We start from the raw sequence: 144,179 nt of genomic DNA, 5'->3' as shown, positions 1-144,179 counted from the left end.
GTGTGATTCGATTCGACCTCCAAACTTGGTCCGACACCTCCACCACTGCTTGGGCTTTGTTCCTAGGTTCTAAGGAAGTGTTTTGGTAGTCGTAATTGGAGGAAAACTTTCACAATTGGTGGATTTCAAGCAAGGTTCCCCCCGGCACCCACGAGTGTTTCTTCACCAAACTACAATCAAATTCCTTTTGTTTTTGGGTGGAATTGGAAGAGGGGAGGTTGTGGAAGTAGTTTGCAAGTGATGGATGGGTGAAAATCTCCTGAAAAATGGTGGAAGTTAGCTGGAATTTCACCGGTTCGAAACCGGGTTGGGTGTGTGGTGCACGGGTCCGATTTGGGTGCTCCTCACCCCTCTCCTTGTTCTTCCCCCCAATTAGCCGTCCTTCTTCCTCTCTCCTCTCCCGATTCGCCACCATCTCCCCTCCTTTTTCCTCCTGAAACTCTCCCTCCTTTCTCTTCCTGCCATTCGGCAGTTTATATATATATATATATATATATATATATATATATATATATTTTTTTTTTCTTTCTTTCACAAAATAACCTCAAATTCATATAATAATACTTAAGAAAGTATATATAATAAATGGAAATCCTTAGAAACGTAGTTTTCAGATTTGTAGCTCTGTAAAATTTCAACCGTAGCTCCAAATTCACTTCCTCTTGCGTCTATGCGTTCGTATCACCGGATACTACACCAATACGCTAAAAGAATAAGTCATATGTCTGACTAAACGTTGGTCAGCGAAAGTCAATACCCTCACCTCTAGGGCATTTTCGTAAAATAACGCTTTTAAAATTTGTAAAAACATAAAATTAGGGATAGGTCGTCACATTTTTACTCAAATAAAACTCATTAACTAGATTCCACATCAGCAAATTCATTAATTATGTTTGACTTTACACATTTAAAAATTTTCGATGCCCACAACACCCCTATTTGAATGTTTGATTTACACAATTAATTCCATACAAATTGTAAGGGAAAATTAATGAATTTACAAAAATAAAAAAAAATAATAATAAATTCATTGCCTAATATATAATAACAATAAAACATGCCTAATAAATGTAGTAATACATGCTTAGTTTAGTCAATAAAATTATATTTTACATATAAATGTAGGTAAATTATTTCACACACACATATATATAACAACAACAACAACAACAACAACAACAACAAAAAACTTGATATGCAAAATTCATGCAAACGAATTTACCTACATAATAAATCAAACCTAATATATGCAAAATAATATACCTACATAAAAAATGTTTATTTTATTCAATACTAGTTTACCTATTATTTGTACATATAATAATAAAATGTGCCCAATATATATGATGATACATACAAAATAAAACACCTACATAATGAAGAAATGTTATTTGATTCAAAATTAATTTACTTACAAAATAAAGCAATTGTATTTTATTCAGAATTAATTTACCTATTATTTGTACATATATCTTACAATAATAAAATGTGCCAAATATATGTAATAATACATGAAAAATAAATTACCTACGAAATAAAAGAATGTTATTTGATTCAATATTAATTTACCTACAAAATATATGTTATTTCCTCATCATAAATTTAAATATAGGTAGATTAATTAGTTTAATATGTTTGATCATATATTTAGTTTAATATGTTTGATCATATGTCACATTCCAGTCCCGGCTCCGCCGTAGCACGATATTGTCCGCTTTAGGCATCGGCCACGCCCTCATGGTTTTGTTTCTGGGAACTCATACGAGAACTTCTCAATGGGTCACCCATCCTGGGAATGCTCTCGCCCGAACTCGCTTAACTTCGAAGTTTCGATGGAACTCAAAGCCAGTGAGTTCCCAAAAAACCTCGTACTATATGGTGGTGGGCATGTACATATTAATTATAAAAAAATAAAAAATAAAAATAAATAAAATAAATAAAAAAATAAAACTGTACAAAGAAAAGTTGGTTATTAAAAAAAACACTGTTAAAATGAAAAACACTATTCATTGGGCTTGTTGACTTTATATATAAGAAGATACACACACACACATACATACATATATATATATATATATATTTTTTTTTTTTTCAGGTCTTGTATTTGTTTTTTGAGTCTTGTGACTCCTGAATCCCGATACGTTCTGCTCATGTATATGATGCATGACCTATTTTCAGATGCCTTTCACAGCTCTAGCTTGAGTTGCTTCCACTTTTGTGGGAAAGAAAATTAGGCAACTCCTTTTCAAATGCTACGAAAATTCTCTTATGAACTCTTTTAAAGAAAAAATATTTATGAGCTCTTTATCACTTTATATTTTTTACATAATTTTCATAATGTTGGTATGAAAATTAACATTAAATAGTGATAAAGAGTTCATAAAAAGTCTTGCTTTGAAAGTGTCCCTTTATCATTTCTGGTTCAGATTAATCATCAAACAAAAGTACACTTTTGCCCAACCAGTTGTGGTTAGCAAAATTTCCATCACAATTAAGAGTATCAATAAATTAATCAGTGTTTTGTAACAGTCAAGAGTCTTGCAATGAACAATCATTTAATCAATATATACGGGTGACTAGATGATGAAAAAACAATCTTATCTTTAAATTATTATTGAAACATGAATAGTTCCTCTTATATGACCTGTGAACAGTGAAACTTCGCCACTCACCACTAGTCAATTTGAATATTGAATCATTAGTCAAATGAATTTTGTTATTTGAATATGCAATCCGGTTTCATATTTAGCCAATTAAGTTATACAATAGATCAATCATAATTAGATTTTTTTTTTTTCTTCTTTTGAAAGGTTGCTATTATTTACACTAAAGGGCATGATGTAGCTTTAGCCTTACAATAGGAGCAATAATATGGTTCAAATTTCACCTTTGGCGAGAATCGGATCTAAAACTTCTCACTTACAAGTGAAGAGAAATATCACAGTCTTACCGTAGTACTAAGTGGCCAATCATAATTAGGTATTAAACTCAACATAAATACTATACATCATCGTCATTTATGTGAATCGAATTTAATACCTCTCACATACAAAGTGAAGATAAATATTACATGGCCATGGCAGCAGTTGGTTTACTTAATGTAACATCCCACATCGCCTAGAGGAGTAGATCATGTAAGTCTTATATGTATATTCTCATCTCTACCTATCACGAGGCCTTTTGGGAGCTCATTGGCTTCGGGTTCCATCAGAACTCTACAGTTAAGCAAGTAGCGCGCGAGAGCACTCCCATGATGGGTGACCCACTGAGAAGTTCTCGTATGAGTTCCCAGTAACAAAACCTTGAGGGCGTGGTCGGTGCTCAAAGCGGACAATATCGTGCTACGGTGGTGGAGTGGGCCCGGGATGTGGTGGACTCCGGGCCGGGATGTGAGAATTTGGTATCAAAGCCAATCCCTGGCCAGATGTGTGCCGACGAGGACGTTGGACCCCTAAGGGGGGTGGATTGTAACATCCCACATCGCCCAGGGGAGTGGATCATGTAAGCCTTGTATGTATATTCCCATCTCTACCTAGCACGAGGCCTTTTGGAAGCTCACTGGCTTCGGGTTCCATCGGAACTCTGAAGTTAGCGAGTTGGGGGCGAAAGCAATCTCAAGATGGGTGACCCACTGGGAAGTTCTCGTGTGAGTTCCCAGAAACAAAACCGTGAGGGCGTGGCCGGGGCCTAAAACAGATAATATCGTGTTATGGTGGAGTCGAGCCTGGGATGTGGTAAGGACCTGGACGGGGATGTGACAATTAACAAATATTATTCTTCTAAAAACAATTACAAAATAATGCATAAAATTTGTATTCTGCTTAAAAACGGGAAACTACTACACACGTACAAAAGAGTTAAGCACTTTTTTCGACCAAAAAAAAAAGAGTAGAGCACTTTTAGCAAATTAAGAAGGGACAACAAAAAAGAAGATATATCAAACATAAGAACAATTAATTAATTAATTTAAGAGTCGACCATCCATTGGTCCCGTGTTGGGTTGTTCCCTATCCATTCAGAATCCATGCATGCAGTAGTGAGTGAGTAGTTTGGTTTGGTTGGAGTTATTTTTAAAATTTGTACAAAAATAAGATTAAAAAAATATTCTGAGTAGATGTAGACCCATCACTAAGTTTCACATGCATCATCATTTGTTCTTTGAAAAAAAAAAAAAGATATTAGCTGATTGCTTTTTATTACTACAAAACTATTGTTAGTGTCTTTCTTAAAAATCATGGCAGTTCGTTTTCCAAAAAAACTCACAGAGATATTTTAATTTATCTATAACCACCATCCTGCACTTCACAAGCGACATGAATCGAATCAAAGACATTATCATGATTTGTTCTTTGAAGGTAAGTCTTGTGTCATTTGGTTTGGACCCATATAATTAATAAATTATTCATCATCTCCTTTTATACTCAATTATGAAAATTTAAACAGATTCACGTGTGCATACATGCATACATGCGCTAAATTGAGTTCCCTTCTAAGGGTGCATTTGCTAATCCGTAATTAGATTGAGATGAATTAGATTGAGGATGAATTAAATTGAGGAGGAATTGGATTGAGGAAGAATTGAAATGAGGTGGAATCAGAATCAAATTCCTGATGGAGTTGTGTACTAAAACTGTTTGGAATCGGAGTATGAATGATGTTGAGTCCATATAAGTTGTTTACTAATTCATTCAATCGGAATTAAAACTAGTTTAATTACTAAATTGCCCTTACATAAATAAATTATTTTTATACTAATTAATTAAATTAAATTTATATAATAAAATTCATCTATATCTTAATTAAATTAAATTTCTTAATCAGATTCCCTTCTCCACCTACCCCTGCCTTTCCAAACATGCCAATTACCAAATCCACCCCCTTACGCCTCCATAGCCCACCCTGCCTTTCCTTGCCTTTCCTTGCACTGCCCTTCACCCCCTGCCTTTCCTTGTCGAGTTGCACTGCGGTCTTGTTGCCGTCTCATACCCGAACTATCTTCTTTCATGGTCCGCACCGCACATAATCCCAACTATCTTCAGCTTCCCCCTCTTATTTTTCCATCTACTTCTCATCTCCCTGCATCTCTCTCCAACCACACAGCCACTGGAATATACCCCACAACCACCATAGCAGTGGATCCACCACCACTGCAACTTCAATTCCAGGTGTTAAGAGTGTATTTACCACCACTGCAGCTCCAATTTCAAGTGTTAAGAGTGTATTTACCACCACTGCAGCTCCAATTTCAAGTGTTAGAGTGTCGTTCAATTGGCAGATGCGGCACCAAACGAGTTTCAAATCCGTTCTTCGCTAACAACAACCCATTCCACCAAATCAGTCTTCGAAGCCCATCCATCTAGAGGGTAGTTTGGGTATAAAAGTTGGATTCCTGGAAGAGCCTTCTCCCCGGAATCCAAATACCACCTCCATCTAGGGGATCCAATTCCGGGAGATTTAGGGATCCAATTCCGAAAATGTTAGTAAACAACTTGAATGCCTGAAAAAGAATGCAATTCCGTTTCTTGCCATTCCGTTCCGGTTTGGCAAACAAGCCTAAGTTCTAATTGACAGGCTTCTTGTTTGGGACCATAATGCAACTTTTGTTTTTTGAATTTAAAATCATTCGCGTCTCTTTATTCAATTCTGCTAACTAGGTTGAAGAAAGCGTTATAGTTTCAATTACGTGACAAGATTTTTGGTCTTTTATAGCATTCAATACAAGGATAGGTTAAATAAATTGTGAGTTTTAATTACAATCTTGAAAATTTAAACCAAAAAACATTGTCAAGGAGTGAAATTGGGTAATTTTCGCAGGGAATTTGGTTTTTTATTTTTCATGCTAGAATGATTTTTACAGTTTTACACGTTTCAAATGTCAAATGAGTTGAAAAAGACCAAAAGAGTCTTATTATGTCAATGAACTTAACGCTTCATTCAAGTTTGTTGATGAAATGAGGTAAAGTACGATGAAAATAGGAGATAAAGTGAGACAAAATAAATTTTGAAGGGTATAATAAAATTTTGTGTAGAACATAAGGTTACAACAAAAATTAAATATCCTTAAATGTATCAAATTTACGCATACGTGAGATCCGTGTGCAATGTGATGAAAGCTACTGAAGGAAATTGATTGTAAAGGACGAGAAAAACTTACATATCCCAAAGAAAGAAGTTATACCTAAGTCCAACTTTGGGCAATTTCTTTTTTCCACAATATATACTTGTGGGTTTTTATAATCATGGATTTTTTATATTTAGCCTATGGCAATTAGTTTTAGATATGCAAGTTTTTGTAATTTTCACCCCATCCATTTTGAAATTCTTGGCTCCACTATAATACATCTCTTTTTTTTATTTCTCTCCTCACGGATGTTGCACGTGAAGAAAGAAACATTTTTCATTCAAAAGTACAAAAAAGCCAAAAAAAAAAAAAAAAATCCATTTTCGCTCAATCAAACACAAACTCTTAATCGATTTTTTTTACTAGCACATAGCACCTCACGTAATGTTGATACAACCCACCTAAAATTTTAGTATTAAATAACTTATATACCTTAATATGCAATTACTATTTAGGCCGTATATGAATTTAAAAAAAAAAAAATTTATTTTCTGAATGCACCCCAACTATTTGTCAACATATGTATTCTAAGATTGTTTTTTTTATCTCTTGAAAATACTCCCACCCCCATGGTTAAGCACAAAACAGTTAATAAAAAAAAAAAGAGGTTAATTTTGACGAATGAAACATGAATCAATGTTTGGAGGCTTCGACGTCATTCGTAACCCTGTTACTTCGGTATTGAATATCATCTGTAACTTCGGCGTTGACTCCAACATCTATATTACCTGTAAGTTTGTAACTAAGATGTCATCTCCAACTACTATATAGTCGGAATTTAAAGAAAAATGCATGTGCTTATATATTTCTTCATAAATACATTTCATGGCATATAGTTTTCATTGCATGAAAATCGTTAAAAGCCTCTATTTGATATGCAAAGGGGACATTTTGGGTTGAGCTTTAGACACCAGGGCATGAATCGTGAGATTCAAATTTCTTTTTTGATCCTACAGTTGCCCAGAAATATTCTAACATAAAATAAGCAAGAAAGAGAATATGAGCATACTGTTTCTCATAACATGTTTCACATATCTGAGAAATCTATGACACTCTTCTCCCCTAAACTCTAGCAAGTTCTCTGAAGAAAAACAAAACACCAAAAATTTATTTGAATAATGTAGTCAACGAAGAGTTTGATGTAGGGTTTAAGTAAGGTGAGTGTGGGGCGTGAGGGTAGTATAACAAAACAACCCACTCTTGATCCTTGTTAGAGCATTTCCACCCATTTTGGTGGATTGATCTAGGACTAGAATTATTGCAATTACTATTTACTTAAATAGTAAATTGCCATGATTGTTACTATTCACTCTCCACCCATTGTGAACGGATGAGATTAATTTAGAATAGGTGACTATGATATATGCCACATGTCCATGACTATCAAAAATCTTGTTTACATTTTCAAGCAAATTTCGGTTGCTCTCATGCGTCATGTGTCGTCATCTTATATTCAACCATATCTATCAGAAATTTTGTTGAGCTTTTCGAGTAGATTCCTTTCTCTTGTTGCTCCACGTATGCTAACCTCATCTTCAGCCTTGTTTGGGCGAAGATTTCTCTGGGGAAGGATCCTTGGACCTCAGCACAGCTCCCCAAGGGATTGGCACTTTGGATATGTAGTCGGGCTCTTGCTTATTGATTTGCTACAAAAAGATGGCAAAGTTAGTTCTGAAAGGTGCATTTGTGGGGCCTTAAGTGTAGGCCTTGAGAGGCTCGCAATCAAAACTAACTTAGTGCTAGGCGTGCCACTGCTATCTCAGTTTAGTAGATGTAGAAGAAGTGTGTTTAGTTGATTACTTGCGTCCCAAGTTACTCGGACTTCTTGTTATCAAAGGATTGTCATGGATGGGTTAAGTCCACATTAAGTTCTTTTTCTTGTCTTGTAAACAAGGACTTTTGGTTCATAGTCTTGTATGTTCGAATAAAAGGAGTCCAGATTCCCTTAAGTCATTTGTTTGGTCCTAGATTGCTTTTAATGAAGACATATTCATTTAACTGACTAGATCCATATGCAAATAAGACTCTTAAAGTAGGAAAACGGGTGGATATGACTTGAATACATACTGGAGAATGCATTAAGTAATAGATCTACAAATTCAGAAAGCAAACAAAGAGCTTGGAGCAAGATTTCACCTTGTCTGGCAAGGATGAACCTCTTGCCATAGCTTTTCTTCGAACTAACAAGGGTTTATACGCTAAAAATGGATGGATGGTAAATAAGTTTACACAAGGGAATCGATACTACGCTATTGAGGGAGATAGAATAGCTTTTAAACTGGGCAAAAGATAGTTTGTGGCTAAAAAGGACTAAATATGGGTTGATTTCAGCTTTTGGATGCAAATTTGGCTTGAGAGCAGAGTTTGTATGTTTGTTTGTTTGATTGGTTGAGTGTCCTTATTTCTGGGGCCTCTTCCTCCTTTTATAGGTAAATTAGCCCAACTGCTGTAACTTTGTTCTTGCCCAAAAGAACTTGGAGGGTAGTGAGTCATCAGCTTTTTACTTGTAATGCCACTGAAAAGTGTTCTTTGGTTGGTAGTAGGTTAGTCTCCATCACTTGTCACTTCAGTGGCAAGCACATGGCTTGCATTTTGGCTGAGAAGGCTTCAATTTGCTTTTGGGCTTCGGGTAAGTCTCCTTTAATTAGGCACTCTTAGGCTTTCCTTTATTTAAGACCAACGTTCAAATACTAACCCAAACAAGCCTCATCTCCCAGTTGCCCATAAATATCAGAATACATTCTTTATATCTTCACAACAATCACTGTTATCCTTTATATTCATGTTAATTCTCAAATTTCATAAAAGTAGTGTTATCTTCAATGTCTTACTTTAGCTGGTTGTTGGAAAGAGTCGGGCAACAAAATGAAGACATTCAGTGAGAGGCACAACTCCAAGTTGTTTTAGCGGTGGGTATGCTTGATGATGAAAGCCAAAAACGATATGGCGGTTCACATGTTGAACATGCACCAAATATCAATAGATGTAGGCACACCTAGGGGATGATCTCTTAGAAGATTATTTTATCACTGGTGTCGTATACACTACTCACATATTTACAAGTAACTGTTGGAATTTTTTAATTAATTTTTTCCTATTTTCTGTGTTTTTATAAATATTTTTTTATATTTTTTGGATTTCAAAAAATTATTATCACGAAAAATAGTAAGAATCGTTGGATTGAAGTTAGAATTTGAAATGGACGTTCGAGATGTGCACTACTACAAAAGTGGCTTATTGTGTCGGTGGCTGGTGTCGGTTTTATATAAAATACTGGTGAATAAGACATTTCCGACACCCTTCTTACATGGTGTCAGAATTACTATCGGGTATAAGCGACATAAACTGTTTATGTCGCTTATAATCGACATAAACTGTTAATGTCGCTTATAACCGACATAGCTTTTAATCTTTTTAAATGGTGGTGTCGTATAAAAAGAAAACTGTGTCGCTTTCAACCGACATAAAGTTACTATCGCATGAAATACTTTATTTGGCGTTTTCATTCGACACCATGTGTTTTTAAATATTTTCAAACTTCCTGGTAGTGGGCAGGTTAAGGTCAATCTCATCTGACTGATAGTGTATCCAATATTTGGGCTGGAATTTTCCCACTAGTTTTGTACATGAAACTGGGTAAGGTGATGTCAATGGAGGGTGGTGTCGGTTTTAACCGACATCGTCGAATTTTGAAACTTTGAACCCCTACTTGAAACCCATCTCTCTCTTCCCTTCATGCCATTCTTCTTCACACCGCTGGTCCCTTCCCCTTCTCCTTGTCCTTCCCTCAGCACTCTCTCTCAAGGGGATATCTTCAGCACTCCCCATTCCGTATGCTTTTAGCCCAATTTTAGCCTTTTTCCATATGATTTTTGCAATGTGGTTGATGAAGACACATGGTTGAAAATGAACAACGGTTTCATAGCTGATAAATTACTCCCCACCAAGTGACGAAGCTCCTATCAGTCTAATTTTCATCTATTTTTCTTCTGTTTCCCTGACCCTTGTTTTTCTATTTATTGCTTAAGTTCTATGTGTTGTTTTCACTTATCAAAATTTTTCAGGTCTTAACTGAGAACTACAAGTAGGATGTCCAGAATTTGAAGAGACAACTGAATGATCAATTAGTTCGATCAAGAGAGAACTAAATTACAAAAAGAAGCAAAGTTAATTAAAGAAATCCCTCATAGGCTTTCTGAATATGCAACAACTTGCAAAGGCTTTTATGTGGATGTGTTATCAAAGACTCAGTTATAGCTATTTTTCAAATCAGGCTCTCTGAAGTTTATTTGGTGTTATCGATTTAGTTACAATATAGTTATCCAGACATAGCTTTATATCTGATGAAAAATCTTCGACGGGAATCAAGCATAAGTGAAATTGGCACAAGCTTGCAGCCAGTTTGCCTTGCGTCTGCAACCCCACCGTCGAGCACATCATATCCAATTGATGAAAAAGGGGCAATTCAATTGATATAGTTGAAGAAAAAGTTAACAAAAGGAAAAAATAATAGAGAGAGAAAAAATGATTGAAACGTGATGAGAATCAAGGAGAGAGAATGAGAGAAAGGCTGATGTAGGAACTAGGAACCTTTTAGATATCGATTTTTAATCACTGAAGGTTAGGAACGATAGTAGGTTTGATATTTTAATTGTTTAATTGTTACTTGATGTCGGTTAGGACCGTCATCATGTCAGTATTTAATGTCTCTTCTAACCAACGTAAGGTTCGATGTCACGTTTAACCGACGATGTTGTTCTCTTTTATTTTATATTACTTTGCTTCTTGGTGGCAGATTAAAGGGACTAACCGATGTCAATACCCGTTTCATGATGCTAGCAGTGGTGTTGGTTCCTCTATTCCACATTACACGATTTGATGTCGGATTGTTACCAAAAATCCGACAGTAATTGGGGTTTCTTGTCGATTTTTACACCGCCAATGATAGCCTCTTTTTTAGTAATGGTGGCTACATGGCATGTATCCATTGTAGCCATTGGAAGCCTAGCCAACTATTGTCTTGGGCTTGTCGCACCATTCTCCCATGTGGAAAGGTATGGTGCACGCACCTAACGAAAAAAAAATGAACCCTTCTTTACCACTTTAGGGCGGGGGGTGAAGGCGGAGCTTAAACGGATTTCACTAGAATGGAGCCTTTTAGAAATCCTCCTCTTTTGGCTTTACTTGAGCGGTTAACGCAATCCAAGAAGAAGAGGCGTCAGCGCCAAAGATTTTCTCTTAGACTCAGAATTAACAAGGCTGGTGCCATGACTGGTGAGCCTTGTCAAGCAAAAATAGGTGGAAGAAATGTGTTTTGGGTGAGATTAAGGATCTAGCCATGTCAAAAAAACATGGATGGAAATGCTCTTACATTATGTTTGGATGAAGAAATTTAAAATTACTAAGAAATTTTAAAATGATGGAAATTAAAATGACGGAATTTTATTTTCTCGAATTTGTGAATTTTCTTGTTTGGTTAACCTAAAAAATAATGGAATTGAATATGGAATTTGTTATTTTTAAACTCTCAATCATAGAAATTGGGAAATGACACCTATTTGCATGAAATTTAAACTTGGGAATTGGAGGTCCAAAATTCCAAGATTTTTGTTCACGTGGAAATTCTAAATTTCTATGTTTATGAATCCAAACAAAAGAATTGGTGCATGTCAATTTATAAATTCTGACTTTAATTCAAAATCCAAGTTTATTTTTCTCATCCAAACATAGTGTTACATCATTAGGATTCCATTATTTGTTTACAATTTCCTTTGTATTCTTGTGAAACATGTGTTTTGAGTCATACTTTCATACTGAACAGAGTTTTAAATTTTAATTTAATATTCGTCAATTCTTGTATAAATTAAAAAGATCATGATATGATCAACTATACAAGTACTATTTATGGGCTTACAGTGGAATGTTCCATCGTTCATGCTTTCCAACTTGGATTTATTTAAATTATCAAAACCCCAACTGGGGATTATAAAATCACAAAAATAACATAATTATAATGTAGTGGTTAGAAAAATATTCAACTAAAACATCAACAAATGAAAATAATTGAGAATAACGCGTTATTAGGATAATGGAACATATATTTTGATATGATGACATCCCCTCGTGTGTGTAATATGCCCTCTGCATTACAATGGGAAAAGATAGAAACCGTGTTACATGGACCAATGTGGGGCACAGATAATCCAAGACCTTTCCATTTGTCAAAACATATTACTAAAACTATACGACAAAGTTTAGTATTGAATTGTCGTGTTCTTATACAACAAATTCGGTCTTGTCAAATTTGACATAGTACCAAGAAATGAATTCTATTGTTGATGATTTGGCTCGTTTGAATTTTTCATATAGTTTGGTCTAGTCTTTTTTTAATAAGCTCTTCCTTGTTATCGTCGATTACTTATTACAGATAAAGATGGGGTGTCGTAACCTCGTAATATTTGAATGTATTATTTCTTTTCTCTTTGGGCTTGATGCCCAGTTGCCAACTAAAAAAATAAAAAAATAAAAAATAACACATCTTACTCATAGCGATTTTTGAGAAAGTTATTAGCATTAAAAAAAATAAAAAAATAAAAACAAAATTCGTGTGCATACTTTTACGGAAAGGATTTTCACAATATTTATATTTATTTATGCCTAATTTTTAGATTATCAAATCTAATGATCGGAAATATTTAATAATCCAAAAATCAATTCTTCTACTTCTATTGCACTTAATTTCTAGAATTATTTTTGTGTTTTTATAAGAATTTGTTGTCGTTTTATTGTAAAAAACTTTCAGCTTTTTTGTTCTTTAAAAAAAAAAAAAAAAAAAAAGAGTCAAGTACAATATTCATTGAATATGGAAGAAAACGTGAGTATTTATCAAATATACCCGAAAATTAACCTTTAATTTAAAAAATGTCACTTTTTATAAAAACTTTCAAATATATCCAAAATTTCACTTAAATAGACACAAATACCCTCAAAATTAACAATTAAATGAATTAAGACTTTTTAGCTACTGTCGTCTCAAGCTCCGATCCAACTTCACCTTTGATTCTACACTCCATCACCACAACCCTATCCCCTTTGACCCTCTCATCACCGACATTGAGCGCCGCCGTGGTTACCACAAATGGGAGTAGCAGAATTTCAATCATGCCTTCAATGTATTTTTTCTTACTAATATCATATTTAGTTTTAAATATAAAAATAGTTTTTAAAGTTAATCCACATGTCGTTATATGATTGTATTTGTGAGACCCACGTGGTGCCACATCATCACACTAACAGAGCAATTGACAATTTTTTCACGAAAAAACTAAAATGGTCACGATGGACAAATTCAAAGAAAGACTAAAATGATTCACGATAGACAAATTCAAGAACACTACTATTGATTATCATTAATTGTTAAGAACCATATTAAGGAGTTATGTCAATGTCACAAATCATTTTGGCTAAAAAAACCTTTAATTTATTTGATTGTTAAATTTGAGGGTATTTGTGTCTATTTAGGTGAAATTTTGGGTATATTTGAAATATTTTATAAAAAGTGACATTTTTGAAATTAGGGATTAATTTTTGGCTTTTGATAAATACTCAGAAAACATACAAACAGAGGATACGATGCATAAACGGGCCTCGATAAAAACCTTGGCAGAGATTTCAACTCGATCAAAAGGAAAAAGAGTATCCCGCACCAAACAACTTAACGGTTAATATTATCCTCAAATAAAAGATTAAAAATTACATCAGGAGGTTCCTCGAACCAATAGACTGGGTGAGCTAGAGTTAGGCCTAATCTAGCTAGGCGATGAGCCACTTTGAGGAAAGTAGTCTTCCATTGTCCAACATTTTGTAGAATCCTCCGTGATGCCACTTGAAGCTTTTCATTTTCTTTTCTTTGTTGGGTCAAATATGCCACTTAAGGCTTAGTGTACTATTGTGAATTAAAATCTTGGTTTCGTCCATACCTACCTTGGTGTTATCACATGTGCGTAAATAGATTATGATTGGATTAGCTATTATATTTATGTCCTTCCATGTTAACCCAAGAGTTTATCAAAATGCAAGGCACTAAAGAAAGAAAAAAGTCAAGACAGTGAGCTAGCAGCTGCAAACCTGCCTAAGGAATTTTGATGATAAAGCGTCATTACGAGAATCAAAGACGCTCAAACTACCACTCATAATCCTGTCGTCAAATTACCACTCATAATCCTGGATTGTCTACCGACAAGAAGAGCCAAGTGAAAAACTCAAAAGTACAAACGGACCGTTCAAACTAGTTGGCAGACCTGACAACTTTTTAGCACGGATCTTCAAAGACAATTTTGTCCAGGCATCAACTCAATGGTATGTGGTGGCCACCAATAGGAATATAATTCTATGAGTGTATGTTTGTTTGCCTTCACTAGCATTCCTTCGACTGGACTAGACTAAATGATAGTCTAGTCTGGTGTTTGTTATTTATACGGACAAGAGTTAATGAGACTGAAGGGTACTCGCCCCGACTGAACTCCTCGTTAGCCATTCTTAGCAAAAGCCCTCGATTTTGAGCAGACTCCTAGTCCCGTCCTCTCGCAGCTGATCCATCCGCCTTCTTCTCCTTCGCACCTTCGCCATCTCCCATCTCCTTCACGACTTCACCATCTCGTCCGAGTTCGAACAAGACGAGGAGGTTCTCAGCAACGACAAAGAGGCCTCCCCTGACCTCAAACTCTTCGTGGGTAACCTTCCCTTCAGTGTCGATAGCGCTTAGCTCGCTGGTATCTTCGAGAGCGCTGGAAATGTCCAGATGGTCAAGGTAATTCCTTGTTTTCACTCGAAATTTTGTAAATTTTACTTGAAATTTGGGTGAAAAATGAAATCAGTTGTTGCTGGTTTAGTGTTTTGTGGGTTAAATTTGGAGGGTTTTTAGCAGGTGATATATGATAAGACGACCGGAAGAAGCAGAGAATTTGGGTTTGTGACTATGTCAAGTGTTCAAGAAGCTAAATATGTTGCTCACCAGCTAAACAGCTATGTAAGTCTTCATATTTAAGTCAGACCATTTGTTGATATTTTCTTATATATGCGAAAGTTTGTGATTTTCGAATTGGTATTTTATTTGTAATCGTATTTATTAACATTCATTTGTTGAAACATGCTTGAGATTTGTCTTACTAAAGAAAGGTTTGATGGACCTTAGTCTCTGGCCTTTCATAGTGTGTATTTTTTTTACGATTGTGATTACTTAGTACCGTGTTGATTGTTTCGAGTTGAAGTCATTGGTTACAGGTCAAGTTGAGAACCCTGTTTGTTGTATATAACTATGTTAGCAAGGGTTTCATGGCATTATTGTGAAAACAATTTTAATGATTGACGTTTGAAACTTGGTCGATGTTTATTTCATTTTAAAAAGGTTGTTTTGTTTTGTAGCTTTGTGTTGCATTTCTTGATGTTGGTTTTTTACTGTAGTGATTGGTTGAGTTCCGTATTTATTTTGCTGAGTCTTGCCATCATTTGGTTGTATTGCATTCATGAGAACCCTGTATATTGTATCTAAGAAAGGCTTATATTGTATATAAGAAAGACTTCATTGCATTTGGTAGGAACTTGATGGCAAGGCATTGAGGGTAAACTATAGACCTCCTCATCCTTGGACTGAAGATTCCTCTTTCTCTGGCTTTTCATATTTGGTTGTGTTCATGCATTGCTTGATTCCATTTATTTGAATGTGCTAAGTTTTCAGGTTTTGCATATAATCATGCTCTAGATGCTATGGTACAGAAACATTATTGAGATTTCTGAAATAAACAAATGTGCATCCGTATTAATTTGTTATGGATATAAAAGTTTCACTTGATTTCTAAGAGCACCGTATTTGAGATGTTGCCAAATTTGTTCTCTGATTAATATACTTAGCTATGGTGTGTGAAACATATCCACCAACTACAGTCTACAATAGTGTTGAGACTTTAAGGTTAAGGTAGTTGCAGATTATTTGCATTTTATCCATTTTTAACCAATTTCTGTTCTGTTTACTACACGATGCTTATAACATGCAGTCTTTTGATCTGAGTATCTGACATCATGGTTAATCTTTCTCAGTCTGAGCTTCCACCTAGGGTGGAGTCTACTCTACTACAACAAGTTTTGAGCCTAGCACCGGAAAAACTGAGTTCATTGTCTCCGAAACAGCAACAAGAAGTAATAAAGCTCCAACAGATGCTTCGGTGAGATCAAATTCAACCATCGTAGCAGAGTCATAAATGGCAGTTTTGATGCAGCAAGTTGTTACATGTGCAGGCACTAACTTGCTTACTAGAGCAACAAAAGGCATGGTATTGATTTAATGATTTTGATTGTTTGTAACAGTATGTTCATGTAAGAAGTCGATTCAGAGGATCTGCAGTGCAGAAGTACTATAGTATTTGTGTAGCCTACACAAGCTTGTGTTTTAATCTAGTCAGGAAATTAGTTAGGATAGCAAAATTTTGTCTGTATCACAACATTTAAATTTTCGTTCGCTCAACTAAAACGTGTTGCTTCACTTTTGACAATCCTTTGCTCTAAACGTTGTGTAATTTGCTCGAGGTATAGTCGTGATCTCTTCCTTTTGCATATTGTTATTGGTTTTCTTCAAACTAGTTGAAGCAAGCAATTTACGTGCTCGAATCCAAATGTAGCAATGATCAAGGCTCGGCTATCCATTTGCCATTGCGCCTCACACATCATTGTGGTCTTGGGATTGAATGCAATCAAAAGAAAGGTGAATAATTAAGAAAAGCATTCTAAACCCGTCAATTGTTAGGAAAACACCTTTGTTATATTGATGTTTGGAGCAATACTACTCTTGAATCATGTATGTTTCTTTCGTTGGCAAGAAATTTGGTTTTTGTATTTTTTATTGAGTCATACTCTCATCTAATATTATTAATTTTGATAATATCTTTAAATAAAAAGAAATTAAATTAGAATAATAATTTAGTCTCAGTCCAAGCAAACATCAAACTGATGACAGTACTATTTTCATTATCCTGCTTCTTAGTCCGACAATGCACTAACGCTTCATTAAGTTAGTCCAGCTTAGTCTAGTCTAAGCCAGTCCAGCTTAGTCCCTGAACCTAGTCCAACCCGAGATAGTCCGATGTAACAAACGCATCCTGAAGGAACATAAATAATGTCTCAGTGCTCGGGTAAAGTGCTTTTTAACCACTCTCTAACGAACGGTTTGCTCGTCACGCTCGACCCGAGAAATCATGCAAGTAGCTCTATGTAAATGTTACTTCATCTCCGCATGTTGAGTAGATAATGGAGGAATAACTTATATGTCACATTTACATGTTCGACCCATTAAATGATAGGAAGGTGTAATAATTAAGGGCTTATGACCTCTGGGACTCACTGAAGGCCTCCCCTTATAAGCAGCCTTATCCACGAGAGGAAACTTGCATTATATTGTTGTAAACTGCTTGTAATCCACATCAAATATATATCAGATCACTACTGTGGACGTAACCTACTTTTAGAGTTGAATCACTTAAATCTTTTTGTTCATAATCTAGCTTTACATCCTGAGCCCATCAAGGGTTGACAATACTAGTTTTCGTTGACTTCCTAATTTTGAGCGTTAACAATTACGAAGACACGTGAAAACACGTACGTGATAGAGATTTGCAAAGCTCCACTTGAAATGTGTCATTTGCAAATCCCTTTGCTTCATTTAACATGAGAAAAATACATGATTGTTTCATATTAAGACAAATTGTCTCAATCTAACGCGAGAGTTATTTATTCTTTTTGCTTTCTCAGAATGAAAGGAGATGAGACGATGAGTTAGAGTTTAAGAGAGATAAATCATCTAAAAAATGTTTGAGAGTTATCACGTCCAAATTTTTCTTCCAAAAAAAAAAAAAAAAAAATTAACGAAAGAGGGTAAATAAGGTCTTTATTAGTCATTTTACAAATGAACAAAGTTATAATAAAAAAATTCATTAAAAAGTGGATGAGAATATAAGACATTGGGATAAGAATAATAACACTCATTTTTTTAACATTGACCTAAATTCCTTGAAACTTGGATTTCCCTCACCTAAACCTAACCCTAACCCTAACCCTAACCCTAACCTAAGAGCAAGCCCAGCGTGGGCAGTTGCTCGGGGGACGGGGGAGAGAAAAGGGGCCCGAGGCCCCGTGGACCGGCTCCAGCGTGGGCAAGCCCGAGTGAAGGTGGAGGCCCGAGTTCCGGGCTCGTGGAGAATTGCCAGCCCGAGAGCCTGAGGCCCTGTGATGCCAGCGCTGACGTCAGCCTGGCGTCAGGCATTATTATTATTTTTTTGTGTCAGGAGCGTGCATCCCACTCACGCATGGGGGCGCGTCGCCAACACAAAATTAAAAAAAAAAAATTTACTTTTTCAGTTACCATTGGGAAGCCACGTGGCTTGCCACGGTCCGTTCGATCTCAACGGATATTTAATTTGGACCGTTCGATCTCAACGATCAAAAAAAAAAAAAGTCTTATTTAATATCCACCGTTCGATCTGAGATCAACGGTGGATATTAATATGCTTTATAAATAAAAAAATAAAAGAAAAAATAGTTTTAAAATTAAGAAAAGTTACCGTTGTCACACGTGGCACAATCTGGAGTGTTGGAATTCAAATTTTTTTATATCCAACGGCAGAGATTAATTATTTGAATAAAAATTAAAAAAAATTGTAAAAAATTGTAAAAAATTCAAAAAAAAAAATCTGAATTTTTTTTAAAAAAAATTGTTTTTACTTTTCTATAAATACATTCTCATTGTCATCTACCTTACACAACAATTTTATATTTTCTCAACTACTTTCAATCACATTCCTTTCTTTGTCTCAAAGTTTGAATCCATTTTTTTTTTCAACAAAATGACCACTGGTGCAGGTACGAATTGGTCGCTTCTTGAAGATGTTACGTTATGTACTAGCTGGGTTGAAGTTACTCATAGTTCGCTTACGGGTAATGAGATGCAGTTGAGAGAAATGTGGAGTCTTATTCATTCCAATTATCTTGAGAAAATTGGTGGGAAAAGAACCAAAGAATCGATGTCCAGTCGTTGGAAATTACTTAGCCAATCGTTTAGTACGTGGAGAGAAAGGCTTGGCACAAGCTAGTAGTAATATTCGAAGTGGGGAAAATTACTCGGATCAGGTAACAATATATTATTTATTTGATACCCAAATTTACAATATAATTATTTTTTTGTATTATTTATTTGTTACCTACATAATTTATTATTTATTGTTTGTATTATTTATTTGTTACCTACATAATTTATTATTTATTGTTTGTATTATTTATTTGTTACCTACTTACATTATAATTATGTTGTTTGTATTATTTATTTGTTACTTATTTTCATTATAATTATTTCTTCTCCCGCATTGTGTAGGAACTTCAAGCACAAGCTTGGTACGCTGCCAAAACCAAAAGCAAAAATAAATCATTCAACCAGTGGGAATGTTGGAATATTGTCAAAGATTGTCCTAAATTTAGAGTTGTGTCAGTCAGTCCAGAAGTGTACATGAACAGCACCCCTCTACACTCCACCCAATCATGTCTCGCATGTTCATGAAGATGATGCAGAAAAAGTGCCCGAAACGGCCCTCCCTGAACAAGCGTCGGGTTCGACCCATTATCCAATTAGGCCTCAAGGTAAGAAGGCTTCAAAGAGAAAAGGGAGTGCTTCCAAGAATGATTATGCAAAGTTCATGGAAGAACTTACTCGCCAAGGTGAATTGACTTTGGCGAGGGAACTGGCGAAATATGAGGCTGATAAGGCTAGAGAGGACGCAAAAGCTGCAGCTATTAAGAGAGAATTTCAAGCTAATGAGAGAGAAAGAGAGCTACTTAGGCAAGAAAGAGAACATGTTAGAGAAGAAAGAAGGGTTCAACGAGATCGTGAGATTATGAACACGCCTTTAGAAGGGAAGTCTCCAAATTCTAAATTTTTTTGGAAGTCAGAGAAAGCAGACATGGTGCGAAGGAGGCGTGCAAGAGAAGCGATAACAAGCCAAGATGGTCCTAGCACCACAAGAGAAGATCATCCTAGCACCACAAATTGGTTAAGTGATGATGAATAGAGTACTTTTTGTAATCGGAGCCCATAGTTTTCCAATCACTTTGAGTTGTAATTTATTATTTATTGTTTGTATTATTTATGTTGTTTCCAATTTATTGAATATTTATTCAAATTAATTTGGTATGTTATTTATACTAAGAGAATATTTATTGAAATGACAAAAACACACCAAATAAAATTACATAAGCATACGGAATAATTAAAAACTCACTAAAAAAATTACATAAACATACCAAATAATAAAACACACCAAATAAAATAACATAAACATACCAAATTAAAAAAAACACACTAAATGAACTTAATTATCTTCAGCTTGTTTCAATGCCCACTGGTGCTCTATCAAGTCAATTTGTCGGGCATTGTGCATGTCTGGCATTTGAAATGTAGTATATCGTTGAATGAGCCTTTCATTGTAACGTTCATCCCTTTGTAATGGCTTATGTTGCACAGGATCATCGGTGGCGTCATGAGCACAATATATACGTGTTCTTGAATTGTTCATCGTGTCTGGCTCATATTCATCAATGGCTTCATAATCGTACTCATCTTCCACAATCATGTTGTGAAGAATGATGCACGTCATCATGATGGATCGAAGCGACTTTACATCAAACAATCTGGTAGCACCCCTGACGATCGCCCAGCGAACTTGGAGGATACCGAAACAACGCTCCACATCCTTCCTACACCCCTCATGACAGCTTGCAAAGTGTTTTTCCTTTGCACTTCGCGGACGTGGCACTGTTTTGACAAATGTTGACCATCGCAGGTAAATGCCGTCAGCTAGGTAGTATGGCCCGTCGTACATACGTCTGTTGACCTCATACGTGACTTTTGGTGCCTTTCCTTGCAGGACATCGTTGAACACTGGGGATTGGGCAAGGACATTGATGTCATTTTGAGCTCCCGGGACCCCGAAAAAGGCGTGCCAAATCCATGTATCAAAAGATGCCACCGCCTCCAGAATGATACTTTTTGCTCCTTTTCTGTCCCCATAAGCGCCTTGCCATGCACTTTGACAGTTTTTCCACGTCCAGTGCATACAATCAATGCTTCCAATCATCCCAGGAAAACCACGCATCTCGGCCTTCTTCAACAGCCATTCCAAGTCCATGTTTGTAGGTTTGCGAAGGTACTCAGCGGTGTAGATAGATTCGATTGCTCCGCAAAATCTCATCAGGGACTCAAGAATGGTTGATTTCCCCATCCTCATTATCTCATCCACTTGATCTGCAAATGCTCCATATGCAAGTATCCGCAAGGCAGCAGTAATTTTTTGCTCAGGCAGTAGACCCATAGCACCAAAAGCATCTTTCTTTTGCACAAAGTAAGAATCATGGTTGTAAACAGCAGTCATGATTTTGTTGAACAAATGTCGTTCCATTCTAAAACGACGTCTAAAGTATGTATCAGGGAATGCACTATGAGGAACAAAATAATCATCCAAGAGTTCCATACCTCGTCGTTGCCTGCTTCTATTAAGGTTTCCGGAACGGCTGGGCCTGCAGATCTGAGCCATAGCTTGGATGACTCGATGGGAATGTGAGGCTCTGCCCATTCTTACTTCGTCATCTCTCCTTTTACGCTCCTCATCCTCTTCCCTCTCATTTTTTTTTGCCCCCTGGTGCTTGAACATTGCTTCTGATTGGTTAAACAATTCTTCCTCTTCCTGATCGAGTTCCCACATCATCCTTGAGGAAGAAGAAGACATTGTAAGAAAGAAGCAGAAACTATGAATAATGATACAGATTTTTGTGAAGAAGGAAGTAGAAACTATGAATAATGATAGAGATCTTGAGAAAATTGGTGTGAGATTTGTGAGGATGGATGGTGGATTATATGGAGGATTCAGAAAGGATTAGGTTGTACATAATGCCACGTGGCATGCCGTCATTCGTTAAAAATCTGATGGAAATCTATCCTCAAAGATTGTGAACAGATTATGACACGTGGCATGCCGTCATTCGTTAAAAATCTGATGGAAATCTATCCTCAAAGATTGTGAACAGATTATGACACATGGCGCGACGTGATTGGTTAATAATCTTATCAGAAATCCATCACCAATAATTGTATTTTCGGATAATGACACGTGGCATAACGAGTACGATTAAAAAATTTATCGGAAATCCATCCCCAATAATTGTCTTTTCGGATTTTATGACAAGTGGCGCAACGACAACGATTAAAAATCTTATCCGAAATTACAAATAAAATTATTTTGTATTATTTAATAATACTTCGGATAATGACACGTGGCGCAACGAGAACGATTAAAAATCTTATCCGATATTATAATTAAAATTATATTGTATTATTTTATAAATAAAAAAAATACTAATATTTTATTGCCTATTGCCAGGGCTATTGAAGTGTAACGGTGGAGATGCAAATGCTATTGTCAGGGCTATTACTGTTCATTAAGGACAATTATTGTTCATTAGGTGGATTGAATAGTGCATAGTTTGGGGGGAGGGTTCTAACGCTGGAGTTGCTCTAATTGAAATTGAAAATCCGGTGACGTAGCGTACTTAAGAACTAGAACGTCTAATTAAAAAAAAAAAGTGAAAAACCAACCTAGTTCTTCAAAATAATTGATCCCAAACTAATCACACCAGCAAACGTCATTTTCCTCTTAATTAATCTTCATAAAGCGGGCAACAAATATTTTCTAATCCAAAATTAATGACCTTGACTTTTTGCAGCCTAGGCCCTGGGGTTTGAACCCGGAGACTTCCAGCTCATAACAATTCAAAAGAGACATCAATTATTCACCGTTTGATCTTTAGGGTTTAGAATCCAACTGCCAAGAATATGAATTGGTCCACATCATCACTGTCGCAATAGAAGAGGAGGGAGGAGGATAGGAGTTGGATTCTTCAGATTTTAATGTCTGGAGTTCAAAGATTGACACATCTGAACCGTTAATTGGTATGTAAAAGAATTAGAATTGATGATTTGTGAATGATGAATCATTGAAATGAATTAATGATAACCGTCAAAGTTAATTTGTACGATCTAGCTATGTTGATTTTTAAATTCTAAACACTAAAATCGGGAACAAATCTAATTAGCAAAGGGTAAATGCTAAATTTTGAAGTTGAAAATTCAGACCTACAAAAGTGGCAAATTACATAAATAAAAACACACTGCATTATGTCAGTCTGACGCGTCATTTTTGTAACCCACTCCACACGCTCACTCTCTCTCACTCTCTCTCACTCACTCACTGACCACATTAAAGCCAAGACAGCTCTCTACTTCACGCGCCCTCTTTCGACCGTGCGGGTCAGGTCTACCCGCGAAACACGTTTTCCACGCTTAAGACTTTTTTTATTCTTTTTTTTTTTTTTTAAACGTAAATCAAGGCCTTTTTTATTTTTCAAAAACGTAAATCACAAGGATAACAAAAGTAAATATATTTTACCAAAAGAAACCTGCAAAGTGGCATTGGCCAAACACGCCACATGTCAAGTATTTATAGATCAATTGTGCAATTTTTAAACACTTGATAAGTATTTATAAGATGACAAATAGCAACTGTACACTTTTTAAACACTTGATAATTTATAAGACGACTAAAGTCAATTATAGAAGAATCCATCGCTACAGAGTTAAAGAAATTTTATGCTCTCTTGTTCTATTTATGAAAGTCTAATGCAAAGACTATTGTGAGGATGTGAAGGGGCGCTTCCCACATTGAAAAGTTAAGAGATCAGTTGAGTTGTATAAGAGCAGGCTGACTTACATTTTGAAGCACAATCACCGCATGTGCTCTATGTCATCAAATATACAGTGTCCATGTAATTTGACTTGAGTGTTGCTACACGTGAGTGAGTGTACGAGGATGAGTTTAAACTGTCAAGAAAAGGGCTACGAGCAATGCAATCAAGCTGAGATGTCTCCAAACATAGACCTCACAATGATTAGAGACAGTGTTAATCTCCTCAAAGGTGTTTGCAAGGGAAATTATTGTCCTAATAACATGTGTTAAGAGAGCTTATGAAATAGTATTTGTTGGTTGTTGCTGCTATATGTTGGTTAGTAGGGTAGGAAGTCCTATTACTAATGATTGTTAATTTTATAAGCCAAATCGAGCCGAGAATTTAGATTTGAACCCAATCACAAGAAAGTTGGTTTACTCCTGGAACATAACATTGAAACAAGCAGCTGTCTCCGATTTGGCCATTCAACTATACTCTGGTTTCTTCGAGGAAACTGAATCTTGGGACCAAGTTCTGACAGTTTTAGGGTTTGAGTATTATAAAATTGGGTTTTGTACATAATTCAGCCAACAATGCTTGGCTCTACAAATTAGAAAGGAATTTATTTTTTAAATCTGTCGATCCATATAATTTTGTATGATCAAAGTTGTTTATAATATAAATCACTCTGTGAATATCATATCGGTAAAAAATAAAAAATAAAAAAAATTCAAAACTAAGGTTGTTTAATCAATCAATTGTAGTAAATAAATATACGTATTGTAATGCTTTTACCGGTTTCGATCATCTGTATTTATATCATAAACAATTTCATAGTTTGATGGATTCGCCCTCTGAAACAAGAAGTTCCAGTCCTGGAGGGATAATATCAACCATTAATCAACCCTTAACGGGTAATCCTATTTTTATTTATTTTTAAGGAGATGAATTTTACATTTATAAAATGAACAGTTTCGAACATAAGTACGAAGTTCCTTAAATCGAACCATGAAATATTTTGAAGAGAAATTCCTTCACAAATATTTTGAAGGCAATTGTTGTTCTAATTCAACTTTTAAGCGTGAATTGTATCTCAATTAGTTAATAGTATTTATCTTTGTATTCAAAGTCTTGAATTTCTCCACATCCATTGTTGTTTGCAGCGCTAGTTTGATATGGGATCCCGAATCCCGAATCAACCATTTTCGGGATAGGAATCTGAAGACCAATTCTAAACCAAAATTTCGGTATTCTCGAATTTCGAAATTGCCAAAATGTTTTTAGTATATCGGGATGGGTTGGGACATACATTCATTGAACAAATATTAGCTTCACACATTCATAGAACAAACATGAATATGTGTTCGCGTACTCTCATCAAACCAATAAGGGCAGTCATTCCATTGCAAGTCTAAAACAAGGATCCACGGCAAACAACTAGCATTGAAAGAAACAAAAAACCTTGATGCATCGATTTTCGAACTAATACTATATATTGCATACTCAAATCAGTTACCCATATCAGTAAATTTCACAGCCTCTAAATATGAATGAATTTCTCAACCTCTAAATATCAATGAATTTCACAACCTCTAACCCTAGAAATTAATTCGAAATCTGAATTAATTCCAAAATTGTACATAATTTAGCTGCAGAATCTTTGCGCTGGATGGAGGATTCGAGAGACAATCTCAGACTCTTAGACTGTCTAAGAGAGAGAATGGCCAGAGAGAGGGGGTGGTTGTGTGTGGTGGAGGGAGGCTGGAGAGTCAAGACGATATGGCGTGGTGGTGGGGTAGTGGTGGGCCGGAGTTGAGCTGAGGTTCAGTTCGAATTTGAGATAGAGAGATGGGTGGGTGGCTGAGCTTCAAAATGAAATGAGAGAGTGACGTAGGGCTGGAGACCCCTGTCAAAGAGTGGACGGCCCAGATCGTTTTGAAACAATCCAACGGTTGCAATTAATTTTAAATATAATTAAAAAAATAATATATAATAATATATAGTTTCAATTCGGTTCAGGATTCTCGGACCATTGAATAAGCAAATCCAAATCTTGGACCAAATGGTTCGGGATTGATTCGATATGGCATCCAGAAACTTTTGAAAATTTCAATTTGAAACCTTTTTGGTTTGGGATCTAGATTTTTTTGGTTTGTTGTGTGTGGAATGTGAGCTCTTTTTTAAGGAGACAGATAATTTCTTACAAATTAAATTTAGGAATTGGCATCCAGTCGAAAATAAAAAATGTAGAGGTTGGAAAGAAATTTAAAAGGAAAAGAAAAGAAAAAGGGGAGGGTTTGAATATATATGTATGGGTGGGCCATATTTCCCTTGATTTATTGAAGGAGGCGATGCAACGTTTGTATCTTATCGGCCAGCATACGTTGTAGCCTTTTCCCTAAAGTGTATCTTATCGGCCAGCATACGTTGTAGCCTTCTCCCTAAGGTGTCATTAAGCTACACACACATATATAGGAGGATATATCCCTTGAGTTTTGATGCAAGGATTATCTTTTAATGGAAAATGCCATAATTTTGTTAAATATTTAACCTGTCTTACCACTTAGTACTACGGTCTGGTGGTATTCATTTTTACTTCAGAGTGAGAGGTCTTAGATTCAAATCTCGTGGATGGTGAATTCGATACCAAATTTGTGTAAAAATATTGATGTACTAAAAAAAAAAAAAAAAAAAAAAACATGCCTTGTGTCATTTTCTTTAGTCTTGTTTGAAAATATCACATCCACTAGGTCCCAGTTAATTTTTTCGTAACATGTACATGTAGTAACAATGGGTCACACTTATTTGCTTACTTAGATACTACGATGATAATAAAAATAGCTTTAGAAAAACATGAAGATGAAAAAAAAAAAAAAACAAAAAAAAAACAAATTTACAAATAAAATCAAAACCAAAAAATGAAGATCGGCAAATCTCCTAACAAGAAGAGGTTAAAAATTCGGATATGGTTTCAAGGAGTTTATATCTGCTCATGTGATTTCCTCATTTGCAGATTTTTGGCTAGTAAAGCTTCCAATTCTTCTTTGTGGACCGTGAAGATGGTGGTGGCCGCATCATGGCAGTCAATACCATTTCAACAACCTCCATGAACTTGTTCTAGGTGTTGGCGACTTCAATTGTAGGGTGGAGTTTGTGGTTGTGCATTGTGTTTGGAGGTGATGGCCTAAAGGGGTAGTGGTTACCTTTACTTGGTGGAAGTCATGCTTCTATGACCTTTTATTCATAATAGAGACAAAGTAAGCCCTAGTTAATTCAACAAAATTTAATTTAAGCTTAACGGATGTGACATTTCAATAGGTTGGGTACTTGTTTGGAACGTTTAAAAATGTTGAGACTAATTTGGAATGACACTAAAGGTTGAGAGGTTTTAAGTACTTACTCCTAGTTACTATTTCAACGGTCATATTTGGTCTTCTAATTATATATATTTACATAAATTATATCTGATTGTAAGATGGTGATCATGTTAAATACATGATTGTATTGTAGTCAATCCAATAATTTACACAAATTTTTATTTTTGTCTATGTTTTTTTATACCAAACTCATGATGTTCAAGTCTAGCTTTGACTCATAAAAACCATGTATCAACTCACAAATTAATAAGTGTTTCAAACATCATCATTTACATAATCTAACATAAAATTATTCACTAGGCCTTTCACAGTAGATCGAAAAATTGAGTTTGATTCCAATTTTACAGGAATCAAACTCTTACAAAAAAATTTGATTTTTATGAGAATGATTCTAATTCTCAACCAAGTTTTTAAAGGAGAAAATAATTAAAACAAGCAATAGTAGAGTAGATGTCACATCCCGGCCTGGGGGGACCACTTCCCGGGCCCGCTTTGGGCTTACCATTCCCTCACGTTTCCCTCACTATTTTGTTTTTGGGAACTCACGATCAACTTCCCAGTGGGTCACCCATCATGGGATTGCTCTAGCCCCCTTCTCACTTAACTTCGAAGTTTCTATGGAACCCGAAGCTAGGGAGCTCCCAAAAGGCCTCGTGCTAGGTAGGAATGGGAATATACATTTAAGGATCACTCCCATGGGTGATCTGGGATGTCACAGTCCACCCCCCTTAGGGCCCCGACATCCTCGTCGGCACACTCGCTACCAGGGTTAGGCTCTGATACCAAATTGTCACATCCCCGCCTGGGGGGACCACTTCCTGGGCCCGCTCCACCACCATAGCACGATATTGTCCGCTTTGGGCTTACCATTCCAAACTGACACACCCCAACCGAGATCAGGGCATGCTGGCCGTCACATACCTCTCGCACCACACGCTTATCTTGGATCCAAGTTAGGTGCATAGTTCTGTCGTGCAGATCAGTTTAGGTGGTTCTGACTCGTGTGCAGGTATAGTTAATGAGTTAGAGATTTGAGCTCTAGATTCAGCCATACAGGTCACGTTAGGTGACTCCGACTGACAGATTTCATGGCATTGATTTGACATTTGGAATGGTAAGCCCAAAGCAGACAATATCGTGCTACGGTGGTAGAGCGGGCCCGGGAAGTGATCCGCCCCCAGGGCGGGATGTGACAATTTGGTATCAGAGCTTAACCCTGGTCGCGTGTGTGCCGACGAGGATGTTGAGCCCCTAAGGGGGGTGGATTGACATCCCACATCGCCCAGGGAAGTGATCCTTAAATGTATATTTCCATCCCTACCTAGCACGAGGCTTTTTGGGAGCTCACTGGCTTCGAGTTCCATAGGAACTCCGAAGTTAAGCGAGTAGCGCAAGAGAGCAATCCCAGGATGGGTGACCCATCGGGAAGTTCTCGTGTAAATTCCCAGAAACAAAACCGTGAGGGCATGGTCGGGGCCCAAAGCGGACAATATCGTGCTACGGTGGTGGAGCGGGCCCGGGAAGTGGCCCCCCCCCCCCCCGGGCTGGGATGTGACAGTATAAAGTAGATGGGTTCCACAATGAATAGATTAAACTCATTTCTATCAAACTCACACAATTGTAGCAAGCGTGTTATATAACACTGACTCAATGTGCATGATTCCTATAGATATTTGATATACACATACCTTTTTACCCTTTCACACACCCCATGTTTAATCTTGACTGTTTTTACGTTTGACTTATTTGATCCGATGACCAAAAATAAAAAGAGTAAGGTATGAAAATGATCTCCCTTCCTATATATCATAATGAAAAATATCACAAAATCAGAGTACTAAGAGCATCTCCAATGGAGATGTCTAATATGAATTCTCAAAAATTTTATTTGAAGGCTTGTATGGTCATTTGAAATTCATGTCAAAATATTTTTCCCTCAAGGGAATGTTGAATTATTATTTTATTATATTATATATTGGGCCCTATAGCCAAAGTTTCTAAGAAAAAAAAAATCGTTTAAGGTTGTATCTTATTGGTGAATTATGGAACCACACACAATAAATAACAAAATTGACTCTTGTTTGCTATACAAAAGATTGCTAGAAAGTAAGAAATCAAATAACTCAGTTACCACATCCATTGTGGGATTTCTTTTGGAGTAAACGTTGATGTCTTTTAATCTTAGTTGGCGTATTTGACATCTTTTTTAGAGATGTTGCATAAGCAAGTTCACCCATACTTGGATGGCAAGGGCAAGGGCAAGATAATTACTAAAAACCCACCAAATGTGGCTCAAGCGACCCAAAATGAAAAAGGCAATCAATGGGCTACACAAAGCCTGTTGGACTGCCCAGCCAACAAATGTCAGGCCTAACATGAGAATCAAACCTGACATTTCACTTACAAGTGAATAGGGATATCACTAAATAGTAATACTAAATACCACATGAAACTACATGTTTGATAATGAAACACTTCCATTCTTTTTTTTTTTTTTTTTTTTTTTGAACTGACAATATTATCTACCCTAAGAAAAATACTATTAATAATATAGTTCAAACTTGTCTTTGACAATAATCAAACATAAAACATCTTACTTATAAATAAAGAGAAATATTATTAAATCGTAATCTTAAATGGTTTTTTTCATTTTTCATTATGAAAAGGTTACGAGACAAGTACAAGAGTCATTTTTCAAGGGCTTTCTCGGCATTGCATATAACTTGAAAATGTCGTTTATACTTGCCACATGACCATTGTTTGAAGGAAAGTTTGAGCAAGGTGGACAAGGGCGCGAAAACTCGCACACAACATGAAGGTGGTACAAATTTCATGGGCAATGAATGCCCACAGTTCCATTTGTAGAAAATGAAAGTGGAAAATGAATTGTGCTGTCAGAAGACGCGTTACAAATTTCAACATGCAGTTAATGCATCAATATGGAGTTGCTCTATAAATAGAGCACTCCATATGTTTTCATGTAACAGAAAAGATAAAAAGAGAAAAAAGAAAAAGAGCAGAGAAAGAAAGAGAGGAAGAGGAGAGGAGAGAATAAATAGAGTTATCTTTGTACTCTTATTATTCCAAATTATAATGAAAGCACTACTGCTGCCCGAGGACGTACTCCAGTCACACTGACTGTAGAGGAACCTCGTAAATTTTGTGTCTTATTCCACTGCACACACACTGTCGATTTTACAACACGTTATCAGCACGAAAAGCTCTCATGTCAGTGGAAAGCATAACGCCATAAATCCGGTAAAGCACTATCCACCTCTCACCTCAGTCATCTAAAATCTCACAGAATAAAAGGTATGTCCATTTTTCGTCTCTCCCACTGCGCCAGAAGCGCCCCACCGAATTCCGGTGAAAAATTGAAATTTACGACCTGAAGTCGTCACGAGATGAGAAAACTCGTACTTGACAACTGGTTTCCAGAGATCCAGAAGAATCTCATCAGACTTGGAAACCCAGATCACGTTGTTTTCGACGGATCTTGAGAACTCCCATGAATACTTGGTTGTTTGAGATGGTGATGGCAAGAATGAATCCACACAGACCTCCCTCTCTTGTGCCTTCGTCAACCCCACTGTCATATATGTCTCTGTAAGGAGGTTCTTGCTTAACGATGACATGTTCCCTGGGTCATGCAAGAACCACGCCAGCCTCTGGTAGCGTTTTTTGGATTGAATTGAATTTTGAGCAACCTCCATAACTACCCAGCAGGTTCTGCGTTTCGAGATTGGCAGAGACAGAGAAGAAAAAAAAAGGGAGATGTTGACTGCAACCTAACAAAATATATATATATATATATATATATATATATATTTTGGATTTGAATGGTGCAGAATGGTGCATGACACCATTTAGTCAAAATGACATAAATGGTTTCTGTTGGTGCATGGCACCATGCTACAGAAATAAGAAAAGTAAGGTTTGAATAAGTGCTGACAAAAAGAAAGAAAAATAATAAATAAAAGGAGGTATGATACTTCTTGTTATTTATGTGAATTGGTGTTGGTTTAAAACCCTTTCACAAGTTCTATTTCCTTTAAAGCAATTTATTTATCATGGACGGTTTTACCGCCTACTGCTTTAAGTTTTGATTTATGTGAATGGTGCTAAATTAAAGCCATTGTCACAAGCTTTATTTACTTAAATGCAATTTATTCATTATGGCTGGAATTACCGCCTATTGCTTTAATTTATTTATTGTACTTCTTTTTGTTACGATGAGTACATACTGGACCCGAAGTTCCTTTATCAGATCAGAACCTGCAATTTCTTGATCCTCATCAAATAAAAATGATTGGACCTGAAGTTCCATCAAACAAAAAGATCAGGACATGAAGTTCCTTGATAAGTACCTTAAGTTTGAAGTGCCGCAGTGCCTCAACTTAATTGCAATAAAAGTCATAAGAGTCTCAGTCTGCAGACTATTAAATAAGGACCAGAAGTTCCTTATGTCCATCCTCAAAAATGGTTTAGCAGAAGCATTTATTAAGCGGATGAAATTGATTACCCGCGTTCTGCTGATGAAAATAAAATTGCCAGTTTTTACATGGGTACATGTCATTTTACATGATACATTATTGATTTGGTTGAGACCTGTTGATAACCATCAATACTTCTTAGTACAACTCGTGTTTGGGAACCAGCCAAACATTATACATTTACGAGTTTTTGGTTGTGTTATCTATGTGCCTATTGCACTGCCACAACATACTGAAATGAAGCATCATTGCGGATTAGGCATTGATGTTGGACATCATCTATCATTCAATATTTAAAACCCTTGACTGGGGATATATTTACCGCGTGGTTTGCGGACTGTCATTTTGATAAGACAATTTTCCCGCCGTTAGGGGGAGAAAATAACTTCGTTTTAGAAGAACGATGAACAAATATCATTCCAGAAGAATGATAAGAAAAAACCGTTCCAGAAGAACGAAGAGAATTTGTCTTATTCTGATTCATGAAGCAATCAATATACAAACGAAGTGAGAATAATTGAATGATGCATTTAATGATGCAACGAAAGTGATGAAATCACATATACTTGCTGCAAATGTGCCTACAAGAATTAATGTCCCTGTTGGACAAAATAATATGGCAGCAAATGATTTATCTGTTGCACGCCTGAAGCGTGGCAGACCCTCAGACTCAAAAGGTTCAGTCCTTCGAAAGAAGAAAAATATGGCACTACTGAACTATTGCATAACTGTCGCATGCCAGAAGCATGACAGTTGTTGCAAGGATACTTGTCCCGGAAAGGTCAATCCGCAGACATGAGAGTATTGATGTCTCATGCATGAAGCATGATAGACGTATAGGTTCTAATGACTCAACTCCCGAAGTGAAGATTAAAATCCAAGCTCTATAACGCTCAAAAGGAGGTTATGATCCGCATTCTCTAAATTATAACTATCCTGGAAGAGATAGTGTAATGCCCTTGAAGAGGCAATGGATATCCCAAAAGAAATGAAAAACTTTTATGCATGCGCATGCACATGAGAATGTGGGATCACAGATTGATGATAACCAATGGTAATTTTGGTTTTTACCAGTAGCTATTAAATTCATCAATGAGCTGTGGTGATATTGAGTCCCGTTTTTTTTCCATCAACAAAATTATGGGCTAAAGATGGAGAAAGGCAAATTCCATTATAATTTTGTAAGAACGTAGAAAAATAGACCTATATACTTGGATACAATACAAATAGCCAAAAGATGTTGAACCTAGAAGGTTACATATGGGCATTTGTAATACCGTGAAATACACTCATATGATAAGACACAGGGTTGGAAACGAGTTCATATGAATGGAGAATTATATATGAAGGGTTATGAGTCGCCCACATAATATCTCCATAAATAAATCCTTCAAATATACATGGAAGCAAATTGCTCTGTATAAATTCTAGAGGAAAATGTGTCATGAAATGTAGAAAATCCCTGAAGGATTCAAATTGCTTGAAGAAAGCCCCGGAAGGGTAAAGCATGAAATATGTACTCAATACCAATGAATGGTATAAATTGCCTTAGTGAGTACTTCCATTATGGTATTGTTGCAACATACTAAAATCTCTTGCAAGAGTTGATGATATTGAATTGGGACTCCTGAAGAGTCAAGAAAGATTATAAAGTGTTGAGAGAAATATTGTCTCGAACTGCAGAATCGAACAATATGCCAACACGAATCTTATCCATGATGTTTACGACATTAAAGAATCATATGGATTGAAGATTATGAGTTGAATACTCAAATAATTAATACACTAAGAATGATCATTTATCTTCGCGAGGGGTAAAGATAAATTGATATTTGGTCCAGAAGTACCACATCTTAGTGAAATATATGCTTTATTGTATTTAACACAATACACTGAATGAAATAAAGCTTATATATTAATATCTCCGAGAAATTACATACACATGAGTTAAAACAAACAAATAGGAGGGATCCTTTACAAAGGTTGCTCATGTGAAGCCTCAGTACTCGGAAGTACCCCAGAAGGGGAAGACACCAGAAGTTGATTATTTGGAGTCTCAATACTTGGTAGAACTCCAGACAGCTAAGACAATGGATGTCTTTGGAATAAAGACTCGAACCCCCGATTGTCATTTTGAGTCCGACCTTCGGATTCCAGTAGCTGGTCGAGTTTTCTTTTCATGCTCGTAGAGTAATTATTTGCAAGCATGTGTAACACTTTATTCTCATGCTTAAGCCCTCTAATCTCTTGTTTAAGACTTGCCACCTCAGCCATTAATGATTCAACTTGGTGAGTTCGAGCAAGTAAGCGCTGGCCCATATTGGATACAGAGCCCGCACATTGAACACTGAGAGCCAATGAGTCTTGAACGGCTGCCTCATCAGACCGGTTTGAAAGGATTCTGTTGTCCTTTGGAGTGAGAAGATTCCTGGCTACCACTGTAGCAGTTATGTTATCCTTCATCACAGAGTCCCCAACCGTAAGATGACCATTAGAAGATGAGAAGGACGGGCGCCATATGTTATCCTGACGCTGCTCGTCTGTATCAATCCTGAGACTCAAATCTAAGCAAATGTTAGATGGGCAAGCCATTTTCAAAAATGATGAAGGAAGTCAGATAAAATCTCAGAAGTGCAAGAAAGGGAAATTTCAGCAGGCAACAATTTTCTAAGTGTTTCTGAACAAAAATTGATATCTCTATAAAAGGAGGGGTAACAGGACCACTTATTCAAAAATCGAAGAGACACCGATTTTCAAATTTCAAAAGCCGGATTTCTCTGCATGATGTCTGTCAACATTTTCTCAGACGCAATCTCAGCTCTTGGATATCACGTGCAACTTTGTCAAAGATCTCTGATAAAGTTGAAAACGCGTGAATCTTACTGTTCTAATTACACCACAGTTGCTGATAAGAGTAAAGGCACAGCACTACTACCTGCTATTGGGAAATCCATATATATGTCAACCTCTGTCCTCCATGGCAAGGCAGAACTGAAAAATATTTAACTCTTCCTCATCTCCGAGAATGCATCTTTCACAAAGTATCTCGAAATACTCAGTTTTCTTTCTCTCTGAAAATACATCTACAAACAAGTCACACCAGAGTAAGAGTATCGCATATCATCAGGGATGAGAGCAAGAGTATCTCATATCATGCAATCTCCCTGTCCTTTCCTTTGTCCTTGTTCTTACCTGCCAAGACAAGGATAAAGAAAGCAATATGTCGGAACCTCCACTCAAACTTGCGTTGCCACCAAGAAGTGATGGTCCATTCAAATACCAGGTTTGCATCCCACTCCTGTATCAGAGGACAAATACTACACGAGAAGATGCCAAACCTGCATAAGGAAAATACCACTTCTGCAAGTTGAGCAAGTACGGTAAGTGAAAATGATACATTGAAGCATGTGGAGACAACCACAACAAACACATGTCAGTTCATCCCCGACAAAGTCTAAGATCACTTGTCACATGCAGCTCCTCATGGTTCAATTTCATTCAAGATCAAGCCTAGACGGCCTTTGAAGAAATCACAAGTCCGATTCAAGATTAAGTGTCCACCACCCTTGAATCAAATTCAGCTCCAGATAAAATAGGTAAATTCAGACCTTTGGAGGAAGTCTAGCAGAAGGCCCTCCAACCCAGTTCAAGAACAAGTATGTGGAAAGTTAACAACAAGTGAAACACCTTATTCGGCAACTATCACCGCTAAAAGACTAAAGCAGCAGGATGAATGATCAGCCTAAATAATTTGAAATCAGGGGGAGATACTCATCAAGGGGGAGCATCCAAAAATAGATCGAGATCTTAACGAGGCAACTCATGTTGATATGTGGGCATCCAAGGGGGAGTGTTGAAAAGTCTCATGGGCAATGAATGCCCACAGTTCCATTTGTAGAAAATGAAAGTGGAAAATGAATTGTGCTGTCAGAAGACGCGTTACAAATTTCAACATGCAGTTAATGCATCAATATGGAGTTGCTCTATAAATAGAGCACTCCATATGTTTTCATGTAACAGAAAAGATAAAAAGAGAAAAAAGAAAAAGAGCAGAGAAAGAAAGAGAGGAAGAGGAGAGGAGAGAATAAATAGAGTTATCTTTGTACTCTTATTATTCCAAATTATAATGAAAGCACTACTGCTGCCCGAGGACGTACTCCAGTCACACTGACTGTAGAGGAACCTCGTAAATTTTGTGTCTTATTCCACTGCACACACACTGTCGATTTTACAACAGTTATTTGAAATTTTAATTTATTAATTTTGGGATTGGGGGTTGCGCGTGTTTCCCACAGTGAGGGAAGAGCTGTGAAGGGGAAGAGTATTTGTATATAAGTGGGGGCCACCACCCCATGTGGCTTCCTCTGTCTCCACCAGCCCCTGTCTGGAAGCTCAATCATTAGAGTGAGCTGTGTTTCCCTCAGCCCAGCCCACCTCCCTCGTCTCCCCCAAACCACCACCACTCAACCCTCTCTCTCTTTCTCTACAAGTTTAACAGCTCCTACAATTCCTTCCCATGTCAAATTCCGAGGACCCTAATAACGAGCTCACTAACGGCGGCGGCGGCGGCGGAGGAGCTATGGTCGAGCAGACCTCGCAAAGGCCGTCAAGTAACGGCGTCTTAGCCGTCAAGAAGCCCCCTTCTAAGGACCGACACAGCAAGGTCGATGGACGAGGCCGCCGCATCCGCATGCCTATCATCTGCGCCGCACGTGTCTTCCAGCTCACACGGGAGCTCGGCCACAAGTCCGACGGCCAGACCATCGAGTGGCTCCTCCGCCAGGCCGAGCCCTCCATCATCGCCGCCACCGGCACCGGAACCACTCCCGCCTCCTTCTCTACTGTCTCCGTCTCCCTCCGCGGCGGCAACACCTCCTCCTCCGCCCCCTCCTCCGACCACAAGCCCCAACACCTGGGCCCCACCCCCTTCATCCTCGGCAAGCGCGTCCGGGGTCCCCTCGACGACCACGACACCAACCACAACCACGACGCCTCCGCCACCAAGAACCCCTCCGACCACCACGCCAACAACGACGGAGCTGTGTCGGTGGTCGGGCACTCCATGGCCTCCATGCTGGGCCCCACCGCAGGGGGACCCGGCGGGTTCTGGGCCCCGCACTTCGGGCAGGTATGGAGCTTCGCCGCGACGCCGCCCCCGGAGCTGATGGACCAGTCAGCGGTGTCCCAGCAGCAGCAGCAGCAGCATTCGCTGTTCTTGCAGCAGCAGCCGATGGGCGAGGCGTCGGCGGCCAGAGTAGGAAATTACCTTCCAGGACATCTCAACTTGTTGGCTTCATTGTCTGGTGGGCACGGCAATTCGGGTCAGAGAGAAGACGACCGGCGCTGAAAAAAATGGAATTCGGTTGGAGTTGGGTCGGTTGGCGGTGGGTGGTGGTGGTGTGTTTTGTTGGTATATATAAATATGTGTATGTCTCTGTTTTGCTATTTTTGGGTTGTTGTTGGAGTTGTTTAATTTTAAGAAATTTCTTTGTAGTGGGATTTTTAAGGTTAGAATTTAACCGGCTTTGGATGGCTGGAGCCTGGAACAAGAAGAAGAATAAGGGTTTGTGCAAATCTGTGAATTTTAAGCAATGTATCAGTGCAATTCAAATTAGGGTTTTTCTTAGGGGTTCAAATTGTTTGTAGGATTTGGGATTTGGGATTTGGGGGGGTTTGTTGGAGGAGGAGGAGACTGAGGAGTGAGGAGAGAGCATGAAGAAGAAGAGCAGAAGAATTAGGGTTTTAGCGGGGGGTTTTGCTGTTGTAAGTTGTAACTGGAAGGGGCTTTCCAGAATTTGAATTTTTATGGTGAAAATATTTAATCCACTCTGGCCTCCTTCTCCGACTGATGGAATCCTACAACTGCTTTGCTATTCATTAGACTTGTCTGCTTTCACAGCCACTTACATTTCTGCTGCATTCCCACCATTAAACTCGAAACTGAATCAGTTTTCTGAAGCTGGGTTGCCCTTCAAAACGATAAGTAAAAGCATCTCAGATGAAGCTGGGTCGACCACGCGAGCATGATTGAAGCATTCGTCTCCTACAGCATGGGGTTGATGGTTTTTGTTCTATCTTTGGATTATCTGGGGAGGGGTTAAAATATCTGGTGGTGTATCGGATACTTTGGAGTACCATCGACTTTTCCTATCTCATAGACCACACTCAGAAACCGAGGACATATAAGAAAATGGTTTTAAGCTTCTTACTGCGTAAGAAATCATCCGCAGAACATCTAAATGAGCGCAAGTACGCTAGTATATACATACACACTTGAATAATATAAAATACACGTACTGAGCAATCATCCGCAGAACATCCAGATGAGCGTAAGTACGATAACACACACACACACACACACACACACACACACACACACACGCATTCGAATAGCATAACATACGAGTACGTATTCGATGGCAACCGACGAACAAACTCAGAGAGTTGCCTGCAGGTGTTCAGTGAGTCTTACTTACTCTTGATAATGCTCCAATTGTGTGATGAACATTGAACTAAGGCTTCTACACAATATGGCACTGACTTGGAAAGTCTTTCAAACAGGGAAATCTTCGGTCCCTTTTTCCTAGCCATGTCAGCTCGAACCCAACGCGATCGGTTTTCTGCTTCACCGGTAACTATAACACTAGTATTTTTGTCAGCGAAACTAGTCAAGGCCACCAATGTTTCCGGCTCAATAGAAGACGAAGCATCCACCAGAAAAATATGACTAAAATGTCCAGCAGTTAGGCCTTTATCATGCAGCCGAAAGCTACTCATGAAAGTGGAGAAGATCACTCTGAATTCGCAAAGTTCCTCCATCGGAGGACAAGAGAAGTAAGTCTCTTTGTAAAGGCATGACGGGAGGATGTCATCAGGTACCTCCTCTTTCTCGCGGAATGCAGCATTCACTCAAAACATGTCCGACTTAGGAATCCATTTCAACAAGCTTCTCACAAGCTCATCACAACAGAGGTTGCTAGGAGCACATACAAGGATCCTATTTCCGTGTGAAGTTTGACATAACTGGTGCACTGCTTCACTAACCACCACCCCAGTTCTCGATAGCCAAAAATGGGTCTTTTCATCCCTGAGCTGGCCAAGCAATGGGTAAGGTGGTGAACCGCTCTTTTTAACACACAGCTGGCCAACCAATAGGTAAGGTGGTGAGCCACGAATGCTTAAAATATGGCGAACTGCAGATAATTGATCGGCATCAAGTTTATGACCAGGGCACTTCAGCGCTGGTGCAGTGGGAATGTTCGTACGCAAAACAGACTCAGGAAAGATGAAGTTCCTAAACAAAGCATCCGATGCATTTTGTACAGCTTGATGAGCTCTTTTCAAACAGACTCTATTGAATGAGAAGCTGACATCATATTTTCGGGTCGAATAATGTTGGACATAAAAGTCGTCTTCAAATTCTACTAAAACAACACTGCTCTTGACGACACGATATATAAAGCCCTGTATAACAGGTAAGATCATTTCGATGGATAATTAAAGGAAACGAGATACACATTTAGAATCCAATGCATGTTGATACATCGGTGCTCGTAGTTTACCTGAAATGGATCAGCATTTGTCCCCGATGGTCGTAAATGGACCAAGTCTCTCGACAAAAGGAATGGGTGATTCTCAGGAAAAGAAGCCATATCAAATGCTACAAAGGTTTTCTCTTCCGTGTCTGGTTTTTTATAAACTGCTGCTCTCTGCAACTCTACAGTGACATTCTCCAAATCGAAATGAGTCCATTTCTGTTTCAAACAAAAGCATGATTCAATCTGTAATTCACAACACCAACCAATGCCAGCAGTAGAGTACTACGAACACAACTTAACGAAGCTTCATGAGCAGATAGAATTCCTCGTATCTTGCAAAATTTTCTTAAGTAATAGGTTAGATATCGGTCATAGTTTTTGTAAGTAACAAGAGGAAAAAGGCATTACGAAAGGGCAAATATTCATGCGTACCTCATAGTAGAAATCTTCAGCATATAAGAGAGCAGCGAAATAATCCTTATAAGTAGCGGGAGACAGGGGCTTGTTTAGAACTTTCGGCGCAATGTCATTCTTGATCAAATCTTTCATATTGTCAGGAATTGCGAATATAGGTAATGAATCCTTCTCAAGCCATACATAACTTTTCTTTCCCACCTGATCTAATACATCTGAAGAGGCGTGGGATAAAACTGGCTGAAACATTGGACGGAGCTTTGTGGAAGATACGGGAGGTCCAGTAGAGGAAGATGGACATGGTTTCGAAGCAGATGCCTGAGGTGGGTTAGAGGAGGATGTAGATAGTTTAGGAGAAAACTTAGATGATGCATTGAGAGAAGAAGATTTCTGAGGTTTAAACGAAGACATTGGAGGGTTAGGAGACGATGAAGTAAATGAGGAAGAGGAAGATGGTTTGGAAGAAGCTGTTGGTGTAGAGGAAGATGAAGATGGTTTGGGAGAAGATGTTGGAGGCTTTGGGGATGGTGAATTTGGTCCAGATGAAGCCTGAGGTGGCTTAGAGGACGAGACATTATTAGATGTTTTAGTATGAAATGTTGATGATGACGACAAAAGTATAGGAGGGCTAGCTGAAGAACTAGAGAAAGATTGCGACGGTTTGAATGAAGGTGTTGGGGGTTTTAGGGGTGATTCAGATGAATTAACAAAAGTGGATTGGGGCAGCTTGGTTGAATATGTTGGGGTTCTAAGGGATGTTGAATACGAATCAAAGGAAAAAGATTGTCGTGATTTAGGGGATAATGAAGATGTATTGATTGAAGAAACTTGTGGTGGTTTGGACAAAGACGACGGAGGCTTGGGGTTAGGGGACGATGAAGATGAACTAAAGGGAGATAGGACATGATTATATTGGGTTGATGGCGGTTTTAGGGGTGATGCAGCTGGTGTAAAAGATATAAAGGGTTGCAAAGTGTCTCTGTGGGAAGTTTCATAATAGTAATCACGCTTGTTGGAAGCGGTTTTCGCAGGAAATTGACTGAGAGAATGATAAGCATTATCATGCTCATCATCATAGCAAAGAAGACATCGTAACAGATCACAAAAAATCGACATGCGATCTGTCCTAATGCGATAAAAACATAGAAATACATCAAAATTGTAAGATCAAGACCACTTATGGCTAAGAACAAAAAGACAAAAACTCGATCTACCAAAAGTATTAGCTTATGGCTTCAAAGTACACAGATTATTGAGAAACTGGAAATTTAAGCAGAGGATTAGAGAGAATAAAATCACAGATGCAAAATGTTCATAGTTAAAGAGGATAATCAAAGTCTAAGGATGAGTAGCTTACCAGTGATTCTACCTACAAAGGTCGATGATCCAGCAACTACTACAACTCAAGAACTAAAAAGCCTTGTTCACGACCCGACGACTAGGAATTAAGCAAGTAGTAATTATACCATTCAATATTATCTCCTAAAATGCAATTAAAGCAAGTGGTACGATGAAAATTGTAAAGAAAGAAGCCTTGTATTATTTGTTTCTTAATGTGTAAGGAATGCTAACTCTGTATTTATACATTTCTCTAATAAAGCTTAGTGACTAATTGTACTTGATTAAATCTCTAACACATAGATTAGTTTCAAACTGAAATATGGCTGTACATACGGTTGGCTATGAGTTGTCCCTTTACACCCCCTCAAGCTAATCGGAGGGGAACTAGAGAAAGCTTGGATTGAAGATACTTGAACTGTGCCTTTGATAGAGATTTTGTAGGAGTTGTCCCTTTAAAAATGTGGTGGAATTTTAAGTTAGATTTGCTTTTCAGTTTTGGGTTCTAGGCATTAAGGTGGTAAAAATACGGGTGATTTCCTAATTTAATGTTTTAAGAGAATGTGTACCATTTAACTGTAGACGGAAATCAATTGAAATCTCTTTAGCCTTTCCATACCTTATTACAAATTAATTCTATTCATCAAGTATGAGATTAATTTCGAGATAATCAAAGAACGATTTTTCTAAGATAATCAAAGAATCATCGTTATAAATAAGAAAAATAATATTGGAAACCATTTTATTGGGTCCAACAAATCAAGAAATAATACGCCACATCTTCCTTGCTGTGGGAATGTCAACTGCTCAATTTGTGGGATTTGTTTTTGTTTTACTAAACATTTCTCCAAACCTCCTATCAACATTAGGTACATGCTGAATTTCAGGTTTCTTTCATCTAAAGCCCATCTATGAGATTTGAACTCAAAATCTTCAATAAAGTGGAGACCGAGCGTCACTAAACCAAATTCATAAACTACATTTAAAAACAATGACACGGTTGACATCTATGACAAAGGGTTTCTAGCTTAATGCATGAGATATCATCTGCAAAACATCAAGACGCACGCAAGTACGGTGATATACACACATTCGACGGCAACTGGCAAACAAACTTAGAAAGTTTTGGTTAAAACCCATAGGTGTTCAATGAGTCTCTTACTCTTGCTAATGCTCCAATCGCGTGATGGACATTGGACTGAGGCTTCTATACAAATACAATATGGCACTGACTTCAAAAGTCATTCAAAGCAAGAGATTCTCAATCCGTTTTCCCTAGCAATGTCAGCTCGAACCCAACGTGAACGGTTTCCGGCTCAACAGCAGGTGAAACATTCACCAGAAAAGTATGACTGAAGTTCACGCCTTTATCATGTAGCCGAAGCAACTCATGAGCAGTCACACTACTGAAAAAATAGGTTTCTATAGCATCAATTGATAGCCTTTTTTGTTAAATGCTATAAAAACTTCTATAAAAAATGAGCTTTACATATAGAGACAAATTTTTTTACTATATTTCAAGGAACTCAACTAGTTTTTAAAAATATTGAGGAGAGATAAAAATATGAAAACAACTAATACCCAACCCAAAAACATGAAAACAATTTTATCCACTGAATAAAATTGTTCAACAGCAACAACAGTAGGGAAGTTCCTTCCTCCCTTGTAGTTTCTCAACATTAATAGCCCAGTTATCAACTTGCTTCAATAACTCTTTTTGTGCGTTCTTCTTCTTAATGATAATGAAGCTATTTATTTATTTATTTCTTGGTATTTTAAAATAAATTTGTTCAAAATATTTTCTGGTGCTAAAACGTAGGTATAGGCTATCAGATGAGTAGAGAAGGGAGAGAAGGCGAAATCGGGTCAATATTTATGGAATAGAAGGGGAATAAAAGATGAATGAGATAGAAGTGTGAAAATACTTTACCACTATAAAGGGTATTTTCGTAACTTAAAATCCAGAGAAAAAAAAAAAAGGAATGATGTCATCTTTCACATGTATTAACTTTTGTCTTTCCTTGAAATGTTTAAAAAAATGTTGCTTCAATATAAAATTAAGTATTAGAAGTGTACTCTATGCGTAAATTTTGCTAAAAAAAAAGGAGTTTTAATAGCATTTTTTGAAACTTTTTTTAGTGTTTAACAAAAAATGCTACTGGACTATTTAAGGAATGTAGTCAAACTATAATTTGAGAGAATTTAAAAGATTTTAAAATCCTTGTGTAGTCAACCAGGATTATAATAGACATTTTTAGAATCAATGCAAATCTAGGTGTAATCACTTGAGATTTTAATAACCACCACGAGATGGCCTAGTGGTTGAGATGAATTTCAAGCCCGCATTCCACATGACATGTCCTAGGTTTGATTCTTGACATTGGTGAATTGCACAATAGTGCCCAAGGGGAGGCTCAAATGTCTCTATGAGTCTTCCCGTCCTCCGAAAGGGTGGATTACCGTGGTTAAGTCAACTAGTCCCATTTTCAAATTAAAAAAAAATTGAGATTTTAATAGACATTTTTAAAGTTCATCCAAATTGAGGTGTATTAAAATAAAATTAAAGATTTTGTAGAATTTCATTAAGGTGTGGATTTTGTGAGATTTGAGAGCAAGAAATTTATATAACCAAGACAAAAAAGAATCCCACCTCACCCCTTAGAATTTCAAATCCATTGATTGCTTTCTATTTTTATGGCTTTGCATGTTTCACTTGTGAAAGCTCATTGCTATATTTGAGCTTCCTGCTCTTTTCTCTCTTGAATGTGCTCTTTGATCACAAAAAAAGACACCCAAAGAAGTTGATCTTCTTCTAATGCAAAATCTCACTTGAGTTCTAAAGTAACCCATTTTTCCATCTAGGGCGCCCTTAAAGCTAACCACAACCAATAAAAAAATAGAGACCAATTTAGATCAATTTCAACTATCTTTACCAAGGCCAGCCACCAACGCAGTGACGCAGACAAACCAACGAACACCATTCTAGATTCACTTCGACCCGACCCATCATAGTGTAAGACTGCGAGTCTCATCATCGGGAGAGTCCCCCCATAGGTTTCTCTTTCTCTTCATTAAAATTTAAAATTTAAAGAGAATACAAATCATTTATCAATGACCAATAACACATATAAGAGGTCTGGAGAATATTGAAAGTTGTGAGGTAAAGAAGAGATTTGCTCTTTTTTGGTTTGGTGTTTTTTTTTTTTTTGGGGGGGGGGGGGGGGGCGAGGCGGGGTGGGGGGCAGTTCGGTAGAACGTTAGGGAGGAGATTGGGGTTACCACAGAAACCTTCGTCAAATTTCTTTTCAAAAGCATTTTTGTTTGGGTTTTTATCAAAAATGTTTCTTGAAATTAACCCACACCATTAAGATGGTTCATGATATCGAAATCAATCAATGTAGTTCCTAAAAATAGGTGTCCCAAATCAATATGATCATTCATCGCAATTCTGTTATGTGTTGATGTGGTATTATAATTAATTAAAAAAGTTGTCAAAATAACTTTTTCCACAGTGAAATTATCTCAAGGTAGAGTTCGCCGTTCTCCGCATCATCAAGATCACTTGGAGAGCGCCCAACAAACTCTCCAAGCTAAAGGTTGTGAGGCTGTCGATCACCCAAATGTTGACAGTGGTGTCACAGAAGTTGTCGACAATCTGAGCCATCACCATAGGTGATCTCGATCCTAGTCCAATTTGGTGAAGGGTGTCTTGATAATTTGTTTTTAGAGAAAAGACGGTGAAAACTACCGTAGATGGAGGTAGAGGAGTGTGGGTTGGGATCAGAGGTGATTGTGGGACTAGGTTTCTAGGTTGGCAACTTTTAAGTTCATTATTAAATTATTAAACCTATTGCTAATTTATTTTTAATTTGATTAGACTTGTGTGACTCATTTATGTGCTATATCAATACATAATAAATTTTTTAACATAATTACAGGGAAGGACCATATTGATTTGAGACACTTATTTTTAGGACTACATTGACACACCCCGACTGAGATCAAGGCATGCTGGCCGTCACGTGGAAGTGACGTAACCATGTGTACAGTACGGAAGCTAATAAAATAATAATAAAAGTATGAATAACTAAAAACCAGCTATACACAACGTAAGAACATACATGTGCAAGCGTGAAAAACAAGTTCAGAGCACAAAGACCTAATGCAGTCCGGGAGAACAATACTACATAAACACACCCTAAAGGTGGTCCTACACTGGTGTTAATCTATCAGATATGCCAGGGAAATCCTCTGGGGAGCCACCAAAAGTGCTAGCCAACTAGAACTTGGAGGGGTGCAAAACAGAAAGTGTGAGTGGGCAAAAACAAAGTTTTTTAAAACCATTTCATAAACAAAGTTCTAACCCCTCGCTGTAAAACCTGTATACTTCCCAGAAAAATAGTATATACATATACATATACATATATATATATATAAGTCATGCTCCAAAATAAGCCATGCCAAATGCCTCGAATAAATGCAAGTGCTTAGGAAAATGTCAAAATCAATGCCATGAATCTGTCAGCCGGAGTCACCTAACGTGACCTAAACGGCTGAATCTAGAGCTCAGATCTCCATCTCACTAACTATACCTGCACACGAGTTGGAACCACCTAAAGTGGTCTGTACGACAGGACTGGGTGTAATATAAGTACGCTCAAGTGCTACGATCACGTGAAGGCTGGGCGAATAATCGCGGGTCACCTACGAGTCGAAACCACCTAAAGTGGTCTGTACGACAGGACTGTGCACTTAACTTGGATCCAAGATGAGCGTGTGGTGGGGGAGGTGAACATCACGTGAAGGACTGTGCCCAACTCTGGGCGGGAGCACTAACACCGGGGGTGCAGGTTATGAGCTCTTTATGCATCTCAAATCACTATTGAACATAAACATAAACCATACTCACCTGGCACTTACCTGTGCGCCCGCAGCACTAACGTACATATATATATAGGCTACTAACAATGCATAAACAAACGGCAAACAATAAGCATGGCATATAAACGAATAAACGTTTCATTTCACTTTTTGGGAAAAGCATAAGTATATAGGTATATACGGAAAACCAAAAGCCCACTCATTGGTATGTAGAAGGGTCGTAACCCCCTTGCCTCGAGTGACCGCGCTCGTCCTCGGGATAGGTCTCACCTATATGCGAAACAACTATAAAAACGTTAATTTTAAAGCACATAACCAACATCACAAAATAACTTCTTATACAATGCTCAAATGGGGTGTATGAATACACCAACGTGATCTACTCAACCTCAAGAACATCCCCATATTTTTAGAAAAATTTTCCACCGCCACACGCGCCCCCACGTGCCAGCCAAGGCACCGCCACACGTGCCTAGCACATTGACGGCGTCAGTTAACGCCGTCAGGAATATTCCGTCAACTTTAACGGATTCCGTTAACGCTGTTAGGAATATTCCGTCCAAACTGACGGAATATTCCATCATCTTCTCCGGCGAAGCTCCAGCGCCGGAAAACCGAGAAATTTTCAAAACCTTGTAACTTCTTCGTTTTTCAACCAAATTTCACAAAATTGGTACCAAAATGAAGCTTACAACGAGAGGAACAAATCCGTACCACTTTCAAGCACTAAAACACACGGAAACTCGCCGGGAAAACACCACCAACTCCGGCCAACCTTGTAACTCACGATCCCGACGTCCAAAACCTTCAAACGAACCACCCCGAGCCTCCTAAGGACCTCACCAAGCTTCCTACAAGCTCGAAATTCCCAAAAACACAAGAATTAACGTGTGCATGAACAGTGACCAAATCGGGGTATCCCGAGTTCGACGTGAAAACGAAGGTATCCTTACCTGAAATGGGTATGGTTGAACTCATACGGACCTCACGAGCACGAATATGTAATTTGTTTCCTCGATTTGTGAAGGTTTGGATGGTTTTGGTTGTCGTCCGTACAAGAAGGATAGAAATGGGAAAGAGAGAGGGCTCGGGACAGGGATGTAGGACAGGGGAAAGGGTGAGGGGATGTGGGAAGGTGTGTGTGGTCCAGAACCAGCCAAACAAAACTCAAAACAACCACACAACGAAACCAACAATAATAGGGGCAAAATCGTCATTTCACCTCTACGGTTCGAAAATCCGGAACGGGCTGTCACAACATTGATTGATTTTCAATTTCAGGGACTCTCTTGATATTATGGGTCAATTTTAGGGTCAATTTGTTATTAAAAAAAAAAAAGACTTGTGGGACCCATTTATAAGCCACATCAGCACAAAATAGAATTTGGAATTAACTTCGTTGTTGAACTTTGTCCACCCGTGATTGGGTGTAAGCAGGAATTTCTGCTGAAATTTCAGCAGTGAAGTCTTGTTCATAGAATTTTGGACACAATTTTGATGGAAGGGCCACATTGATTTGTGACACCTATTTTCAGGGACTAAATTGATCGATTTTCAATTTCATAAAGTATCTTAATGATGCTAGTCAATCTTAGGGACTATTTGTAATAAAAATCCTTTTTATTATTTTTAATTCTATAATAGTTTATAAATTTTGTAATTAAAGAAGTGTCACTATAAAAATCCATCAATGTCAAAAACTGAAGTCCACAGAAATCCTTGAAATCCATATGGAATTTGTAGGAGTTTTCAAATGGGAAATTTGAAAAAAAAAAAAATACTAAAATTTGGACCCATATAAAATTATAACCACCTTTTTAAGTTTATAAGAATTATAACAAAAAATTGTATTGAAAGTATTAATATACCCTTGACGACTAAAAACTTCCTCATTTGCTCTTATCGGTGTAAAAAATTAGCTGTGCTAGCTTCACTATTCCACAATTCTTGCATCCCAAGTTCCAACTCTATTTCTCTTCCCAGCATACTTGCCCCATAATTCATGTACTATTTGACCAATAATATTGAACACTAAAGCATGAATAATAAACAAAACACGAAGCTTTAAAAGTCAATATGTCAAACTAGTATCATATAACACTACTACTGTTAACAATTATCGCGACAAAACAATAACCGTCGCACAATGAAGATTTTCATTGCTTAAAATAACACACGACGAAATCTTCGTCGCCACCTCTTTGTTGCGTAAGGCTCGTAAAGAAAGGTCTTGAGCAACAAAGAGAAGAACAATCGTCGCACAAAAGTGTTTGCGCGACGAATTGAAGCTTCGTCACATTAAGTTAAAGGGGACTAAGCACATTCGTCACATGTAGTGTAAAGGGACGAAAATTTTCGTGGCGCAAGGACAGAGCGATGAAGAGTCACTTCATCGCATATAGTTTAGTGGGACGAAGAGTTTCTTCTCGCAAGATTTATCCCTGTCATTGCGCGTATTAATGGGGACGACAACCTATTTCGTCGTGCAAACCATTTTTAATTTTTTTAATTTTAAATGTTTATAAAATGAATTTTAAACAAAATATTTTTTTTAATGAATTTAGGAACAGTAATTGATAAGGAAAAATATTTATTTAAAATAAATAGGAAAATGTACGTACAAGCCGGAAAATTTTTAAAAAGTAGAAATGTTTAAAAAGAAATAAAAAAAAAACTACAACATGAAATCATCATTGTCAACTTTGCCGATCGCCTGAGCTGGTCGGGGGCCTGGGAGGTCGAGGGTGTTTGAGGAGGAGGTGTAACTGTGGGGATGTTGAAGCGGGACATTTGATGTGCAGAGATGATTTGGGCCATCCTAGACTCCTGGGCAGCAATATGGGCACTTTGGTTGGCGGTGTGGGCAATTTGGGTCGCAATGCGCTCATTTGGGCCGCCATTTGCTGTTGGAGTTCTGCTACTTACTCCGTCTGCGATGCAACTTGTCCCAAGGTTGAGGTGGAAGAGGAGACTCCTGTCTCACAATAGCAGGCATTTTCCATGCCCCAATACACATTCCCGGCCTAGGACCAAGTCTCTGGTCGATGGTGTCCATCATGATACAAAGACCCGCATCCTAGTGGGGGACGCATCCTCTATCGGGGTGTCAGGGGGAAGTTGGGAAGCCTCCTCCTTGAGGATAGCCTGGCTCCTCTCCACCATAGTAGCCTGTAATTATAAAAACAAGTTAATTAATATTTATATGACATTTATTTAAAATGAATAATAATTATAAATTTGAGAATTCTAAAAATTTACATAGAGCTACTCCATGAACTCATACCTAGGCCGCACGTACACCTCCTTGAACGTGTCAATCTCAGGAAACTTCGACCCCACCTGAAGTAAAAATAATAAATATATTATTAGTTGCGTAATAGAGAGTAAAGCTAATAATTTAAAAAAAAAAAAAAAAAAAAAAAAAAAGTGTTCCTACATTGTCATCGACTGCTTTGCTACTCATTAGACTTGTCTGCCTTCACAGCGACTTACATTTCTGCTGCATTTGAAAGCACATTCCAACCATTAACTGGGGAATCGCACACTAAACTCGAAACTGAATCAGTGTTCTTATGCTTGGTGTGTGCGGCTCAAACTGTTAATTCATTCAGATTTGGGATTAAGTTTTGTGAATTTGACGTGCAGGTTGCCTGTGAAAACGAAAAGTAAAAGCATATCAGATGAAGCTAGGAGTGATCTTTCTGAATGTTAATACACTAATTAGTCGGGTGATCGTTCTGAATCGAGTACTCTTGTTCAGATGTTAAATTCACCAACCTAACTTGTGCAGATAAAATTTCCATCCGCACAAGTATTTAGTTGAAACGAGAATCTTCCAAAAGTCGGTCTGCAAAGTTATCACATTTTCCTTGCGGTTGGAACCGTACAAAGTCTGTGCATGAGGATGCCCGATCTGTGGGGGCGCTGACGATTATTATTGTTCCATAAGCCCTTTCTTTCCCCGTTCGAGTTTAAAGTGCACCTTTTCTTTTCTGAAAGATGAAGCTTCTACTACTGCACTTTCTTACCCCCAAACGGTCAAATGACAAGTCTCATAATTTTTTTTTTATGGTGCTTCAGAGTATTGGTGGGGTGATGTAAAAATATCCGGAGTATTGGATACTCTTAGAGTACCATCGACTACCCCTATACTACATTCAGAAACCAAAGACATCTAAGAAAATTGTTGTAAGCTTAATGCACAAGAAATCATACGCAAAACATCTAGACGAGCGTAAGTACGATAACACACACACACACGCACATATTTGAATAATATAAAATACGCGTACATATTCGATGGCGACCGACGAAAAAACTCAGAAAGTTGCCTGTAGATGTTCAGTGAGTCTTACTCTTGACAGTGCTCCAATTGTGTGATGAGCATTGAACTGAGGCTTCAACACATTATGGCCCTAACTTGGAAAGTCTTTCAAAGAATGAAATCTTCAGTCCCTTTTTCCTAGCGATGTCAGCTCGAACCCAACGCGAACGGTCTCCTGCTTCACCGGTAACTATAACAGTAGTATTTTTGTCACCGAAACTAGTCAAGGCCACCAATGTTTCTGGCTCAATAGCAGACGAAGCATCCACCAGAAAAATATGACTAAAATGTCCAGCAGTTAGACCTTTATCATGCAGCCGAAAGCTACTCATGAAAGTGGAGGAGATCACTCTGAATTCACAAAGTTCCTCCGTCGGAGGACAAGAGAAGCAAGTCTCTTCGTAAAGGCATGATGGGAGGATGTCTTTAGGTACCTCTTCTTTCTCGCGGAATGCAGCATTCGCTCGAAACATATCCGACTCAGGAATCCATTTCAACAAGCTTCTCATAAGCTGATCACAACAGCGGTTACTAGGAGCACATATAAGGATCCTATTTCCGTGTGAAGTTTGGCATAACTGGTACACTGCTTCACTAATCACCACTCCAGTTCTCGATAGCCTAAAACCGCTCTTTTCAAACCTGCTCTTTTCAACACAGAGCTGGCCAGCCAAAAGGTAAGGTGGTGAGCCACGAATGCCTAAAATATGACGAACTGCAGATAATTGATTGAGATCAAGTTTATGATCAGTGCACAGCAGCGCTGGTGCAGTGGGAATGTTCGTACGCAAAACAGACTCAGGAAAGAGGAAGTTCCTAAACAAAGCATCCGATGCATTTTGTACAGCTTGGTGAGCTCTTTTCAAACAGACTCTATTGAATGAGAAGCTGACATCATATTTTCGGGTCGAATAATGATGAACATAAAAGTCATCTTCAAATTCTACTAAAACAACACTGCTCTTGACGACGCGATATATAAAGCCCTGTATAACAGGTAAGATCATGTCAATGGATAATTGAAGGAAATGAGATATACATTTAGAATCCAATGAATGTTTATGGATCGATGCTCGTAGTTTACCTGAAATGGCTCGGCATTTGTCCCCGATGGTCGTACATGGACCAAGTCCCTCGACAAAAGGAATGGGGGATTCTCAGGAAAAGAAGCCATATCAAATGCTACAAAGGTTTTCTCTACCTTGTCTGGTTTTTTAAAAACTGCTGCTCTCTGCTTCTCTACCCTGTCTGGTTTTTTAAAAACTGCTGCTCTCTGCAACTCTACAGTGACATTCTCCAAATCGAAATGAGGCCATTTCTGTTTCAAAGAAAAGCATGATTCAATCTGTAATTCATACCACCAACCAATGGCAGCAGTAGAGTAGTACGAACACAACTTAACGAGACTTCATAGGCAGATAGAATCCCTCGTATCTTTCAAAATTTTCTCAAGTAAAAGGTTAGATGTTGGTCCTAGTTTTTGTAAGTAACAAGTAAGAGGAAAAAGGCATTACGAAAGGGCAAATATTCAAGCGTACCTCATAGAAGAACTCTTCAGCATATAAGAGAGCAGAGAAATAATCCTTATAAGTCACGGGAGACAGAGGCTGGTTTAGAACTTTCGGCGCAATGTCATTTTTGATCAAATCTTTTATATTGTCAGGAATTGCGAAGATAGGTAATGAATCCTTCTCAACCCATACATAACTTTTCTTCCCCATCTGATCTAATACATCCGAAGAGGCGTGAGATAGAGCTGGCTTAAACATTGGACGGAGCTTAGTGGAAGATACGGGAGGTCCAGTAGAGGAAGATGGACATGGTTTCGAAGCAGATGCCGGAGGTGGGTTAGAGGCGGATGTAGATAGTTTAGGAGAAAACTGAGATGATGCATTGAGAAGAGAAGATTTCTTAGGTTTAAACGAATACGTTGGAGGGTTAGGGGACGATGAAGTAAATGAGGAAGACGAAGATGGTTTGGAAGAAGCTGTTGGTGTACAGGAAGATGAAGGTGGTTTCGGAGAAGAAGTTGGAGGCTTTGGGGATGATGAATTTGGTCTAGATGAAGCCTGAGGTGCCTTAGAGGATGAGACGATATTAGAAGTTCTAGTATAAAATGTAGATGATGACGAAGAAGGTATAGGAGGGCTAGCTGAAGAACTAGAGAAAGATTGCGACAGTTTGAATGAAGATGTTGGGGGGTTGAGGGGTGATTTAGATGAATTATATGAATGAACAAAAGTGGATTGGGGCAGCTTAGTTGAAGATGTTGGGGTTGCAAGGGATGTTGAATACGATTCAAAGGAAAAAGATTGTGGTGACTTAGGGGATAATGAAGATGTATTGAGTTTGGACAAAGACGACGCAGGCTTGGGGTTGGGAGACGATGAAGATGAACTAAAGGGAGATAGGACATGATTATATTGGGTTGATGGCGGTTTAAGGGGTGATGCAGCTGGTGTAAAAGATGTGAAGGGTTGGGAAGTGTTTCTGTTGGAAGTTTCATAATAGTAATCACGCTTGTTGGAAGCGGTTTGCGCAGGAAATTGACTGAGAGAATGATAAGCATTATCATGCTCATCATCACAGCAAAGAAGACATCGTAACAGATCACAAAAAATCGACATGCGATCCGTCCTAATGCGATGAAAACACAGAAATTCATCAAAATTATAAGATCAAGACCACTTATGGCTAAGAACAAAAAGACAAACTCGATCTACCAAAAGTATTAACTTATGGCTTCAAAGTACCCAGATTATTGAGAAACTGGAAATTTAAGCAGAGAATTAGAGAGAATAAAATCACAGAAGCAAAATGTTTATAAATAAAGAGGATAATCGAAGTAAAACTGTCATATGCACAATGAAATGAATTGAAGTCTAAGGATGAGTAGCTTACCAGTGATTCTACCTACAAAGGTCGATGATCCAGCAAATACTACAACTCAAGAACTAAAAAGTCGTGTTGACGACCCGACGACTAGGAACTATAGCAAGTAGTATTCGAGTAGTAGTTATACCATTCAATATTATTCTCCTAAAAAGCAATTAAAGCAAGTGGTACGGTGAAATATATTTATTTTACTTTCTTTAATTAGTGTACCTATCATAATATATTTTACTAAATTAATATTATGAAATGTCTGTACCTAAATATATTGTAGTGAATTAGTGGCACATAAGAAAATATGCAAAAACATAAGTGTAGCGAAAAATTCCGTACCTAAATATATGATATTAAACTAGTGTACCGAAATGTCTGTACGTAAATATATTATACTAACGTAGTGTACCAAAATATTCGTACCTAAATATATTGTAATGAATTAGTGGCATATAAGAAAATATGCAAAAACATGTGTATCGAAAAAATTTTACAAAAATATTTTCTTATATAAGATGTTGGCATTAAATAGAGTCTAGGGACTAAAACCAATTTTTAATCGTTTATAAGACATTTTTCTAAACTTCATCTTATTTAAGGATTAAAATCTAGTTTTCTATATTTATTTCTTAATGTGTAAGATCAACTCCAACTCTTGGAGGTTTGGGTTAGTGGTGTGGCACACTTGAGCGAGTGAAAGTTTGGTGTTGAAAGCCAAATGCCTGAGGACGAAAGGGAACGCGCCATGCGCTATAGCATGAGGACCCACCCACTTGGGCTTGTCACCCACTTGCCTATTTCATTGATGTGCCTAACAACTCTTTTATATAATCTAATGGCATACATTCAAATGGGCTGTTGGTATCCAACATTCCATATTTAATTGATTTAATGTTTAATTTTTAATTTTATAAATTTATTTAATTCAACCGTTAATATCTAATATAGTCAAATCTAACGGTAAATTAAGTTTTAATGATCCAAAATTAAATTCAATGGCTAATAGACATCTCTATCATGTGTTTAATATTCTTCCATAGTATTTCATGAGTTTCATGGTGTTGATTTAGTAATTTTTCAATATTTATCAGAATCTATATATTTTTAGGTTAAAATGTTCATAAAATTAAATTAAGATAGTCAACATAATTTTTTTTTAAAGTTACTTTTGAAAAAATAGCCTAAATTCATTCTTTAATAATTTGAGGCTAAAAATTTTAGACCATGAGGGTTGGAGCAAAAAAACTGTTTATGGGTTAAAACCTAAATTTTCTGGGCTAAAAAAATTTAGGTTTTAAGCTAAGGATTGGAGATGGTCTAAGGAATTCAACTCAGTATTTATACATTTCTCTAATAAAGCTTAGTGACTAATTGTACTTAATTAAATCTCTAACACAAAGATTAGTTACAAAACTCTAAAATACACCTCTACATACTATTAGCTATGAGTTGTTCCTTTACACCCCCTCAAGCTAATCGAAGGGGAACCCAGAGAAAGCTTGGACTAAAGATACTTGAACCATGCCTATGAGTTGTCCCCTTAAAAATGAGGTAGAATTTGAAGTCAAATTTGCTTTTCAATTTTGGGTTCTAGGCATTAAGGTGGTAAAAATACAAGTGATTTCTTGATTTAAAGCTTTAAGAGAACATGTACCATTTAACTGTAGCCGGAAATAAATTAAAATGTCTTTAACCTTCCCAGACCCCATTACAAATTAATCCTATTCATCAAATATGAGATTAATTTCGAGATAATAAAAGAACGGTTTTTTTTTTTTTTTTTTTTTAAAAAAAAAAAAAAGATAATCAAAAAATCGTCATTATAAATAAGAAAAATAATATTGGAAACATTTTATCGGGTCCAACAAAATCAAGAAATAATATGCCACATCTTCCTTGCTCTGGGAATGATAAAAGTGACACGCCCTACGTTGATATTCACCAAACACCAGGGTAGGCTCGTACTAGTCGACACCCGAAGGTGACGAAGGCATATTAGGATGCATGAGAACTAAGAACAATTAACTAACATAAATAAAACTTGTAAATTTAATTATAATGAATATGCATTTATGGAACGTGTTCAAAGCATACAACTAAACCGAGACACTTAAAAGGAATAATATAAAATTGAATGAACAAAAGGATGGGTCCTGCACCGAGAGGACTTGAAGATGCCGATGCGGGAGTGCCTTCACATTGGATTGTACACCTCGATTCTAAGTCCTGATGGGGCGCAAAACAAAACATGAGTGAACCAAGTTGATAAATAAGTAATACTAAAACAGTTATTCAACAACATACTAACCCCCAAAGTTTATGAAAACTCAATAGCATAATATGTAATAGGTTTTCCAAAAAACACTAGCATGCAATAAAACCTTTCATAAAACATATATCGTATATAATGTGCTTAGTATTAGTAGCACAAAGATATATGTATATATTTATATTTATATATATATATATATATATCTTCATTCGCCCGAAGGCACTACATCTCCCACCCGTAGGCAATATATAAATATCTTCCAGCCGAAGCCACCAACCAAACGCCTGGCCGAAGCCATCTACAAATGCCTAGCTGAAGCCATATACAAGTATTTTTTAGCCGAAGCCACCAACCTACGCCCAGCCCAAGCTATATATATATATATACACACACACACATATATATATATATATATATATATATCATTCGCCCATAGGCAGTATCATTGAATAACCACTAAATAAGCACATAAGAACATTAGCATAATATTTATAATATATATATATATATATATATATATTTATCTCAAATCGGAGCTCAATAACTAAAACGTCATATCATAAAACCACTTTCATAAGTAGGTATATAGTCATCAATCATATATATCACAAAGAACGTAAAGTCGAATAAGCATGATAATTCATAAAGCGTGAAACCAATTTACTCATAAATGTTTTGTAAAACGTAGCCATTAAATCATGTTTTTCATGTATGCATTTCTAATAGTAATATATGCATTTTAGAAGGGGTCCACTCACATATACTTTGTTGTCAAAGAGCCATGCAAACAAGAGAGGATGGAAACAACATACACAATTGCACCTAAGCACATAAAGGTACCAATTAATAAAACTATACTAAAATGATTTAATTTCAGGAAACGGACATCATATATGGATTCAGGACATTGAAAAACATAAAAGGGACCTTGGGTACCCCCACATGACGATTTGGGTCACCGGAAAGTTGGCCGAAAAAGTTGCTAGTGTCACCGTGGACGTTGGCAGAGCACAGTACCTTCGGTGGAGGAACGTGTGCTCCACGCGCTGGCCAAGACAGAGGCCCACGCGCCGACTGGGTTCTGTGTTTGGGCTGGTTCAGTCTGGGTTGGGCTAGTTCAGTTCTGGGTTTTAAGCTTGGGTTATTTAGGTCTGGGCCTAGAGTTTGGGCCGGGTTCCATGGTAAGGGTGGTGAGTGGTGCACGGGGGAAAGAAAGGATGCAGCGATGAAGAGAGAGAGGTCCAAGAGGGAGAGAGATAGAAATGAAACAGAGAGAGAGGAAGAAAGGACCTTACGGGGTGATAAGAGAGTAGAGATATTTTTTTTGGGGCGGGGAAGGGGGGAAGGGTTTGTGCCACATGGCAGAAAAGGGAGGAGAGAGGCCAGGGGACCAAAAAGTAAGTGGGCCCCACTCGGCTCACCATTTAAGACCTAAAAGCAAACCCATTTCAAAATAAATATCCCAATCCTTGTGAAGTTACAAAAATGCCCTTCTGTTCTTTAAATTCTTGGACAGGTGATCACAAAATGTCTTTTTGAATGTTGACTGCTCAATTTGTGGGATTTGTTATTGTTTTACTAAACATTTGTCCAAACTTCCTATCAACATTAGGTACATACTGAATTTGGTAGAGAGCAGGTTTCTTTCATCCAAAGTCCGTCTATGACATTTGAACTCAAAATCTCTAATAAAATGGAGACTAAGCGTCACTAGACCAAATGCATAAACTATATTTAGAAACAATAACACGGTTTACATCTAGGACAATGGGTTTCAAGCTTAATGCATGAGATACCATCTGCAAAACCCATTTATGAGATTTGAACTAAATCTTCAATAAAGTGGAGATCGAGAGCCACTAGACCAAATTCGTAAACTACATTTTGAAACAATGACACGGTTGACATCTAAGACAATGAATTTCTAGCTCAAAAATAGCGAAAGCATTCATCAGAAAGATATGACTGAAATGTCCAACGGTTACGCCTTCATCATGAAACCGAAATCTATTCATGTAGTCAACTAAGATTTTAGTAGACATTATTAGAATCTATGCAAATTTAGGTGTAGTCAATTGAGATTTTAACAGACATTCTTGGAATTCATACAAATCTATGTGTAGTCAATTGAGATTTTAATAGACATTTTAAAGTCCATCTAAATTTAGGGGTATTTTTTAAATAAATGGTCTTATCTACACTAAAGGGGAATGGGTGGGCCTAGTCTCACAATGGGTTAGCAGTAATGAGGTTCCAAGTTGCCTTTGGTTAGAATCGAACCTAAGACCTCTCACTTACAAGCAGTTTTTAAAATATCGGTATCAGTTGAAATATCGATAGGCAGATTGTGGAAATATCAATGGATAAATCGTATATCGATATTGATTGCCTTCGATGGAAATGATGGAAATTTTCTCAAAAACATGGAAATTTAAAATTATTTTTTAGGGAATGTCATATGAAGCCACAACACACGTAGGAATAAAAAATTAATGATTAGATACTGTGTAAACAATAAGTATGTGATATGTGAGAAGAAAAACTTCCTTATAATGACAAGTAATAAAATAAAGCATTTCATTAGAAAGAATAAATTATATATAACTTAATTAAAATTTTCGTCATGAAAGCAGAATAAGTTTTATTGAAGTAAACTAATACCATAAAGAAAGAAATTAAAAAAAAATAAAGAATGCATAGGCTGATAGATATTTCCTACAAACTTTTTGCAAATTGCGTGCAAACATTTGATATTTCTTGAAAATATCGAAAATATTGAGGAAATTGACTAATTTCCTAAAATATCGTGGATATGGGGTGAAGTTTAGACTTCACCCCCTCTTTTCATATCTTTCCCTGAATTTTTGGATATTTATGTGAAAATATCAAGCATATCCAGGATATTTCAAACACTGCTTACAAGTGAAGATGAATAACACTAGACCCTCGTACTAAGTGGAAAATTTAGGTGTATTAAAAATGGGTAAACTGTCATTTAACCTCTTGAACTATTACTCTAGTTGAAATTGACCTCCTAAACCTTAATTTTTTTGGGAAGATTTTGGGCGAAGTGAAGGATTGGATTCGCACAAAGGATTTGATTCACCATGGGGCTACTTTGTGGATGGGTTTTACATGGGTGGAACTATGCAATGGAAAAACAAGTGTGATTTTGATGATTTTGATTTCTCAAATGCGCATGATGATTGGTTTACGACTTTTGATGATTTTGATTTCTCAAATATGCAAGATCATGGTTGTTTGAGTTGATCTAATAGTAAATTGGTGCAGATGATGAAGGTTGTGAAGATGATACTAGAAGCGCATATGCAGATAAAAAATATTGATGATAAAAATACTAATATGTCCTTGAATTTGACGGAATAGTGGATGAAATCTAACAGTAAGGGGTTGATTGAATAATTTTAAATATTTTTGGGGATTAATTTACCAAAAAAATAGTTCAAGAGGTCAATTTTAACTAGATTAATAGTTTAGGGGGTCAAATCGTAGTTTACCGGAAAAAAATATAAAAATTTTGTAAGATTTCAGTGAAGTGTGGATTTTGTGATATTTGAGATCAAAAAATTTATATAACCTAGTGGTCTAGCTCCTCTTGTTGCGCGCAACTCAATTTAAGAGCAGCTTAGCGCCATGGACCCAATGGCACGATTCTTCCTGTTACACGCAACTCACTTGAGCAACCTAGCGCCAGCAGTCGAGCATCGATGACCCATTACTCCTGATGTGCGTAACCCAACCTATGCTGACCACACCTTCGTGACCTCCGGCCACACCGATCTTGCACCATGGATCTCAACCCGACCAATCCCCCAGGGCAGCTTCCCGAAGCGCCAACTCAGGCTCCGCAGCTCTAAGACGTGTCGATCAGGCCCATGACATTCTAAGCTTCAAAGCATCCAACGACGAGGTAGAATAAAAGGCATTATTAGTAGCCTTCAACTAGCAAAAGACTGAGCAGTGGAGAAGCTCGCAATCCATCAAATTCTCAGCAGATCATCAATCAAGCCTCATGGGAGCACACGACGAAACATATAATGATGGCGCAATACCTAAAAAAGGTACGATAACACCTCACAGTGTTTTCGACTAATGCCATTGAGCATATTCCACGAGCAAAGAATAACCACACAGACACACTAGCATGTTTAGGTTCTACTCTTAACCACCAGGTCAGACACTCCATTCCAATTGAGTGCCTGGAGAAGTCGAGCACAAACACGGAACCAGTAGTAGAGATGGCACAGATTAACAGAATCCTGAGTTAAAATGAGATCATATTAATGACTACCTAGTCAATGGAGCACTCCACGAAGATAAGTTGGAGTCGAGAAAGCCCCAAACGAAGGCAACACGCCATTACATGTGGAATGGCATGCTCGTTCGAAAATCTTTCAATGGACCACATCTTCGTTGCTTGGCACCTTCCAACGACCTGAAGATCCTAAGCTTGATCCCGTTTTGGCCCAAGCCTAATATGAAATAAGCACGTTAATCAATGCTTAAGTAATATTCTAAATCAACAATCACATCATTTGGTTTGCAAATTTGGTTTAAAAAATTTGGACTCCCTAGCATTATTCATATTTTTATGATTTTGTAGTCTTGTTTATTGCGCACTTTGATATTCAACTGTTTTATTTTTGTTAATGTACAAGTTCTGGTTTTTTAGTGCGAACAAGTGATTTTGGAACTGATGCTCCATCCAACGATGTGAACTGAGGGTGATCTTTCTGAATGTTAATACACTAATGAGTTGAGTGATCGTTCTGAACCGAGTATTCTTGTTCAGATGTTAAATTCACTAATTGAAGTTGTGCAGATAAAATTTCGATCTGCAAGTATTTAGTTGAAACACGAATCTTCCAAAAGTGGGTCTGGAAGATTACCACATTTTCCTTATGGTGGTAAGTGGGAACCACACACAGTTTGTGCATGAGGATGCCCGAGTTGTTTCCCCATTCATGTTTAAAGTGCACCATTTCTTTTTTGAAAGATGAAGCTTCTATTGCTATACTTTCTTAACCCAAACAGTCAAATGACATCTCATAACAAAAATTTTACCGTGCTTTGGAGTATTGGATAATCTAAGAAAATGGTTTTAATCTTAATGCACAAGAACCATCCACAGAACATCAAGATGAGCGTAAGTACAATAATACATACACACACATTTGTAATATAAAATATGCATATACATTCGATGGAACAAAATCAAAACGTTGCTTGTAGGTTTTCAATGAGGGTTACTGTTGATAATGCTCCAATTGTGTGATGAACACTGTGTTATAAACTAAACCAAGAAAAAAATCAAGCAATAAACAAAACACAACAATTTCAGAGTTCTTCCAATACAAGAGTACCTCTCTAACAACGGAAGCTTTATTGATTACCAACAAATACAAGATAACTCACAAACACAAAGTGTTCTCAAGTATACAAACTTATGCCTCTCACAACTTTCACACACAAAACTCTATCCCACATTCATCTATTTATACTAATAGATGTCATAGATTTGCACAAAGTCCTTAGAATATAGGAAACCAAATCCTATACTAAAACCAAATCCCAAACCAACTAGGAAACACAAATCCAAATATTTTGCGTCGAAGATATCCTAATCCTTTTTAGTTTAGGCATGTTGATTTAGTGCCAAATCCAACAATCTCCACCTTGGCATGAAATCCATAATGAGGCATCAAACAACTTCCATTGCTCCACCATATCGCAAGATCAAACTTGCTTCAATTGCACCAAATCCAAACAGTGCTTGAACTTAGTTGTATTAACCAATTTTGTCAACATATTAGCTAGATTATCTTCTGTAGCAACCTTTTTTAGACGAATCTCACCTTTAGCTCTCACTTCTCTCACAAAATCATATCGTACATCAATGTGCTTAGTCCTAGCATGATGTACCTGATATCTGGCCAAATATAGGTACTTTGGCTGTCACAATATACATCCAACTTATGTTGCTCTACACCTAAATCTCCTAACAACCTCAGAGTCCACATTGCTTCTTTGATAGCTTCAGCGATCGCCATGTATTCTACTTCTGTGGTTGATAGTACCACCGTTGGTTGTAATATTGATCTTCAGCATATAGGACCCTTTGCCATAGTAAACACATACCAGTCGTCGATCTTTTCTTGTCTAAGTCTCCAGCAAAGTCTGAGTCCACATACCTCATTGAGAACTTATCAATTCCTTCATCACATCTTTCAAAACAAATATGTTTGTCCCTTGTTTCATGTAAATACCTTAGTATCTACTTAGCAGCATTCCAATGCTCTCTTCCAGGATTATGCATGAATCTACTAACAATTCCAGTTGTGTGTGCTATATCAGGACGAGTACACACCATAGCATACATTAATCCTCCAACCAAATTAGCATATGGAATATCATCCATCTTCATCTTTTCTTCATCAGTTTTGGGACATTGTTGACTGCTTAACTTGAAGTGAGCACCTAATAGAGTTCTTACAGGCTTAGTGTCTTTTGTTACTCCAAACATTTGTAACAACTTCTCAAGATATTGCTTATGAGATAAACACACCAAACCTTTTTATCTATCCCTTGTGAGCTCCATTCTCAATATTCTCTTGGCTTCACCAAGATCCTTCATTTCGAACTCCTTCTCATTTGCTCCTTCAACTTTTCTATCTCTAAAATATTGCTTGAGGCTATGCGTATGTCATCCACATAGATTAACAAGTACACGAACGAACCATCTTTCAACTTCTTGTGATAAACATAGTGATCTTAGTGACTTCTTGTATAGTCATAACCCTTTATAAACTTGTCAAATCTTAAATACCACTACCTAGGCGACTGCTTCAAACCATAAAGAGATTTTCTAAGCTTACAAACCAATCTTTCTTTGCCCTTCACTTGATACCCCTCGGGTTGTCTCATATAAATCTCTTCATCTAAATTACCATGAAGGAATGCAGTCTTCACTTCTAGTTGTACCAATTCAAGGTTGAATTGTGCAACTAGGGCAAGCAATATTTGAATGGAGGAATGTTTAACCATAGGAGAAAAAAATATCATTGTAATCTGTTCCCTCATTCTGAGCATATCCTTTAGCCAATAGTCTAGCTTTAAATCTTACCAAGCTCTTGTCATCCCTTCCATCCTTCTTTGCATAAACCCATTTGCAGCCAATTGCTTTCATTCCTCTAGGCTGAAGGAAATATTTGTGAAAACTAGTTCATTTATGCAACATCTATGCATGCTATTAACAATTAAAAGGCGGAATCATGCTTGTATGCACTCAAAAACAAAACATAACCCATGAAATTCAAAGCCTAGTAGTTATGGTGAACCAAGGCTCAACTCAAAACAAAGTGAGTTGAGAAATCTTATACCTTTGTTGATTACTCTTTGCATAAGCAAAGGCTAATCACCCAAGAAAGAGGGTGTTCATTCCTTACTTCTTAGCTCTATGGTTTTCTTGAGGGAGGATGGATGAATAGATTCTCCCAGTTCCCAAAATAGAGAACCTCTAAGTCTCCACACCAAGGAGAGCATTGATGAAGAGATGAGTGACCTAGGAAGAGATATATGCTAGTAATCTCTTCCAAGGTGGCCGGCCTCCTAGAGAGTCAAGAGAGCTTTGTGTTCTCATCTTTTCTCCCAAGAAAAACCCTAAGGATGAAATGGCTATAAAGTTGCCTTTATACCACCTAATAATGGAGTGGCAAACTTGCAATTAAGCCAAGTTCACTACCCCACACTCTTATGGTTGGCCATATTGGGTTCTTTGGGCTTTGAGGCCCTTTGTGTTTCAAGTTGTCATACAACTTGAGTTATTGGACTTGACATTCAAATCACATTAGACCTTACGGTCCAAAACCAACCCGAGGTCTATAACGAACATATTTGTTTGATTAATTAACGTATTAATTAATCCTAGCCATAAATAATTAAACCATTTAATTATCCTTACTCATCTCCGTTTTTCTTCAATTTTTACCTTACACGGTGTATGATCCATTAGGTTCCTTTTAGCGAGGCAATGGGCGATTAGAACTCTTCAAATTGATTGTGAATTGAACCATATTTTCAATTCTCCCTTTAGTTATTATACACCTTTAGGGTTTCCACAAACCATGAGTGACATCTAACAGTATATCATGGCTACCCAAGCTAATTAGAAGAGGTGGATGACCTATTCACAATGCAATACGGTCTTTCTCTAACACAATACTCTTGGCCACATTGTTTAGATTGATAGTTTATTCATGTTTACTATCCAATGTGATTCTTTTCCTTATATGATTACCTTGAATGTGATTTAGAACGACTTTCTAAATCTCATTCATGCTCTGGCCAGAGATTCTTAATCATATCATAAAGTATTCTCCCTCAAACAGTTTGAAGGCTAGATATCCTTTGTTGCTCATTTACTTGCCTCCGTGGCTAAGTGGTTCGTGGACACCCTCTGATGGAGTGACTTTGACATAGTCAAAGATTAAGGACTTAAACACAAAACAACTATGATGGCTCAAGTCAAAGGACTACTTTGCATTATCCCAACCATGAGTTCTCATGTGACATGAGTATGAGAACTCCTCGTTGATCATGTTCAGTGGACTCATTCTCTATTGAGCACCTACATACTTGTCTTGGTGTCCGTCACACCAATGACTCGAGACCAGTCACTCTCTTTAAGAAAAGACATAACACATGTTGATCTTAACGGACTGTCAATGCCCAATTGGCAATCCTATGATCAGGAACATTTAGGATATGTATACGAAAAAGAATGGTCTTATGAATCTAACTTCTTTAGATCACATTCTCCCAATTACATATTCCTTGGACTTATCGTTTAAGCATATGACATTTATATGAGACGACTTTAAACAATTATATTTGCCTTGTAAATTAAACTAGATTAGTTTAACATGTGAAATCTCCATAAAGTATCATCATATGATTGACTTTAGGGCACGTTTCCAACATAGGCAGCTTCACCAATTCCCAAGTCTTATTCTTGTGAAGGGATAGCATTTCATCATCCATTGCATGGCCTACATGATGCAATGGACGATGAAATGCTCTCTTCTTCACTATTTACTGCTTCTTCAAAATTAGTGGGAATTTTAGCCTCAATTACTAGCAATGCATGTACCTTGTAGGCCATGCAATCTTTATATCTCGCAGGTAAGGATATGCTTTTTTTTCCCTTCCTTTTGGCTATGCAATCATCCTGTATCTTTAGTTCTTCTGATGGTGTTTCTTCTTCGTGATCACTCTCTTCATGTTCAAGTTGATCACATTGTCTTTCTTCTTCCACAATTTCCTTACTTGGCTGTGAATTCACAATTACTTATTTCCCAAGCTCCACCATCTGAACATCTTCCTTCAATTTCATGTGATTTTCATCGAATATCACATCTCTACTTACTATAATCTTGTTCAACTCGGGACACCAAAGTTTGAAGCCTTTCACACCACTATTGAATCCCATAAAGACAGTTTTCTTGGCTCGTAGATCCAATTTGTTTTCCTTCACATGAAAGCAGGCATTGTATCCAAACACTCGTAACTTATCGTAGTCCTGAAATGGTTCTCTAGACCACACTTCAATGGGTGTTCTACCCTCCAATGTTATTGATGGTAGTTGATTAAGCATATGACATGCATATCTCAAAGTTTCTGCCCAAAATCTCTTTGGCATCTTAGCTTGAGATAGCATGCAACGAACTTTCTCAAGCAAGGTCCTATTTAGTCTCTCTGCAATCTCATTCTGCTGTGGAGTATGTCTAACACAGAAATGCCGAGTAATCCATTCTTTTTTACACACTTTGAAGAAAGGATTAGAGGTATATTCTCCTCCATTGTCACTTCTTAGTATCTTAATCTTCTTTCCAGTCTTGTTCTCCACCATGTTCTTCCATTCCAGGAAGATGTTAAGAACCTCGTCCTTTCGTTTCATCATATATATCCATGATATATAAGGGTAGACATCAATAAAAGATACAAAACATGTTTTTTCCACCTAAAGAAGCATTCTTTGCAGACGCCAAACATCAGAGTGAACATAGTCCAAAATCCCTTTCGTTTGATTAACAGCTAAGCTAAATTTCACCTTTGTTTGTTTGCCAAGAACGCAGTGCTCACATAACTCTATCTTTGCAATGTTTTTTCTCCTACATATCCCAACCTCATGTGCCATAATGCAAACAAGTCACTTTTATCACTTTGCAGTTCATTAGCTACCGTATCGACTCCATTTTACAAAGATTTTCCTTGTAACATATAAAGTAAGCCATTCTGAGGCCTTTTCATTATGACAAGTGCTCCTCTAGCAACTTTGAGCACGTTGTTATCAGAGTAAAACTTGTAGCCTTGTGACTCGAGAGTGCCTAGTGAGATCAATTTTTTCTTCAAATTTGCGATGTATGTTACACCATGCAATTCTTAAATCATACAATCATGATGCTTGATCCTGAAGCTTCCAATTCCTTGAGTTGTACATGTATTATCATCTCCCATATACATAGTTCCATTTATAACTTTGAAGCTTGAAAACCAATGCCTTTGAGAAGTGATGTGATGGGTACAACCTATGTCGAGCACCCATTCTTTCATATAATCCACAGTGCTCGATGCAATTAGGGCAAAGACAAATTCCTCATCCTCAACTTCAACCATATTTGTTTCTGAGTCATCATTTTTCCAGTGTCATTTTTCATTACAAAAAGCACATTCATCTTTGTCCAAAAATTTCCTATTCTTTGAGACTTCTCTAGTATAAGACCTACTATTTTTCTTGTACGAACCTTTCTTTTCTTTCGATCTCCCTCTCACCATCAAAGCTTCAGAGTTATTACTTTCTTGCCTGTCAAGGTGTCTCACCTCATGATTCATAAGAGCACTTGAGATTTCACCATACTTAAGTATCTCCTTGCCATAAATCCAAGTAGTCACGAAAGGCTCATAGGATTCAGGCAATGAGTTCATCAGGATCAAGGCCTTGTCTTCATCTTTGATTATCTCTTCAAGATTTGCCAGTTCAGCTAGAAGCTTGTTAAACTCTTCTAGATGGCCAATCATATTCGTGCCCTCTTTGTATTGGAACCTATACAACTTGCTCTTGAGATGCAGTCGATTCTCTGCACTCTTCTTTATATATTTTGTCTCCAATGCAGCCCACAATTCCTTCGTAGAAGTTATGTTCATCACATCATACTTCTGTTGATTTCCTAAGCATAGCCGAATTGTAGAACATGCATGAGCATTCAATCTTTCCCATTCTTCTTTTTTTCATCGAAAACGGCATGTCTCCTGACACAATAACCAAACCTTGTTGTATCAAGATATCTCAAACCTCACATTGCCATATAGCAAAGTTGTTTGTTCTATCCAATTTCTCAATTTCAAACCTATCACTCTAAACCTTCGTCTTGGTTTGACTAGTGCCAGACTTTTCTTCAACATCATCACCACTGGTAGAATCACCAGTCATCGTAATTGCTTGATAGTCACAACCCATGTAATAACCTAAGCTCGGATACCACTTGTTATAAACTAAACCAATAAACAATAAAGTAATAAACAAAACACAACGATTTCAGAGTTCCTCCAATATAAGAGTACCTCTCTAACAATGGAAGCTTTATTGATTACCAACAAATACAAGATAACTCACAAACACAAAGTGTTCTCAAGTATACAAACTTATGCTTCTCACAACTTTCACACACAAAACTCTATCCCACATCCATCTATTTATATTAATATATGTCATAGGTTTACACAAAATCCCTAGAATATAGGAAACCAAATCCTATACTAAAACCAAATCCCAAACCAACTAGGAAACACAAATCCAAATATCTTACGTCTAAGATATCCTAATCCTTTTTAGTTTAGGTTTGTTGATTTAATGCCAAATCCAACACACTGAACGGAGGCTTCTACACAACATGGCACTGGATTGGAAAGTCTTTCAAATAGTGAAATCTTTAGTCCTTTTTTACTTTCGATGTCAGCTCAAACCGAAGGCGAACGGTTTCTTGTTTCACCAGTAACTATAACAGTAGTATTTTTGTCAACGAAACTAGTCAAGGTCACCGTTTGTCCCTAATGGTCGTACATAGACCAAGTCCCTCGACAAAAGAAATGGGTGATTCGCAGGAAAATAGGCCATATCAAATGCTAAAAAGGTTTTCTCTTCCCTGTCTGGTTTTTTTAAATTGTTATTTGGTGCAACTCCACAATGACATTCTCCAAATCGAAATGAGGCCATTTCTGTTTCAAAGAAAAGCATGAATTTTACTTCATTGCAAGGATGCAAAGCATATAAAAAATTAACAATGTTAAAGTTGTATCTATCATAACACCCTATGATCTATAATTCGTAAGACCAACCAATGACAACAATAATACTATGAGCACAACTTAACGAGACTTTATAAGAAGATAGTACCCCTCATATCTTTCAAAATTTTCTTAAGTAAAAGGTTAGGGCCTATTTGGTATCCAATTGAAATTTCTTATCATTTCTTAAAACATTTTTTAAGAACATTTTTTGAAAACAATTTTCTTTAAAACTCAAAAACTTGATTGGTTTGCGATTTAAATTTTTTAAATCTTACGACTTAAACTAGACAAAGAGATCTAAAAAGAGGGGATCATAGGAGAGGGAGAAAGAGGAGAGAGGAGGAAATAAAGTAAGAGATGATTGAAGGAAAGAGAATGAAGAGAGAGGATCGGACTAGATAGCAAGGAAGATGTGATGTGATAAAAGATAGCAAACAAATTAAAACCCTATGATTGTAGTATATGAAAGTAGGGATCGTTTTAGGCCGGGGATTAGAAGGGATGCTAATCTACTCTAAAATGACTTAAAAACACAAAACTAAACTTAAAAACACTTAACTAGACTTACATGACTCAAAACAAACTAAAAAGACTCAAAACAGCACAAAACAATCAAATGGACTCAAACTAGACTCTAAAGGGTGATTTGGACGAATTCTAACTTAACTTTGACTCATAACACTTAAAAACATAAATTTGGACAGATTCTAACTAAAAGACACAACCAAGTAAAGGGGATTGGATTTTTGACGAAATTAAGATAAAAACAAACAGAATCTAAAGACTTTAAACACATTGGACGAAATTAGGGAAAACTATGGGTGATAAGCTAGCTAGAGGGTCCTTCTTCACACATGACACACTTGCATACAAATTGATTTCCAATTGCTTTTCCAATAAACCATGAATCTCAACACCCCAGATTAACCGTGAACAGCACTAATTAACCCTTAAATTTTCCTTAACTCATTGAATTAGATGGAATACGCATCGGAGCCAAATTATTCTTCAATAGTTCCCTACATGAACAGCATAATAGAGATACAATCAAAGATCATTAAGCTTTGTGAAAATCATACGCATTGACAAGGCATTCGTAACTATGAAAAGCATGATACTCTTGCCAGGAATTTACTTAACACGATTATGACTAGCAACCTCCACTACTTATAAATATAAGTTCATAACGATTAGGTGAAATTCCCTTACATTTTAGAATCAAATTCATGCATGCAAACTAAGCAGGCCTTCTTAATCAACACACAAGAATAAGTTCTTAATCAAACAGTTAAGTAAATTGCATTCACAATTTATGAAATCACAATTGAAAGTAATCAATTCATATTGCAAATATAATTATGGTTTCAAAGTCTCCTCTAGCTAAAACAAGTTTAGCTCCTCATGTTCGCAAAACAAATATAATTAAACTTAAACATTGAAAACAATGATAGAATACACCTAGAAACACTCTAGGTGGCTCTTCCTTCCTTCCTTGCTACGGCATAATGGGGATTTTTTGAATTTTAGGCTCTTGAGGTGTGGTGGATGGTGTGGTGTGAATTTGTGGTAGAGGGTGGTGGTTTATGAGTGTTGCGGCATCATGTATTTATAGGGTGAAGGGAAGGCACGAAATTGGGCTGAAAAGGAGAGGAATTAGGACTCTAAATCATCAAAGAATAAGGACACTTTCAATCAGATTCCAAGGAGGACAAGGGATGGTCCTTGTGGCAAATTCTAGAACTTCTAAAAAGGTTACATGTGGAATAAACTCAGGGCACGAAAATAGGGCTTCTAGAGCCTAATATTTAGGTGATTTAATGTGAAAAGGAGTCCTATTTGTAGATAGAATTAAGGTAGCAAAAGATTAGGATAGGATAAGATAAGATAAGATTGGATAAGGTTTGGATAAGATAAGGTAATTTGGATAATGTTCCATGTTTCTAGCTGATTCCTTATCTTCCAAGTCTTTGATTTAATTCTTCTAGATTTGTAGCATGTTCCTAGCCTTTCTTGAACTTCAAATTCGTCCATCCACCTTGCTTCATACTTGTGCTATCCATTCCAAGCCCAAAACTGCTCTAAAATGCTCCAAATTGCACTTTCTTACCAACTTTGTCATTTAAACCTACAAACACACGAAAATAGCTTAAATCACTATAATAAATTGAAACTAACTATGTAAATGCAAGAAAACAAGCTAACTAAGTCTCATAAATATGCTCCTACCAAATTCCCCCACACTTAGCTTTTGCTAGTCCCCGAGCAAAACAAAACAAACAAAACATAATCTAGACCTTCCAACATTTACCTTAGGGATTTCCAATGCAACATGACATGTTAAAAATCACTACTCCCACAGATTTTAGCTATCTCTACCCTTTAGCATATACTTAACCATAGTCACCACTCACTAGCTCGCATTTAATCAATTAAAACAACATTTTGAATTTAGTAACATGCCTTAGAGATTTCCTCAATTCCTCACCGGATATACTCTCTATTTTCACACAGATTTTCTAACTACACTCCCTACACTAAGTATATGTGAGAAGATTGATGTAAACATGTAGACTAATACTCACATATGTATAATCAAAGAAGACACTTTCTGGAATTATTAACATGTATATATATGATCTCAAGAATGGAATGCCACTACTTAGACGTGAGAACCAGGGATACCATATGCTCTTACAAATTTTAAACTCCACATATTGAAACACATAACAATCAAGATTGATGTCAAAGGGTTGTAACAGGGCTAAGGTATTGGCTAACAAAGAAAGGTGAGGATAAACAAAAGTTCTTAAAGCAATAGTAAGCAAAGTAATGAAATAAACACTTAGAAACTTTTGGATCCTTTCTTCAACAACCAATACTTGCGAGTTCATTCTCACTTATTTCTCAACTCTTTTTCTTTCTTTTCTCAACTTTTTCTTCTTCTTTTTTTCTTTTTCACCTTTTTTTCTTCCTGTGCCCTATTCTTCTTCTTTGGCACACAAAACATACTCCTTCATAGAATTCCAATGAAAAATCCTTTCCCCACATTTGTTTTTCTACAAATTGTAGATCAAAAGGAATTCCCTCTAAGTCATGCTCCACTATTCTTTAAGAACAAGGGTATAGATAATCCTATTCTAGGCTAGGTAAGGATAATGTGGTTAACAAAGAAAAAAGGCTAACTAAGGCTCAAAGGGGTTAAACCTACAATACATATGCATAGGGTAAGGCTTTTTGGCTCTGGTTTAACTAAAACAACTTCATCTTATTGTATGTTATGCAATCAATATCATGCTTTGAATGAAATGGGCATGAGTTCTAGTATTTAGAACTATAGTGATGAAACCCATTCTAAGTAGAAACCAAGCAAAGAATAATGAGATCATGCAACGACTTTAGAAAACAAAATCATCAAGATTAATAACTCTCCCAATAAAGTTCAGGCTCAAGTCTCTCAGGGTTGTAGTGTTAGTTTAAGTTTCTTCATTTAAGCATGTTACAAAAACTGATTTTTTTTCTTTTTGTGATTACATGTGAATTCGTAAATGACAACTACAACTAAGCATAAACCAAAGAGCATATCAAACTTCCATCCAAGTTTGTCACTTTCCTTAACAGTCATGCAATTAAAAACCAAATCCTCATCATTGTGTTGGAAGATACCCTAAGACACAAACAAACACACAAAAACGACTCTTTTTGGGTTTTTCAAAACTCTTTTTCGATTTTTTTTTCAAATTTTCGGATTTTCTATTTAAGACACATAAAAACACTTCAAAACACACTAAAAACACTTAAAACAGTGAGTAACAACTTTAGAAGTGATAGGTGATAAAATCCAACGAATTTTCATGAAAAACACTTCATTTACACCCCCCACCCCCCAACACTTAAACCAAACATTGTCCTCAATGTTTCAAACAAAGACTCACATGCAAACAATCAAACAACACAACTAACAATCATGACAATCATGGCAAAGTAAAAGCAATAAAGAGCATGGTTTAGGAAAGCAAATCTGGTTATGGAGCCGGAGATTCCTAGGTTTTCTTTATTTGAACGCATGGGTTGCCTCCCAAGAAGCGCTTGCTTTAACATCTTCCAGTTGAACGATACCTCCTTTTATGCTCCCCTAGGTCCCATGGCATGGAATTGATCTTTGAATGGGAGGTGATACTTGAAATGATCCAGTAATGGTTTAAATTCTAGAGTGGGTGCCTGAATCATTAACAACATATTAGTATAAAGCAAAATTGAAATTCGAGAAGGTGGCTTACTTGTGTGCTCCAACATGAACTCAAGAATAAACACCCCTTCAAAAGTTGTAGGACTAGAAAATTCAACCAGATTTGGTGTTTTGAGAGTTATGACTTGTCCTGTGTCATAAAATCCAACTTCTTTGGGAATTGTTGTCTCAAGTATATCATCTTTGATGAATTCTAGACATTCCCCAGCCACTTCTTGCTCTTGATTCTTTGGAAAGGTTTCAAAGATGCCTTTCTCACCCTTTTCTTCCTTGGATTGCATGATCCTGCAAGGAATAGGGACATTTGGTGGAAGGGGGATAAGACGAATTGAATTTGGGCTTACCTTGGTTGTAGTGGATGGCATAGAGGGCATATGGGGCTACGGCAAGGGTGGTTCTTCCCTTGCCGTGGCCTTGTTATCCTCTTCTTTATCGAGCAACAGTTGTTCATCCATGTTTTGGCTTGGTTTGGACGTCTTGGGTTCATCTCCAACCTCCATGCCACTTTCCAAGGTGATAGCTTCAGCAATTTCAACAGTTCAATCAGATAGTTCACTTTGTTCTTGCATTTGCCCCATGAATTCCACGATTTCTCCCATTTGATTCTTTAATTCGCTCATCACTTGGGCTTGATTTTGTAATTTCTTGGTTTGATTTCATACTTCATGTGCCAAAGAAGTTAGTATTGGAAAAATTTTATCATAATCCAATGACGAACCTGAATTTGGTTGGGATTGTTGTGGGAGAGGCTGTGGTGGCTACATAGGCGTTGTATAGAACTCCTCATATGGCTACTAATATTCTCCTTGTTGAGCTTCCTTGGTTTGATTTTGTGAGCCCTGCACCAAAGAAATTAATTCATCAAGAATTTGAGCACAATCTATTGACGAACCTGAGTTTGGTTGGGCATATCGTATATGAGGTTGTGGTGGCTGCATAGGTCTTAAATAAAACTCCTTATATGGCTGCCAATATCCTTCGTGTTGAACTTGTTGAGATTCCCACCACATAGAGTTTGAATGATCACTCCAATTTGAATTGTACATGTTGGAAAACAAATAGTTCCCTGATTGATTATGATCGTGAAAATCCCAGGTATTGACATTCTTCCAACCTCTTTGTGGACATTGATTTGCTTGATGTTCTTGCCTATAAGAAGAATCAAATGTAGGGACACTTTGCATTGTGGACCCTTCGACATACTGTGACAACTGAGAATTAAGATTCGCTATTTGAGCTTGAAGATTAGCAATTGTCATGTCTTGCTTCTCTAATACCTTTAATCAAAGAAATAAAACTAAATCAAATATCAAAAGAAAAAATAAACAAACAAACAGAGTGATTAGCAATTTTACTAATCCCCGGCAACGGCACCAAAATTTGATGTGATAAAAGATAGCACACAAATTAAAACCATATGATTGTAGTATATGAAAGTAGGGATCGTTTTAGGCCAGGGATTAGAAGGATGCTAATCTACTCTAAACTGACTTAAAAATACAAAACTAAACTTAAAAACACTTAACTAGACTTATATGACTCAAAACAAATTAAAAAGACTCAAAACAGCACAAAACAATCAAATAGACTCAAACTAGACTCTAAAGGGTGATTTGGACGAATTCTAACTTAACTTTGACTCATAACACTTAAAAACATAAATTTGGACAGATTCTAACTAAAAGACACAACCAAGTAAAGGGGATTGGATTTTTGACGAAATTAAGATAAAAACAAACAGAATCTAAAGACTCTAAACAAATTGGACGAAATTAGGGAAAATTATGGGTGATAAGCCAGCTAGAGGGTCCTTCTCCACACATGACATACTTGCATACAAATTGATTTCCAGTTGCTTTTCAAATAAACCATGAACCTCAACACCCCAGATTAACCATGAACATCACTAATTAACCCTCAGATTTTCCTTAACTCAATGAATTGGATGGAATATGCATCGGCAACCAAATTATTCTTCAATAGTTCCCTAAATGAATAGCATAATAGAGATACAATCAAAGATCATTAAGCTTTGTGAAAATCATAAGCATTGATAAGGCTTTTGTAACTATGAAAAGCATGATACTCTTGCCAGGAATTTACTTAACACAATTGTGACTAGCAACCTCCACTACTTATAAATATAAGTTCATAACGATTAGATGAAATTCCCTTATATTTTAGCATCAAATTCATGCATGCAAACTAAGCGGGCCCTTTTAATCAACACGCAAGAATAAGTTCTTAATCAAACGGTTAAGTAAATTGCATTCACAATTTATGAAATCACAACTGAAAGTAATCAATTCATATTGCAAATATAATCATGGTTTCAAAGTCTCCTCTAGCTAAAACAAGTTTAGCTCCTCATGTTCTCAAAACAAAGATAATTAAACTTAAACATTGAAAACAAAGATAGAATACACCTAGAAACACTCTAGGTGGCTCTTCCTTCCTTCCTTGCTGCGACACAATGGGGATTTTCTGAATTTTAGGCTCTTGAGGTGTGGTGGATGGTGTGATGTGAATTTGTGGTAGAGGGTGGTGGTTTATGAATGTTGCAGCATCATGTATTTATAGGGTGAAGGGAAGGCACAAAATTGGGCTAAAAAGGAGAGGAATTAGGACTCTAAATCACCAAAGAACAAGGACACTTTCAATCAAATTCCAAGGAGAACAAGGAATGGTCCTTGTGGCAGATTCTCGAACTTTTAGAAGGGTTACATGTGGAATAAACTCAGGGCACAAAAATAGGGCTTCTAGAACTTGATATTTAGGTAATTTAATGTGAAAAGGAGTCCTATTTGCAGCTAGAATTAAGGTAGCAAAAGATTAGGATAGGATAAGATAAGATAAGATTGGATAAGATAAGGTAATTTGGATAATGTTCCATGTTTCTAGCTGATTCCTTATCTTCCAAGTCTTTGATTTAATTCTTCTAGATTTGTAGCATGTTCCTAGCCTCTCTTGAACTTCAAATTCGTCCATCCACCTTGCTCCATACTTGTGCTATCCATTCCAAGCCCAAAACTGCTCTAAAATGCTCCAAATTGCACTTTCTTGCCAACTTTGTCATTTAAACCTACAAACACACGAAAATAGCTTAAATCACTATAATAAATTGAAACTAACTATGTAAATGCAAGAAAACAAGCTAACTAAGTCGCATAAATATGCTCCTATCAAGAGGAGTGAGAGAAAGTACCGAGAGAATGAAGATAGTGGATTGGAGGAGAGACGAAAAAGGTTAAAAAAAAAAAAAAAAAAAAAAAAAAAAAAGGAGAGAAAGAAGAAAAGAGAGATAGATTTGGAGTGAGAGGGGAGGAGGGAGAGAAAAGAAAGGAGTTAGTTTAAGTTTAAAAACTCTAAAAACTAACTTTTTACATTTTTAGAGAATATACTATATTTTTGAGTTAATCTTGAGTTTAGTTTTTTAAAAGAGTACTACCAAACAAGTTTTTAAGGTCTAAAACTTGAAAATTGTTTTTGAATTTAAAAAGTTGGATTCAAGTAGAATACCAAACAGACTCTTAGATATCGGTCATAGTTTTCATAAATTACAAGTTAAGAGGAAAAAGGCATTACGAAAAATACCTTATAGTAGAACTCTTCAACATATAAGACAGTAGTGAAGTAATCCTTATATGTGGTGGGAGTCAGAGGCTGGTTTAGAACCTTCGGCATAATGCCATTCTTGATCAAATCTTTCATATCATTAGGAATTGCGAATATAGGTAATGAATCCTTCTCGACACGCACATAACTTTTCTTCCCCTTTTGATCTAATACATCTGAAGAGGCCCAGGATAGAACCGATTTAAACATTGGACGATGCTTAGTGGAGCATATGGGAAGTCCAGTAGAGGATGATGGACATGGTTTTGAAGCAGATGTGGAAGGTGGCTCAGAGGAGGATGCCAGAGGTAGGTTAGAGGATGATGTAGATAGTTGAGGAATAAGGAGAAATCGGAGATATTGTATTGAGAGAAGATTTATGAGGTTTAAACAAAGATGATGGAGGGTTAGGAGACAAATAAGATGTATCATAGGGACATAGGACTAGTTTATTTGGAGTAAATAAGGGTTTTATGGAGGCTGGAGATTGCTCAATAAAAGAATTCAGAGCTGAATAAAAGAAGTCATGCATCATAAAGATAATCGTGCTCAATAAAAGAATTCATTAGTTGAAAGTTTAAAAAAAACGTATGGCATTGGATTATGTTCGTAATGTGTCAAAATTTCTTTAGCCCTTCCGATTTCCGAGCTCTATTAAAAATTAATTATAAGAAAAAATATTTCTCTGAGATATCAAAGAATCACCACTATAAATAAAAAAATATGTTGGAAATCGTTTTATAGGGTCCCAACAAAATTTACTAATTTTGCTTTTCTCCGGAAGATAAAATTCAATTGTAATTCAATTCAGAAGAGGTCGGGTCACTTCTGTTTGTCAAAATCTGTAACCTGCACTACAAAATGGGCCAATGAGGTTCATCATATGAAAGTTTTATAAAACAGATAAAGTTGTCTGCTCTTTTCCCCAAAATGCCCCACGCAATCTCTCTAAACACCAATTCCAAATAATCATTTTCCTAATGGTTTTGAATTCAAATATTAATTTGACAACTGAACCACTGCAGCTCAAATATATATTTATGGTTCGTTTACTGATCCTAATTAGAATGAGGTGAATTAAATTGAGGAGAAATTGAATTGAGATGTAATTGGTTTAAGAAGGAATTAGAATTGAATTATTGTTAAATTAGTTTACTAAACCATTCGGAAACAGAGTACGAATGATGTTGGGGGTCCTAAACACTTTTCATTTCCTCGCCCATGACCTCCCTATGCCTTCTAACCAATCATATACATTTTTCATTTCTTTGTCTATGACCTCCGTCAGGGTGCTCCTTATGTTTGGGCGGTTTCCTGGATTTGCGATCAGTCACCTTGGTTATCTGTTCGGTGGTTTTGTGCTCCTTTTCCCCAAGCACTCTCATTTGCACGGAGCTTCATATTTATGACTTTAGGGGCATATTCACATCATTCCTAACAGCTGATGTCTCTTAGAGGAGGAGGACCTACATGTTTTGGGTCATTGGTAAGATCAGCTCTCAGTCTGGACGTCCTATCGATCTTCTTGTTGGTTTGAGTGATTCACTCTAAGAAGTTGACATGCTTCTCTTAGAGCAAGGTGTTTTGAGCATGGATGAGGTTTCTTACATCATTCATCTCTCCAACACTGGCAAGTATATCACTCATATTTTCCTCCACACTAGCGAGCCTGGTTTTCTCTTCTCGCCTTCTTTTGCAACTAGCCGCTTTGGACCTGCCATAAATGGCCTTATCTTTCATCATTTTGTTGGTTATTATGCTCAATTAAACACGATCCCGGAATGTGGCTAAGGCAACTAAGTAGAAAACACAACCAAATTGTATATGTTTCCTACAGACTGCGCCAAACTATTAATGCTCAAAACTTGCAAGTTAAAAAAATCAAACAATTAGCCTATGGTAGGCTTGTGATAAAAACTAGAATGAAATAGACTCTTGGCTAAAGACTAGATTTCTTTGTCACTTCGTCCAACCCCCTTACAAGAGGTTCCCATACTTTGATATAGGCCCTCTATGAACCTAGAAGCCTTGGGCTAACCTAATCTCACTTTTTCTAGTGTTAAATGCACAATTTTCCTTGATAACGTGCTACAACTTTTTAACCATCAAACGTTTGCTTAGTCGGTATTGCACGCCATTTTAGAGTTATACATGTTGAGCGACCTGCTCGGCTTCGGTTAACTAACCATGTTCCTCCGAGCAGTAGCCTGACTACCTCTATGTCCCGTCCTAGGCTTTTGGTTTTGATTGTGGATTGACACGTGGCTCGCATGGTGTCTAAGTAGGTCTGCTTCTAAAACCTCGTGTCTTAAAGTTGTCAGACTATCCACATGTATCTAGCGGTTGGAAAGTACTTTATGTAGCCTTAGTTGGACTAAGCTGCTGAGCTGGCAAGCGGTCGAGCGGTCGACTTTAGCACTCGGATAAGTCTTCTTTTTAACTCCCTTGGGCCTTGAAATTCTCAATCTTCTTTGACTTCAGTTCGGCTTTCGAGCCTCTTTCCCGACCTATGCCATTTTGTGGGCCGAAAAAGATCCAGCATTAACATAAGGGATTGAAATCAGTCTTCGTCAACCATGCCAAAACTTTGTTGTGTGCCTTCCAAGGGCAATAAAAGGATAGTATAATGCAGCAAATAAAGGTGTTAAACCACCAGAGACTGATTATGACCTATAAAAATTACTAGGTTTATGTGAACCTTAACTAAGCAATGACAATAACAAATTGAATTTGGTTATTATTTGAAAAGAAAAGTACACATCTTAGTCTTTCAGAATTTTTAGAATTATTTTTTCCTTTATATATGTCGTTATATGTTTTGGTGCGCGTGGGAAGTGCATAAGGATAAAAATCTCAAGTTGAGTAAACTTGCCAAAGTTAAATTCGTTGATAACATTGGATTCTAAGATTCGATTTGTAGTAAGTCTTGTAGGAAATGAAGTCCAATTTCCTGTAAAATCTATTTAACTGTACTTTAAATAGAGAATTAAATTAGCATGACACGAGATTATATAATGTAACTTATGATGCATCATTTGATGTACCAAAAAATAAAGAAGGAAAATGTAACACCGACCAAATACTGCGTACATGTCACGTGTTAGCAGCAGACAAATCACCGTGTCCATTCCATCTTCTTCTTCTTCCTCAATTCTCCCCCAACTCTGACCCTTCTCCCTTTTGACCTTTACAAAAACTCAAAAGCTTCAATCTTTTGAATTTTCACAAATCCAAAACCCAAAATTTAGCTAAAATCCCAAATCCAAATTCCAAACAAATCATAACCCAGTTCTCAGAGCTTAATCTAATCAACCAAGGCATACGTCGATCATGCATTTTCGATTACAGATGAAGACATGATGATGGAGGACTCATACACAGTCAACAACAAGCCTCCCATCAAGGAGATTGCCCTTGCCCTCGCCCTCCTCGTTACCGACACTCTCGGCCTTGTTATCGTCATCCTGATGGCCTATAACCATGCCGGCGGCGACAAAGCTCACGGTAATCTACCTTACAAACCCCAACCCTAAAGCCCCTTTTGTTCAATTTTCAACTTTTTCTCTTGATTTTTAGTGGGTTTTTTCAATAAATTCAGGGTTATTTTTTGCAATACTTGGTGGGATCTTGTTTCTTCCGAGATTCTATTACACACAGATTGCTTACTATGCATATAAAGGGTACAAGGGCTTCTCTTTCTCCAACATTCCACTTGTGTAGCAGCAGTAATCCATTAGTCCATTTCCTCTACTTCCAACTTCATATGTACAGATCCCTTCTTAATTTTTAGTGATTTTGTTGTAATGGGCTTTGTTTATTTTTGTTATTTTTTAACTGTTCTTATTATATATACTGCTTGTTCTTAATAGAGGAAGAGTTTGTATACAATTAATATTTGGCCAAATAGTGAACTAATACTCATTATCTTGTTACCTGATCTATGTAGGGGAAGTACTCAATACCTACATTATGAGTAAATAAAAGGTGTTGTGTTTTGTTCTAATTTATCTCGTGTCATGTTATATTTCCCGTTTCCAAATGTCCGTTTATGATAACTGCATTGTGCAATTTGGTAGTTTGAATGAATAAAGCCACAACCAAAGGCATACACATATGATTCTGCGGAATTTAAATCGTTGTATTTGTGTTACTATTGTTGTTTTCGGGTTTGGGTTTTATGTTAACTGCATTGTGCAATTTGGTTGTTTGAATGAATAAAGCCACAACCAAATGCAGATACATATGATTTTCGAGGGAATTTAAATCATTGTGTTTGTGTTACTGTTGTTGTTTTTTTTTTTCCCTTCATGTTTGGGTTTTATGTTTATTGAGTTCATTTAGTGCTATGGAGGGAACTTAGGAATTGGACTTTCATCCAGCTGGAATACCTTAGATATTTTATCACATTATGGATGAGAGTCTTTTCTATCACATTATGGATGAGTCGTAAGCTTCAGATTGATATTTTCTCAGTGCATAATGATATAACTAGTCTGATTGAAGTTTAAACATGTTGAAGCATAAAGAACATTATTCATTGAGAAAAGATTGTTTCAATTCTACGACACTATTTTTTATTTTATTTATTACTTTGGGAAAGGAAACTACAATACAAGTTTAGTAACAAGCACAACAGTCCAATTGTTTCAAAATAAATAAGAAAATGGAGTGGTATTGAAATTAGAATCCATAGGAAAGAAATAGGTCTATGGATGGAAGAAAATCTTGAATATTATTGAAACTAGAGGGAACAAAGTTGTGAAAGATATGAAGGTTAGGTAGTCAATGTAAGTTCTTATTGTGTAAAATTTTTGTGTGCAGAGATATTAGTGTTGAGTGATTAAACTCGCATATTGTTGTAAACTTAAACAATACATAATTGTTCAGGCTACTGCTTTTGAGAGAATGGATGTGTCAAGTTTGTGTGCATATGAATGTGGACCAATCGTAAATACTTTTTGCTTTTATGATTGGTGTTAGTGTGTGGGTTTTAGTTGTGAGATCACTAACAGAGTACAGAGTAAATGCTTATAGGTTCACTCCAGAAGTTCCATTTCTCTGTAGGGTCAAACTGCTATGTCATTTGTGTGGGATTATTTTTAATCTATTTTGTTAAGTATTGATTGAGAACTATAGAAACATGATCCAAAAAAGAGAAAAGAGAGTGGGTGTGGGGGGACAAAAGGAAACATTCGGAGAGGAACATTTGAGCAGTTTCATGAGTGGTTCTGTACATAACATTTGTTAGGTTCAAACAACAAGGTTTCACATATGTTCTTTTTTGGAGGACAAGAACAATGCATAAAATCTAGCCAAACACAAAATTCAAGTCTTTCTAGTTCTTATGTAATGAATGCAGTTTACAAATGTTTGCAAGTTCGTTGTCTTTAAGTTTCTCTACGTTACAATAGTAATGTATTAGAGTGCCATAAATTAGTCTTTAGAATTAAGTATATTAATAAGGATTTTCCTAGATTCATGTACTAATTAGCCTATAAAAAAGGCTACTTTGTTTGCTTTTAAAATTAGTGTTAGTGAAAGATATTCTGGATTTCTTGCTTGTTTATAAGGCTACAACAACCTTGGATTGATCCAAAGCACCTTTGGTGTGATGCTGGAATTTTTCAATTTCTCTGTCAGAGTGATTCCAATACACCTTTGGTGTGATGCCAAAGGCGGGAGTCAATCCTTATATGTTTAAGCTTAATAAGTTAAAACTCTGTGGACATAATCCCATGTTAGTTTCTTATGTTTATATGAGTAATTTCATCACATCGACGTTTTTTACTTCTTTCTTCACTGGTTTCAACACTAGTGAAGTTTTAGGATGCAAAGTAGTTCTGCTAACTTGTTTGGTGGCATTAAAATGATGGACGGTGTAAGTTATATGTCAAGATGCTTGAAAATACCATATTTTGGGGGCACTGAAGTCTCCATCAAGTTTGCTTCATCAAAAAGAATATGGAGTTCAGGGTTGTGGAGGATAAGTTTAGCAGAACTACTTTGTAGGTAGATTTTGAATCCTTTTACATAACAGATGTGTGATGGTTGGAATTGTTTGACATGATATTCAACCTCTCGCTCACCTCACCCAGCTCTAGCCTTTGTGTGTTGTCCTTTCAAAATTTATGAATATATAGGGTCGTTTTACTTCTACTTAGAAGCATTTCTAGTAAAAGCGCTTCTATTAGAACTTTGAAATTTATAAGGGCTTGTTTGGAAATGTTTTTATAATTACTTAAAACGCTTTTGGTGAAAGTATTTTTTTATTTCAAAAAATATTTGAAGTGCTTCCTGCAAAAAGCACAACTCATGTGCTTATTCTAGGAAGTACTTCAAGTCTTTTTTCAAGATTCACCTACATTTTTACTATGGATTAGTTTCAAAAGTTATGGATTAGTTTGAACGGACGCGTGTCAATTGATTGGGTGTACGCTTAGCATACACTATAGTTATGGTGGTGAGCAAAAATGCTCTCAAAAATAAATCAAAGTTAATATCTATGACAAGTGAAACGATTAGCAGAATAGTACTGGTAAATGCTGCATTATTGTCAAACCAAACATGGTGAACAAATTGTTCTCAGTGTGAAATCCTTCACTTTCTACTACCAATTAATTACTTAAGTCAAAGTCCACAGGATACCAAAGTTCAGTATTGTTTCTAGTTTGGGGAACAAGAATGATAATTAAAGGGGAGTATGGTATCAAAAGCCATTAATATCTAACCAACAAGGAATCAATAGTTGTACACTTGTGATCAGTGGCGGATCTACATAGGGACCTGGGAGGTCCCAAGACCTCTCGGCAATCCTAAATTACTGCTTGAAATTTTCTAAAGGACCTCTCACACTCGAACACGAGGTTCGTGCTGCAAGTTGCAAGTGCAATGAAGAAGAAGACAGCAGGGGAGAAGAAAGAAAACAAGGCCTTTTTAACAATTGGTCCAAACCGGCAGTGTTTTGACCAATTGTTTTATTTTTTTAAAAAAAAAACTCAAAAGAGACAAACACTGCCGTTTGTCCATGATGTTCCGTATTTTTTTAAAGCCTAGCCCCACATAGGCCACATCTTTCCCGAGAATCCCCTTTCCTTTCCCTGCTCCTCTGCTTTCCCCCTAATCCCCATTTTTCTTATATTCCCCCAAAACCCTAAATTTCTAATCCCACCCAATCCCATATTATAATTACATTACTCCAATATCAAACCCCACTTGTTTCAATTCTCTAAGCCACCACTATTTGGTTCAAAATTCAAGTTTTTTGGTATTCTAATCTAATCTCAATTAAATTATATTAGATATTGTTGGAGACTTTTAGTCTATTATTGATATGATTGTTGATATGTTTTATGTTTGTATACTCATTTTATCATTGAAATTTAGATAGCATTTTTGTTTATTGGTTGATTGGTATATGTTTTGTGTTTTTGGTTAAATGTGTAGTTTAGAAATAAGAAATATGGAAAGATTTTTCAAGCCAAAGCCAATAGCACCATCTACTTGTTCGGGTAGTTCGAGCTCAAGACAAAATGAGTGTGACATTGATTTTAATAATCTTGAGAGAGACCCGGGAAAAAGAATTCGAATGAAGGACTATCCTTCTAATATTCAAGATGAGGTCCAAAAAGCATATTTGCAAATGGGACCTTGTAGGCCTACAAAGTATGAGTTCCCATACACTTTGCATGCAAAGAAAAAGCAACGATTTGTTGTTTCGTGGTTTGAAGAATATCATTGGTTGGAGTATAGTATATCTAAATATGTGGCATTTTGTCTTCATTGCTATCTCTTTAAAATCAACTATTAACAATTAAGAAGTTATGCCTTCATTAGGGTAGGCTTTAAGAAATGGAAGAATGCAAGAGAATGTTTTGACAAACATGTTGGTCCTATTGGTAGTTTCCACAATAAAGCTAGAGAAGCGGCTAGTTATCTAATGAACCAAAAGACACATATTGGAGCAGTTGTGATCAAACAGTCAGAAGAAGAGTGTATGAAATATCGTCTTTGCTTGAATGCATCAATAGATTGCACTAAGTTCTTGTTGCGACAAGGCCTTCCTTTTCGTGGCCATGATGAAAGTGACACTTCGAATAATGGGGGGAATTATTTAGAGCTCTTGCAATTCCTTGCAGATCATGATGAGAAAATAAAGGAAGTTGTATTGGAAAATGCTCCTGGAAATCTTAAGCTAATAGCTTCTTCAATTAAAAAAATATTGTCAATTCATGTGCCTTCAAAACCATTAAGGTTATTATGAAGGAAGTGAAAGAGAGTAAATTCTTTTCTATAATGGTAGATGAATCATATGATATTTCAATAAAAGAGCAAATGGCGGTGATTTTGTGTTATATGGACAACAAAGGTCAAGTAATTGAATAGTTTGTGGGAGTCCAACACATTACTGAAACAACTTCAAGTAAACTAAAGAAGTCCACTGATGAGTTCTTGAAACTACATGATTTGAGCTACTCCAACCTACGAGGTCAAGGTTATGATGGCGTGAGTAACATGAGAGGTGAGTTCAATGGCCTTAAAAAAAAAAATTTGGATGAAGAAAGTTGTGCATTCTATGTTCATTGTTTTGCTCATCAACTACAATTAGCTTTTGTTGCCATAGCAAAGAAAAACTCCGATGTTGGCGCTTTTTTCACATTGACTAATAGTTTGGTGAATGTTGTTGGATGCTCATGTAAGCGTTGTGATGCACTTACAGAGAAACAACAAGAAAATCTCATAAAAGCTATTGAAATGATTGTCTTGAAAATGGCAAGGGATAAATTAAGAAACTAGTCTCAAACGTGTTGAGGATACACAGTGGAATTCACATCATGGTGCTTTGATTAGTTTGATTACAATGTTGTGGATGTGCTTGACATGATTGTTGAAGATTGCTACAATGATAGTGCTGGTGAAGCAAAAAGGTTATTAAAAGATTTACAATCTTTTGAGTTTGTGTTCCTCCTCTTTTTGATGAAATCCATATTAGGAATTACAAATGATTTGTCATAAGCATTGTAAAAAAAAAAAAAAAAAGATCAAGAGATTGTGAATGCAATGGCTTTAGTCAAGACATGTAAAGAACAACTACGTTGCATGAGGAATGATGAAAAATTTGATCTTTTGGTTGATAAAGTATCATCCTTTTGTGTTGAACATGAAATTGAGGTGCCTAATATGGATGATTTATATGTCATTCAAGGGAAGTCATTGCATAAGGCTCCAAGAAAGACCAATTGTCATCATTATAAAGTTGAGCTCTTTTTTGAGGTCATTGATTTCCATCTTACAGAATTAGATGATCGCTTCACTGAAGGTAATACCAAATTGCTTATTTGCTTGGCATGTTTGAGTGCAAATGATTCATTTGTAGCTTTTGATAAAGAGAAGCTTGTTTGCCTTGCTCAGATGTATCCTAAAGATTTCATGGATCAAGATAGATCGGCACTTCAAGATCAACTTGATATTTATATTCATTTTGTACGTTATGATAATGATTTTTCTCAATTGCAGGGGATTAATGATCTTGCTAAGAAAATGGTGAAGAAAAGGGTTGCATCGAACATTTGCATATGTATATTTGCTTGTTCAGTTGGCTTTGGTTTTACCTGTTACAACTGCTTCAGTGGATATGGCATTTTCCGCTATGAATATCATTAAGGGTCCACTTCGCAACAGAATGGGAGATCAATGGTTGAGTGACAACTTAGTTAGTTTACATTGAAAAAGATGTTTTTTCATGTATTGGTAATGAATCTATCATGGAACATTTTCAGATTATGAAACCTCGTCATGGATGCTTGAATTAGGATTTAGAAATTCTTAGCTTCGACCCACACATATTTGAGGACAATGCGCACGCGCGCACACACACACATATATATAGTGAATTTGATACTAAATTGTGACTTGTTGTAAATAAATTAATAGCGTGTACGTGCATTAACGACTGCCATAAAAGTATTTTTGTAATATTTTATACTATTTTATCTTCTATATACGAGAAATTCTAAAGTCCGGCATCCGGACCACTTGTCTGTGCGGATACAAAAGCATTTCCCTATCTCACCCGGTCCTAATTTATAATTCATGCTCACCTGGCTCTATTTGTGTCTCACCCCTCTCTTAGGCCATCTCCAACCGAAGGGTTCAGAGGGTCGAAAATAGCCCGCAAACTGTCTCCAACCAAGGGCTAGGCCAAAGAGCTCGTGGGCCCCATGAGACAAAAAAAGGGCAAAGGGCCAACCGGCTGGCTAGCCCACTTTTCTTTTTTTTTTTCTCTTTTTGTTCTTTTCCATTTGCCTAGCCCACTTTAGGGTTTAGGGTTTAGGATTTTTTTTTTTTTTTTTTAATTGTTCCAGCCCACATTTTTTTTTTTTTTTGGACTTTTTTTTTTTTTCTCTAATTTTTTCCTACACCATTTCTCAAATATTTTTCACTATTCCATACTATCTTACCTCATTTTATTTCAATTCTTCACATTCCATACTATAGCCTTTTGGCCCTCGGTTGGAAATGGTTTTTTGTCATAGGGCTATGTTTGGCCTATGGCCCTCTGGCCCCTCGGTTAGAGATGGTAAGAAATATAGTCATGCACTGTTCATTAAAATATTAATTTCTTGGAGGGCCAGAGGGCTAAAACGAGCCCTTTGGCCCTCCTTCACTTGGAGATGGTCTTACACCACACCTATGACCCACAATGTTTGGTAACCTCACACAAGAATCTCTCCCTAAACACCCCAAATCTCTTGTTACTTAATAAAACTATTTGTATGTACCATATTTACTGACCACATGTCACACTGAGTGAGACTCAAAAAAGATTTAGTCATGTAAATGAATATCATTTTTGCGGGAGACATGATTAGTGGCGCGACCAATCGATATGATACTTATAAGTGACGTGAAAATGGGAATTGTTTAGTGTTCTATGTTGTTAGATTGTACATCAAAATCATTGATCAGATTGTCTTCTTTCATGAATGTGTGGTCTGAATTTACAGTCTGCTAACAAAAGTCTCGAAGAGAGCGTAGCCCATATGGTATTATTCATTTTTTGCATGATGTATGTATACGGAACTTCTATGCTTTGTTCTTCTTGACTAGCTTCTCTGTGGATGGAACACCCATTAGAGAGTTCAAGAACTTAGAATCCAAGGGAGTTTCTTTTAACAAAGATCCAAGGCATGATGCAGACGATTGGGCCACACGCGGCAGACTTTGCGGAGACAGATTGGAGCAAAGCCCCCTTCACAGCCTCATACAGAAACTTCAACGCCCAAGCTTGCACTTAGTCTTCAGGCACTTCCCGTTGTCCTTCCAAGACCCCGAACGAGTCGAGCTGGTTTACTCAGTCACTTGACTACATGATTTACAACTACTGCAGAGATTCCAAGCGCTTCCCACAAGGACTTCCTCCTGAGTCCTCTGCTGCATGAATTTAAATGATTTACTCCATTCCACGTAAAACGTTTTTGGATAACATATAAGCTGTAATGGTAACGCTGCAACATGACTAATAAAGAGACAAATGAAGTTTTTGTCACATGACCAACGGAGGAGAATCGACTGGTTGATGTCTGCGTTCAAAGCAAAGTTAATAGTTAAGAATTCGAGCATTTCCAAGAGACTCTTTAAAACAATCAAAAGACAAAGCATTTGAGCTCTTTATGATTTGCGTATAATTAAGCGCACACAGCAACCTAACTATGTTAGGCAACAACCAAAAGAGAATTTTGGATGTCATGGTATAAGCCTGAAGGTAGATATTTTATCACCTACTTTGGACTTTGGAAGGTTGCCTTGCCTCTCCTAATGGAGAAGAATGATTTGCATGGAACCGCAACAGGTTACCATCACATGAAGTCCTAGTGGAGAAGAATGATAATGCACGATATAATGCATTATCATGCATGTGTTTTTCTTGACCCAACTGTGAAACATAAGAAGCATGGCTTGAATTGTTAATTACAAAAACTTAAATCACTAATTATCTTCCCGAACGTTAACAAGAATGGAGGTCGAGTACATCTAAGGTTCTCATATCAATAATTTGCTAATTAAAAATTGATTACGTTGTTCTGGTTCTGCTCAAAGTATCTACAAGGTGATTCTATCTGCATCCCCATTCAGTTTCATTAGAGCATCTTCAATGGGAACTCTAAATGGAATCCTACAACCGTATAGTCCCTAAATATATGGACAAAAGGCTCTTAGTGGGTCGGAATAGAAGTTCTCAAAGTATCTCAATATATAAGACTCACCAAATACATCAAATGTGGGGATTGTCTATAGCTAGGGACTCAAATAGTGGGTCCACTGAGTGGGAAACCACCCCACCCACATGTTCTCTTTTTGGATTTTTTTTCTCTTTTTTGGGGAATGCTACACAACAACTTCTCTTTTTGGTTTTGGTTTTTCTCTTCCAATGGTAGAAATAACATTGTGGTTTTTATCAATGGCCACAGTACTCCAACGAAGTGGGCAATGATTTTTTGTTATTTTAGTCCTTACGTTTAGGGATCATACCATAAGACCTCCCATTGCAAACAATATTCCTTTAAAGACTCGAATATTCCCTTAAAATATCTAAACGAGTCTTCAAAATTAGTGGTGGGAGTCCTTAAAATGCTCTTACCTTTATATATTTCACTTAGATTGTTATATATTACATAAATTTACAGTCACTTAGTATTATAGTCTAGTGGTATTCCTCTTCACTTGTAAGTAAGAGATCTTAGGTTCGATTCTCACTAAAGACGTATTGGAATCACATTATTGTTAGCCCGTTGTGAGACTAAGCACACCCTTTCTCCCTTATTGTAGATAATTATATATTAAATATTAAAAAAAAAAACTTTACATTAATTGGCATGGGTTTTTTTAATGGAAAGTATGTGAGATAGAAAGTTTAATAGAAGTTACCATCTAGATAAAAAAAGTAAAAATAAAAATATTACTTCAACTGTAATAATTATAAATTTCTTTACCGTAATAAGGAATTATAAAATTACTTTACTACGAAATCAATAGAGCCATCGAGGGATGTCGTGAGGTGTGGTAAACTCCAAGATAATGAACTCTGCATAAAAATCAAAAGATTAGTAATTTGTATGCAAGAAGTATTTTGTCTTGAACCAGATATACAAAGACATAAACTTAGCTAGTAATTATTTATCGCGACTTGAAATTAAAATAATAGTTACATAATCTAATCTTTCATATCAGGACATTTTCTGCGGCACGAAGGACACCGACCAACTTTTCGGGCACGGAGATGGCAACTCCAGCCATTCTCTTCTCTATATAAACCACGAAGCAGCCTACCATTTTAGTATACCTTTCATTTACTTCATCGAACCCTAGCTGCACTTTACTAGCTATACACCATGGAGTACATTAACCAGTACTACTGCAAATGTATTTGTCTGGCCTTTATCTTCATTTTGGGAGCTTTGTCTTCTCAAGCCACCTCTCGCACTCTCCAAGATGCATCAATGTATGCGAAATACGAGCAATGGATGGCTCGTTATGGACGTGCATATGCTGACATAAATGAGAAGGAGAAGCGCTTCAATATTTTCAAGGAGAATGTGGCGTTCATAGAATCTTCCAACAACGATGCAAACAAACTTTACAAATTGAGTGTCAATCAATTTGCAGACCTTACGAATGAAGAATTCAAAGCCTCGAGAAATGGATTCATGGGGCACGAATGTTCCACAAAGACGACTGCTTTCAAATATGAAAATGTAACTGCACCACCAACTGTAGATTGGAGAAACAAAGGAGCTGTGACACCAATCAAGGACCAAGGCCAATGCGGTAATTGACTTTATCTGTAGACAAACCTGGAACTTCACTCGTTAAATAATGTCTCTTAATCTAACCCTTATTTAATTTATCAAGCAAAAGCAACATCAATATTTAATTTTAATTATATACGTGCAGGATGTTGTTGGGCTTTTTCAGCAGTGGCAGCCATGGAAGGGATTACTAAGCTTACAACTGGTAAACTGATATCTTTGTCTGAGCAAGAGCTGGTTGATTGTGACACAAGCGGTGTGGACCAAGGTTGCGGGGGTGGTTTGATGGATGATGCATTTCAATTCATTAATAAAAACCATGGACTTAGTACCGAGACTAATTATCCTTACACGGGTGTTGATGGTACTTGCAACACCAAGAAGGAGGCCAGGCATGCAGCCAAGATAACTGGCTACGAAGATGTGCCTGCAAATAGTGAAGAAGCCCTTTTGAAGGCTGTTGCAAATCAACCAATTTCTGTTGCCATTGATGCTGGAGGTTCCGATTTTCAATTCTATTCAAGCGGTGTCTTTACAGGAACTTGTGGAACAAGTCTTGATCATGGGGTTACCGCCGTTGGTTATGGAATTAGTGTTGATGGTACCAAGTATTGGTTGGTGAAGAACTCATGGGGCACCCAATGGGGTGAAGAAGGATATATAAGAATGCAAAGAGGCGTTGAGGCAAAGGAAGGTCTTTGTGGCATTGCTATGGAAGCTTCTTACCCCACTGCATAATTTAAATTACCATAAAAATGATGCTTACTATGTATAATATGTATCGATGTTTATCATGATGTGTACAAGACGAACTTGTACGGTTAGCACACGCTCTGCTAAAAATGTAGCAAAAACAAAAGAAAGTTTTATACTACCTTATGATGTTCTATGGTCTAAAACTTAGGTAATCACTTGCTAGGAATCATTATCAAACAACTTTTTGCTAGTATTAGATCATTTTTAATGGGCTCCTAAATGAATTCCTAGCTAAACCTTAGAGAGAATTTGAAAAATTCATCTGCAATCACACTATCTATCTACCTCCTCAAGAGCATCTTCAAGGAAAAGCAAATTAACACCGCAAAAATGTACTTTGATAGCCTATGTGGCATTTTGCCTCCCAATATTTGCCTTGTCAAAAATATGTCCCTCCAAATGGTGAGGCATAGTGCCAACACTGCCAAGTCAATTTGTTATTTTATTGTTTTGATTTTCGTCAAATGGGAATTTGAATCACATATTGTTAGCCTATTATGAGACTAATCCCACCACTTCCCTCTTGGTGTAATTGGCTATATGTAAAGTATGATAAATTATAGTTTCCACTTTTAAATTTGAGGGAAATTACAATTTTATACATTATTGTTAGAACTTTACAATGTGATACATGAAGTTATAATATAATTGCAATGTCAGATATTCGTTAAAAAATTGTTAAATAAACCGTTAAGTGATGACTTGACAAAATAAAAATAAATTAAACAGTAGTTTATTAATGTAATTATTTAAAATAATTGAAGAAAGTTAACACTGGGTTCGAGTTCCACCACCTCCTCCCTTTCAATTGTCGACCATTGCGTCTCGCTCAACGTCACCGTCACTGCTTCTCCTAGTCCCTTGGAGCCACATTTTGCTTAGTTTGCCAGGGCATTTGCCTTGCCATTTGGAGATGATCTAAGATAGGGATTCCTGGGAGCTCTTAAATTTGGAGTAAGAAAGGAATTCTTAGTGATTCAGCTAGTCAAGAGCATTTGCACTTGCACCCGAGATCTCATACGTCCCCATTTCCGTGGTTAAATGTAGATTATCATCTCATTTGTAATAATAAAAAATAAAAAAAAATAAAAAAAAAACAAAAACAAAAGAGTTCCTAGCGTTCATTACTAATATTTAATATTTTAAATAGAAACTTTATTCTTAACGAACTAGAGAGTGATTGGAGTTGAATTTTTCCAGGGACCAGGGAGCTCTTAAGGTAACTTTATCACCTTTCTAGCTAAAATTTAACTAAAAAATAGAGAGCATAATTGGAGACGCGATACAGGAAAGGCCAACAACCAACAACCTAGATAAACTGGTACACTAAAAACATCTTCACGGTATTCAAAATTATGCTTTAACATCACATGAACAAACACAATGCAGGCAGGTCAGCTGCTACTTCAACCACAAATTTACACAGATGATTCAGCATCCCATAAAAAACACAGATTTAGCTGTTTACCAGGACGACAGTTACAAACCAAGAACAAAATGCACTGGTAAACCCCAAGGCAAAGTCGCTTCAGGAGAAACATAGAGATTCTGACTCAACCTCAATCTTACTATACATGCATGACAATATACAGTTTATGAAACTAGTATGCTACATCTCCCCTTGGTGAATGAGTTGGAATTTGTATCACATCTAACATAGAAATAGCTACAAAGAGTTAAGTATTTTACAAGCAGAACACGCTGCAAACTAAACGAGGTGGGGCTGCCATCCTAGTTCCTAAGGTCTTTGCTAGCAACCGAATATAAATCTACCGCAGACAAATGGGAGGCAACTAAAATCAAATAACAATACAGCAAAATATCACCAACATCTAATTTTGAAAAGTAAGACATTGATTAAAAATACATTTGACGAGCAAACATCCATAGATGATTCCTAGAGTATACAACTGTTGAACATTAGAGGAAAGTGTATTCTCCAACAGTTAGTAACAAAGTACCAAACAAAGGGCATCTGTACCAATGCATCATTTCAATCAATTTTATGAATAAGCCAACCCAATATCGTTGTCAGAATTAACTTTATGAATAAACTCAATATAGCATAGGCAACGAGAAAGAGCACATATCGGGCAATTGTTTGTGCATGGAACAACAAAAACAGAACAAAAATAAAAAATAAAATACTCCAGCTAAAAAAATGATCATACAAAAAGATTTCTAAGTAGGACGAGATTTCAACTTCTTTACTCGTTTGACAGACTTCCGTGCCTTCTTGACAGCAACAACTCTTACCATTTTCACCTTCTTAGTAGGTGTAGGCATTTCCCAAATCGGACCTGGCGGTACTCCTTTCTTGAGTGCACTTCCTCTAGGTGTAGCTGAAGGAGGCAGTCTTAAATCTTGCGGAGGTAAAGGGGTTTGGGGTTTCCACACCAAATTGTTTTTCATGGAAAACTTTACCTTCTTTGCACTCTTCTCCCCACTCTTTGCATTCGTGCCACCCTCAGCATCTTCTTCAACAGATTTCTTCATTCTCTTTCTCTTCTTAGAGATAGGACCCTTATCTGAAACTAAAGGCAAATCACAGGCACTTGGAACATCGTCATCCAAGCCAGCATCAGCAGCAATCTTCTCAAACTGCATCTGCAAGTTCGATATCACATTATCATCAAGTTTAAAAGCATCGGCATCAGTGACCTGCTGATCATCTGAAATCTCACCATTTGCAGCTACATTCTCATTATCCCTATCCGCAGAGTTCTTTTCATCCAAACTCCCATTCCCCTCCTTATTCTTTTTTTTCTTCTTCTTTTTCTTCTCTGCCTTTGTATCAGCACCACCAGTGTCCTTCTGATTCTTCTTGCACTTCTTCAAACGCTTTCCAGCAGACCCATTGGCAATGACAATCTCAGCAGGCTCCGAGTTACTTACATCCGTCTCCTCACCAGCAAGAGGCACCAAATTCGGCACCTCCTCATCATCATGATAAACAACATCAGGAAGAGAAATCTCAACCCCAGAAGATTCCAACTCTTTCTCCAACATCAAAAACTCCTCGTGCAAGCCAAACAACACTTTCCTATTCCCCTGGCAGCACTCAGGTGAAGACCCCGATTCATAAAACTTGCTTGCAAACCCCATTTTCAGCGCAACTGTCCCGAAGACAACAAACTCATCACTCGAATCCAATTCCTCCCCCGACTTCTTAACCTCCAACAGCCTCTTCGCCGCCCCGAGCAGCACATCAAACAAATTACTCTTAATCTTCCCCAACAACACCTTATCGGGCACTTTGGCAGAAACTCGAATAAAACCCACTATCAAAACCTCAAGAACTTCAGCCTTAATCGGAAGAAATGGCCTAAGCTCTTCGAGAAAAACCGAGGCAATGTGGTAATTAACCCCATTCCCCAAACACTTATCATCCGCAAAAAATGTCCTCTCCTCCAACACACCCATCAAACGTTTCACAAGCTCCAAATCCCACAAATTATTTCTCATCAAAGTAAAGAAACTAGTCATAAATCTGCGAATCGATAAGTAGAACTTGTCTAACCTCAGGGCGTCGATGCCGGGCCACTCGCGGCGCATGGTGAGCAAAAACACCGAGAAGTAGTGGAGGGAGAGCTGGAGGTGGAGGCTGAGGACCAGAGAGGAGAGACGATCGATGAGCTGGGTCTGGACCGGGACCTTGTCGGCGTGCCACATGCAGTAGAAAAGGCCTTTCCAGAGCTTCTTCATGTGGTCATCTTGGAGGTTGAGTTGCGCCGGCAGCCATGTTTTGAGCAGGACCCTAAGGGCTCTGTCTCGGCTGCTTTTGTTGCATGAGGCCAGTTGCTTTATCAGGGAGAGGCCTGCTTCCACCACCGTGTCTGCCTCCATTTTTGAGGTTTGATGCGGTGGTTTCAGATTGTGAGATGCCTGCATAAATAGCCGGTGAAGGGCGGAGGCCGGAGGGTGAGGGAAACTTAACAAACCCTAGAGCTAGAGGGGGGATTTTGGGATACAAAAGGAGGAAGAGATTTAGGAATGGGCCGGCGACTGCGCTTGCCTATCCCAACTGGCTTTCATCAAGTTTGTAGGCCCAAACACAACGCGACAATAAGAGGGTGCTGATATATTAGACCGTTTGATGTACTGTTCTAAAAAAATTCACTTAGCATCATCTCGACTTTGTCTGGACACTAAGCAGTTGGTTATCGCACTGATTAATTTCTAAGCGTTTGAAAATTAAGAAATAATACTTAGATCTGCTTAGGTATCCACCTAGACCGTCTAAGCACTTGTCTAGCCCGCCTAAACTCGCCTAAGTCGCAACTCTTAAGCAAAAAATAGATTTTTTTTTTTTTTTTTGCATTTTTTTTTGTTCGATAAATTGTAAGAGACTTGTTGAATACTTAGATGAACACACATTATATGCTTATTCCCCGTGTTTTCATTACGTTCTAATCTATTTGTCCTTATATTTTGCAACTTATTTATCCCAATGTAATTATATATGTTTTTAAGTATAAGCAGACAATTATTTATACGATATTTAAGAAATATACTTAAATCCGCCTAGGCTTCTGCTTTGACCTCGTCTTGCCATCTAGGCGCTAGGCTTCTACTCACTGCCCGACTAATGGCTAGTGTCTTTTAAAATTTTGATTTAATGTCGCAAATTATAAACGTTCTTGTCGTCACATGGTTAGTGGTTTAGCGGAGGGAAAGGGGGTCGCTTGATCGTTGTAGGATCAGAATAAAATTGGGGAGACACAGGGTGAGGGAGTAGGGGATTGTAGGATAAGAAGAAAATTGGAGGGAGGGAGAGAGAGAGAGGTCGGTGTATTGTTTAGGGAAAGAACGGTGGGGTGGTTGGTTTTGTAAATTGCAACATTGTAAATGGTTATTTATGTTTCCGAATACCTAAATTTATTTTGCAATTGATCATCTTCATCCTTCACTTCATGCTTTCCACATCAATATTGTTCCGTTTGAATGAGTAATATTACTAAAGAATTTCAAAATGATAAGAATGATGATAACCATAGGGGTGGTGACAACATTGTAGTGGGAGTGACGTTGACGGTCATGGAAATGTTGTGGTGGGGGTGGTAGGGAGTTTGGTGACATGATAGTAGAGGTATTTCTTTACTTGTGTCAAATTTAATTCAACAGTCTTATGGTTTCAGATTTAATCCAAGGGTCCTGAAGTTTTGGAACGTTATACATTACGAAGTGGTTTCACAAAAAATTGTGTAAAAAGTGATGCCACGGACCTGTCTCCCAATTATAAATACAATGAAACTTTGAGGTACATTATAACACCTCATTCAAACAAAATTTACTAATCCATACCACTACATCTGGCAGCGTGCAAATTCTTTGATTTCAAATCAGGTCAATTTCACGCATCACTCGCACATCTCCTACACTTCACACCTTGCGCAACTCTGTTGATTCAAACACAACAACACAGTGTTTGTTTCCTGATTTTGTTTTTTATATTTGAATTTAGATGGTGCATTGCAGTATCCGTTTTTTGTTTATCTTCTACATTTGAGTTTAGACTATGTGTGGCAGTCTTTGTTTCTAGTTTTGCTTTTACATTTGGGTTCAGACTATGCAATGCAATCTTTGTTTCTGGTTCTGCTTTTATATTCGAATTCAAACTCTGAAATGCAGTGTCTATTTGTGTAGTTCTATTTTCATATGTTGTCTTCAAGTTTTCAAGAGATGCAAGCATTGCCTTCACCATTCCAAATACAAATTCAATTGCAAAATTAAATAGCAAAAGGGCCAAAAATCCGAAGCACGAATTTTGCGGATTTGATCCGCTGCTTAATTTCGTCCTCGAGCTCCTTGCACGATGTCTTCAAAATCTCATAAATATTTAATTGATTATGTCCAAAACAAAAATTGACCTTTGATATATGAATAATTAGCAAAGATTCTCTTAACATTTGGCTAAACAACCTTTATGTGGACTGTGGAGTGTATTGTATTAATACGGGTAAAATTGAAAATAAGATGTCAAACAAAAATTTTGGAGTGAACTTAGACATGGTATGGAGTTTAAATAGAAAACTCTATCCAATTTGCGGTTTATGTTTTAACTTAATATTTCTCACTTATAAGTAAGGTGGTGCTATCCACAGTTCTTTTTACCTCATACGCCCCACGTTAATTTCTGTCATTTGATTCTCTTCAATTCATTCAATCTGACAACTGAAATTAAAAGATATGTAGAATATAAAAAGGGGTGTGTAATAGCACCATGCTCATTTTTGGATTAGTGGCAAAGCCACTAAGAGCTAGAATGGTCTCTGGCCCATCTTACCCTATTTTTTTTTCTCTTCTTGCTACTATAACAGATGTTGATGCATATCAATCTAGTACCCTTAAAATTCAAGTGTGTTTTGATCTAAACTGTTTTCTATTCCAAGCCATGCCCTCATTATTCTCTCTATCTCTTTTATTGCAATGCAGTCTTCTTCACTTCCCCTCCTTATTCTATAAGCTTTTCTTTGGCTTTAGCTTATATTTTAAAATTTTCTTGCTTACTCTTTACCTCATATTCGGATTCCTGGGTTTATGCAATGTTTTTAGTTCTCTTTGTTCAATTTAGGGTATTTCAATTTTCATGCGCATTACTCCAGGGTTTAGTTCTCTCTGGATGTTGATGCTTACTCTAAACCATTACTCCAGTCTCTCATGTTATGAGTTCAAATTACCTATGTATGTGAAAGGTTCTCCCACAAATGAAATCCTCGCTCCTCTATTGATTTGGATTTGTTTTAAAAGAATTTATATTGACAAAAACTTTGAGTAGAAGAGTGAGGTGGACAGCCGAAGGAGGAGTAGGTGATGGTAAAGAGAAGGGGACGGATGTAGCGGAATGAAGGGGTAAATAATATGACGATGGTGTTTAATATAGAGTCAGCAGTCAACAGTGAACAAATCCAACAACTTCAAGGACACAGTTACACTAAAGTAAACCGAATGCGATGAGTTTTCAGAGTTTCCTCTCTTGAAAGAGAGAGAGAGAGACAAAAAGAGTCAAGACAATAAAATGGTGGTATTGCAGGAGGTGTTGGAGGTGAGTGTGGTGGAGGAATAGGTGGTCTACTAAAGCTTCAGGATGATGTACATATTATGTGGAACATGCTCAGCAAAGCAGTTACTAATACAAATATCAGAGCAGTTACTAGCAGAAGTTTCTTCCTTTCCAAAAAGTATCATCAAGCAATTGCTATGTAACTATTGTACACAACAATTTATAAAATCCCAAATCAATCTAGAGAGAGAGAAAGAGAGAGAGAGAGAGAGATTAAGAGCTGAGCTCAAGAAAGCGTAGTGCCATGGGATGCTGGGCTTGAGATAGTTGGTCTGGTTTGAGAACTTCAACAATTTCCCCATCCACAAGTAGGCAAACAATATCAGCAATCCTCTGGATTTGTTTGATGCTGTGAGAGACCATCACAATGGTCATCCCCTGTTTCTGCTTCAGCTTCTCCAAAGCACCTTCTATGCGCTCTGTTGATATTGGATCCAATGCACTTGTTGGCTCATCCAGCAGCAAAACCTTCCCAAAAGTGTAGTACAACACATTACCAACAATAGCAAACATAAAAAAAAAAAAGAAACATTGTTTGGCGTACATGTAAGGAGTCATTCTTTCTTACCATCAAATCATAATCTGACATATGCAAAAATAACTTATTAAGATCACAATAAGAAATTCCGATAGATGTCAAATAGTAATTTGGCTGCACGGAGGAGTGACTCCTTAAATGTCACATGAGCTCATTAGGATCACGAAAAGAAGAATTTTTTAGATGAATATCAAACAGTGATTTGTCTGTAAGAAGGGACGACTTCTTGAATGCAAAATGGAGTTGAGGATGGTCTTGTAATGGGTTTTTACCTCAGGGGAATTGGCGAGGGTCCTAGCAAGTGCAACTCTTTGGGACTGACCCACAGACATTTCAGAACCAGTCTTGGTGGAAAAAGATGAATCAAGGTCTACAAGTGTCAGCAACTTGTGAACGTCCTCGTCACTCAGCTTCCTCCCCTTTAATTGAGGGCCATAACGTATATTGTCTGCAACTGTGCCTGAAAGATGAATTGATCGCAGTTCTTAATTTGCAACTGAAAACAGATACACAAGTATATATTCATAGAGCTTTGCTCTCCTGCGCATCAAAGAACAAAAAAGAAAGATATCTCAACCGTTCGTTCATGAAAAAAATTACAAATGCGCGAGGAAGAACTTCCGGATATTCATATACTACTGCACATCAAATTCTTTCCAGGAAGACTTGATACCAAAAGAGGGGAGACTTGACATAACAATCGTTGATCCAATTCTCGTTTACTGTATTACAATCATCCAATTCTCATTTACTATATTTACTATATTTAGACAGAGAGATTGAAATCACAACATCATCCAGTAACCAACCAGCGAGCGATTACTCTAATGGTATTTTTGCTCCACAATGTTAGAAGAGGTCTCGTGTTTGAACCCCGTCACCCCCAATAATCAAAAAAGGAAAACACCATCACACCATCCAAGTAATAGGACAAGTAGGTTTAACCACTATTATTATAGAAAAAAAAAATAAATATATATATATATATAGAGGTTGTGTGGCAGCAGCATAGGACAGATTGTTCAAAGTACCATTAAAATACAGTTGATAAAAATTTTGTTGAGTTTTAAACTTTAAATGTGAGTAAGCCTTGGAATTGAACCACTCCACCCCAAAAGAAAAGCCAGCAATAGGCTCGATATAAAAACTTCTTGGAAAAGGAAATCTGATGGTGCTCTAGAATATTTTTAACAGTTAAATCTTGATTATTGTGTCTTTGATAATAAAAAATCTAATTGTTAAAAATTTCAAAATATCCGGGATATCTTGTTTTCTTTTTTTTTTATTGAAATTTTTTAGTAAACTCCAGAGTACAGAATATAAAAAATCCGTAATTAGAATGCTTACACCAACAATGACAAAGATGCATGTTTACTTTACAATATTCCTAATCAAACCCATCACGGTTTGATATTATAATCACTCCCTAATCATATTATAATCACTCTTTAATCTCTATTACAATGACCCAAAAATATTGACTGCCCCCTAAACACACCAAGATGCTTTAGGGGAAAGAGGAATGGTGGATACACCAATCTATTTCTCTGACAAGATGTTCGTTCTTATTGATGACACATCATTCAATTTCCAAATTTTGTCTACAAACTAGTCTCCCTAACATTATCCTAAAACAATATGCCAATTGACCATCTGATATGTGAGAGAGAAAGAGAGACTGTTAGTTGGGGCATATGATCAAAAGGGTTACCCTCAAAGAGAACGGGAAGCTGGAAGAGCATGCCGACCTTGCGGCGGAGGCTGAGAACGTCGACGTCCAGAATATCACGACCGTCCAAGAAGACAGTCCCAGATGGCGGCTCCCAGAGGCGGTTGAGAGCTCGAAGCAGCGTGGACTTGCCGCTGCCGCTGGGGCCAATGACCCCCATGATCACACCCCTTGGTATGTCCAAGGTCAACCCATTGAGTATTGCGGCTCCGGTGGTGTCTGATTTCTTGGCCAGATTTCGTATCCGGAATTTCACGTCCCCATCAGCTTCTCCAACGTCCACTGTCAGTAGGTGCTCTCTAACTGTTTCATCCCCATCTGCCAAGCAAAACTCACAATATCAGATTTTGATTGATGCATGGAAACTGCGTTAAATTACGTTGTCGGGGCCGTCAAATCTATACCCTTGATAAGCTAGGCCTTTTGTACAAAGATGAAGTCTAGACTCTACATGTACGGATAATATAACATGTCAAATATCTGATGTTAGAATATTATCGCGTAGGATTGAGTAATATCGTACCAGCAAAGGAGAGGTGTGCCTGACCCGGTGGAGGTGAAGACATTTGTAGATTTGCGTGCGTGTGAGTTTTAATGTGTGTTTCGGAGGATTGGAGAGAGAGAGAGAGAGAGAGAGAGAGAGAGAGAGAGAGGAGAGAATGGTGTGTGTTTATTTATGGAAGATTTGAGGTTAGGGAGGTACATACAATTACAAGCGAGTGCATAAATAAAGCCTTCCCCATAGCAGACTGCATCAGTCCAACAGTGACCTGGGGAGGTGAAGCCTTCTTGGAACAAGATGTGTTGTATTATTATACTGAAATGTCACTGTAGCGGTGTAACCTGATGCTAGATAGAGTTCCTACATGCTACTTTTATTGTGGCTTTTTATTCTTGACAGATAAGAAATCGATAAAGTAATAGAATGGTCCAGCCAGCGGTGGGACATACAGGCTTTGTCAACTACTGCAAGGTCTGGTTGTACGGATTCTAAGGAATCGAAAAGGAATCGAAGGGAAGATATGTCTCCTTTCCTAGCTTGAAGACTTCCATGTGATATGTCAAAACATTTTGTTTTGATTCTTTTGTGACAAACCAATCACCAACCTTGGTAAGATTGAAGAAGATTTGTTTCTGAATTTCCATTCATGTTGCTTTCACCTATTTCTAAGATTCTAAAGAACGTTAAGTGCTAATCGAGTGACGAGTTGAGTCATTGCGTATAGACATATAATCAGATTTTTTTTTTTTTTGGGGCTAAATAGAAGTAGAATAATAAATATGCATACAACTGAGTTGTTCACGAACTAGTTGTACCAACCATTTCTTTTTAGGCATATAATCATACAATTTAAAAACACATTAAACATATAATTAAATATTATTTTAGTAAAAATCCACTACCTTCTCCGTCGATTGTTTAACTATTTTAGTACAATTAGGGTTTTGTCTTTTCTCAATCGATTTGATTTAATTCAATTGAATCTTTGTTTAGGGCTCAAAGAAAGGAGATGGGTCTTCTTCCTCTTCGGGACCGTCGATGCCGGCGAAGGTATGGCAAAGTGGACAAGCTGGAGGAGGGCAAAGAAGACCCTTCAGCTTACAATTCTCTCCATGCATTCCATATCGGTTGGCTCGGTTTAACCGCCTATACCGCTTAGCACCCACCTAGGCCATTTCCGATTTTCCCTAACATTTCGCTCCAAATCACCTCAAAAGCCCACCTAGGCGCCGCCTAACTCATTTAAAAGTGCTTTTCAAATGCTTAAAAATATTTCTGATAAAAATATTCTTAGAACCAACCCTTAGTAAAAATGCAAGCAACTCCTAAAAAGCACTCAAGAATTCAAAAATATTTTCTCTAAAAGCACTTTCAATCATTTTAAAAACACTTCTAAAAGAGCCCTATAATTTTCACGCTACTCTTTTCCCCTTTCTACACTCCCCTCGTTTATGTCCGTTAATTCTACTTTGATTTGTTGAATCCAGCAAACTATAACGAAGGGGCCTGCCAGCGGGGCAAACAAAAATGGAACAAGGGAATCACTACCCTAAACCCAAAAAACGAAAGCAGTAAGTCGAGAGAAAGGGAAGGCAAGAAAAGCCCAAGCAATATGTGGTCTTCTGCTCAACCCTCGCGCGCCTGTGTTTTAACACAAACAAAATTCCAACTTCAGATGATAGAGAAAATTTTGCGTTATTACATGCCGTTACACAGTTAACATTGCGCCCGACAACCGAATCATGAGGATCAATTGTAAGATTGAAATTCTGAATAATGTCTAGTATACATGGAGCATTGTGACATGAGCATGCTGCAACGAAGGGCAACACATGGGTAGATTTTCTGCCTTCTCATGGTGATCGAATCAGTTCCGGCCAGAAGACTCAAATGACACATCTGATAACAGAGAGGAGAGACAATCCTACTCGTTCTATTTCCAACGAGAACCACCAAGTCTAATCACCTCTTCACCACCATTATCTCCCCTGGGAATCCTATCCAAGCTAGCATCGCCTTTTTGGTTACTGATATCCCCATAAAGATCCCTAAGTATTGCCAGGTTGCTAGATGCAGATGTTCTATCCTTGTTTACATCTCTCTGTGGGCTCGAATGAAGTGTAGTGCCCGCTTGCAAACTCCGACTTTGACTCCTGCTTCTACTGCGGCTCCGACTCCTACTCCTATGAGAATGCCTACCGCCATCACGGCTACTCTCATATGGATCCCTTCGACTTTCTCTCTCTCCATATCTGGACCTCCGATCATAATCAGAACTTCGTTCTCTATCCCTCTCTCGCTCCCTTTCCTTATCCCTAACTCCATCTCTCGCTCTGTCTCTGTCTCGGTCCCGCTCCCATTCCTTGTATCTTTCTCGATCCCGATCACTGTCCCTATCCCGATTGCGATCACGGTCCCTTCCTCTGTCCCTGTCTGAATATTCTCTGTCAGAATATTCACGGCTCTGACTGCGACGGGTCCTTTGATCATCACTACTGGCTTTATCATAAGGTGGTGGTGGTAAGGTGCGACGAACAGGTGAGGAGTCCCTTGTTGAAGCACGATGTGGAGCACGTTGACCAAAGGAAACTGAAAGAGCAGCTTTCACAGAAGGTGGGCGACGAGCTGTGTCATCAGATCCATGGCGGGTAGCCTCTCCAGTAATACCAGATAGTTTGGTGGGGAGTTTCATCTTCTCAAGATTAGCTACAATCTGCCGCATAACAGGAACAGGGATGCGGGGGAAAAGGGTATCAAAATAGTACTGCAATAACACAACCAAGTTAAATCACTTCACCAACTATAGCAATGAAAGTGTCATGTGGACAGCAAAATAGTATTTAAAGCACTGCATGTTAAGAGCATTTGTTGTCTAGATAAGCAGCATCTAAAACTATGCAGAAAATGTGAAAAATTAACTATGATCAGTTACAGAAACTACATACGTATATAAATGAACATATATTGTAATGAACAGCAAAGCAAATATTGATCTAACTTTGTCTTAGAACACAACTAACAAACAATTCATAACACTCTTGGCCAGTTTCAATATGGTGAAACTCAAATTTGGAAGAAACGGTATTGTTTTTACGTTTTAAATTTGGACCTTAACATTAGCACTCTGAGACCATGCTTCTAAGCTCCAAGGACCTGTAATCAGACCTTAATCGCACTGTAATCTGGAAAACCAGCAGCTGTGACTGTAAAGGACTGTATTGTCGGAGCATTAGACAGAAGATTTTAAACTATTGTCCTAGAAGCTCCATCAACTATTTTACACAATGCTTTCTAGGCTGATATGTGTGTGTAAGTGTGTATTAAAAACATATTGGAAGTACATTTCTTTTTTCTAGTCAACTGAAAACAAACCACTGTTTTCTACTACAGACAATAATACTCCAAACAACTTTAGCTGGTTAACTGACTTTTTCCTACCCACTTTGGTACTAGGTGTGGCATCTCAACAGATGAACTCTTGAAGTGAAAAGCAGGTGCATAGAGAGCCTCACATGCTACACAAATAAATAACTGTGCTGTCACTTGACAACAAAATTTCTTTGTAACTTAATTTCGGTTTAAATGGGAAGCTTGCTTAAAATATAGACTACTTGTTCAAAATTTCTGCTGTGTAAACGAATCTCAAATTACACCAGTCATGACTTCTATCTTTCATTAGGAAAAACACGATCAATATAATTAGTGTATTTTGTTATAGATATCCTCTGCAGTTAAAAAGTCCATAAACTATATCCAACTAATCATTGGATAAAATCAATCGAAATATGATTCGGTGGGCATGTCTTGGAGGACAAAGAGCTCCCAATTGGCAAGCTAAAGTAATGATATTTTTGGCAGGTTCAATGCTAGACATGCATGCAGTAGTATTAGGTACTTCAGCATTCTAGTTATGGTACAGTTGCAAATGCATACAGCATGAATACTGAGGCTGTGGCCCTTTATTTTCACCATAAAATTTCAAATATAAAGCATTCTTTAACGAAACTAACCTGCCCAAGCAGCAAATCACGCACATATACACCCATAGTTGTCATCCGTCCATTGGAACCAGGAGAAAATTCCTGAAACCAAAGCCAACACACAAATGAATAACTCAGGGAGAACAAAATCAATATGCTAACATAACAATACAAAATAAAAACAAGTGACAATTGTCATAGAAGTTCAATCAGTGGGAAATATATCATAAGTATACACAGATATAGATAAGGTGGAAACAGTTGGTACCCACAGGATATATAGAGTTATAGAAATGGTTTTAAGACCAGAACTAAACAATAAAATGTATTCAAGATCTCAAGTCCATGTGGATCCAATGGCCAACTCTAACCACTAATTGTTATCTTCTATCAATGTCAAGTACAAAATCTCAATCAACTCTTACATACTACCACCCCACTTCTAGACAGTATATAATTGCCGCTCCTCTCTTCCTGAGATGTCGTGGCACTAAGCTGCAGATCCCCTGGTGAACTTCAACGTTAAAGAGCCATTTAGACCAACACTTTAACAGTGGCACCTCTCTTTGGTAGTGTAATTTAATATGTCCAGATATATCCTTACATGGGAATGTTTAAATCTAAACAAGGCCAAGTCAAAAAATTTGGAAAAGAAAACTATAAAAAAGAGTTTTTTTCTAATCAGTAGGGTTAAGACACTTACCACTTAGAATGTTTATAAGTCCCCTTCAACCAATGATGGTTAATATGACTGCTTTAAACTTTTGTTTTATTACTCATTGGATGAAAATCCAATGGTAATATTGTAACTGTCTTATGAAAATTCTGACCGACAGGTGTCAGAACATGATAAATATTACAGTCTATTAGTTGGTGTCGAAAGCATTTTATGTCCAAACGCCCTCTATATATGTGATCGATGCCAATAAATAGCTAGACCTTAAAAGAACACAGGCCTAGAACAAGATAAGCTTAAGATAAATCAAAAGAACTTCCCCAGCACATAGAACTAGTCTGTATCTTTACTACATGGACCTAAATTAGTAGGATTTTCTACTTAGTGTGTTAACATCACTTCATTTCAGCCAAAGCCATAATGAAAGCATATTGAACTACTTCAGTCAGTTGAACAAGTGTTTGTGTCTCAAATTTGCAAGTGAAATGTAATTAACACTTACACACAAAGCATCCGACAAAGGTACCTACTCCATGTAATAGTAACTCTGCCACTACCAAAAAATCATGCCATGCAAATTGAGACACAAGTAAATGGTTAGTATGTTTTGTAAAGAGCACAACCATTGGGTATACAACAGCCAGAAGTTCCAGAGAGTTTCAAATCTATCAAAATTGGAAACAATTAATGTGAGTTCCAGAGAGTTTCAAATCTATAAATTTCATAAACCTTTTCCTTTTTTTTTTTTTTTTTTTTTTTTTTTGTCAAATGAAATTCATAAACCTTGACAAATGCAAATGTAGCGTGCATGCTTGCAAGGGTGTTGAGAACCCTATTCGTGCAGAACCACCAAAGAAGCATTCAGAACTCAGAGTCAGTAAACTGTAAACATAGGTTCCAGAAGGAAGAGAACACAAATTTGTATATGACAGATAAAAAGGTAAGAAACTTGAAAACTAAAATGCATAATCTATCATTTACCTCGTCATCTTTAATATAGGGTTCAACCCAATTCCACAAAGTCTTTGGGTCTGCAGCATATCTCAAGTAGAGGAAACCCACCTGAAAATCAAATAGAACTAAGCCGATTATCGATTAAGAAAAACATAGCACATAACATCTTAACGAGAAACATGGTAATTTCCAAATTCAAAACAACACATAAATGGAGTATATAATGTCAGATTAACATACACACCGCTCTTATGTAGGGCGAATCCTCGTGCTTTAAAAGACCGTGCATTTGCTTAATGGTGAGCTTCATGGTGAAGAACTTGTACAGCAGACAGAAGGCAGTTGACGGGCCGCGGCAATTCCCGGTCATCCACGGCTCGACATGGTCTACTTGGTTGTAAATTTCATCAATGACTTCATGGTACGTCTTTAACCGGTAAAGTTCCTTGAAGTAGTCGGAAGATAGAACGTTCATACAAAGCACCTTCTCGAGCAATGAGTCAATGGATTTCCCACATGTCTGTACCTCCATCCACGCCTACGCTTCTGCAAAATTCAAACCCTTAATTATCGACACCAGCGTTTCAAATAAGCATAACATTATCGATATTAACGAAAAACAGAATAAAAAGACTCATAATTTCCCCTGCCAGCCGATCCGGAGACGGAGACTAGGGTTAGGGTTAGAGAAATTAGGGTTAGGGTTACGAGAACAACCTCGAGGAAGGAAATCCACTTACTTGAAGCAATTTGGGGAAATTTCTGCCGAATTCACGATCTGCTGAGCAGCTTCTAACCCCCTTCGCCTCTTTCTCTCCTTTCTGAATCGCGACGTCGAGGCCCGACGGTTAAAAGCTTTTCTTCATATTATTATTACCTCTTTTTCAATTTTTTTTTTTTAATCACAATTTAAATAAACAAATTAAAAGGAAAAAAAAAGAGAAACGGAAACTGAAGGCCTTACAGTTTTGGGTCAATGCGAATGGGCTTGTTTCTATTGGATTGTGACTTGAGATTGGGCTGCTATTTATCATTTGGGAATATACTTCTTTTATTGTTGGGAATGGAAAATTATAATATAAGTTCGTTTAGAAGTACTTTTAGAATGATTAAAAACGTATTTTTGGAGAAAATATTTTTGGACTTTAAAAGTACTTAAAGTGCTTCATTCAAGAAACATATACCAGGATTCACTTGTATTTTTACTTAAGATAGTGTATTCAATTGGGATTCTAAACGATTGTAATTCTCTTAATAAATCTACTGTTAGTCAATCATAATTTTAAATAATTCTCTGAAATTAACATGTATTCATTAAAGATTTTAAGATAGTTTATTAAAATCCTTGGAAATATGGATGTATTCAATTAGGATTTTAAAGAAGTTTATAACAATCTAGGTGCATTCAATAAGGAATTTATCCTAAAAAGTTGAAAAAATTAAGGGAATTAGAGAGATTTCGTAATTTAATTTTTTAAGAATATACGATAACTTTATTGAAGGAAATCAACTAAGCTGCAAATCTTGGTGAGGTTCCTCCTGTAAAGCACTTCGGGGTTCCTCAAACCTAACAAAAGAGTCACTAAGAGATAAACTTAACTTGGCAAGGCGATGAGCCACACCATTACAATTACAAGGAATATACAAGATTGAACAGTCAACAAACTCGGCCATCAACTCTCTAACATCAGAAGCTATAAAACCAAGACTTGACTAATCAATAGTCCCTCATTTGTAAGCATCAACTACTTCAATCGTGTCCGTTTCGACCTTGGCCAAACGCCAGACATCACTCCTACCAAGCTGCAACCCAGCTCTGATTGCTAGTAGCACCACCTGCTTGACAGAGTCAACACCTTGAAACCCCCATACACTAGCCGCTCGAAACAAACCACCCCACCACGAAGCACCCCTCCCAAGCTGTGCATAGGGTGACATCTTCACTAGGAAGCCAATTGACATTTTCTAACGCTTTCTTTGTCTATCATATGAGCTATATTTGAAGGGAGATTGGAATGATTAAAGAAATTTGGAGGTCAAATACGAGAAAATTGATTTTTTTTTTTTTTTTGTATGGATTAAGGAACAATTGGATGGGTATTTATAGAATTTTGATTAAGTTTTGGTTATTTGCATTAATTCCCAATAAAACCTTATTGTAAAAGGATTTTAACAATATTTTCAGTGATGTTAGTAGATGTTATTCGAACTGTTCTTTTTTTTTTATTCATGTCAGCATTTCGTGTAGAGGTTATTATGTTAGCAATAGTGTCTTTACTCATGATAAACTAAGATTTTTGTTTCCTCCGAATTTTGACATAATCAACATGCTCTTTTTCTTTTTCTTTTTTCTAATTTTTTTAATATTTATGAATTTTAAAGATATATATGTGATAGATAAACAATTTACTAATTAATTAAATAAATTTAATCAATTTCATTCAAATACTATATTAAGGTATTCCCCTATAATACTTCCGATGCTAATGAAACTATTTTAGTGAAATTTAATTGTCTTAATTCTCGGACGATCACGCCGAAAATTTGGGTTCCTTTTGGATTTTCTTCTTGATCAATAACAACCGCATGTTGTCATCATATCATATTATCATACCATTGTTGCGTTTGAGTTCTTTACAAGTACGTACAATTTTGATTGTTGGATCTTCTTTTTTTACTGTTAAAATTGATTAAATTAGATTTAAACCATTGGATTTAAAAAAATAACCGTTGAAAAAAATTTAAAACTGGCTGTTGGATTGTAGCAGTGAAAAAATATGGGCTACACATAAAATTGTCGTTGGAAAACTGATGAGGTAAAGTGCGCCACACTAGATCACTACCCAACAATGTGCCCCAGTCACTGGATCTCAACAGTAAGACAATCTTAACCATAGAAAGTGTGAGATCTATGCGCTCGCCCGCACTTGATCCCTCCACGTTAAGGAAGCATAAGCGCGGGTCCAACCTCTATTTGGTCTCAACGTGGGCTAGCTCTGCTACTGGTCTCCCGTGGGTCCCCCAATCCACTTGCAATCTTATCCATCTAAGGTGGGAAGCAATCGCAAATACTCACCCCCAAACCCATAATCCCAAACTTTCCACCCCCAAAATACATGCCTAGGAGAGGTTTTGGTAATTTTAAGTTTTTTTGTTTCCCCTTCTCCCTTGGAGACGGCCTTATGTGCCTATCTCTTAGAAGTTTCTCATACTCTCTCCCAAAAGAGTCTCACACACACCCATAGAAGTCTAGAAGGCTCACTAAGAAAAAAGAAACTACTAGAAGCAGAACAATCCAAGACTTGCTGTCTTTCTCAAACTCTATATGTCATTTCTTTCTCAAATCATCTCCCTCCCTCTTTCTCTATTGAATTTCTTGCTACCGTCACATCCACTAGTCTACAATCCTAGAATTTAGTTGAATTTCTTGCCACAGTCACATCCGCTAGTCTATAATCTTAAAATTCAAATCTCATCGCTCTGCCATGTCCGCTATATGGTCGAGGACCGAACGCAAGGATCAGAGCAAGAGTGTACAATGATATAATGTTTAGCTAGCCAGTTAATTCATCTTTCCTCCCTAAATGTAGCAAGCCACTAGTTCAAAAACTAAAATAACTAGCCAGATAGCTAGTATGTTGGAAGCTTATTTTTCTTTGTTTTGCTTTATTTTAGCGAGGTTGTTGGTAATGTTCTTGCAATGTGAAGTTTATTCCTATATATAACTATACCCAAGTTAGGATTATTATTTTTATGACTACAAGGAAGTTATTCCCTTATATAGTATCACTATAGAGAGATTTTAATGTATATGTGCACCGATGTTGGTGCAACATTGTATGGAAAACTAATAGGGGTTCAAATAACACCATAACCATTGTTTGCCAAAAAACTTTCACACGCAAACTTTTATTTAGTTACAACGATATTCTACACCAAACAGTGAGAGATTATGTTAAATAAGACAAATAAGTCAGCCATAAGAATTAGATACAAGTTCGTCATTTAAGCCAGTCAAACCTACAAGTAAAAAATATCACTAAATCATAATTACACAACATTTTCACCTCAATTACAAATGAAGATAAATACAAATTCGTCTTTTAAAAACTCCCCTCATATTCTCCTCTTTTATCTTATATTTTACGACAATATTGACATCGTTATTTGCAAAAGTTTTATTTTCTTGAGGTACGTTGGAACTTGAAAGGAGATTGTGTATAGTTTGTACTACTTGTGTGGCGGATGAGCACCGTTCCAAAAGGCACAATCCCAATCCCATACCCTGAACGGAACAAAGATGAATTGCTGGGTTTGGAAATTGGATCCATCTGCAACCAAAGCTTCACAAAATTTCATGTAAATCCTGGCAGCAAATAACGCACGAGACATGGACAAATTAGTCCAGTCCAATCCATTCAATCATCAAGATACAGCCGAGGGCCAACCTTGTGGGTTGTTCGTTGTTGAGTGCAGTCCCAAACATCCATCATGTGTTCCGTTGCACCACTCTGTTGTTTCGTAGTTTTATTTTTCTTATGTGTAACCATTATGTCGCAAGAACAACTTTATATACAATAATTTCACTGTTATTGGTCTAACAATGTATCGTCATGTGTAAAGAACTTACAAATAATAATGTGTTCATTAAAAGTGAAACGTCACATGACAGTAAACTTATTATTTATTGAGGCATATTGTAATACTCTGAAAATTTTAAGTATATGAGTTGATATTCACAATTATGAATATGTGGAGAAAATAAAAAATAAATCGATTTATGATTATAAAAAATTTAATTGAGAAATTTTAAAATTTTATTACAGGAAATTATTATAATTTACGTCGTAAAATGTATTGTTAAGTGAAAATGATGAAAATGCTCCAAGTTGACTAAACATAATTTACAAGGACGTATTTTATCCTCATATATTTATCATATTTCTTGACATATGTGGATAGAGGACAATTCCACAAGCGTGTAGGCGAAAACCGTTCGTGAAACGGAGTTATAATGAATGAGATATTAACGTTTAAAGTTGAGGACAAAATGATCAATTAATCATTTTCTAGAAGGCTCCAGATTTTTGGAGCAAAATCTAGGAAGCCACGTGTGTGGCCAAGATTGAAGGAAGAAGAGGAGTGGACGGTTGAGATGGAAATGAGAAGAGAGAAAGAAGGGAGAGGTGAGGCCTAATTGGAAAGAGGTGGAAGGGGACTGACCAATGAGAAGGAAAGGAAGGGAGAGAAAGGAAGGAAGGAAAGTGTAGCCAACTCGGACCCTAACCCGTTTACAGTCGAGATCCAGTCTCTCACCCGGTTTTTTGCAGCCTTTTCGTCGCCTTTCACGGCGTTTTTTCGGTGAACCACCTCGATCCACCACATGCATATAGTTCAGCGACCTTCCAGCTTGTATCTTCACCCAAATTTGGTGGGTTTTGGCTCCCGTTTCATGAAGAACGAGCTCGTCGGGTTTCTGATGTATACGACGGCAATTCCGCCGATCTTGAAGCAAATTTCGTCGACCACCACCATGGTTCAACTCCTCTTGAACCCAGGAACAAGTCTCAAACCTTGGTTGGTGCGACGGAGCACTGGAGAGGTCGAATCGAAGGCCACTATTTTTAGGGTTTTCAGCAGGTTCGAGGGAAATTAGGGATTTTCCCGACCAAATTGACCTTGGTCATAGGTATGAAACTTGCTGCACTCCTCAAGATCTTCATTCATATAAAATTTGGTAATTTTTAGAGTTAGTCAGAAAATTGGATTTCCATTCGATGGAAACCGCCACCGGCGGCAGCTCGTGGCCAGTGGGCCGACGCTGCCTTTTCATGCAAATTTTGATATTTTAAGTTCGTAATTGGTACCTAATTGATGTGATTCGATTATGAAAGCTGATGTTGAATATTCCCGTTACTAGAATATTTTCAGAATCAGATAAAAGAATGAATGGTGAACTACGAGAGGCTTGATCCCGCTCAAGGGTACATAGGCAGTCTAACAGGGGTTAGATACAGCCTTAAATAATTGAGATTAATCTTTTGTTGAGAATTTGTTTTAAGAAAAGAGATTTGGTGATTAATTTGAAAATTTAACCTTATGTTTTTGGTAAGTAAATTTTGGTAATAGATTTTGTGAGTGATTAAAAAATTTAATTAAAAAATTTTGATTAACGGTAGTTAGTTAAACAAAATTTTAATTTTGGTCTATCATCGAAATTAGTTTCTGAAATAAATTGTTCCACGTCAAAACTAGCCCTTCTTTGTGGCTCAGTGCTGGTGTTGTTCCGTAATTGTCCTTGTTCTTCTCTCTTTTGTAAGGTCTCTGTCTAACCAATTGAGGAACAATAATGCAATGATGGCTACAATAATGCAAATCATCAAGATTCAATAATGCTCTCAAAAAATGACTATTTCATCTAGTAATATTTACGTCTCTTCCTTTTTGGAAGAGATGGTTGGTGAACTCATATACAACAATTAAAAAGAAAATGGAACAAAAGATTATAATTTGGATAAATTTGATGTACTCTATACTTATCATGCTTCATCGTAAGTATCCTAGTCAGCATCTTATTTGTTAAAAATAGATGAATTCATGTTTGTTGCAAACTTACCTAAATAAACGTCACATCATTCAAACCCAAAAGAAAAACATTTGTCACATCATTAAACGAACAAAATTCGACAATAATTTAAAATATTTGTAACTACCATTGATACAATTTTATCAGGTGATGCTTCGTTCACATTGTATCGTCTTCCACTTTTATCTATATTAAAATTCTTAATTTTTTCCAATTAAAATTTTTGTATTGATGATGTGCTTCTAATTAAGATCATCTTTCCTCAGAAGTGAACGTCTATTTCATCTCAAGGCATCAAATGCAATTTTGATCAAGCACCCATCAACAATTTTTCATTTGGTAAACAAATTCATATCCCTTTCATGATTTAAGCAACTTATTAATTTGAATCTCAATTTTTTTTGTCTTGAGCATTTGAGGGTATTTGGGTAAAGGAGCGTGTTTTGGTATATTTCATTAACAAGAAATAAATAAAGCTAATAAAAATGACTTTAAATATTTGTATTTTAATAAAAAAAAATCATATACTAACTTTATTTAGTTATAAAAACAAAAGAATAAAAAAACATAAAAAAAAAAAAAAAAGCCCATGCGCTAGGCCCCCCACCGCACCCCACCCCCTCCCTTCCCTTTCCACTCTTTTTTATCCCATTTGTCTTGAGAGTTTGTTTGTTTGTTTGTTTATTTTATTTATTTATTTTTTTTCTTCTTAGAATAAAAGAAAGACTTCAAATTGAATACATTTTTCAGTTTTATTTTTATGGTGTTGTTTCCTAATAGTAGTCAAGATGACGAGAAATCTTTTAATTTCTATACAAGTACCTGAAACATAAGGTGATATACTACGTGTCTCTATACAAGTGGTGAGATTCTTGTATTAAAAAATTAATAACATAAAAAAATAAAATTTCCTACCATTTACATAATAACACGTGTTGTACCGCTTGTGTTATGGACATAAGGAAAATTTTCTCCAAGATGACACCTAAGGTAAAAAATTGGATGGAGAGTTACATTTAATTGTTGTAGGTATGTAAACAATGTGAGAGAATTTTAATTTGGTACTTGAAAAATACTTCTAAAATATAATTATACCTTATCAAGGTTTTGATCTAAAGGATCACTTATAGGTTCATTGCTTTCGATGCAATGAGTGCTTTTACATAACCAAAAAGAGTTATAAAGTTTCATACCTTATGAAACAGAACTAAGAATTAGACATTATTTATAAAACTTGACTAATAAGTAGATATTATTTATGAAACTAGACCAATAACTAGACACTACTTATGAAACGAAACCAAAGAATCGTGCACTATTTCCAAAAACTAAACCAATAGGTGAAAATTATTTATGAAATTGGACTATACACTATTTATGAAACTAGACCAAGAACTAAACATTATTTATAAAACTGAACCAAGAACTACGGACTATTTATGAAAGTGGACATATAACTGGAAATTATTTATGAAACCGGAACAAGAAAGAGACACTATTTATGAAAATGTACCGATTAGTATACACTATTTATGAAACTAGATCCAATAACTAGGCACTATTTATGAAACATTATCAAGAACTAGGGACTATTTATGAAACTGGACAAATAAATAGTGTAGTGTCGTTCAATTTCATAATATTGTTTAGTTTTATAAACAGTGTCTGTGATGGATGCACGAGTCGTGCGCGCCATGTCTTTTTTTTTTTTTTTTTAAATTATATTAAATTTGTGTCATTTTCATTGAAATTTAAGTTCCTTTGTCATTTTTATTAAATTTAAGGGTTTTTCATAAATATTTAATTTATTTGAATTAAATAAAGTTATGGCATATTTTTTTATTAAAATAAACGTTGCTAAAACTCTTTTCATGAAAGCTTCTTAACAAATAAGCACGTTAATTACTAGTTAAATAATAATCCAATCATCAATAAATTCATATGATTTACAAAAATTTATTTAAAAAATTCGTCCCCTAACATTACTGTTTTGCTATTAATGATAAAAGGATATCGCTACGGGAACTAAATTTATAAATCAAATAATGTGTCACCAATAGAAAATGAGCACATTTGTCATCGCTTAAATGATAATCTAATTATCAACTTTAATGACATCTAGTTTGTAAATTTTATGTACGAATTTATCATCCTAACATTACCCTTAATGACAAAAACTGGACAGGTAAATGCATTTGTCTGGTTTAATTTTGTTTGTATGTTTGGGCAAGAATCTCAAGGAAGAAGCCTCTCCTCCTTTTGCGCCTCCAAAACCAAAACTACAAACTCTCTCGCCCTCACACCGCCAAGATTCTTCCCTCCCCCCGCCTCCTGCTGCCACTCCCGTCTCACACAAAATAAGGAAAAATGGGGTTTCTCTTTCTTTTTCTCAAGCCCACCACCCCCACCTCCTTCTTCATCCTCCTCCTTCTCCTCACCCTCCTCCTCTCTTTTCTCACCACACCCACTCGCGCGCACCCCCACGCAGCAGCAGCAGCAGCAGATTCCCATCTCTCCACCCCAGGTTTCGGCGACATTGCCAACTCAGCCAACCCATCTTCCTCACCGCCCCATCCCCCTCAACTCAACAACGCGGGCCCCACCAGGTCCTCCTCCTTCCGGCCGAGCATAGCCATAATCGTCGGCGTTCTCACCACCGTCTTCTCCGTCTTCTTCCTTATCCTCCTCTATGCCAAGCACTGCAAGGGAAGTGCTCTCGTCGTCGTCGGCGCTAACTCCAATTCCGGACCCTCCGGACCCTCCCCGCGTAAAAACTCTGGCATTGACCGCTCCATCGTCGAGTCCCTGCCCGTTTTCCGTTTCGGGTCGCTCCGCGGTCACAAGGACGGGCTCGAGTGCGCGGTCTGCCTGACCCGGTTCGACCAGACCGAGGTCCTCCGCCTCCTCCCAAAATGCAAACATGCGTTCCACGTCGAGTGCGTCGATACGTGGCTCGACGCCCACTCCACCTGCCCACTCTGCCGGTACCGGGTCGACCCGGAAGATGTCCTCTTAGTCGACGACGCCGCAAAGCTCTTGCAACCGAAGAACAGCGACGTCGTGATAGAGATCGAGAACGACCCAGGTTTTCGTCGGATTTCGGGGCGGCACTCGTTCGCCGGAGAACGCAGACCGGGACATCATCAAATCCAAACGTGGTCGTTTCGGAGGTCGCTGGACAGCTGGACGGCATTCCGAAAGAAGAGCGAGCAGGCCGCCGTCGGATGCTTCGACCGACCCAGAAAAGACGGACTCCTGTTGGGTCAACACAGGACGAGGTTGGAGCACCGGATCATAGTCTCCCCAACCGGATCGGGGTATGGTCCCGGTGGGCTCCACCAGAGATGGAGCGATTTACAGCCGTCAGATCTTCTGTATCTACGGTCAGAGATGATCATGAGTGAAGGGTTGACACGTCATGGGGCGGAGCAGCAGAGTGAGAATGATAATGGGCAGCAGGTGATTGCGGGGCCCGCGGCGGCAGGAGGAGGAGTAGGGCCCGGAGAGATTGTTGGGAGCAGAAGATCATGGAGCGGTGGTGGTGGCAGGAGCGTAATAAATTCGAGAAGCGTGTCGGAAATCACGGGGCTGAGCAGGTTTTCGAGCAGAGCGACGGGGAGTAATGGGAGCCAACAGGAGCAGCAACAACGACAGATCAAGCTCGTGGCTAGGTGGCTGGCGTGGGTTTCTTCTCTCTCTCGATCGGCAATACGGACGGAGCGTACTACTGTCCCCACCCCCACTTCTCCACCGACCATTTGTTAGCTTTTGCAGTTTTTATTTTTTATTTTTTATTTTTTATTTTTTATTTTTTATTTTTTAGAGTTATACAGAGCGCGCCAAAACTTAGATAGTAGAGAGAAGAGAAGCCAGTCCACTACCTTCCAAAATATCTTTTATTTTTCACTTTAGTTTTGTTTGAGTAGAAAGCATTATTCTAGGCACACGAGCAGAGGGATAGATATTCCAGACAACCACGGATAACGATATGGCACGTGAATTTTTTGTGATACGGGGAAGTAGTTCTTCTACTTTCTTGCTCGTTTGTTGTACTTTCTATTCTAGCGAATGCTAAGATTGTATAAATTTTTTGAGGTAACGGTAGAGAGATTAAATTTAATCTCTAGCATTATCCTCTTTCTTGGGTTTTTTTTTTAACTTTAATCCTTGAAAAAGATTGAAATTGAATTAAAACATTGTGTTAGATTACTTCTTTTTTTTTTAAATTGGAAACGATATATTCATAAATCAAACTTATAAAGAGTTAAATAAACATTTAACGTCTAATAGACATTAAAATTGGTAGAATTCAAAAATCACGTGATGTAAAATATAAAAATTTAAACCTCATGACTAATTTTGTAAATGACCACCAAACCTTGTGATGTAAAATGCAATTAACACTAAGGAAGATTATTTTGCATCAAATTAGCTTTTGTGCAATCCATTAGCAATAATCCGTAGGAACCTAAAAATGAAGCAGTTCTAGTGGAAGTGTGAGCCATTGCGTTGCACATATAAGGACAAAAACATGTATTATAGAAGTTTAAATTAGTTTCAAAATTCATTTGCATCTTCTATCTGGTTTCTCATTTTTTGTTATCCACTTGAATCGTCATAATGTAGTTCAAATTTGTGTTTAACGAGAATCAAACCGAAGACTTCTCACTTACAAGTGAAGAGGAATACCATTAGACCGTAGTACTAAGGCCTCGTTTGGCACACCGTATAAAGCATCGGATAGTACTAATTATATGAAGTACGGTGTTTGGTGTTCGTTCGTATTAAATAGCCATCAGATTAAATAATCCGACCCACCTATTTTATCCGGTGAATACCCGCTTCCTTATACTCTCCAAAACCACGGGACAATTTAGTCGAAGCTCTCTCCCTCCTTCTGTTCTTCTTCTTCGTTTCCCCCTCTCTCTTCTTCTTCCCAGCCGCTCTCTCTGCTTACAAAAATCAACCACACTCCCTCCATTTTCCCAATCAAAACTCCCCAAAATTCCAAGTAGCTTCCAAGAAACCAAAGAATCCCTCAAATCCCAAAACCCAATTCCTCCGCCAGCCACCATGAACCACCACCACCAGCAAGTTCCATCCAACCACCCAGAACAAGACTTTTCTCTCCCTGCATCTTCTTCTGGCTACCGCAGGATCTCCCTCCCTCTTCTCCGCCGCTGCATCTCTCTCTACTTCCTCCACCGCAAACTCTTCGATTCTCTCCCTGCATTTTCTTCTGGCTACTGTAGGAGTTCCCTCCCTCTTCTCCGCCGCTGCATCTCTCTTTGTTTCCTCCACCGCAGACTCTTCGGCACTCCGTCTTAGATCTCAACAAACAAAGAAACAAAGATTTGTCAATTTTTTTTTCTTCCCCTTTCTTATCCGTTCAGTACCAAACACAGTATAAATAATACGATTATTAGTCTGATACTGCACCAAACGTCTGATTAATTTAGTCAGTACTATCCAGTGACTATTTATCCTATCTGATAGAAATAGTCAGTACAGTCTGAGCTGCTAAACGAGGCCTAAGTGGAAAGAAAATAGTACACTTAAACTTCTCCAATCTTGAAATGTAAAGAGGTTGTATTTAGAATGGTCGTAACTTGCTCCAATCCTGGATATGTAAGATTTTTCTTTCTCAGTTGCTTCCTAATTGGTGACCATGTTTGTCACCAACATTTTCCGAACTTCCTCCTCTTTAGACTCATTGTTATTAAACAAGTTTGGTTGGTGTGGTTTGGCGGATGTGAAAAAGATTTCTTTATAGGAAATAAATAATATGAGAGACAACAACTCGATGATTCAGATAGAGATGAGAAATTTGATCTAACGATTTAATACGAGATGAAATCTTATCATATTGGATCTTGATTACTGCACCAATCAAAGAAAAAATTTGATGGTTGAACGGGAAATGGGAGAATATGATCGAACAATTTCAAATGTGATGAAATCTTATCATGTCGGATCTTGATTTGTGTGATAACCATGGTTCAATATGAGAGTTTACATGGATATTAAAAAAAATTTATTCCAACGATTTAAATGGGATGAAATCCATCTTGTTGGAAATTTTAATGTTTCTTTATCGAAATATGTTGGACCTTGCTAATGTTTGTTAAGAAAAAGGTAGTCCAATATCGTGAATAATTTGTTCTAAATCCAACGGTAACTATGGATGCAAATTTCTTCCTCCTTGTTCTTGGACAAAATTGTACCTATAAAACAAATAACATCTTAGGTCAAGGCCAAAAGCCTCGTGCTCCCACAATGAATGGGGGTGGGGGAGGGGCTTTGGCCAAAGAACCTCCGATGCCAAAGTTAGAATTTTGAGGGAAAAATGTTTAGGGATTTTAGAGAATTTAGCAAGAGAAATGAAATTGAGTTTTGGAGAGAATGAGGGTGTTTATATAGGGGTGTGGCCAGCCCCTTTGGGTGGAGATGGACTGGTCACTTGGATGGCTTTGTGGGTGAAGTTCATGATTTGTGGTTAATTAGCAAATTAATTGGATAATAAATCAATTAATTAGCTAATTAATATAATAAAAAAGGAATGATTTGGGGGTTACATTATGGAGAAGATTTGATGAGGATTGATGAAATAAGTTATAAATAAATACCTATTTTAGGCATTTTTTTACTTGATTGAGGGATGATTGCCCGCTGCTTGCGCGTAGAAATCCAGGTGTGCCTCGAGGGTAATTTTATCATTTTCATCCAAAAATCCACATGTCACCTCTTGATTGTTTTTGGCTCCACAAATGCCCCCACACCTCTTGGGCTGCTCACAGACAAGGGCAATAGGTGTAGAGATTTTCTTGCTTTAGGAAATATAGGATTGTTTCCTATTTTGATGTAGATTCCCTCTTTGATAGGAAATTAGATCCTTTTAGGAAAGGGAAATAGATTTCTCTCTAAGCCTATTTAAGTCCACCTTAAGTGGGTTATTAAATCAACTTTGCGAGCTTAGCCACGAATGAACTCTTCGCCTAGAAGGGTGCTCATGTTGATTATCGGAGTGTGACACTAACCGTGAGTGTATACTCGTTTGCAGGCCTAGTCAAGAGTGCACGCTCGTCCGTGTGCTAAGACGGGAGTATACGCTATCTCGGGGGCCCAATCGGGAATGTACACTGGCTGAACACTTGGTTTGTGGTTGGTCGAATAGCTGCTTGACAAACACTGCTAGAAAGGTACTTTGTCTGCCCTTGTCTTACTTCGGGGCACCTCATCTGGGGCACGTTGGATCTAGATGCGCTGCAAAAGTTGATTCACCAAGGTCATCTGTTGTGCAAGGATGCTCGTCAACTCTATGACTTGTCAGGACAAGTGTTGTTCGCCATTCGGATTGGAGAGCTTGGAAGGAATGCACCTCCTTGAGCAGTGGAAGGGTGGTAGACTTTGGGCACGAGATTTGAGTTGGGAAATGTCAAATCCGCGAAGAAATGTGGTGAAAATGCCCTCGGTTCAATCGTAGGTCCTGAAATTTGAAGCCGAGATGGTTGAGCTAATCTTGGGCCGACTTGGGTTGCTTAGGAAACCACAAGAACAAGCTGTGCCACGGGAGTGGGCTGCTTAGCGTGTGGTGCACACAGGTGCGAGGCTTGGGCTCGGCTTGGCAACGCATTAGGTTTAGGCGGCACGAGCCGGCTCGACTAGGGCTTAGGCCCTTGAAGGTTGAAATGGCACAGCTTGGGCCGTGGCCTTGGAGCCGTGGGTTTTGCCAAAGGTGGCTGCCGTGGTGGTTGCCATGGTGGTGCCTCGTGGGGGTGCCGCTTCACTCACTGCTATGTTGAGCCTTATAGATTGTCGTAGACCTAATCCTTCAACGTTGGAATTTCCGTTCGTTGAGGTTTCTGAATCTCTTGCCATTGTACTTTTCTTTTACGTTTTATCAAAGAATTTTTAGAAATAAAAATTCCAAGAATAAGAACGTACGAAAAAGCTACAAATAAGCAAAGAAACGAAAAACCTTAGATGCGAGAGTCTTCTACAAACGTGTGACTCAACTCTCAATGAAAGCACCAATTTGTGGATGTAAATTTCTTTCTCCTTGTTCTTGGACAAAATTGTACCTACAAAAAAAATAACACCTTAGGTCAAGGGCAAGAACCTCACGCGCCCACGATGAATTTTTTTTGGGGGGCGGGGGGGGCTTTTGGCCAAAAAACCTTCGATGCTAAAGTTAGAATTTTGAGGGAAAAGTGTTTGGAGATTTTAGAGAATTTAGCAAAAGAATTGGAATTGAGTTTTGGAGAGAATGAAGGTGTTTATATAGGGGTGTGGCCGGCCCCTTGGGTGGAGATGGACCGGCCACTTGGATGGCTTTGTGGGTGAAGTTCATGATTTGTGGTTAATTAGCAAATTAATTGGATAATAAATCAATTAATTAGCTAATTAATATAATAAAACAGGAATGATTTGGGGATTACCTTGTGGAGAAGATTTGATGAGGATTGATGAAATATGTTATAAATAAATACCTATTTTGGGCACTTTTTTGACTTGATTGAGAGATAATTGTATGTTGCTCACGTGTAGAATTTTCGGTATGCCTTGAGAGTAATTTTATCATTTTCATCCAAAAATCTATGTGTTGCCTTTGATTATTTTTGGCTCCACAATAATGAATTCGGATTACTTGCAACATCTCCTGATATATCAACTCAACTAAAATCTCGTCGCCGAACCCACCTCCCTTGCAATCGTTGTTGTTCTCTCTATGGAAAATTATCTAATTTTCATCAAAAATATATTTAATTTTAAAATTTTCCTGACAAAATATATAACAAATTATTTAATTTTCTCACCAAATAATTTCTCCATACCAAGACCAAAATTGAAGGCACAAAAATGGGCTTCACTTTTACTTGTATCTGTATAAAGAAAAACCATACGAGAACATATTAAGATTTCTTACATGACATCTTTAGTTTCCTCCAATATTTCATATAGATTTTTACCTTGTCTAGTATGAGACTAAAATTAAAAGAGTCAAATTAGGGGTGGGCACGGGCCGGCCTGGGCCCAAAATTGAAGGAACTGGACCTGACCAGTTTGTAAATAAAACGGGGCAGGTTTTGGATTTTTCAAAATGGGATCCGGACCTAACCCGAACCGTTGAAATGGGTTGGTTCCTATGGGTCCCCACGGGTCTTCGTCATCCTTTTCAGTCCCCCCGCCCCGAGCGTCTGCGCCAACGCCTTAAGCAAATCCTCCAGACTGTAACCCATCTGCTAATCCCCTGCTCTGCAAAACACCAAACTCCCCAACTCGTCACCTTCCCACGAAAACCCACCCTGTTTCCTTGCCTATTCAATTTCTGTATGCATTTTCCATCATACACCCCAAAAAATGCCTATAGATTTGCACCAAAAACAAAAAAAAATTAAAACATAAAAATAAAGTAATACAAAAATTTTTTTTTATAGCAAAACCCATAAATGATTAGTACCCATATATGTGAAATCCCACCGAAGCAGACAACTTCGTTTTGCAAGGTGAAATCCCAGAGCTAGAAACATAGACCGACGATTCTACCACTCAATCAGACAAACACACTCTCATACAACCTGTTAGTACCTATATCTGTGATTAATTTCAACATGTTTAGACGGTAATAACTAAATTAGAACCAACCTTCATTGGTCTAGGCATTGGCAGAGTCGAGCTTAAGGAGACCTTGGCCCAGTGACAGAGTCGAGCTAGGGGTGGTGGAAGAGACGATGAGGTGAGACGGTGAGAGAGAATCAAGTCTGAGTTCGAGGACCAATGACAAAGCTGAGAGTCGAGCTTGAGGAGGAGACCTAGTCCTAGGGTAAAACACTAAAACGAACGGTTCAAATTTGAAACTAGGTTCCTCTTCGATCTCGTCCGTCCATTGCAATTACAAATGGGCCGGTTCGGGTACCCGTTTTTCTAGACTTTTGGAACCAGCCTGAACCTATAATTTCAAAGCCATGCCTCCACCCGCCCCGCCCCATTTCACTTTTTAAAAATTGGGAACCGGCCCGTACCCGCCCCGAACCTTGATTACCCGTCCCGACTCGTGGTTCCTATACCCGTTTGCCCACCCCTAAGTCAAATCATTCAAGATTCTTACTAAATTGTATAATTGATGAGTTATTTATCCTTTAAATGCCCAAAACACTGAACATTGATGTTCATTGTTTTTAATTCGTAGGTGCATGATAGATCATGCAAATAATATGCTCATACTTATCATAGAAGGGTATGAAGCTATAAGGTCTCATTCGGAAAGTCTTAGGGTGCGTTTGTTGCAGGACTAGATTTCTAACTAAGTTAGACTAGCATAGACTAGACTAATTTGGACTAATTTAATGTAGCATTTGGTGTAGTGAAGGATTATTAATAAAAAAAATAAAAATGAAATCTATTTTCTTCAATATAAATAATAAAAGTAAGTGTTATTGGCACTTCAAAAATTTTATTTTACACTCCTTACAAGTGTATTTTTCTTTCCAAATATGGAAAGTTTGAAGTGTAGAATGAGATTTTTGAAGTGTTAATAACAATTCGTATAATAAAACTCTCTAGAAACTCAATAAACGTCACGGTGTGCTAGTGTAATTAAACTTATGTTAAACGGATTTTGTGAAAAACGAAAATCAGGTGTGTTACGTGTATGCGTAATTAACCTAGTAGAAAATGAACCAGCTGGCTTGACTCAACACCAGTTGTGGCGGGTATCCAAATTCTAAACCGATAGAATGCAGCATCCCGTTGTGGTGGCCACCAAATTCCACTGCACAAAATCTGTCGTCGACAGCACCGCCGTCCGTAAGCAGAGCGCCACCTTCTCCCGCAGCCGCCACGAGCACTCCAAAACCTCATTCCAATTAGCTTGCAACTATCGCAACCCAGATAATAATTTGGTCTCTCCAACCATTTCCCCCATTTCTACAAGGTCAGTAACCTCCAAGCTCTGACCTTTTTTGGTATTTCAATTCTGGGTTGCTGATAAAGTTTAAGATGTTAGTGGGGCAATTGGGTAATTGTTGCGTTCTTTCTGGGTGCAGATGGAATTACAGAAAATGCATCAGTGTTTCTTGGAGATGGGTTTCTCAGATCATCTCTTTTTATTTGTTGTTTCTCAATGTTGTTGCTGATGCTGCGGCATTTGATAATCCATCTCCTTCTTTTATGTATGGTTGTGAAGATGTTAGCAATTATTATGACAGTGTGGAGAATTTAGAGGGCAAATCGCTGAAGAAAAAATTGAATTCCATTATTTCCAGGCACCAATCTTTATCCTACAGAGAGGTATTTAGCAATCAGCATTCACTATTGCTCCTGTTGTATTGCTACGTTTTAGTAAAATCGAATATGATTCTAGATTTTAGCCACTTAGTATCACGGTTTAAAGGTATTCTTGATGCTTCCAGGCGAGTTTGAACCACATTGTTGCTAGCCTATTGTGAGGCTAAGCCCACCCTCTCCCTCTTAGTATAGATAATATCGTTTGTTCAAAAAATAAAATAAAATATATGATTCCAGATTTTCGATTTTTGTGGAAATAGGTGTGGAATGCTCTCAAGATTCTTGATGCTTCGGATGTTGATAACCCAGAAGCTTCGTTGGGAATGTATATACTGAATACTGCTTCCTGCATTGTTTTTTGTACTATCAAATGTACCCTGCAACTCTTACCAATTTGCCTACCGACTCTTTTATGCAGAGTTGAAGTTTACTCCTTGAGGGTTGTACCCAAGTCTTTAGCTGGGAAACCCGAAGGATGGAATAGTGAGTCAATTAACCAGACTTTCTGCAGCATGTATGATTTTGATGTTGGTTTCTTGCATTCTAATGGTCTATGGTTAGAAATTTATTGTTTTAATGTTTAAACTTCAAATAGAAAAATTAGTGAAAGGTATAACAATTGTACATGTTACATTGACTACTCTAACTAAAAGAAGTTTAAGGTAGCACAATTTTGGCTCATAATCTGTCTAGATACTAGTTACATCCTTTGATTAGGTAGACATACTGACATGTTCAAATGAAATGAATTTTTGTTCGTTTGCAGTGTTTCTTTTTTGTCAGCCTTCTGTCAAGTTTTTTTTTTTTTTTTTTGTTATACACAGTTGCCTATTTTTGCTCTGCAAAATATATCAATCTCCAAGCTCTATTTATACTTTCTGTTTGGAAGAAATTAAATGTCAATGTTTCTGTTTTCTAGGGGAGCATCTATGGCCTCGTTCTTATGGGTTAAAAGATGGTGCGTCTTTGACAGATATACACAACATTCGCCCAGCAGATGTGAATGGTAAGATGGGCCACTGCCTGTATGTATTGTGAAAAATCAGATCTCTTGTGTTTTGATGTAAAATAGTTGAAGTTTCCTGCAGTCAATGCATCCAGGGGGAACAAATACTATGGAGAATGCACGGGTAACTCAGCTAAATGTTTGAAGCCAGCAAACAAAGAAGCCGCTTTGGACACGGAAACTGACAAGGACAGATGGGCACCACCTACACAGGTATTTTAGCTATATTTTGGCATATCATAATTCTTTTCATGTTCCTGTGCTAGCACGTAAATATGTATCATATATTTTAATCTGATTAAAGTTGTTAAAACCATATTGTTTACCATTGAATGTTGGAAATTTATGAAATGAGAAGAGATCAAGAAAAAAAAGCACAAATAATAATATGGCAGGATGAAACTTTGAGCAAGCAGAATCAAAAGTAAAACCCACATATTTGGATTTTATTAAAGTTCCGAGGGTCCTTTCACAAGTAGAAGAAAATTCTGAAGATACCAAAGGCAGTGGTACTGGTATCAAACAGGGTATTAATCTCTCACAATGCACACAACATGTGCCACACAAGTTGTAAATTTGGATGTTGTACCCATGCATGCCTTAGGAGTCGAGGGTTGAGAGGAGGCATATTCATGGTAGCAAGGTTCTAGTATTCTGGTACCCTCATTTAGGAGTTTAGGTTTGAAAGAAGGCTTATCAATGGTTGCAAGGATTCTAGTATTCTGGTCATCATAGAAATATATCCTGTTACATTAAGAGAGGTCTATTCGGGTAGTAAGGATTATAATATTCTGGTACCCACATATAAAATATATATCTTGTTACATTACTTTTATTTCTGTTATTGTTCTGCAATTGTGTAAAATTGTTTTTGGTATTCAGAGTTCTTATTGATATGGGAATGGCCAAATGGTGTAGTTCCTTTTGAAGTGTGGATCCGTTGTCTCCTTGATCGAACGGAGTGTTTGACTGAGGTTCTAGGCTTCTAGTTCTAGCTTGGCATTGAAGACTGAACCCTTGATTTTTGGCTGTAACTTGATTTATTTCTTCTAGCATAGAGGAGATGTTGCTAGGGCACTGATGTACATGGCAGTGTGTTATGGGTTTCATCAACCAGGTGGAGGCCCAGCTCTTCGCCTTTCAGATTCTCCAAAAATTTGTAAGTATAATTGGAAAAATAATCTTTGACTAGTTTGAGATCAAGTTCGATTTTAGTGTTGCATCTCTGTTGCCATGTAAGCACAATCCATTTTATATGAGAATTAAGAGGTGTTGCGGCTAAACGTGGGGCAGAAATGCAGTTTATATTTGGTTTTGTGAGTTCATTCTTGCATGCATATATTGTTTTATTATGGGAACTAAGAATTTGTACCTGTTTTGAGCATGGACCTTGATAGCGTGAACTTTTTGGGTGCATGCGACAGCAACTGGTGAGATGGGGCTGCTTTCTACATTGTTAAAGTGGAATGATATTGATCCACCTTCAAGAGAAGAGAAGTTGAGAAATGAAAGAGTATGCAAGCTTTATCAACACAATAGAAATCCTTTTGTTGATCATCCAGAATATGCCCGTCTCATATGGAGAAAACATTTTATCCATCGTCTTCCAAGCAGTCATGAAATTCACAACAAAGGGGCAGTTCGGAACAAGGTATCGATTCTTCATATGCTGTTACCTATTTTACGATTCATACAGATATCACAAAAACTTGCAAATTTGAAGTCTGTTAAAGGATGTAGTGTCAGGGAAACCCTTGTCTCAAGTGCTAAATATATTAATTATGCTGTCTGAAGGATAAATTCCACAACTATGCGTCCCTAAAAGGCATTTAACATTCCAATTTCCTCTACAAAATCGTATCTTCTTCATTAAAAACGATAAAAAGGAGAGAAGTAGTTTTCTAGTGCAATTATTCCCTAATGAGTTGACGTCTAAAGTTGTTATTTTGGTGCTCCAGGAAACACGAGCAAACAAATCCTCAGTTAACAGGGTTCAAGCCTTCAAGGAACGACATGGCAGAATCGTTATGAAGGGATGAAAACATTTTCCAAGTTCATAAAACCTTGATTTAGTGGCGGGAGGTAGCCATGAAGGTTTTTCGCACGCCATGACATTTCAACACACTTATCATACTATCATTTCACTGGAAGTTTGAGTTAAATCCGTTCGTATTGTTAAGGCCGTCTTACAATTGTCATTACATTTTTATTTATTTGTTTTGCAGATGGATATTAATTCTTTTGCACTTGACATCTGTGTATCTATAAAAAAATGTGAATACAGATTTTCGTGTAAATTACTATGTGTATATATATTTACATAGATCCTCCTAGTCCCTTGCAGCTTGTCATTACCTTTGTCATACCAACAGGTTGGAAAAAAAAATGTGATTTTGTCATACCAACAGCTGTGAATGTAATACACATGAATCGTTATTTATTAATTAGGTGGCACTAAGTTTATGGTGTGAATTTAAGACTGGTGATACTTCTCTTTCTAATGTTAGAAGAAGTTGCAAGTTTGAATTCTTTTTCACCCATTGATTAAATACGCAATTTGAATTAATTCTCTAGGTGTACGAGAGGAGGACGTGTTGATTAAGGTAACATATCTTTTAGTAAAGGCTTAACTTGAGTCATATCCAAAGAGTATAACATGTTTGGTGAAATCAATTTATGACACATTTAGTTTGAAAGAAAAGTGAAATCATTATTATTCTTATCTTTTTCAGGGCTCACAAACACATGAATATTGAAATTATTCCGACTTATGACTTCTCTTATTTTTGCTAACATGTACGGAGTTAAAATAAAAAATTAAAAAAAAAAAAGGAAAAGAAAAAAAATTCCTCCTGCACTAAAATACGCCATGATAGGAAATTCAATTAGGATAGTACCTCCCCAATTTCTGATGATTTTACACATTCTAGACAAGTAATATATGTTATAATTCATAAACATCCAAAGCCAGGAGTTACCGCTTTGGAATGGCATGTTGATCTTATTATTATTATCATCATTCTGAGTGAATGCTTACGAGTGTATTATTTTAAATCATTGAGGTTGTCGTTTGGAATGGAAGAAAGTGACCAAAAAGCCACATATCGTAATGTCCGAAATTCCATTCCTTCGATTACTCTTATGTTACTAAATTATATTCTCTCTCTCTTCATCTCTCTCTCTCTCTCCCCCACAGCGGTTTTGCCAAAGCGAGAAAAAGAAAAAGAACACGAAACAAACAAGGAAGATGGAAAGAGATCGAACGAGAAGAATGGATGGTGGTAGTCACTGCTGTTGTTAAGCTGCAAGCAACACCATCACCACATTTGCATTGTTGTCCGCTGCAGCTTCGGCTTAGACCCCTTGGAGCTTCAAGGTATACACAATGACAGCCCGAGGACTAAAAGGTACGTGACGATTGCTTCACTGGAAAAACAATGTTCTTCAGTACCTTAAAATTATATCTGATGTAACTTAATTAATTGTTGTGATAAAATTGTAAAGACCATGTTCATTTGTTGTTGTATGGATATGTTCTCCAACTTGTTCTCCGTATACAGGCCATGCTTCTCGTGTTTGTCGATTTGCAGATAATTGTTTTGACTGTGAAGTGTAACCCTGTGTATTCGTTCTCATTAGACTAAATAAAGATTCACAAATTCTTCAGTTTTGATGATATTATATACGAAATATTAGACTGAATGGCTATTCGGATGTCAGTTGTTATACGCCGCTCAAGCTTCTCCTTGATGAAACCTTGTGCTGCAAACAATTCCACATACTCATGCCAACAAACAGTTTCGTATATCTAGTTAACCCACCAACGGCATCAGATCACCAGAATTTGTGATAGTTGAGTGTGTTATTTTATTTTTCTTTGATTGCAATGGCTAATTGTGAATAAAGATATTACATATATATATATATGAAGTTGCCTCAAGAGACTTGTGTTACATGCACAGATCCACGCACTAGAATGATTCAATCCCGTTGTCCCATCATTTGTTCCTTATAAGCACATGTTTTTTCAATTCAAGGACCCTAAATGACTAAAAATATGTTAACAATATATTTGGTTGCAGAGATTTCTTCAGTATCCTCTATGACAACGGGCCCCCCTGCTTCTAAGCCGCAGTCTCCAGTGCTGTTCTTTTTCCTTGGAGGGCTAGTCACGCTCATAATATTGCTAGTTCTTCTATTTGTCTTTCGGAAAAAGATCAAACCAGAAGATACTAAGAAATTGGTAGCAGTAGTGAGAAGGCGGCCGGCAGGTTGTACTATAGATTAATCTAAAAAATAACTAACCAATATTTTAGTAAGACCTCAATCATAATATTCTGTATTCTTAATGCAGCATCGACAGATGTTTTCAGTGGGATGCTTCGAACAATAAGCTACTTCGATTTTAAGACATTGAAGAAGGCAACCAAGAACTTTCATCCTGGTAATCTCCTTGGAGTAGGTGGATTTGGCCGTGTCTATCGGGTATGATTACTGAATCCACGAAACCAACATTGGTCGTACTTTTTTATTTTCTCGAGCATGCAAGTTTGAGGCATTCATTCAAACCACAACGTACTACATATAGTTTCATTGAACTCATAAGGTTTCTAAAACACTCAATCCAGAGTAGTGCAGGCGGCAAGACTGCAAGAGCACAGATATAAGTTGAATTGAAAATACTCTTCGGATTTGAGGCACATATGGGTTGATTCCTTTATTTCCAAGTCTTATTTGTATCTTTTTGTTTAGGGGAGATTAGGAGATGGGACGTTAATTGCTGCTAAGAAATTGTGCCTTGACAAATCCCAACAAGGAGAATCAGAGTTTCTTACAGAGGTAAAGTTGATCACAAGCGTCCAACACAGGAACTTGGTTCGTCTTATCGGATGCTGCTCTGATGGGCCACAACGGCTTCTTGTGTATGAATACATGAAGAACAGGAGCTTGGACCTCATTATTTATGGTATTACATCTTCACTCTGCGCTTTGCATTCTATCCAACTATGATGCGGACTTGTTCCAAGTTCTAATTCTTATGACAAAATGAGTTAAACTGAGCACACGAACTAACACTTCGACTGGTGCAAAGAATCATTAAATTTTCAGTGTATATGTTACTTATAATTATTCTTGATGGAAAACAGGAAAGAGTGATCAGTTCTTGAGCTGGAGCACCAGGTTCCAGATAATTGTCGGTATTGCTCGAGGGTTACAATATCTACATGAGGATTCCCCCCTAAGAATTATCCACAGAGATATCAAGGCAAGCAACATTCTTCTTGACGACAAATTCCAACCGAAAATTGGAGATTTCGGGCTGGCTAGGTTCTTCCCTGAAGACCAAGCTTATCTCAGCACTACATTTGCTGGAACTTTGTAAGTCCTTCAACTGATATGATATTTCCACAAGACCCCTTCATCAATCATTGATTAGATGGCACGTTCTGTATAAATGTTCAAGGTTCCGTAATGCATATGCCATCTAATCGATGACTTATTTATGAAACTATATTACCTAATATGAATTGTTCTTCAGAGGATATACGGCACCTGAGTATGCTATTAGAGGAGAATTATCTGAAAAGGCGGACATCTATAGTTTTGGAGTTCTTGTGCTCGAAATAATCAGCGGTAGAAAAAACACAGATCTCACTTTATCATCAGATATGCAATACCTCCCTGAATATGTAGGCCGATCTATCTTTGATACCTGCTTACTCGTACAGAAGCTTACGATCATTCTGCTAATATATAGTTTTCAATCTTGCCACTGACCTTTTGCCTTAAAATTGTAGGCATGGAAATTGTTTGAGACGTCGAATGTGATTGATCTGATAGATCCAAATATGAAAGAAGATGGATATGTGGAAAGGGATGTCTTGCAAGCAATCCAAGTCGCCTTCTTCTGCCTTCAGCCGCACCCAAACCTGAGACCCCCGATGTCGGAGGTTGTAGTAATGTTAACATGCAAAGTTGAAATGGTCGGAACACCTATGAAACCCGCCTTCTTGGGAAGAAGGCGAACGAAAAACCAGAACATTTCTTGGGATTCTATAACTGAGGCTTTCCCATCTCCCTTGCAGAGTGAGTATCCCTCATTAGCTAAACCATCAACTTGACGACATTTTCGGGCTTTTTGTATTTCGGAAGAAAGTTAAAAAGGGCATATGAGGTCTTCATGCACACGGTAACATTTCAAATGTAGCTGCAAATTTTTTAATTTTCATAGAAAAGGGGTCTGGTTGGTGGTCAATATTTTTACTTGTACCTGGAGATTCAAAAAAGGACAGTGCTATCTACACACCAATTTTTACTTCTCGCACACTTTTTGTTAACTTTTGGTACAAGCGATATTCTACACTAATTTTCACGAGTAATTTTATTCATACAATGTTTTTATATCACATTTCTATATCATCTTAGGTGGCATCTGATGTGGACAACCACATCATTTGAAAAATTTGTAAAACCCAAGAAAATGAAGGAGAAAGACTTCTCGTATACCATAATCATCATTTAATTAACTAGTTTTTCTTAATTATTAGTTTATTAAATAATGAACTAAATTTAAAAATTTAATTAATTCAAATGATGTGGTTGTACACATCAAATGCCACCTAAGATGGTATGAAAATGTGATATAAAAACATGGTATGAATAACATTACTCAATTTTAACTTAAGGAGGAGGAAGAATGTTTTAAATTTAAAACACAATAGGTTGAAAAAGAAGACTCTGACTACTAGGATAATTCACCATTTGCTAAGACGTATACAACAAAATTACTTGTACCTGTACGTAGCCCTGCTTTCTCAGCATCTTCATATGTAAAAAGTTTTTCTACTTTAAGGATGTTTTAAATTTGTTTATGTACATCATTCTACACATTCTTCACTTAATAAATTGAGCAAATTACAAATAATTACCTTAACTATATGTTGAACCATAATCTCATGACTCATGTTTTAAACATTGCAATGTCATACCTCAACTTATGAATTCTTTTTATGAATTCTTTGCAATGTCATACATTCATTAAGTTTTTTATCATTTTGGCTGTTAAATGATGATGTGGAAGGAGCGGCGCCCACTCCATCGTCAACTGAAAAAAAAAAAAAATTTATTTATTTATCATTAAAAATTTAATAAGTGAATTGTTATTAGCACTCCAAAATTTTTATTCTACACTCCTTACAAGTGTAGTTTTCTTTATAATTATGAAAAGTTTGGAGTACCAAATGAGATTTTTGGGATGTTAATAACAATTCCCTTTAATAATAGGGTGTGCTATCCACACACCCCATTTTACTTCTCACACACCCCTTAATAATTTATGTTCATTCTTCAATTCATCCGATCTGACGGTCGAAAATTAAAAAAGTGTGTGAAAAGTAAAATGGGGTGTGTGGATATCACACCCCTTAATAATTTATAATAAAAAATTAATAAAAATAATAATTTGGATATTAAATGATGATGTGGCGAAGGAATGAGCCCCGTTCCTGCCACGTCATCATTTAACATCCAAATCGATAGAAAAATTAACGAAGGTATGACATTTCAATGAATTCATAAGTTGAGTATACATTTCAATTAATTATTGTATAAAGTAGAGATCGAGTGTTATTAAACAAAATGATCATTTGCATGATAAACATGGATTGGGTACTGTGGATTCAAATTTTCGCATTTTCCTTCTTGGACAAAATTGCACCTACAAAACAAATCATACATTTGGTCAAGGCCAAAAAGCCTCACGCGCCCATGATGAATGTGTGTGTGTGGGGGGGGGGGGTGTGGTATTTTTTGGGTGTAATTTGTAGTTAATTAGCCATTAATAGATTAATTAGGTAATAAATCCATTAATTGACTAATTAACATAATTTAAAAGAATTGTTTTAGGGGTTATGGAATAATTACCTTGTGGAGAATATAGGATGAGGGTGGATGAAATGGTTTTGAATTTGTTACCTATTTTGGGCACTTTTGACTTGGTTGAGAGATGATTGCCCGCTGCTCGCGCGTAGGAATCTTCGTATGCCTCAAGGGTATTTTTGTCCTCTTCTATCCAAAAATCCATGTGTCGCCTTGTGATTATTTTCGGCTCCACAAATGTCCCCACACCTGTTGGGCTGCTCACAGAAAAAGGCAATAGGTGTAGAGATTTTCTTGCTTTAGGAAACTTTGGACTACTTCCTATTTTGATGTAGATTCCCTCCTTAATGGGAAATTAGATCCTTCTAGGAAAGGGAAATAAATTTCTCTCAAAGCCTATTTAAGTCCACCTTAAGTGGGTTATTAAATCAACTTTGAAGATCGATTTATTCTACCCTACAAGAGAGAGAGAGCTTAGAGGATATTTGTTCCCACTCTTGTAGCAATCTTCTACATCTTGCTCGTGCAAAGGACCGCCTTTCGTTGCTTTCTTCGTTTTCTTTGTGCCATATTGATGTAAGAAAATTTTCATTTTTCTTGTTTATTTCGTGGATAGTGCTGCCGCGGGGTAGCCGTCAGGGTAGTGCGGCACATCAGCTGGTAGGGGCCAAGAGTAAGCTTGGCATAAGCTAAGGAGGTGGTTTGGCAGGGGCCATTGCTTGTGCTGCTCAGCTTGATTGAAGCCAATGATTGGTTGGTATGGGCCGAGGAAGTGGCGTGTCATGGGCAACGATTTGGGTTGCTTGCCATAAATGAGAAAACTACTTGAGTTTGATTTCTCAACTGCAGTAGATGAAGCAGTCAAGGATTGAGCTACCAAGATCGGAGTTGCTGAAGATGAAGTGTCGGATGAGCGAACTATTAAGTGTAGAAATGGCTGCCGCCCCTAACCATTTGTTGCCTAGTTGATCTTCAAGCATTCAATATTTTGAACTATGTGGCCTTCTCGCATTGGAGAGCTTACCCAGATGGATGTCGGGGATTTAGTTTACCCTCTCGCACTGGAGAGCAATTAGTTTATCCTCTCACACTGGAGAGCAAACACATATGGGTGTCAGGGAATTAGTTTACCCTTTCGCACTAGAGAGTAGACCTATATGGCTGTCGGGGAATTGGTTTACCCTCTCACACTGGAGAACAATTAGTTTATCCTCTCGCCATGGAGAGCAGACCTTTTTGGGTGTCGGGGAATTGGTTTACTATATCGCAGTGGAGAGCAATTAGTTTATCCTCTCGCGCTAGAGAGCAGACCCTTTTGGGTATCGGGGAATTGGTTTACCCTCTCGTACTAGAAAACATGGAAATCATTGTCGTGAGTACAACTGAAGAAAGATGGACTGCTGGGATAACTTAAATAATCCTTAGCCTGTCCCCGGTTCTTAGTAGTTGGGCTGGTGTGTCATTCTGGTACTCGTCTGCCCCCGACATGCCATTAGGTTGAGCTGCTACATTTGTCGGAACATAAGTAGTCTTAATATCCAATAATCTATGTGGGGTAGTCCTGTCTACTCGATCTTGTCATTGAAAGATGACTCGCTTATGTTGGTCATGTCTCATCGGAGCGCCTTGTCAATAGTTTCGTTGTGAGGGAAATTGCGCAATCGCTCGGTCATAAGCCTTTCTACTTCTTCCTGAATTTGCTTTTGTTGGGGGTGGCAGAGCTCTCAGTTGTCCTCAGTCGTGACATGCTGGTCTAGGCTGCTCTTCCATGTGTTCGGCTCGTCTATGTCGCGGCTGCAGTGGGTGCGGTATGTTCCTAGCAGGCGAGCGAATAACTCGCAGGCTGTTGGTTGAACTTGAGCTGGATTGAGTGACCGCTTTTCTTCGTCCACTGTGCTGCCTTATTCGATGTGAGGTGGAAGATGTTCCTTGTAGGCTTTGCCGCAAATGAACACTTCGCCTGGAAGGTTGCTCATGTTGATTATCAAAGGGTGGCCTCAAGCGTGAGGTGTATGTTTGTCCGTGGGCCTAACTAAGAGTACACGTTCTTCCACGCGCTAAGACAAGAATATACATTATCTCGGGGATCCAGTCGGGAGTGTACTCTGTTAGAACGCTCGGTTCATGACTGGTCAAGTGGCTGTTTGTTGGGACGTTGGTGGAGAGGTTTGTCTGCCCTTGTCTTTCTTCGAGACACCTCGTTCGAGGCACGTTGGATCTCTGTGCGTTGCAAGAGTTGATTCACCAAGGTTATCTATTGTGCAAGGGCGCTCGTCAACTCTATGACTTGTCGAGACAAGTGTTGTTCACCATTTGGATTGGAAGAGCTTGGAAGGAATATGCCTTTTTGAGCAGTGGAAGTGTGGTTGGCTCCAGGCGCGAGATTTGAATTAGAAAATGTCAAATTCGCAGAGAAACGTGGTGAAAATGCCTCCGGTTCAATGGTTGGTCCAAATGGTTGAGATAGTCTTGAGCCGATTTGGGCTACTTAGAATGCCACAGAAGCATGCTAGGCGACGAAAGTGGGTTGATTGGCAGGAGCAGGCTGGGCCACAAAAATGGGTTGCCTGGCAGAAGTAGGATGGGTCACGGGAATGGGCTAGGCCACGAGAGCAAGCTAGGCCACGAAAGCAGGCTGAGCAACAAGAGTGGGCTGTTTGGCGGGAGCAGGCTAGGCCACAAAAGTGGGTTGCTCGGCAAGAGCAGGCTGGGCCACGGAAGTGGGCTAGGCCAAGAGTGTAAGTTGAGCCACGAAAGTGGGCTGCTCGGCGGGAGCAGGCTGGGCCGCTAGAGTGCGCTGCTCGACGGAAGCAGGCTAGGCCACGAAAGTGGGCTACTCGACGTGTGATGCACGCGAGTGCAAGGCTTGGGCTCGCCTTGGCAACGCGTTGGGCGTGGAGTGATATGGCTTTGGCCGTGGCTTTAGTGCCGTGAGCCACCTTGGATGGCATGGCTCGGGCCATGGTGGTGACACTATGGACCTTGCCGCGGGTAGCTACCATGGTAGCCACCGCGGTGATTCCCGTGGTGGAAACTCGTGGTGGTGGTGCCACTTCACCTATTGTCACATTTAGCCTCGTGGATCCCCGTGGTCCCATCTCTTGAATGTTGAAATTTTCATTTGTTGAATTTTCTAAATTTCTAGACATTGTACTTCTCTTTTACATTTTATCAAAGAATTTTTACAAATAAAAAATTCTAATAATAAAAACGTATGAAAAATCTACAAATGGACAAGAAAATAGAAAACCTTGGATGCGAGAGTCTTCTACGAGTGTGGGACTCAACTCTCAATGAAAGCACCAATTTGTGGATGCAAATTTCCGCCTTCTCCTTCTTGTACAAAATTGCACCTACAAAACAAATCACACCTTTGGTCAAGGCCAAAAAGCCTCACACACCCATGGTGAATGTGTGTTTTTGGTTGGGGGGGGGGGCGGGCGGGCTTTGGCCGAAGAACCTCTGATGCCAAAGTTAGAATTTTGAGGGAACAATGTTTGGAGAATTTTGTAGAGTTTTGCAAGAGACTTGGAAGTAGTTTTTTGAGAGAATGGAGAGCTATTTATAGGGATATGGCTGGCCCTATTAGGAGAATAGGGACCGGCCATTTGTGGTATTTTTTGGGTGTAATTTGTAGTTAATTAGCCATTAATAGATTAATTAGGTAATAAATCCATTAATTGACTAATTAACATAATTTAAAAGAATTGTTTTAGGGGTTATGGAATAATTATCTTGTGGAGATATAGGATTAGGGTGGATGAAATAGTTTTGAATTTGTTACCTATTTTGGGCACTTTTGACTTGGTTGAGGGATGATTGCCCGTTGCTCGCGCGTAGGAATCACAGTATGCCTCAAGGATATTTTTGTCCTCTTCTATCCAAAAATTCACGTATCGCTTTGTGATTATTTTTGACTCCACATGTACGATTGATATTGTTCTAGAGATCATACTCGGGACCACTCGACTCTATAGCTTCGAAACGGATTATAAGCTTCATTTCTCCCAGTTAAATTACACATATTTTATTGTAGATATCTTGGACATATAAAATTTGTTAATACAAATGACTTCTTCAACCTAATATATATTCAAAGAGAGTAGTTTGAAATTCACATGGATATAAAAAACATAAAACAAATGCTATAACCATTACAATTACGCTTACATCTCCTGCCTATGGTTCATTAAGATTTTCTAGTTTCACCACTACTTAACGTAAATTGACTAAAAGAAGAAAACCAAAAGAACATTGACCACATAACACAATCATAACCTCCCTCAAAAAAAAAAAAAAAAAAAAAAAAAGAAAGAAAAGAGAGGAACAATCATAACCAAAATCATACTTATACTCTTTCCTCAACTTGGTAAATTAAATAATATGTATTCAACTCTCATACACGAACCCCAACATCCTTCTCTCTCTCTGTGTCACCCCAGCCTTGACTCTTTTCGCACTGCACCATGAACACACACCCCACCACGATCACAACTACAAATCAAGAAGTGACAAAAGAACAAGACAAAAATATGAGAAGCTTAACAAAGATCTGTACCTATTACAAGAAAAAAGTTATGTTCGAATTTAATGCCATGTTTCGGCAGCAGCTGTTACAGAAAAATCAAGTTTGTGATGTTTTCTAGTATGTATCGAGAATTTTAGAGAACATTTAGTTTAGACAAATTTGATTTGGAATAAATTTATTGGCTCCTCAATTTATTTCGTGACCAATTCACAAAATGCCTGGCTTATGATCATAACCTTAAATAATTAATAAAATATGAGAATCTTTAGTCATAAAAATATATAAAATCAGATAGATGAATTTGATAAAAGCATTGTGAACTGTCTATCTATTTGCTACAATTTATTAACTAAATGACCTCAATTTTAATTGATTCTTTGTAGATAGGATATTTACATAATATTTGTACTATAAATAATGCCGATCATAAACATGAAGTCTGTGAAATCGGCTAGAGAGTAAATTGAAGAGGAACTCCCTCTCAATCTTACAATCTTAAGAAGCCAAGCATTCCTCATATAGTTAAGGACGTTTTCCATTTCAGAAAGTTTTGTTTGTACAAGGGATTTCCTCCAATTTCTTTTAGTTTTAGGAGCCCCCGCCAACTATTGCATACCCTCCTCTTTCCAACAGAAGGTATGGACCAAAGGGAAGCAAAAAGAAAGCAGATCATAGTAACAAAAAAATTTTACGATGCATCGATATATTCCATATACAAAAGAAAAGGTTACTTCAAAATTGTTAAATAGATAAAATGATCTTCACAATTCAGTAGGTAACTAAGTAGACATAACGAAACTCATTTAGTTATATCACTAAAATTACATAAAACAAAGGAAGATAAAATTACAAATTAGAGAGAAGCGCCAAGCTGAGAAGCTAATCTTGGATAATTCTTCTCTGTAACTTAAAAAGATATAAAAAAAGACAAACATCAACGTAGAGGAGAAGCAATATGCCACACTCCCAAATATGAAGGGTATTACTACTATTGCATCAAGGCTAGCTAGCTAGCAAGCTTAAATTTTCCCTCCTAATAAGTTATCTGTTATGTAAGGGATTAGGACCTGTGGGAACAACCCTTTTGCTATCTGAGGTTGTGTTCTTAGAGTGAAAGAAAAAATCATGAAACTGGTGCCCCTTGGACTTGCAGAACTCTCCGAAATTAGCTGCTGCCCCTCCCAACACTCTTCCTTTTGCTGACGAGCCCATCACCGTCTTTCCAACATCGTGATGGTGATCATGATCAAGGGGAGGGAGGAAGAAGCTAGACTTTGAAGCTGCATTATTTGATCTGATACAAGCCAAAACCAAGGTCAACAAAACTGCAATCTCAGCGAGTCTCATTATACAGAAAAATCGACAGACCCAGAAGTCAACAAGGAGGACCAAAATATATGCAGGAAAGTCCCACAAAAGCACATACAAAAAGAGGCCGGGGAGATAGAGAGGCAAAAGAAATAGGGGGATTTGATATTTGGGAGAGCGAAAACAAAAGCAAAGAAAAAGGAGCTGGGATAATTATAAAAAGAAGGGTTATGAGGACATGCATTTACTGAGGGCATCTCAGGATATACAGTGAAAGACTAGTTTGGCATATCAACATCTGCAGCTTTGAACAGAGGGCCTCCTCACCAAACATCATTAAATGCCTTCAGCAGAATTCAACCCATCAGACATAATTTACAAATTATGACCAAATTAAAACAAACATAATATTTTTTAACGGGGGTTACGTCAGTTAGGTGGCAGTAGGTCTGTCACTTCATGCTTGAATTCAATTTTTCTGTAAATTAGAGTAATTTAATTACAACACCGCTTAGTTATAAAATAAAACAAAACAAAACAGAATTTCTTTGAACAAGTTTGAAGTTTTGAAGGGGCTATAAGAGAGAGTCAAAGGGCTCAAACGCCTAAATAATTAAAAAAAAACAGCAACATTCTTTTGCCTGCCATTCAGCTGCCTAGCTTAAAGCTACGTATTCATACATATTACATACCCTTTCTATTGCATCTCCCAAGGCATGCAGTGCAATCTAAAGCTGTTTTGTGTTTTAGGAGAAACCCTTCTGTCCTCCATGAGAGAGCTATTAATTAAAGCCCATATGTCAAAAGCTGACGCTCAGAGGAAAAGGAAGCTGCAAATTAATATTTTGTTGGGGTATGCAGATGGATGTTAATTAATGGGGCCAATGAGTCATGGACCTGTTTTGATCACATTAATTTGTAAAGCATGTCATTTGCTTAATAGGGTTGCGATTGAATTGGTAAATGATGGAATCAGTTTTTAGTTACTATTTTTTTGTCTTTTGGCGAATGGGAAGGAAGTGATACTCAGACAACCTTGTAATAAAGAAGCAAAGTTAATAATTTAAGTTCAGTTATTAAGTAGTTTGTTTTTGCTTATAATTGCAATTAGTAAAGATAGTTAGGGACTTGATGTAATTAGCAAATATACTCTTTCTTTGTTGTAATTATCCATTCATTCAAATCAAAGAGAAGTTTTTCCAGATATTTCATTCTTTCACGATCTCTCGCCGTTTGCCTTGCAGCTCCGATCCTTTCTCACTTTTGCTCTGCTATCTCTTGATTCAATCTTGTTGTTACTACTCCTAATTCTCTTCTCCATTTCTTCTCGTTGTTACGGCTTCTTCATCTGAATCTTTTTCTTCGATTGATTCAATTCCAGTTCCAATTCCTCACCCTAATTCCCTTTTCTCAAACCTCAATTCTTCCAATTCTTCCAATTCATACACTTCTCTTAGATTCAGAAATTTGAAAGCATGGTATAGATGAGGCTCAAGCGTGCCAATTATCTCTTTGGTTCAGAAATTTGCAAAAAGTCCGATAAATGGATTTATAATGAAAGAGTTACTAACATTTAAAGTTAGAGACATTTTTGTAATTTTGACCCTCATTTAGAATTTTCTAGATTTTCTGGTTAGTGAGGAAGTGACACGTGGACGGCTGGGATGAAAATAAAAGAAGAGAAAGGAGAAAGGAAAGGGAGGAGGCGAGGTGGAGGATGGGCCAATGGAAAAGGGAAGAAAGGAGGGAAAAAGAAAATGAGGGGGAAAACTAAGTCTCTCTTGACCCGTGCGACCCGACCGGCGAGAACCATGGAACTAAGGTGGTTTCTCAGCCAATTTCTGATGAATAAAGCAGAGACCCCACCTAGAAAATATTTAACGACCCTCCCTCTTCCATTTCCACCCAAGATCAAAAGGAATTTGGTTGTAGTTTGGTGCAAAATCACCATGGGTGCCGCATGAAACCTTGCCTGAGATCCACCAATTGTGAAACGATCTCCTTCAATTACCACCACCAAAACACTCCTCTAGAGGTCAAGAACAAAGCCCAAACAGGATTGGGGGCCGTGGAGCACCGGAGGTGACGGATCAAAATCACCCATTTCTAGGGTTTCCGGCAGGTTTGAGTGAAATTGGGGTTTTTTTCCTGCCAAATTGGCCTTGGTCACAGGTATGAAACTTGCTCTACTCATTGAGATCTACAATTATGTGAATTTTGGTAATTTTTGGAATTAGTTGGATTTTCCGACGAGTCGAGGCTGCCGGCTGCCGCGTGTAGCGGTGCGTGGGCCAAGACCCACCTGACCATCCTAAGCTAATTTTGATACCCCGATTTCGTATTTGACATCCGTTTAGTGAAATTCGGATATTTTAATATAGTTTTGTAGTTGACCACCTAGTTGGCTGCGCGGGGTTATTATATGAATTGACGATCTAACCGTTGGATTGACACCAAACTTAAGTACGTAATAGTACATAATATTTGAGAATAGTAGGAACTAGCTAATTGGGAATCTAAAGTATGGATCTTCCCAAATTTGATTTTTAAGTTTGTAAAACTAATTATAGACCGCCACTTGAATTTGAGATTGGTGGAGATCCGATCGTCAGATCGTGATGAGATTTTAGTATGTTGTTCTAGTAGCATAATGTGGACCTTAGGAAGTTACAGGCCTGAAATACTATGTGTGGATCTTCCGGATTAAATTACTAGGGTGTGGACCTCACTGTTGACTAAGAGTTAACTTTTGGTCAATAGGTCTTGAACCATTTAAATTATTAAAATTAGTATTACTGGAGACTCAGTGAGGCTTTGTGAACTTGTCTCGGTGAGTGACTTTAATATATGTGATATGGTTATTACCCTTTTTTCTTATATTAGTATCCTTTGTGGATATGACTTGGTTTTATAAATGTATTTTATGTTAAAATGTGATTTTTATAATTGGCCATCGATCTATTTTTATTAAATTTGATTTGATTCATGGATTAGAAATATTTGTAAAAAAGTGATTTGAAGTGCATATTGAAATGTTCGTTAAACTGAGGGCTAGTAGGGGGCTGTTACCCTAGTGTCATGGGGTTAGGTGACACCGAGTCTGCACCACGTAGCAGTGGTACATGGATGGTCCTGTTTAGTTAATTCACGATAGGGGACCATACTATCTATGGATCGCGCTTGGTTAATCCACGATGGGCGATCCTTATGGCTATGTATACTTAAGAGTGATCATGCTTGGTTAATTTGCGATGGGTGATCACTACTTAACAGTTCCGTAGGTGTGACCCTGCTTGGTTAATCTGCAATGGGGGGTCACTACCTACTTGGTTATCTTGGTCTTGCTTAGTTAATCTGCGATAGGGGATTATACTATTTATGGATCGTGATTGGTTAATCTGCGATGGGCAATCCTTATGGCCATACATACTTAGGGGTGATCATACTTGGTTAATCCGCGATGGGTAATCACTGCCTAATAGATTCGTAGGAGTGACTCTTCTTGGTTAATCTGCGATGGGGGGTCACTACCTACATGGTTACTCAGGGGTGGCTCTGCTTGGTTAATCCGCTATAGGGGGCCACTTCCTGTTTTGTTACTTATGTAGGCTTTGGCCGAACTGCGTCCCTCTAGCCCTAGATTTTAGTGTATTTATGAGCGATAGTTTTTGAGAATCTTTATGGTTTAAATTGGAAAAGCTGTTGGATGTCTGGGTGACTTCTTCGGAGTTTTTAGAGACTTGACTATGGTTTCATAATTACGAACTTATATTTGAGGTTTATAAACTGTGATCAATTATCTTTCTTTTTATTGATTATCACATACTTGTATTATTGTCACTCACCCGAGCTTCGCAGATTCGCAGCTTATCAGAGTTTTCTGGTTTGCCCAGTGCACTATTCCTATGATGTAGGCACTGATTATACATGCGACAGGTCCGGGTAGATTACGAGAAATCGCTTGATATTTTTGTTTTGTTAAGTGGTCTGGAACCCCATGTTATTGAATTCTGTTAAGTGGTCCGGAATCCTTACTGTTGCTTATTTCCATAAGGTCAGTCTAGAACCCTATATTCGAGTGAATGAGAATTACCCACAGTAAACCTTGTGAATATAAATTAGATTTACCATGTTTATTACTTATAATCCAAGTAAGGAATTATATAGAGTTCCTTAATTAAATTCGTGAAATGGTATGTTATTGCATTGATTGATTAACATAGTTAAATGCTAAGATCATGCGTCTTTGATTCATGAATTGATATTGACGGGATTTTGGAATGACGTTGGATATGATTGTTATTATTATGATTATTTTAGTTGATCAATGTGGCTTGAGAATAACACTGTGCTTCTTTGGTTATGTGATATGCTACATGTTGTGGATGGAGGTATCATGTTGAAAACATAATGATTTATATGATGGATGGAATGGAAACCTTGAATGTCATGTGGGTTTGTTATGTAGCCCTGAACCTAGTAATTTCATGCTTGCTAAGTTTTAATAATTGATTGAGGAATGCTATGCTTTTCGATTTGAACGTACTGTGATAAAGGTTAAAGTGTAGTAAATAGTGAACTACGAATGGCTTGATCCCTATTTAGGGTATGTAGACAGTCTAACGAGGAGGTTAGATGTAGCCATAAAGTATACAAAACTACTTTGAAATTCGAATCTTGAGTTATGCTTTGTACATATTCCGGAGATGGGGTACGTTAGATATACGGACATTTGGTGACGTCACGCGTCGATTTTAGACGTATGTCGGGAACAGGGTGTCACATGCTGAGGCACCCCTGTTGAAGCATAAGAGCTTCCCTCCAACCAGGAGACCAATCATAGCACGACATATGTCAACGTCAGAATAAAGCTCATAGAGTCCCACATCGACCCCGGACAAAAGCTGGAGATTCTCCTCAACTATAAAAGAAGATCATTATTTTACAATGAATCCTTAATGTCATTATTATACTTGAACTACATCTTGTGTTTGCTTCGCTATCTCTATCTCTTTACATATTTATCCTCATTAGTGATCGGAGCAACCGAGCGAAGGTCATAAACTTGACATTTGGCGTCTTCTGTGGGAAGGACACTTATTCCTACTCTATCTAGCTTTGTCAAGTTAGTTTCCATCGTTCGTAAATTCTCCTTTGATCAGGCATCCCTTTCCAACATGGGAAGGGAAGGAAGCCACAACACGCAGAACGACACCTCTTCGTGCCTAGTGTGAGACAAGGAAGGAAGGAAAGAAATAAGTTTTCTTTTCATGCTAAGTGAAAAAACTTTTCTTTTCACTGGTCTTCAACATGGATACTCCTAATGAGAAGTGAACTACCCATCAATGTGTTGATCAACACGAGACTTCTCTTAACCCAACTGCTTCAACATGAAGCATGAGAAGTGGAGAGAGGCACCTCATCACAGTAGGAATTTAAGAATCGAAGGCTGTTTATCACAACTGTCGAGACTTCCTGAGGCAGCATCAAGAAAATCTCATCCACATAAGCTCAAGGATCAAAAACCTAAAGGTCATCGAAGGGCTTAGTCCCCTACCACAACGTAGGCCAACCCTCATTCCAAGAAAAGAATGACAAGCCTTGGAGGGACAAGAAGGTGTAGGAAACTCGGAGGATTTCCAATGGGCACGTCCCGGAAGTGAGTACTGTGAATATAAGGAAAGGCTATATTCCTTTGACCAAACTTTCCTACTTCCAAAGGATAAGGAAAACTTACAAAGAAACGTTTTAATGGTGCTTGACTCCACTTAAGACCCCTTTATTTTGCAGCTCCTCGAAGAAGTGAACATGTTGAAGGCAGAGTGTCAAGCCATAATACCTGACAGGAATGAGCCAATGCCAGGCCCTTGTTAACAAAGAGGATCATTTACACCCCTCTACA

General features: G+C 37.5%; 11 protein-coding genes across 13 annotated transcripts; 6 read left to right on the top strand and 5 right to left on the bottom strand.

Moving 5' to 3' along the window:
- Window positions 1-20,775: 20,775 nt before the first annotated feature.
- LOC137732808 (uncharacterized) lies at window positions 20,776-21,585 on the bottom strand (the record flags this gene model as incomplete). Its single annotated transcript, XM_068472076.1, has 2 exons — window positions 21,182-21,585; window positions 20,776-21,076 (listed from the first exon to the last, which is right to left on the bottom strand). Coding segments are annotated over exons 1-2 (705 nt in total), but the record flags the coding sequence as incomplete, so codon positions are not given.
- Window positions 21,586-36,196: 14,611 nt separating this feature from the next.
- LOC137731506 (transcription factor TCP7-like) lies at window positions 36,197-38,025 on the top strand. Its single transcript, XM_068470625.1, has one exon. The coding sequence runs from the start codon at window positions 36,319-36,321 to the stop codon at window positions 37,147-37,149; it is 831 nt and encodes a 276-aa protein (XP_068326726.1). The 5' UTR covers window positions 36,197-36,318; the 3' UTR covers window positions 37,150-38,025.
- A 12,041-nt stretch (window positions 38,026-50,066) lies between these two features.
- Window positions 50,067-53,330, bottom strand: LOC137731641 (probable RNA helicase SDE3). 2 transcript variants are annotated; one of them, XM_068470812.1, is made up of 5 exons: window positions 53,199-53,330; window positions 51,836-52,934; window positions 51,541-51,615; window positions 51,382-51,498; window positions 50,067-51,283 (listed from the first exon to the last, which is right to left on the bottom strand). In XM_068470812.1, exons 2-5 carry the CDS (start codon window positions 52,922-52,924, stop codon window positions 50,381-50,383), a joined length of 2,184 nt encoding a protein of 727 aa, XP_068326913.1. In that variant the 5' UTR covers window positions 52,925-52,934; window positions 53,199-53,330; the 3' UTR covers window positions 50,067-50,380. The 2 variants fall into 2 exon arrangements, with proteins under 2 accessions (XP_068326913.1, XP_068326912.1); XM_068470811.1 differs by having other exon boundaries at window positions 51,382-51,615.
- Window positions 53,331-75,914: 22,584 nt separating this feature from the next.
- LOC137732807 (uncharacterized) lies at window positions 75,915-79,685 on the top strand. The gene is made up of 3 exons (XM_068472075.1): window positions 75,915-75,990; window positions 78,992-79,186; window positions 79,281-79,685. Exons 1-3 carry the CDS (start codon window positions 75,915-75,917, stop codon window positions 79,400-79,402), a joined length of 393 nt encoding a protein of 130 aa, XP_068328176.1. The 3' UTR covers window positions 79,403-79,685.
- Window positions 79,686-89,070: 9,385 nt separating this feature from the next.
- LOC137730552 (senescence-specific cysteine protease SAG39-like) lies at window positions 89,071-90,311 on the top strand. Its single transcript, XM_068469534.1, has 2 exons — window positions 89,071-89,506; window positions 89,633-90,311. Exons 1-2 carry the CDS (start codon window positions 89,071-89,073, stop codon window positions 90,223-90,225), a joined length of 1,029 nt encoding a protein of 342 aa, XP_068325635.1. The 3' UTR covers window positions 90,226-90,311.
- Window positions 90,312-92,221: 1,910 nt separating this feature from the next.
- LOC137731087 (uncharacterized) lies at window positions 92,222-94,265 on the bottom strand. Its single transcript, XM_068470163.1, has one exon. The coding sequence runs from the start codon at window positions 94,132-94,134 to the stop codon at window positions 92,425-92,427; it is 1,710 nt and encodes a 569-aa protein (XP_068326264.1). The 5' UTR covers window positions 94,135-94,265; the 3' UTR covers window positions 92,222-92,424.
- A 3,109-nt stretch (window positions 94,266-97,374) lies between these two features.
- On the bottom strand, window positions 97,375-100,416 carry LOC137733001 (ABC transporter I family member 17-like). The gene is made up of 4 exons (XM_068472228.1): window positions 100,097-100,416; window positions 99,556-99,891; window positions 98,117-98,304; window positions 97,375-97,774 (listed from the first exon to the last, which is right to left on the bottom strand). The coding sequence occupies exons 1-4, from the start codon at window positions 100,137-100,139 to the stop codon at window positions 97,520-97,522; spliced, it is 822 nt and encodes a 273-aa protein (XP_068328329.1). The 5' UTR covers window positions 100,140-100,416; the 3' UTR covers window positions 97,375-97,519.
- A 1,322-nt stretch (window positions 100,417-101,738) lies between these two features.
- On the bottom strand, window positions 101,739-106,558 carry LOC137732151 (pre-mRNA splicing factor SR-like 1). Its single transcript, XM_068471452.1, has 5 exons — window positions 106,426-106,558; window positions 105,930-106,231; window positions 105,713-105,793; window positions 104,086-104,157; window positions 101,739-102,839 (listed from the first exon to the last, which is right to left on the bottom strand). The coding sequence occupies exons 2-5, from the start codon at window positions 106,215-106,217 to the stop codon at window positions 102,009-102,011; spliced, it is 1,272 nt and encodes a 423-aa protein (XP_068327553.1). The 5' UTR covers window positions 106,218-106,231; window positions 106,426-106,558; the 3' UTR covers window positions 101,739-102,008.
- Window positions 106,559-114,567: 8,009 nt separating this feature from the next.
- Window positions 114,568-116,372, top strand: LOC137732573 (RING-H2 finger protein ATL43-like). The gene has a single exon (XM_068471890.1). The coding sequence runs from the start codon at window positions 114,639-114,641 to the stop codon at window positions 116,034-116,036; it is 1,398 nt and encodes a 465-aa protein (XP_068327991.1). The 5' UTR covers window positions 114,568-114,638; the 3' UTR covers window positions 116,037-116,372.
- Window positions 116,373-122,968: 6,596 nt separating this feature from the next.
- Window positions 122,969-126,900, top strand: LOC137732107 (uncharacterized). 2 transcript variants are annotated; one of them, XM_068471399.1, is made up of 9 exons: window positions 122,969-123,204; window positions 123,317-123,560; window positions 123,818-123,882; window positions 123,976-124,040; window positions 124,477-124,563; window positions 124,646-124,776; window positions 125,617-125,722; window positions 125,988-126,214; window positions 126,522-126,900. In XM_068471399.1, exons 1-9 carry the CDS (start codon window positions 123,008-123,010, stop codon window positions 126,600-126,602), a joined length of 1,203 nt encoding a protein of 400 aa, XP_068327500.1. In that variant the 5' UTR covers window positions 122,969-123,007; the 3' UTR covers window positions 126,603-126,900. The 2 variants fall into 2 exon arrangements, with proteins under 2 accessions (XP_068327500.1, XP_068327501.1); XM_068471400.1 differs by lacking the exon at window positions 126,522-126,900 and having other exon boundaries at window positions 125,961-126,129.
- A 1,048-nt stretch (window positions 126,901-127,948) lies between these two features.
- On the top strand, window positions 127,949-130,685 carry LOC137732806 (cysteine-rich receptor-like protein kinase 44). The gene is made up of 7 exons (XM_068472074.1): window positions 127,949-127,970; window positions 128,646-128,834; window positions 128,918-129,048; window positions 129,316-129,529; window positions 129,711-129,942; window positions 130,103-130,253; window positions 130,362-130,685. The coding sequence occupies exons 1-7, from the start codon at window positions 127,949-127,951 to the stop codon at window positions 130,683-130,685; spliced, it is 1,263 nt and encodes a 420-aa protein (XP_068328175.1).
- The last annotated feature ends 13,494 nt before the right edge of the window (window positions 130,686-144,179 follow it).

The sequence above is a fragment of the Pyrus communis genome, chromosome 4, assembly GCF_963583255.1.
Source record: "Pyrus communis chromosome 4, drPyrComm1.1, whole genome shotgun sequence".
Classification (NCBI taxonomy): Eukaryota; Viridiplantae; Streptophyta; class Magnoliopsida; order Rosales; family Rosaceae; genus Pyrus; species Pyrus communis.
The sequence above is the reverse complement of the archived record's forward strand: the minus strand, read 5'-3'. Positions and strand labels throughout refer to the sequence as shown.

Excerpts from the sequence above, each read along its gene's own strand:
- LOC137731506 (XM_068470625.1), top strand. The coding sequence starts at position 36,319 with ATGTCAAATTCCGAGGACCCTAATAACGAGCTCACTAACGGCGGCGGC.
- LOC137731641 (XM_068470811.1), bottom strand. The coding sequence starts at position 52,924 with ATGTCGATTTTTTGTGATCTGTTACGATGTCTTCTTTGCTGTGATGAT. Across the intron at positions 51,616-51,835 it reads CTGAAGAGTTCTTCTATGAG|AAATGGCCTCATTTCGATTT; the intron begins GTACGCTTGAAT and ends TCTTTGAAACAG. Across the intron at positions 51,284-51,381 it reads CAAATGCCGAGCCATTTCAG|GGCTTTATATATCGCGTCGT; the intron begins GTAAACTACGAG and ends CCTGTTATACAG.
- LOC137732807 (XM_068472075.1), top strand. The coding sequence starts at position 75,915 with ATGGGAAGTCCAGTAGAGGATGATGGACATGGTTTTGAAGCAGATGTG. Across the intron at positions 75,991-78,991 it reads CTCAGAGGAGGATGCCAGAG|CAACCAAGGCATACGTCGAT; the intron begins GTAGGTTAGAGG and ends GCTTAATCTAAT. Across the intron at positions 79,187-79,280 it reads CGGCGGCGACAAAGCTCACG|GGTTATTTTTTGCAATACTT; the intron begins GTAATCTACCTT and ends CAATAAATTCAG.
- LOC137730552 (XM_068469534.1), top strand. The coding sequence starts at position 89,071 with ATGGAGTACATTAACCAGTACTACTGCAAATGTATTTGTCTGGCCTTT. Across the intron at positions 89,507-89,632 it reads CAAGGACCAAGGCCAATGCG|GATGTTGTTGGGCTTTTTCA; the intron begins GTAATTGACTTT and ends ATATACGTGCAG.
- LOC137731087 (XM_068470163.1), bottom strand. The coding sequence starts at position 94,134 with ATGCAGGCATCTCACAATCTGAAACCACCGCATCAAACCTCAAAAATG.
- LOC137733001 (XM_068472228.1), bottom strand. The coding sequence starts at position 100,139 with ATGTCTTCACCTCCACCGGGTCAGGCACACCTCTCCTTTGCTG. Across the intron at positions 99,892-100,096 it reads GGCACACCTCTCCTTTGCTG|ATGGGGATGAAACAGTTAGA; the intron begins GTACGATATTAC and ends TTTGCTTGGCAG. Across the intron at positions 97,775-98,116 it reads CCCTCGCCAATTCCCCTGAG|GTTTTGCTGCTGGATGAGCC; the intron begins GTAAAAACCCAT and ends ACTTTTGGGAAG.
- LOC137732151 (XM_068471452.1), bottom strand. The coding sequence starts at position 106,217 with ATGGAGGTACAGACATGTGGGAAATCCATTGACTCATTGCTCGAGAAG. Across the intron at positions 105,794-105,929 it reads ATTCGCCCTACATAAGAGCG|GTGGGTTTCCTCTACTTGAG; the intron begins GTGTGTATGTTA and ends TTTGATTTTCAG. Across the intron at positions 102,840-104,085 it reads GTGATTTGCTGCTTGGGCAG|TACTATTTTGATACCCTTTT; the intron begins GTTAGTTTCGTT and ends GTGTTATTGCAG.
- LOC137732573 (XM_068471890.1), top strand. The coding sequence starts at position 114,639 with ATGGGGTTTCTCTTTCTTTTTCTCAAGCCCACCACCCCCACCTCCTTC.
- LOC137732107 (XM_068471399.1), top strand. The coding sequence starts at position 123,008 with ATGCAGCATCCCGTTGTGGTGGCCACCAAATTCCACTGCACAAAATCT. Across the intron at positions 123,883-123,975 it reads CCAGAAGCTTCGTTGGGAAT|AGTTGAAGTTTACTCCTTGA; the intron begins GTATATACTGAA and ends TCTTTTATGCAG. Across the intron at positions 124,564-124,645 it reads TCGCCCAGCAGATGTGAATG|TCAATGCATCCAGGGGGAAC; the intron begins GTAAGATGGGCC and ends AGTTTCCTGCAG.
- LOC137732806 (XM_068472074.1), top strand. The coding sequence starts at position 127,949 with ATGACAGCCCGAGGACTAAAAG. Across the intron at positions 127,971-128,645 it reads GACAGCCCGAGGACTAAAAG|AGATTTCTTCAGTATCCTCT; the intron begins GTACGTGACGAT and ends ATTTGGTTGCAG. Across the intron at positions 128,835-128,917 it reads AGTGAGAAGGCGGCCGGCAG|CATCGACAGATGTTTTCAGT; the intron begins GTTGTACTATAG and ends TTCTTAATGCAG.